We start from the raw sequence: 133,895 nt of genomic DNA on the forward strand, positions 1-133,895 counted from the left end.
CAGTTTCAACCCATGCTTATTCAGTCCCAGACCAGCTGGCCTTGGTGGGCTCACAATAAATCAGTTCCACTGTCACAGTGGGTGGGTGCATCCCTCGTGGTCCTGATTTCCTTGCTCATGTTATCCCTCCTTCTGCTCCTCATTTGGACCTCAAGAGCTCAGACCGTTGCTCCAAATTGAGACTCTGTCTCTACCTCGATCCATCGCCAAATGAAGGTTCTAAGGTGATATGCAAGATATTCATCAGTATAGGATAGGGTCATTTCAGGTTCCCTCTCCTTAGTTGCCCAAGGTACCAGCTGGGGACATCTCCCTGGACACCTGCTAACCCCTCTAGAGTCAAGTTTCTTGCCAACCCTAAGATGGCTCTCTTAGTTAGGATATATACTTCGCTGCTCCCGTATCCTCCCTTCCTATATCCCAACCATCCCAATCCCCCGAGCTCCTCCCATCCTCCCCTTCTCATGTTTCTCATCCCATTTCCCCTTTGCCCCATGCCACCTCACCCGCAAGTTCCCAGTTTTTACCCTGCAATCTTGTCTACTTCCCCTCTCCAGGCGGATGACTATATGATTTTCTTTGGGTTCACTTTCTTATTTAGCTTCTCTAGGATCACAAATTATATGCTCAATGTCCTTTATTTATAGCTAGAAACCGATTATGAGTGAGTACATCCCATGTTCCTCTTTTTGGGTCTGGGATACCTCACTCAGGATAGTGTTTTCTATTTCCATCCATTTGCACGCAAAATTCGAGAAGTCATTGTTTTTTACCGCTGAGTAGTACTCTAATATGTATATATTCCACACTTTCTTCATCCATTCCTCCATTGAAGGGCATCTAGGTTGTTTCCAGGTTTTGGCTATTACAAACAATGCTGCTATGAACATAGTTGAACAGATACTTTTGTCATTTGATGGGGCATCTCTTGGGTATATTCCCAATAGTGGTATTACTGGATCTTGGGGTAGGTTGATCCCAAATTTCCTGAGAAATCGCCACACTGATTTCCAAAGTGGTTGCACAAGTTTGCATTCCCACCAGCAATGAATGAGTGTGCCCCTTTCTCCACAACCTCTCCAGCAAAGGCTATTATTGCTGTTTTTGATTTTAGCCATTCTGACAGGTGTAAGATGGTATCTCAAAGTTGTTTTAATTTGCATTTCCCTTATCACTAAGGAGGTTGAGCATGACCTTAAGTGTCTTTTGGCCATTTGAATTTCTTCTGTTGAGAATTCTCTGTTCAGATCAGTGCCCCATTTTTTTTATTGGGTTCATTAGCATTTTAAAGTCTAGTTTCTTGAGTTCTTTATATATTTTGGAGATCAGACCTTTGTCTGTTGCAGGGTTGGTGAAGATCTTCTCCCAGTCAGTGGGTTGCCTTTTTGTCTTAGTGACAGTGTCCTTTGCTTTACAGAAGCTACTCAGTTTCAGGAGGTCCCATTTATTCAATGTTGTCCTTAATGTCTGTGCTGCTGGGGATAAACGTAGGAAGTGATCTCCTGTACCCATATGTTGTAGAGTACTTCCCACTTTTTCTTCTATCAGGTTCAGTGTGTTCAGACTAATATTGAGGTCTTTAATCCATTTGGACTTGAGTTTTGTGCATGGTGATAGATATGGATCTATTTTCATTCTTCTACACGTTGACAACCAGTTCTGCCAGCACCATTTGTTGAAGATGCTCTCTTTTTTCCATTGAATACTTTTAGCTCCTTTATCAAAAATTAGGTGTTCATATGTTTGTGGGTTAAAATCAGGGTTTTCTACTCGGTTCCATTGATCGACTTCTCTGTTTTTATGCCAATACCAAGCTGTTTTCAATACTGAGGCTCTGTAATCGAGTTTGAGGTCAGGGATGGTAATGCCTCCAGACGATCCTTTATTATGTAAGATTGTTTTGGCTATCCTGGGTTTTTTGTTTCTCCATATAAAGTTGATTATTGTCCTCTCAAGATCTGTGAAGAATTTTGATGGGATTTTTTTTTTTTTGAGACAGGGTTTCTCTGTGGTTTTGGAGTCTGTCCTAGAACTAGCTCTTGTAGACCAGGCTGGTCTCGAACTCACAGAGATCCGCCTGTCTCTGCCTCCCGAGTGCTGGGATTAAAGGCGAGCGCCACCACCGCCTGGCTTTGATGGGATTTTAATGGGGTTTGCATTGAATCTATAAATCGCCCTTGGTAGAATTGCCATTTTTACTATGTTGATCCTCCCAATCCAAGAGCAAGGGAGATCCTTCCATTTTCTGGTATCTTCCTCAATTTCTTTCTTCATAGACTTAAAGTTCTTGTCAAATAGATCCTTTACTTCCTTGGTTAGAGTTACCCCAAGATATTTTATGCTATTTGTGGCTATCGTGAACGGTGATGCTTCTCTGATTTCCATCTCTGCTTCCTTATCCTTTGTGTATAGGAGGGCGACTGATTTTTTGGAATTGATCTTGTATCCTGCAACGCTACTAAAGGTGTTTATCAGCTGAAGGAGTTCTTTGCTGGAGTTTTTGGGGTCGCTTATGTACACTATCATATCGTCTGCAAATAATGAAAGTTTAACTTCTTCCTTTCCAATTTGAATCCCTTTGATCCCCTTATGTTGTCTTATTGCTATTGCTAGAATTTCAAGCACTATATTAAAGAGGTATGGAGAGAGTGGACAACCTTGTCGTGTTCCTGATTTTAGTGGAATAGCTTTGAGTTTCTCTCCATTTAATTTGATGTTAGCTGACGGCTTGCTATAAATAGCTTTTATTATACTTAGGTACGACCCTTGTATTCCTAATCTCTCTAAGACCTTTATCATAAAGGGATGTTGAATTTTGTCAAATGCTTTTTCAGCATCTAATGAAATGATCATATGGTTTTTTCTTTCAGTTTATTTATATGATGGATTACATTGATAGATTTTCGTATGTTGAACCAGCCCTGCATCTCTGGGATGAAGCCTACTTGATCATAATGGATAATTTTTCTAATGTGTTCTTGGATTCGGTTTGCCAGTATTTTATTGAGTATTTTTGCGTCGATGTTCATGAGTGAGATTGACCTGTAGTTCTCTTTCTTGGTTGTGTCTTTGTGTGGTTTTGGTATCAGAGTAACTTCAGCTTCATAAAAGGAATTTGGCAATGACTCTTCTGTTTCTATATTGTGAAATACATTAAGGAGTATAGGTATTAGGTCTTCTTGGAAGTTCTGGTAGAATTCTGCATTGAAGCCGTCTAGACCTGGGCTTTTTTTGGTGGGGAGGTTTTTTATAACAACTTCTAATTCTTCGCGACTAACAGGTCTATTTAGATTGTTCACCTGGTCCTGGTTTAACTTTGGTATATGGTACTTATCTAAAAAAGTGTCCATTTCTTTTACATTTTCCAATTTTGTGGCATACAGGTTTTTGTAGTAAGATCTAATGATTCTCTGAATTTCCTCTGTGTCTGTGGTTATGTCTCCCTTTTCGTTTCTGATTTTGTTAATTTGCGTATTCTCTCTCCGCTGTTTGATTAGTTTGGATAGGGGTTTATCAATCTTATTGATTTTCTCCAAGAACCAGCTTTTTGTTTCATTGATTCTTTGGATTGTTTTCTGTGTTTCTATTTTGTTGATTTCAGCCCTCAATTTGATTATTTCCAGTCTTCTACTTCTCCTAGGTGAGTCTGCTTCTTTTTTTTCTAAAGCTTTCAGGTGGGCTATTAAGTCTCCAATGTGTGCTTTCTCCGTTTTCTTTAAGTGGGCACTTAATGCTATGAACTTTCCTCTTAGCACTGCTTTCATAGTGTCCCATAGGTTTGAGTATGTTGAGTCTTCGTTTTCATTGAATTCAAGAAAGACTTTAATTTCTTTCTTTATTTCTTCCTTGATCCAGGTGTGTTTCAGTAGTTGACTGTCCAGTTTCCATGAGTTCATAGGCTTTCTGGGGATAGCATTGTTGTTGAATTCTAACTTTAATCCATGGTGATCTGATAAGACACAGGTGGTTACCGATATTTTTTTGTAACTGTGTAAGTTTGCTTTGTTACCGAGTATGTGGTCTATTTTCGAGAAGGTTCCATGAGCTGCAGAGAAGAAGGTATATTCTTTCTTATTTGAGTGGAATGTTCTATAGATGTCTGTTAAGTCCATTTGATTCATTACCTCCCTTAATCCTCTTATTTCTCTGTTAGGTTTCTGTCTGATTGACCTGTCCATTGGTGAGAGAGGAGTGTTGAAATCTCCTACTATTAGTGTGTGTGGTTTGATGACTGCCTTGAGTTTTAGTAACGTTTCTTTTACATAAGTGGGTGCTTTTATATTAGGGGCATATATATTCAGGATTGAGACTTCATCCTGGTGAATTGTTCCTGTTATGAGTAAAAAATGTCCCTCTCCATCTCTTTTGATTGATTTTAGTTTGAAGTCAACTTTCTCAGAAATTAGTGTGGCCACACCTGCTTGTTTCTTAGGTCCGTTTGCTTGATAAACCTTTTCCCAGCCCTTTACTCTGAGTAGATGCCTGTCTTTGTGGTTGAGGTGTGTTTCTTGTAAGCAGCAGAATGTTGGATCCTGTTTTCGTATCCAATCTCTTAGCCTGTGCCTCTTTATAGGTGAGTTGAGTCCATTGATATTAAGTGATATTAATGACCAGTGGTTGTTAACTCCGGTCATTTTTCCTTTCTTTCTTTCTTTCTTTCTTTCTTTCTTTCTTTCTTTCTTTCTTTCTTTCGGTAGTAGAGTTTGTGTGTTTCCCTTCTTCAAGTTGTGCTGGTGAAGGGTCATTAGATGTCTGAGTTATTGTGGGCATTGTTGGACTCCTTGGTTTGTGATTTTCCTTCTATTACTTTCTGTAGGGCTGGATTTGTGGCTACATATTGTTTAAATTTGTTTTTATCCTGGAAAATTTTGTTTTCTCCATTTATAGTGAACGAAAGCTTGGCTGGGTATAGTAGTCTGGGCTTGCATCCATGGTCTCTTAGTTTCTGCAGTACATCTATCCAGGACCTTCTGGCTTTCATGGTTTCCATAGAGAAATCAGGTGTAAGTCTGATAGGTTTACCTTTATAGGTAACTTGACCTTTTTCCTTTGCAGCTCTTAATATTCTTTCTTTATTCTGTATGTTTTGTGTTTTGATTATTATATGACGAGGAGATTTTTTTTTTTTTTGATCCAGTCGATTAGGTGTTCTGTATGCTTCTTGGACCTTCAAAGGAATATCTTTCTTAAGGCTGGGAAAGTTTTCTTCTATAATTTTATTAAATATATTTTCTGGACCATTGAGCTGTACTTCTTCTCCTTCTATCCCTATTATTCTTAGGTTTGGTCTTTTTATTGTGTCCCAGATTTCTTGAATGTTTTGTGATGAGAATTTGTTGGTTATGCTGTTTTCTTTGATCAGAGTGTTTATTTTCTCTATGGTATCTTCAGTGTCTGAGATTCTTTCTTCTATCTCTTGTAATCTGTTGGTGGTACTTGTCTCTGTAGTTCCTGTTCGTTTATCCAAATTTTCCATCTCCATCCTTCCCTCGGTTTGTGTTTTCTTTATTACTTCCACTTCATTCTTCAAGTCTTGAACCGTTTCCCTTACCTGTTTGATTACTTTTTCTTGTTTCTCTTGGTTTTCTTGGGTATCTTTGAGATATTTATTCATTTCCTCTACCTTTTTGTTTGTAATCTCTAATTGATTATGGCAGTTTTTCACCTCCTGTTTAAGGTCCTCTATTATTTTCATATAATTCACTTTTGAGTCGAATTCTTCTAATTCTTCTGGATTAGCGTGTACACTTCTCATTTCAGGATTCCTGGATTCTGGTGATGTCACGTTGCCTTTCAAGTTGTTGGGGGAATTCTTGCATTGGCGCCTGCCCATCTTTTCCTTCAAATGGAGCCAGGAGAGGCCTGGTGTCTTGGACCAGTCTTTGCTGTGACTAACTCTCTGGGTGTATCTCCTCAGTGTAGGGGCAGGAACCGTTCCCTTGCAGATGAACCCCTCAACACCAAAACAGGGATGCCTGGTATTCCAATGACCCGCGGAAAGAAGGGCAAATGCAGTGGGTAGGGCAGGGTTGAGTAGAACACAGGCGACACTGCAGTACAAGCTGGAGGTGCCTGCGCTCCCTTTCGGGGGTTGCTGAGGCCTGCCTGCTAGGCAGGCACTCACTGCTCTGGTTGGGTAGCCTTAGTGTAGGGGGGTTTGTGCTCTCTACCGGGGACAGTCCACCCCAGGATAGCACACACTCACCTGTCCAGATGGGACTTCTCAGCACCTACACAGGGACTCCTGGTAGCCCCAATGAGCCAGGGGCCAAGGGAAATAGGGGGCAGGCAGAGCAGGTCCAGGAGAGCACAGCAGACACTGTAGCCCCAGCAGCAGGAGCCCGCGTTCCCTGGCGGGGACCTTGAGGCCTGCCCTCTAGTCAGGCTCTCACTGCTCTGGGTTGGTAGCCTTAGTGAAAAAAAGAGGAATCCAATTTTTAAGACAGGTATGATACCATTATGGCATTGTTCAAGAAAACAAGAGATTCAGCAATATGTCTGCTTACTACTATAGCCAAAGTGCAGCTATTCCCGTTATAACAAGGCAAGGTGTGCTGGCTGTTTACTGTTGGAGAATATTATTTTAAGAACCATGTGGGTTCTTTTTTCTGCTACTGCTGAATCAGGAAGACCTCTAGACCTCTCTCTCTCTCTCTCTCTCTCTCTCTCTCTCTCTCTCTCTCTTTTTTTTTTTTTCGAGACAGGGTTTCTCTGTGGTTTTGGAGCCTGTCCTGGAACTAGCTCTTGTAGACCAGGCTGGTCTTGAACTCACAGAGATCCGCCTGCCTCTGCCTCCCAAGTGCTGGGATTAAAGGCATGTGCCACCACCGCCCGGCAGGAAGACCTCTCTTAAAGGAGCTGCAGCATGCTGCCAGCAAGTAGAACCCATGCAAAAAATAAATAAATAAATCATGGCTAAACTTTGTTTTTTAGTGTCTAGAATTCTTTTCCAAGCTCTCTCAGGTGTTTTATAGATTTAGCTAGCACATGTTGGAACACAAATCTGTTGTAAGAGGCTGCTTGACTGTTTCCTGGCTGCCCAGACACCTGAAATAACCACATAAAAACCATATTAATTAAATCACTGCTTGGCCAATCTCTATAACATGTTCCTAGACAGTTCTTACATATTAAATTACCCCATTTCTATTACTTTATATTTACCACAAGGTTCATGGCCTACCGGCAAAGTTCCAGTGTGTCTGTCTCTGGCAGTGGCTACATGTTATCTTTTGACTCTGCCTTCTTTCTCCCAGCATTCAGATTAGTTTTCCCTGCCTACCTCTGTTCTGCTCTGCTATAGGCTCAAACCAGCTTTACTTATTCATTAATGGTAATCACAGCATACAGAGGGGACTCCCATATCATAAGATGATCCTACTTTCCTGAGGAATAGTCCCTTGCCTGGAAATTGATCTGCTCAATTCAGGGTGTTAGGCCTCTACCCTGGCCAGAGATTGCATTTTTCTTGACTAGAAGGAAAGAGTGTGCCCTTAATGGGCCTTCACTATAACACAGCAATGAGCATATAGCTAGCCCTATAGTTCTCCAGTAGGAGAAGGCTCTTAGAGGTGCTACTGCTTGACTCAACCATGGCACCATTTCCCAAGTAGACAAGGCACTATGTCTATTCATGCACTGGGAAGGACAGATAGCTGTTTTGATTTGTCAAGATTCCATACACCAAAGTGGAGAACAATGTAACTAACTCCTAAGAGGCAAGGCTTTGTATATGCAATGAGGGATCCATTTCCTGTAAAGACAGGGCAACAAAGATCATGAAGGTCCTGGTTTCATTGACACCCCCTCCAAAACAAAATACAGTTGTTTGAGTGACTGTGCTCTTTATGACTTACAACAGCCTTGTTCTGTAGCTCCATGTTCTCTTTTAGTTGTTTCCATGAAAATATATTTGCTTATTCATTGTTTAGGTATTTTTTGTAAGAAGGGTGAGGTCTAAGAACTTCTTGTCAACCATCTTCCTGGAGTCAGTACTTTAGAAATGGCTTGGTAGTATACATGTCTGTAGTTGTGTGAGGTGTGTTTTCTGTATAGATTAATAGCTATCATCCTACTGTCATCTGATAAACCTCTGAAGGACAAATATATATCCTAGCTAGAATCTTGTCTTGTTATCATAGCAACAACAAATAGGTATCTAATCAAAGGAAGAAATGAGTTTATTTTAGGATTTGGAGAAGGGTGAAGTTTGGTAAATGTAGTAGTGTTCAACTGAATTACAGTAAAGCAGAACTCTAAAGGATTCAAAACAAGTCTGGCACAGAACAAATGCGTAATGTTCTACTTCATTATCTTTTCAGTTCTGCAAGGCTACCTTATTTATCTCTTCCTGTTTTAGCTAGAAATAAAACCTAAATTTCAGGGTTTTGTCCCTGGATAGGCATAATAGAAAGAATGATTAATGCTTTTAAAAAAAATCAGCATGTGTTACGTTTAGATCAGTGTGGTTTCTACATAATTAGTTTTCACAAGAATATGGAAAACCTTTCTGAGCAGTATTTTTTGTGTCAGTTTGAGTTCTTTCTTTAAACAAAATCAAAGCCCGAGATAGATTTTAGTGCTAATATTTCAGTTAGGTGAAAAACATAAAGCATAGACACTGTAAGTGTGTAACTCAATTAATTATCACAAAGTAAGCATGTCTACATGTCTACTTCCAAGATTGAAAAACAAATTAAAAGACACCTGATGTTCTGAAGACATGATTCCTTTTTGCTCTTTCCCGTGCTATCAAGGGTAGAGTCTCAGCTTCTAATACCTGTGATGTTTCACCTAGGTTTGATGTTTTAATAATGGAATCATTTTAGCATGTATTCTTTTTATATCTTCTCTCTATATTATTATATTACATTCCTGGACAACCTACAACTAAGAAAAATAAAACCTTAAGGATTGAGCTAGATCCCAGCCTCATCCGATGTAGATGGAGGAGGATTAGTAGTTCAAGGCCTGTATGGTCTGTATTGGGAGATCCTGTCTTAAAAATCCTCATGGATTATATTAAATATATATGATCCCTCTTCAGTCATGTGTGTAGGAATTCTAGTGATAGAAGAAAATTATGTCGAAAAGTTTAAACTTTGACAGCTATGTTTTGTTTTGTTGCACAAGAAAAAACAAGGAGATATTTACTCACGTACATAGGAGTGCCACAGGAGAAGTTGACTTCCTAATGACCTACTGTGATTAAGAAATCCACACACTCTCCTCAAGGGAGAGAGAACATGGAGGGTGGAAGTCAGATAGACATCTTGACTTTCAGGGGAGATAGATGGGTCAAAGAAAAGACAAGTTCTGCTTGTCTCCAGATGTGACTTTTGATTTTCACTTCATGTTTGCTGGCTAACAAGATTTCACAAGAACTGTTTTCCTTCTGGAAAGAGGAAATCCATGGTCAGCTAAGCCTTTCCTGTGTTTCTAAGGAAGACTAAACAACTCAGACATGATTCAGATAAAGGGAAACAGATGGAACAAAGAGACCCAAATTCTAAAACAGTTTGTCTACTTCAGAATGCCCACGGCACCAGATTTCAGAGTATCATTTTCTGGACCTTAGCAATAATGCATCCTGCTTGGTAATGTCTAGTTTCAAATTTTCTGTGGTTTGAGAATTTCTTAATATGCATGCATTTTTACTAAATTCACTGCCCTTTGCCACACTCCTCCAATTCTTCCATAATTCTCCTATCACTTTTCCCTCCAAACTTCTTACACTTTTCTCTTTTGAAACCCACTGAGTCCACTCGGTACTGTCTATATGTACAGTAGATTGTTCTGGAGGGTGGAGAGATAGCCTCTCAGAGTACTCAGACCTGAAGAAAAGTGACTCTTGTTCCCTAGAAACCATCAACTGCCAATAGCTCCTCAGGTGTAGTGATATTTCATTTGTATTTTAATAAATAAAGCTCCCAGAAGATCAGAAGGGCCAAGCTAAGCCACTAGATGTCAGGCAGTGGTGGCACACACCTTCAATCCTAGGATTTGGGAGACAGAGGCAGATGGATCTCTGTGAGTTCAAGGCCACTCTGGGCTACATAAGATCAATGCAGAAACAAATCCAGGTGGTGGTGGCTCACACTTTTAATCCCAGTGCTAGGGAGTCACACACATTTAATCCCAACACTAGAGGGAATATAAAGTGGGAGGAGATAGAGGATCTGCTGCTTAGTCAGCAGTGGTCCAGCCTTGGTAGAGGTAAGACTTCTCTAGTGGTTTGACTGCTTTGCTTTTCAGAGTTTTAGGCTGAACCCCAATATCTGTCTCTGAGTTTTTATTATTTGTGCTACAGGTGAGACTTCATAAGCCCCTCCCACTTCCATGCTGAAATTTTTCTTGATTTGATCTTGTATGAGTCTTGTACATGCAGCCACAACTACCTGAGTTTATATGTTCAACAGCCTGAACACATCAGGAAAATATTTTGTGTTTTCAGGAAGCAGTGTGATCTGTATTGCCCCAGGAACCATGAAATCAGGAAGGAAGTTTACAACTATTTCATCAGCCTCCTCCAAGGAACAGGTTAGCAGGGGGATGGGATATGGCACTGCCTGAGTGTCCCAAAGAAGCAAAGAGGCACAAATTGATGTAAGTTAGTGCAATGGTCTCATCACACCATTATCATTTTATTATTGGCTCTGAGTCTATCTACCCCTGGTTTTGTGGGAAACAAGACTAGAGACCAACTCTCTGATTTTTCTAGTCACTTCTTCATCCTGGACCTGCAGTGCTGGAACACCTGACATATTTTGCTATGACCTACTTTTTGGTCTCTTTCCATTTCCACTTCTCTAACTCTGTGTGTAATGTTATTTATTTCTGGCAGCCATGAGAAGCTGCTGGCTGTCTTGGGGACAGATGAGTGTGCATTAACTGATAAAGGAGTTTGACCACTAACATTTCTTAAGTTGTCAGGAACAAAGGAAACAGAAACAAAGTCCAGCACTTTGTGTAGACTTCTAGGATGTGAACCCTTCCCTGATCTGTACTTAAGGGGGGGGGGATGTCCTTTGTTCTTTATCCATTATGATATGAATAAAGAGTGGGTAGGGCCTCTGAATAGGGTGTATACCACCTCTATGAGTGAGCCACTTCTCAGTGAGTTTGTATCAAAAGCACAAATCATGGAGATTTTTGGAAAGTATTGAAAAAAAATTGATACTTTTGTTCCATAATGTCAACGGAAAGAATTTAATATGTTTGTTCCCTGATGTCAAAGTAAAATCTTAGTTTCTACATAAGAGAGCAAAAGAATGGCAGATGGATCTCTGTGAGTTCAAGGTTACACTGGGTTACATAGGACTGAATCTGTCTAAAAGAGAAACAAAGCTCACATAAAGGTGATCCCACCTTTAATCCCAGCACTAGGGAGGTGGAGACAGGAGTAATATGGCTGGGCAGAAAGAAGAATATAAGATGGGAGGAGACAGGAACTCAGTGCAGTCTGAGGCAGCAGTTTGGAGCAGTCAGTCTGAGGATGCAGTCTGAGGATGCAGTCTGAGGTTTCCTAAAGACATGATCACCCCTTTGGTATGAGCATTGGTAGAGGTAAGAATTCTCTAGTGGCTAGCTGTACTGTTTCTCTGATCTCTCTGTTTTCACCCTCTGATATCTCACTCTGGGCTTTTATTAGACCAATTAGAATTTGTGCCACATGGACAAAACTCAAGTCCAAATGGATCAAAGACTTTAACATAAATCCAGCCACAATGAACCTCATAGAAGAGAGAGTGGGAAAGTAGTCTTCAACACACTGGTACAGGAGACCACTTCCTAAATATAACTCCAGTACCACAGACCCTGAGAAAAACAATTAATAAATGGGACCTCCAGAAACTGAGAAGCTTCTGAAAGGCAAAAGATACAATAAATAAGACAAAGCAGCAGCCTACAGAATGGGAAAAAAATCTTCACCAACCCCACATCAGACAGAAGACCAATCTCCAAAATATATGAAGAACTCAAGAAAATAGACATCAAAATACTAAATAATACAACCAAAATATGGATCTAAACAGAATTCTCAACAGATGAATTACAAATGGCTGAAAGACACTTAAGGAATTGCTCAACATCCTTAGTCACAGGGGAAATGCAAATCAAAACGAGTCTGAGATACCGTCTTATACAAGTCAGAATGGCTAAGACATAAAACCTCAACAATAGCTTATGTTGGGCCGGGCAGTGGTGGCGCACGCCTTTAATCCCAGCACTCGGGAGGCAGAGGCAGGCGGATCTCTGTGAGTTCGAGACCAGGCTGGTCTACAAGAGCTGGTTCCAGGACAGGCTCCAAAACCCCAGAGAAACCCTGTCTCGAAAAACCAAAAAAAAAAAAAAAAAGCTTATGTTGGAGAGGATGCAGAGTAAGGGGAACACTCCTCCATTGCTGCTGGGAATGCAAACTTATAAAGTCACTTTGGAAATCAGTATAGCAGTTTCTCAGAAAATTGGAAATCAACCTACCACAAGACCCAGCAAAATCACTCTTAGGCATATAGCCAAAGAATGCATACTCATACCACAAGAACATTTGCTCAACTGTGTTCATAGCCCCATCATTTGCAATAGCCAGAACCTAGAAACTCCTCAACTGAAGAATGGGGAAAAAATGTGGTACATTTACACAATGGAGTACTACTTGCCAGTAAAAAATAACGACATCTTAAAATTTGCATGCAAATGGATGGAACTAGAAAAAACCATCCTGAGTGAGGTAACTCAGACCCAGAAAGACAAACATGGTATATATATAAGTGGATATTAGATGTAAAGCAAAGGGTAACCAGCCCATAGTCCTTGACCCCCGAGAAGCTAGGTAACAAGAACACTAACAGAGACATACATGGATCCCCCTAGGAGGGGGAACTAGACAAGATCTCTTGAGAAAATTGCAAGTATAGAGGGGAGAAGGAAGAGCAGAAGGAGGGGAAAAGGAGAGGGAGGAGGAGAACATGGGGGAACAGAATGGTTGAGATGGGGAAAGGACAGAGAGGGAGAGCAAGGAAAGAGATGTCTTGATTAAGGGAGTTGTTATGGGACTAGCGAGAAACCTGGCACTAGGGAAATTCTTAGGAATCTAAGACCCTAAATAATAGTGGAGAGAGTGCAGAGAACTGGCCTTGCCCTGTAATCAGACTGATGACTAGCTTAACTGTCATTATAGAGCCTTCATCCAGCAACTGATGGGATCAGATGCAGAGATCCACAGCTAAGCACTGGGCCAAGCTTCCAGAGACCAGTCCAAGAGAGGGAGGAGCAATAATATGAGCTTGTTTTAGAACCCATTCTTTTTGGAGGGATACCTTGCTCAGCCTGGATATAGGGGGGAAGGTCTCAGTTCTGCCTCAAAGTGATGTGTCAGACTTTGTAGACTCCCAATTGGGAAACTTATCCTCTCTGAGGAGTTGATGGGGGCTGGGGTGGGAGGAAGGTGGGATAAGAGGGGGGAGGGAGTGGGAACTGGAATAGATATGTAAATGAGAAAAGAGTGTTTAAAAAACAAATTTAAGCTGGGCGGTGGTGGTGCACGCCTTTAATCCCAGCACTCAGGAGTCAGAGGCAGGCGGATCTCTGTGAGTTCGAGGCCAGCCTGGTCTACAAGAACTAGTTCCAGGACAGGAACCAAAAAAGCTATGGAGAAACCCTGTCTCGAAAAATCCAAAATAAATAAATAAATTTAATAAAAAAAAAAAGAATTTGTGCTACAATGGCTTTAGTGAGATGTCTGAGACCACAGACTAGCATCTTTCCTCCTCTCTGACCTCCCAACCACAGAGTCAACAGTTTGCTTCACATGACTGTGTGCCAGGAAGTGTGGTCAGAGATAGACTATCCCCATCATAATGGACTGAGGACTGGAGTTTAGGGGGGAAAAACCCTTTCTTTATTCTTCATTTTGTTGGTTCTTTCAGAATTTCATACAATGTATTCACCTCCTCTCCCCACTTCCCCCAGATCCACTCCCTCCCTCTACCTACCCAGCTTTGTGTTCTTTGTTCTTCTAACTGTAGTTCTATCACAAAGAGAAAAGGGTTCATGTCTCGGTCCGTATCAGAGAAGCATCCTTTTTCATTAGACAGTGATTGACAAAGACCCACAACTTTTCAGCGTGCAAAGAAAACGGAACTGAAGACTGTCAAACTAAATGGGCTGTCTGTGTCACATGCCCTGCTCCCAAGATTCAGAGAACACTGTGAAAGAGGAAGCAAAAAATAAATAAATGAGTTAGGGGAGGTGGATAACTACAAAGCTTCTCTCTTCACAAGTTAGCATGGTCTTTTGCCATACTGATGATACAAATATTTATTATGTGGAAATCCTATTGAAATTTATAAAACTCAGGGTGGGATTTGAGAGGTTTACCCAACAGTTAAGAGGGTTTGCTACTCTTGCAGAGGACCAGAATTCAGTTCCCAATAGCCAGGTCAGTAGACCCACATCTGCCCTTTTCTGGCTTCTACAGACGTGCACATATGTATACATAGATACACATCAACACACAAATTAAAAATAATAAGACAAATCTTTTAAAAAGAAATTAAGGAAAAAGTTATAGGCCACTTGATACAGCTACTTACTATGCTAATTAAACCCTAATTATTATTCAAAATTGTTATTCACTTAAACATAGATGAATAACATTAATCATGCTGTGTGGGCATATTGTCTTGATCTGAAGCCCTTTATCATAATTAAATAATTAAAGGGAAATAGTCAATGTGTTGTATTAGAATTAAAATCAGTATTAAAATGGAGAGATCCCATGTTCTACAAACATTAAAGAAAAGGTTTTAACTAAATGTTTGAAGTTGCTACTATTTAAATATGAGTGAAACTTATATGACAAACATCAAAAATGAACTAACTAAAAACTAATTAAAGCTGTTAGAAACTAAGCAAGATAACTAGTAAAAACCATTTTATAAAGAAATTTTGCAAATATTTAAATTGCTAATGTGTGCTTGACTTTTTAAGAATAGAGACTCTTGATTGAGTTAGCAAAATGGGTTCATCCTTATATATAAAACACCTCAGAGGACCATCATTAAGAAAGAATGTGAAAGATGCATAACAAAAATATCTGAAGTACCTATAGGAAAAACAGGAAACCATTTGTGAAGACATTTTTACAGGTTTCCTATAATGTGGAAAGTACGTAAGGCAAAGCTAATAGAAACAAGCAACTGGTGCAGCCGTACAACATCAAAGAGAAAAAGGTGACATTTCACAGATGACAAAGTAGGAAGGTGATTAAAGGAAATGCCATCCTAGATCTCAGAATTGACCAGAAGCTCCTTTGGATGGTACCCACCTGCCAGAGCCTGAGGGACACTGCAATTGCCCCTCTAAATCCATTAGAAAGAATTCAACATGGGCGACTGTAGTGGACTGTGTAGACACCCTACTCTGTGGTCACAAAAGGGAAAGAAAAATGAGGTCAGAATAACAAAGTGGTCAGGCTTGTGAGTGTCCTGTTCTGAAGACAGATTGGTTCCTGGCTCCTGTGTTTTATACTTTGAAGCCCCAGATTCTTCGCTGACACAGTGGTGGCAGCTTATAGTGATTATGGACATGGAATTGCACAGTGACATGCTCAGAAGAGTGTCCAGAGCACAGCGCACACTCCATAAAAGGCTATTTAGAATTTTAGCATTAGTGTTGGTAGATGCGTTGTTGTATGTCACTTTTCAAAGTGGTTTCCCATCTGTATTCTTTATGCTAAGTTCTTTCTGCAAATGTGAGGTAAATCAAACTAAAACTCTAAACATTCTCCTACTCTGTCTACATAAATAGAACCTGCCACCCTCGAGAGACTTCTCTGATTCTAACCTACACATTCTACCCATTTCCCACTTGTCAGTGAAGTCTGATATTTTAAACTCATTACATTCTGAAGTTATGGGAACACCCATATATTATTCACTTATTAGTGCTAGAATTTTATCCATTTAAATAAACCAGCTCATAATGTTTAATTCACTCCTAGAGTTATTTTTATTAAACTTATAGAAAGAATTTAACAATTTAACTCCTAGCAGTTCCTTTTTCTTTTTATTTGTGTATGTGATGTACATGTGTGTTTGTGTGTGTAAATTAGCACATGTACACACCACAGCATGTATGAAGGACAACCTCGGGTATGGGTCCTCATTTTCCACCTTTCTTGACATAGGCTCTTCTGTTTCCTGTTGCATATGTCGGGCCAGCCGACCATGAGTCTTCAGGCCTTCTGCCTCCACTTCTGCTCTTGTGGCATGAGCACTGAGATTACAGGAGGGCCATGTCCATTTTTACCTAGGTTCTGGGGATCCAAATTCAGGCCCTCAAACTTTCCCAGCATGTGATTTGCCCACAGATTTGATAACCTAAATGAAATATCCTAAATATCAGAATGAAAAATAGTCTTGAGTGTTATGAAATGCTGTGCTCTGGACACATTAAATCACAGAAGCTGTAGCTACCTGCATGGGATTGCACAAGATCAATCGAGCTAAAATTTTTAGCATATGGTAGACTAGGGGGGTTCCTGAGGCCCCATCCCTAGCTGAGGAGCTATTGGCAATTCATGGCTTCTGGGGGAAGGGCAGTAATTTTTCTTTGGTGGGTGTCCACTGGTAGTTTTTCATGCCTCAGTAGATGACTCTATACCCTTATGCATATAAGCAGGCTATTGTTATATTTCTTAAGTACACTTCAGATTTAACAGTAAGACCCTATTGCTGCAGACAACACTCTTGAATTAAAAGCATGGCCAAGCTGAGCTGTTAATAAACTGGAAGCTTCATCCCTGCTGGTTAGCTTTCATAGTTCTGGAAGGTATTATTACCTAATTGGAAATAATAGATTTTTTAAAAATGATATAAAGTTGAGAGGGAGATGTATTGAGGAGAGCCTGGGGATGAGTTGAGACCAAGTGAGGGATGGATATAATCAAATACACTTAGGATTAGAGATATGGTTCAGTGGTGAAGGGCACTTGATACTCTTTTTTTAAAATATTTTTATTGAACTCTACATTTTTCTCTGTTCCCCTCCCTGCCTGTCCCCTTCCCTTCAACCCTCTCCTAAGGTCCCCATGCTCCCAATTTACTCAGGAGATTTTGTCTTTTTCTACTTCCCATGTAGATTAGATCTATGTACATCTCTCTTAGGATCCTCATTGTTATCTAGGTTCTCTGGGATTATGGTTTGTGGGTTGGTTTTCTTTGCTTTATGTTCCTCCTCTAGGAAGCCCTGGCTAATACAGTGCAAAACAGTGTAAACCATAAATGTTCTGCCATACAACTGACTTAGCAATAATTATTCTGTGAAACAATAAGAATTAGTGAATAACACAAAGAAGTATTTGGTTAATGGCAATAAAGATGATTATCACTTTTTAAGCTTATAGAAAATCAACTTTAAAAGTTTTGAAACAGCGTCATTTCTGACTGCATTCTAAATGCATATTCTTATTCTTCTAGGCAGGTGAAGCTCTCATCCCTCAACAGCTGCCTGCTGCAGTGCATGGAGACTGTTACAGAAAACTACAACTGGTCAAACTGCAGAGCACAACTGGATGTAAAGTACAAAGCACAAGCTGATATATCTATAACCCAGTCCCTATACTGAAGGCTTAGGAACATTGTGGAAGAAGGAACAGAAAATTAAAAGAGTCAGAGGATCAAGACACTTTCTGCTAGATAGTTCTAGACATGACAGGAAAGCTGTACCCATGAAATTTCTACATTATGAGTACCTGAACAAGGTTAACAAGACATTACCAGATGACATACCAAAGAGGATAGGGGAAATTTTACAAGACCCCACCCATGGATAAAGGCTACAGGCTATCAATGGCTGCTGAGAGAGGTTCAGTCTTCTCCAAGAACAAGCTCCCTGATAGGTTATCCAGTTGTAACTGATCACCCCTAAATACATACACATATAAGCACACTCAAAAGACATACCCACCCCCACATCCAATGGATCACACAGATCTCCTCCTCCAAACCATCACCACCACTGCCCACTCATTGCTTTATCCCAGTCTCCAACTCCAACAGATATTCCCTGGAAAACCAAAAGCCACTCTGGTCAGGAAAACAGGTAGGTTAACTGCAGATCTTCACCTCTCCCTTCAGTCCTTCAAATCTGACCCCCTAATCTCATTCCCCGCTCTCTAGCAGACCACCTCATACTGCCTCCTCTGCTCCCCTTCCCCAGCTCTGGGGGATCATACAGATCTTTCCCCAACCTTTATTTCCCCCAAGGCATCTCTTTTTCCCCCCGGCCCCAATTCCAGGAAGCAGCCAATGAGAACCTATCAACTAAACCTGCTAGGGAAGCAAGCAGGTCAACAAAAGCATGTAGGCAAACTTCAGACCTTCACTCTCCATCCTTTCCTCCAAATCTAATCCCCAGTCTCCTCACAAACTCTTCACCAATCTACCTGCTGTAGCCTCTTCTCATTCTCTGCCCCCATTCCCAGGGGACTTAAGCAGACCAGACAGAATACCCTGCTTTCTTCCATTCAGTAGATTCCCAGAGACATCCCTTCTAGCCCATCCCCATTCTGAAATGTCAGCTCCCAATACATAACTCACTGTACCCAGAACCCCAGTGGCCATATTGATCAGGATTCCAGAAGAATTCCCCACCAGGAAACACGTAGCCACCACTCCCTCCTAAGAATAAGAGAGGGCATTAGAAAGTAAGAAACAAAACATCCACCCAATAAAGACAAGACCAGATATCAGCACCTTGAATTACAATCTTTTCAAACCTAATACCGGTATAAACAGATGCCATTATAAAAACACAATAACTGCCAGGACAATATGTCTTCAGTAGTCCAAGCAGCCCTACCATAGTGGGTCTGAGAATTACAACATAGCTGAAGCACAAGACAAAGACCTTAAAATAACCTTTATGAGCTAGGCAGTGGTGGTACACACCTTTATCCCAAGCAGAGGCAGGTGTATCTTGGTGAGTTCGAGGTCAACCTAGGCTACAGATCGAGCTCCAGGACAGACTCCAAAGCTACACAGAGAAATTCTGTCTCTAAAAACAAAAACAAACAAACAAAAAGCCTTTATAAATATGATAGGGGTCTTTAAAGAGAAAATAAATCCCTTAAAGACATCTATGAAAACACAAACAAACAGTGGAAGGAAATGAACAAAACAGCTCAAGGCCTAAAATAAGGAAATCCAAATTGTGGGAAACCTGGAAATGAAAAATTTAGGAACTCAAATAGGAACCACAGAGGCAAACCTTACCAACAGAATACAGGAGATGGAAGAGTGAATCTGAGACATTGAAGACACAAGAAATGGGAGACCTCAAAGAAAACATACACACACACACACACACACACACACACACACACACACACACACACCATCCTGAAAATTTGGGATACGATAAAAAGACTAAAAGACCAAATCTAAGAATAATAGTAATAGAAGAAGGAGAAGAAATTCAGGCCAAAAGCCCAGAAAATATTTTCAACAAAATCATAGAAAATTTTCCCTAACCTAAAGAAGGACATACCTATAAAGACACAAGAAGCTTACATAACAACAAAAAGATGTGACCAGACACGGGAACTTTCATCTGGCGATGGATCGAGAGAGAGACAGAGACCCAATTTGGAGCAACGGTCTGAGCTCTTAAGGTCCAAATGAGGAACAGAAGGAGGGAGAACATGAGCAAGGAAATCAGGACCACGAGGCGTGCACCCACCCACTGTGACAGTGGAACTGATCTATTGGGAGCTCTCCAAGGCCAGCTGGACTGGGACTGAATAAGCATGGGTTGAAACTGGACTCTCTGAACATGGCGGACAATGAAGGCTGATGAGAAGCCAAGGACAATGGCACTAGGTTTCGATCCTAATACATGAACTGGCTTTGTGGGAGCTTAGCCTGTTTGGATACTCATCTTCCTGGACCTAGATAGAAGTGGGAGGACCTTGGTCTTCCTGTAGGGCAGGGAATTTGGACTGCTCTTCAGTATCGAGAGGGAGGGGGAATGGACTGGGGGGAGGAGAAGAGGAGTGGGGATAGGGGGAGGGAAGCGGGGGGAGGGGGCAATATGTGGGAGGAGGGGGAGGGAAATGGGAAACGGGGAGCAGTTGGAAATTTTAATTAAAAAAGAATAAAAAAAATGAGAAAAAAAGAATAAAAATAAAAAGAAAAAAAGAAAAAAAAAGAAAAGGGGCATGCTATAAAAAAAAAATAAAATAAAATCCATTTAAAACCTGAAAAAAAAAAAAGATGTGACCAGAAAAGAAAGTCACATAGACACATAATATTCAAAACACTAAACATACAGAACAAAGAAAAATTATTTAGAACTGTAAGGGAAAAAGACCAAATAATATATAAAGGCAAACCGATTAGTTCTCAATGGAGACTCTAAAAGCCAGAAGGGCCTGGAAAGATGTTCTGCAGAATCTAGGAGACCACAATTGCCAGCTTAGTCTAATATACCCAAGGAAAACCTTTAATCACAATAGATGGAGAAAATAAGACATTCTATGATAAAAACCAAATTTAAGCAATATCTATGTATAAATTTACTCAATGAAAGATGCTAGAAAGGAAACTCCAACCTAAAGAGGTTAACCATACCCAAGGAAACACAGGGATAAATAATCACTGACCAGCAAATCAAAAGAAGGGAAGCATAAACATACAACAACAAAATGACAGGAATCAACTACCATCGGTCCTTGATATCTCTCAACATTAAGTGTCTTAATTCCCCCAATAAAAAAGCACAGCCTAACAGAATGGATATGAAAACAGGATCCATCCTTCTCACACATCTAAGAAACACACGTTAACATCAAGAATAGACATCACCTCTGGGTAAACAGTTGGAAATATATTCCAAGAAAAATGGACATAAGAAATAAGCTGAAGTAGCTATTTTAATACCTGACAAAATAGACTTCAAATCCAAACTAATCAGAAAAGATTAAAAAAAGAACATTAAATACTCATCAAAGGAAAAAATCCACCAACAGGGCATTGCAATTCTTAACATCTGTTCCCCATATACAAGAGCACCCAACACTTCTACAGCTTAAATCACATATTGACCCTTACACACTGATAGTGGAAGACTTCAATACCCAAATCATACCAATAGACAGGTCATCCAGGAAAAAACTAAACAGAGAAATGCTGGATCTAACTGGAGTTATAAAGCAAATGTACCTAGCAGATATTTACGGAACATTTCACCCAAATACAAAAGAATATACCTTCTTCTCAGCACACATAGAATTTTCTACAAAATTGACCACATATTTGGAAACAAAGCGAGTCTCAACGGATGCGAGACAATTGAAATAACACTCTGCATTCTATTTGACCACAAAGATTGAAATGCCAGAACTAACTGATATACAAATCAAATAGATGTAAAAGATATTTATAGATGCTCAGTTGCAAATTAAAGCAGGTCATCTACAACAACAAGCTTTAAACTCATGGAAACCGAACTACTCAGTGTAGTAAGAAAAATAGATCAACACATAAATTAAAGACTTTCTAGAACTCAATGAAAATTAAAACACAACATACCCAAACTTATAGGATACAATGAAGACTATTGGAAGAAGTAAGTTCATAACACTAAGTGACTACTTAAAAAATTGAAGAGATCTCATACTAGAAACTTAAAAGCACACTTGAAAGCTCTAGAACAAAAAAAAAAAGAACTTGCACTCAAAAAGAAGTAGATAACAGTAAATACTCAAACTCAGGCTGTAATCAACAAAATAGAAAAACCAAAATAAACAAACAAACAAACACACTCAGGCAGTGGTGGCCCATGCCTTTAATCCCAGCACTCAGGAAGGAGGGGTAGGTTTTTCTCTGTGAGTATAAGGCCAGCCTGGTCTACAGAGTGAGTTCCAATTCAGGCTCAAAGCTACAGAGAAACCCTGTCTTGAAAAGAAAAGAAAAAAGAATTAATGAAACAAAGTCTTGGTTCTTTGAGAAAATCATTAAATTGACAAAATCTTGGCCAATGTAAGTTAAAGGCAGAGAAAAAATATCCACATTAACAAAATTAGAGATGAAAGGGTAACACACACACTGAGGAAATCCAGAGTCATTAGGACATGCTTTAAAACCCTGTACTCCACCAAATGGGAAAATCTAAAAGAAAGAATAATTTGGGGCTGGAGAGATGGCTCAGAGGTTAAGAGCATTGCCTGCTCTTCCAAAGGTCCTGAGTTCAATTCCCAGCAACCACATGGTGGCTCACAACCATCTGTAATGGGGTCTGATGCCCTCTTCTGGCCTGCGGGCATACACACAGACAGAATATTGTATACATAATAAATAAATAAATTTAAAAAAAAGAAAGAAAGAATAATTTTCCTGATATATACCAATTACCAAATTTAAATCAGTATCAGATAAGCAGTTTAAGCAAACCTATAACCCCTAGTGAAACAGTAGTAATTAAAATTCTACTAAATAAAAAAGAAGCCCAAGGCTAGATGGTGTTAGTGCAGAATTCTACCAGAATAAAGAGTTCATTCCAAATTATTCCACAAAATAAAACAGAAGGAATATTCCCCGCTTATGAGGGCACAGGACCCAAGCCATATAAACTAAACCACATAAAGACCCAACAAAGAAAAAGAATTATAGATCATATTTCTTCATGCACATAGATCCAAAAATTCTCAATAACATACTTGCAAACTGAATCCAAAAACATATCAAAATTACCAAGCAAACTTCATCCCAGGGAGGCAAGAATTGCTTAACATACATAAATTGATAAACATAATCCACCATATAAACAAACTCAAAGATAAAACTAAATGACTATTTCATTAGATGCAGGAGAGGCCTCGACAAAATCTAATACCACTTCATTATAAAAGTCCTGGGGAGATTAGATATACAAGAGATATGCTTTTACATAATTAAGACTGTTGTAGGTTGTTTTCTTATTTTTTTTTTTCTTGTTTGTTTTCATTTTTGTTTTACTCTTTTGACTCTTTGCTCTTTTGGGGACCTACCACCTAGCTCCCAAATAAATCACACATAAAATCTTGTTCTTTTTTTATCTGGCCTTGTCTTCACTTGTTTCTAGCCAACTTTTCTTAAATTATCCCATCTATCACTTGTCTCTGGGCTTTATATCTTTCTCTATTTCTTTATACCTTTTTTTAAAATTTCTTTCTTTGTGATTGACTGTGTGGCTGTGTGTCTGGCCCCTAGTATCCTCCTCTCCTCCTTTTCTTGCTCCTTGATCTCTTTCTCCCCAGATTTCTTCTCCTATTTATTGTCTCTGCCTGCTGGCCTCACCTATCCTTTCTCCTTCCCTGCTACAGCTGGGCCGGTCAGCTCTTTATTAGACCAATCGGGTGTTTTAGGCAGGCACAGTAACACAGCTTTGCAGAATTAAACAAATACAACATAAAAGAATGCAACACATCTTTGCATCATTTAATAAATGTTCCTCAGTATAAACAAATGTAATACATTTTAAAATAATATTCTATAGCAAACGGCAGTTACAGTAAACTCATAGATAACATCATCTTAGACAGAAACTCAAAGCAACCCCACTAAAATCAGTAACAAGACAAGATTATCTACTCTCTTCATAGCTGTTCAATATAGTACTTGAAGTATTAGCTAGACCCATACAACAACTGAATGAGATCAAGGGAATACTACAAATTGGAAAAGAAGTCAAAGTATCTTTATTTGCATATGATATGATAGTATAATAAGTGACCCTAAAAATTTCCTAAAGCTGATAGGCACTATCAGCAAAGTAGGTGAACACAAAATTAACCCCCCCCCCAAAAAAAATCAGTAGTCTTCCTATATACAAATGGACTGAGAAGAAAATCAGGGAAGCAATACCTTCCACCAAGGTATTTCAACTGTCTTGGGGCTAACTCTAAACAAGCAAGTAAAGGACTTGTATGATAAAAATTTTAGAACATTGAAGAAAGAAATTGAAGGAGATGTCAGATGACAGAAAGATCTCCCATGCTCATGGATTGTAAAAATAGCCATCCTACAAAAACAATCTACATATTCAATGCAACCTCCATCAAAATTCTAACTCAAATCATAGATCCAAAAGGACAATTTTCAGCTTTATACAGAAAAACACAAAAAAAACCCAAAAATAGCTAAAACAATAATAAATAATAAAATATCTGTTGGATGTATCACCATTCCTTATCTCGGAGAAAGACAAAATGATGGTAATAAAAAAGCTATAGCAATAAAGCTATAGTGATAAAAATAGCTACAAAGCTATAGTAATAAAAATAGCATAGCATTGGCACAAAAACAGAAATGCGGATTAATGAAATCCATTGGAGACTCAGACACAAATCCACACACCTGATTTTTGATAAAGAAGCTGGAAATACACACTGCAAAAAGAAAGCATCTTCAAAAAATGGTGCTGGTTAAACTGGATGTCCACATGTAGAAGAATGAAAGGCAACCAACTACGCAACACATTGAACATAGACAAGTTGAGCTGGTGCCGACATCGAACCTTCAACCCTACACTTTAATGTCTTTGGTACAGAAAAGTACTCTGCAGGCTGACAAAGGAGAAAAGTAAATACCACGCCAGCCACAAACCTTCTGATTGACAATGGTCCCTCTGTATGCAAGGTGTTCTTGGGCAATGGTGGCGCAAAGCTCGCGAGAGCTTCCATTGTTGATTAATCAATATTTGATTTGTCTTAAGGCCCACTTCACAAGATGAACCCCATACCCAACATTACTTGAGTAATCAAGAACCAGAACCTATGTAGCCCAGAGAACTAGAATAAAACATAATACCATATTTCTAATATATATATATATATATATATATATATATATATATATATATATGATTCCTAATGACATCCTGCTATATTCAGGGCCTTGCTTGGCCATCATCAGAGAAGCTTCTTCCTGCAGCAGATGGGAACAAATACAGAGACCCATAGCCAGACGTTATGCAGAGAGTGAGATATCTTGGAACAGTCGGTCATAAAAGGGATGTCTCCATCAAATCCCTCCCCTTGGGGGTCATGGAGCCCTGTGGAAGAGAAGACAGAAAAAAACTAATGAACAGACTCCACCCATTCCTCACCCAGTCCTGATGTATATTGTCCTTGGACCTCAGATAAAACTAAACAGTCTCTTGCCCGTGTAATATCTTATCCGGATGGACGCTCAGGCCTCTAGTTTCTCTATTTCCTTGTATGAATAAATGACTGTTCGGTACCAAGGTGCTTTGCTACCATCTGCTGGGTAATTGCTGTAAAGACAACAACAATTCATGAAGGGTGAAGAAAAGCATATAGTCTCTGAACTTTGGGGTGTTGCCCTGAACACTTATATGTGGTAGCACTCCAATTGTGTGTGTACATGAGTACACATGGGCACACAAAACAGAAAGATGAAATTACCATATTACCAAAGTTATAAAGGATTAGGGCACATGATTTGTACCATGTATTACTCTCCTTGTTTGACCCAACAAGAATGCATGAGAAAGTTGTGTGCATGATCTTGAAGATGCTTATTGTACCTATGTATGGTGATGGGAGAGAGAGGGAATATATAAGAGTTTTCCTGTGCTGTACAGAGCTTCGTGTATGCTTTCCTCATTCTATTCCTTGGAGAACTGCCTTCAAGTTGGCTGAATTCTGCAGACATAGAGGAAGACACTGAGCAGTTAAGCGAGTTACCTAGGATGAAACCTCATACATGTGGGTGATAGAACTGAGTGACTTCTGGGAGGGAAGGTGTGCATGCACTTGGTCTATAGGGTTAGATATCATGCTTATCTTCTTGATGTGGATACAATAAACATCACTGTTGACATAAACTTTAATCACATGCTTGGGCAGGGGGCATCAGGTGTCTGCAGTCTAAGTGTATTGATTTGAAAGAAAATGGTAGTAAATATAAGGTAAACGAATGGTGGTATATCTTAAAATGCCAGAAAAGAAGATCCACAGAGAAAGGCTCTAAGTGGGCCCTGAGGGTAACAGTCAAGATGTGGAAGTTATTAGAGCTGAGGAAGCTGGGGCAAGGCATGCAACGCTGCGCCCTTTGCAAGATCAGCAGAAAGAGGTTGGAGTGCAAGTTCCAAAAGGAGAAGATGTGATGCTGTCTGTCACATGTGTGGTTAGTCTGGGGCCAGTGGTGAAACCTAGGCCCAGCTGGGTGCTGTTTGTGCCCATTCAGTCACGGCAATTACCGATGTGCTGCAGGGTCCCTTCAGGTATCTTGCCGTCAGGGCTGGAGCATGCCTAGGACAACTGAGGAAGGCTGAATGATGAGATGGGACATCACAGTTATATATCTAGAGATTCTCTGTCAAAAGTATGGCCTGAAGACCCAGACCCAGAAAGCACCAATACTAGGGTTATTTTCTTCCTGGAATAGTAGAAAATAATAAAAATTAATTTATTTTTAATTTATGTGTAAATGTGTGCATGCCACGTGAGTGTAGATGCCCAGAAGCAGAAGAGAAGGTTACATCCTTCTGATCTAGATTTAAAGGCAGTTGTGAGCCACTTGATGCTGTACTGGGAATGAACTCTGGCCCTCTGTGAAAACAAGTGTCTTTAACTACTTAGCCACCCTCCCAACTCCTATTTTCTCCTATTTTAATAGTTGCATTCTTTTTTTTTTTTTTTTTTTTTTTTGGTTTTTTTCGAGACAGGGTTTCTCTGCAGCTTTGGAGCCAATAGTTGCATTCTTAATCTTTGTATGTCAGTTGCATATCTGGTATGGAGGACTATGGTCTATTATTTATATAGTCAATAAATGTTCAGTACCATCAGTGACTCTGAAAATTCTTGATGAATCTTTGATGAACCAGTAATCCATGTCCTTAATGGGATGTATATCTAGGAATGAGAGAAAAGGGAATGAATAAGATTGACGTTCTACGAAGCCAAAGAAGAATCTCCTTATTTATGTTAAGTCCTCTTATCCCAAGGTGGGCTGCCACTCTATTCTATCACCCAGCAAGGAACTGGGTAAATATTCACAGCCATCTTCAGCCTGAATGTTCCATACTCACCCTGGACTGGCACAGAATCAGGCGGCCCAGTCTGAAAGTGTTGACATTGTTTCTGGCCATTTAGCTCCATCAACCACAAAGGGTTGGGAAATGAGATTAGCAGGGTGTCAGACAGGAAATGGGAACAGTCTATGAGTACCAAAAGTCATAGTTGGAGACTGAGGAAATGGCTTAACAGAAAAAAATAGCTTGCCTTGAAAGCATGTCTCATTCTAGGAGCCCATGTTAAAAAACAGATAAAAAACATGGCAGATGTGGTGGCACATGCCTTCTTTAATACTGGCACTCTGGAGACACAAACAGGCAGATCTCTGAGTCTGGACCAGCCTGGGTTCAGCATAATAAGTTATAGGCCAGCCAAGGGCTATAAAAAAATGTAAAAAGACCAGGAATGATGGCACATGCTTGTAATCTCAGTGCTGGGGAGGCAGAGAGGGCCAGACCCCTGGGCTCAGTGGTCAGCCAGCCTAACATACTCGAGAAACTCCAGGCCATTAAGAGACTCAGTCTTAGGCTTTTACGGTCTAGTTTCTTGAGTTCTTTATATATTTTGGAAATCAGACCTTTGTCAGTTGCGGGGTTGGTGAAGATCTTCTCCCAGTCAGTGGGTTGCCTTTCTGTCTTAGTGACAGTGTCCTTTGTTTTACAGAAGCTTCTCAGTCTCAGGAGGTCCCATTTATTCAATGAGGCCCTTAATGTCTGTGCTGCTGGGGTTATACGTAGGAAGTGTTCTCCTGTGCCCATGTGTTGTAGAGTACTTCCCACTTTCTCTTCTATCAGGTTCAGTGTATTCGGACTGATATTGGGTCTTTAATCCATTTGGACTTAAGTTTTGTGCATGGTGATAGACATGGATCTATTTTCATTCTTCTACAGATTGACATCCAGTTTTGCCAGCACAATTTGTTGAAGATGCTCTCTTTTTTCCATTGTATACTTTTAGCTCCTTTATCAAAAATCAGGTGTTCATAGGTTTGTGTGTGCACCCACATACTGAGACAATGGGGATGTCCTTTCAGGAACTCACCAAGGCCAGCTGGACTGGGTCTGAAAAAGCATGGGATAACACCGGACTCACTGAACATAGCGGACAATGAGGACTGCTGAGAAGTCAAGAACAATTGGCACTGGGTTTTGATCCTACTGCACATACTGGCTTTGTGGGAGCCTAGGCTGCTTGGATGTTCACCTTAATAGACCTGGAAGGAGGTGGGAGGTCCTTGGACTCCCCACAGGGCAGGGAACCCTGACTGCTCTTAGGGCTGATGAGAGAGGTGGAGTTGATTGGGGGAGGGATATGGGAGGCGGTGGCGGGGAAGAGACAGAAGTCTTTAATAAATTAATTAATTAATTAAAAAAAAGAGACTCAGTCTTAAACAAAATGTATGTGAAAAGATTTTGAACCCCAATAAACCTCTCTGCCAATGCAATAATCCAAAATCAGACCAAATCAAAGCAATTTAGGAAAAGCCCAGGTTTATTGGATAACAATGCTCCCAGATGGCTTTCCAGCCCCCTAGAGAGGAGCCAGGAAAGGAAGACTGGAAAACCACGAGTTTGTTCTCTGGGTTGCTGTTTAAATTCCCTGTGGGAGTGGTCTTGAGCATCTCTGGGGAGGGGGTCATCACTTGGTGAGCTTTCTCAGGGTGGAGTCCAAACTGAGACAACTCCCAGAGGAGAGATTTGGGGATGGAACTTCCACCCAAACATTCCAAACTCTTTGGGTACAGGAGTGCTGGCTCAAGTCTGACTACTTTCTGCAGGCATGGGGCGATGTGAGGAAGGGCAGAGTTGGGAGTTGGTGGGCTCATGCTCAGTGGAAGGTATGGTAGGAGAAGCATCCAGTTAGCCATCATCCTGGAGACCTCAGGCGTCTGTTCTCTGAGGGAGATGAGAAGACAGGTTGTTAGGAGAAAAAATAGATTGTTAGTATCAGCCCTAGTAACACCAGGGCTACACACACACACACACACACACACACACACGCACACACACACACAGAGCAGTTTTTTGGGTTTTTTTTTTTTTTTTTTTTGAAATTCAGGATTTTATTAGCTATCCTGGGTTGTCTCGTATTTCTATATGAAGAATTGTGCTGGAATTTTGATGGGGATTGCACTGAATCAGTAAACTGCCTTTAGTAGGGTGACCATTTTCACAATATTAATCCTATTCATCTGCAAGCATGGGAGATCTTTCCATCTTCTGGATCTTCTTCAATTTCTTTCTTCAATGTCTGGAAAGATTGCACAAAGAAAAAATTAAAATTATCTCAAGTCCTTATGTACCGTTGTCATTAGAAATAATTCTCTTTTATAAACTTTTTACTTCCTTTCTTATTAATTCTGCAACAGTCAGACAAATTATTAACATCCATGCCTCATTCAGCAGATAAGACAGATTTAATGCAACCAATGTGCTTGCTTCACCCCACATAGAAATGCAGGGAATTGGTTGCAATAGGACCACAGTTCTTTGTTTCTTGAGAGACTTTTATTTTGTGTTTCTTTTTTCCCAAACCTCAAAATTCAGAAAGGGGAAGCAGAACAGTTTTTCATTTGCCAACTGCTTGTAATTACCACAAATTCACATCTTGAGTAATCATGAATACCTTCCGGGGAAATCACAGACTGCCTGAGTGTTGAAAGCAGACAGTGAAACTTCTGGGGGAAACAGCTGGTGGGAGGTTGAGCCAAGGAGCTCCCTGGACCTGAGTGAGCAGGCACAGGAACACAGACAGGGCTGTGAGGACAGGTAAGTGCTTTCAGTTGGGTTAGAACTCCTGGGGGAGATTGTGCTCGGGAGAGACAGGGAACTAGATTCGCATCCTGTCCTTTCTGTTCATCACCTGCATGAACTGGTGAGTCCGATGCCCTTTTATTATTATTATTATTTATTTTTATTCTTTTTTCATTAAAATTTCCACCTGCTCCCCATTTCCCATTTCCCTCCCCCTCCTCCCACATATTGCCCCCTCCCCCCACTCCCCTCCCCTATCCCCACTCCTCTTTTCCTCCCCCCACTCCATTCCCCCTCCCTCTCCATACTGAAGAGCAGTCCAAATTCCCTGCCCTTTTGGGGCCTCTTTTTCCTTACTTGCCAAAAAGCAAACCACCCTTAGATTTCACTTGAGATGTGAAGGGATGTCCTTCCACAGTTCCCGTATTTCCCCACTGTTATCACCCATTCTTACAAAACTTGTTCTCAGTGAAGACTGGGATTAAGCAAATGTTGAATTTGGAAACTATAATTATAACCTAATATTGTAACACAGAAAAGTATTGCGCAGAGCTGCTTGCCTGAATAGTAGGAATTTCTTGAACCTTTTTCAAAAGCTCTGGTCTACTTCTACTTCACCTTGTTATAATGAAGGACAAAGCATCCTCTCCATTGCTGGATTGGAAGAAATGGTGTCAGTCAGGAGACACAAAAAACTCAAAAAAAAAAAAAGAAAGAAAAAGAAAAGAAACCTTGCATTATGTAGAGTTGTTCCTAAAATAACTTTACATATCCAAATTTAAATGCAATAGCTTAAGTTCTGTAAAAACAAAACAAAAAAAAAACAACAAAAAAAACTCTACATGCTATCATAAGGATATAATTTAGTAGATAAAATAAGCATAAATTGTACAATATTTCAAAGTACACAGATGTTTCTTTCAGCATTGATCATGGCAGTAAAAAAAGAAACAACCAAAATGTTCAAGAACATGTGTCAGGTTTAATGAATCTAGAAATATGCATTCATTTGGGATTTTCAGAGTTAAACTCTGCTTACATAATCGTAGCATTCTTACCACAGAAGTGTGCAGTTCAGGGGCATCAAGGCCATCCGTGTTTTGACACCCTCACCACCATCCAACTCCAGAACTTGGTTATCTTTACAAAGTGGAACCATAACCACTAAACAGCTGCACCTCGGTCCTTCCCGAGCCCTTGGCAGCTGCCATTCCACTCTCCACTAAGCTGAGTAGTCAGGGAACCTTGTAAGTTGAACCACACAGCATCTGAAATTCTCTACCTGACCAACTTCATTGATTTTGTTTTTGAGGTTCATCTATGTCATATGTCAGAATATGGCATATGTCAGAATCTAGCATTTGGCTTTTATACTTAAGTCTCTTATACTAATTTGTCAAAGATGTCTACTGACGAACCAGTAAAAAGAAGTTCTGAATGCATGGAATGACCGTTTGTACAGTGTTATGATTTGGGTAAAATCACACATAAAGAGGAGGAATATTTTCTTTTTATTTACTTCTTTCCTTCCTTATTTGTTTGCTTATTTATTTGGTTTTTTGAGACAGGGTTTCTCTGTAGGCTTGGAGTCTCTCCTGGAACTAGTTCTTATAGACCAGGCTGACCTCTAACTTAGAGAGATCTGCCTGCTTTTGCCTCCCAAGTTCTGGGATTGAAGGAGTGTGCAAACTTTATTTTTATGTTCTTAAGAAAAATAAATCAATTTTAAAATAACAGAAAATAAAGGGACAGAACATTGACAGGCTAGAGAGAATCAACCAGGCTTCCAGTTCCTAACATAGCTCTTAGAATAATGGATAAGATAGAGTTCTTGGATATGAAACCTGGAAAACCCAGGAAAGAAATCAGAACCAGGGAGATTGGTTATTAAGCTTGACTGGAAGGGATTATTTGATGTTTTCAACAACAAAAGTCAAGTCAAAATCCAGGTTTCCCAATATGGGAGCAGTTCTGGAAAGAAACTTTTAACACACTTCCCCAGGATCACAGCCATTCCTAGGAGCAGACTGTGAACTCGTGAGTGACAGCCAGTGCTCCAGGTACAAACAGCATTTGACATCCATTGCAGTGCTGTCCCTATCTCCCCCAGTAGAAACAAGATTCTGGGGTTCATTTTGGTACTGTTGATCTGGTAGAGCACTGTTTTCTTCTGGAGTGGAACTGTTAATATTGGGAATGAAGATGCTAGGTGAAAATATCACATAGAGGAGATTATTGTCACACAGAGGAAAATATTGCAAGCTCCTGAGCCCAGTAGACGCAGCCCAGGTACACGCAAGTTAGGCAAACAACAAACTAACGATAATTATATTTGCTATTTGCTACAGTGTATTGTTAAACACATGCGATGCAGCAGGTAAGTGCTTTTGGTAACTTTCAACTTATTAGTTCTGAGTTACTAATATATGAAATGTACTTAACATCTAGAATGTGAGATCCTTAGAAGGATTAAGACCTTTGGTGCTCAGGTGCCTGGAATTCAACATGAGTTTTTTAAAAAGTGATGCAATTCTGGATTAGGCTTGTTCTTTTTGTAGACAGAAAAGTACTCACCCAGTAATTTAATGGAGAGAGAATGAATAGTGGGGGATTAGACAGCATAAACAGCTTCAGAGAGGGGGGTACTATAGCGGAAGCAGGGGCACATGAGGTAGAGAAAGGGAGCTGAAAGCAAAGGCTTGTGGGACGGGCGTGAGGCGAGTCCACTCAGGACTGCAGATTAAATTATGCTTGGATTACTAAGCTCCAAATTGTGGGGTGCCTTGAAATGTTTGCGATTTTCCCCACTAGCGTGTTTCTTTTTCATCATGGATGAAATGCAGCAAGGAAGCTAACTCTCCTATGTTCCCCCTGAAACTCGGTTCCAGTTCTGTTTGTAGAAAGCAAGCCAGGCTCTGGTCATCATACCCTGAATGTACCTACTTCTCATAGGAAGAAAAACCACCCTTCTTCGCTCCCTACAGTCTCTGGTGCCTGTGAGTGTCTGTCAGTCCAGCCCTAGGAACTGATGAGTTTAGTGCCTCTTCTAGCATCGACAGCATCACGCTCCTGCAGCTTGGCATCAAGAGCGTTTGGGGACCTGCCTTCCAATGGACATCGTTATTCACAAAAGAAAGGAAGCTGGACGCACGGACCAGAAAGATGATGACGTGCTGGTTGCTGTGCCTAAGGAAGCCACAGTTCTTGGGGTAAGTCCATCTTGTTAGGAGGAGAACACAAAGAGATAATAAGATTGTGTCCAGACGACAGAGCTATAGTGGGTTGGGGAGAATCCTTGACTTGTTCCCGGTTGACTCCACAAGCTAACCACACTGTGAAATGTAACTGTTTCAGAAACTGTACTCTCTTAGGGTTTCCATTTAATTAAATAATTAAAAATTAAAACTACTTGTGCCTTTTTCACCAGAACACTGCATAATTAAGAACTTAGTTTCTTCTCGTTTGCCTTTAGTGTAGGTAAGTTCTGCCCTGCTATAGGTCCAAAGCAGTTTCTTTATTCATTAACGGTAATCACAGCACACAGAGGGAAATCCCACATCAAGAGAGCATGGCATTTGTCTTTTCCCTCTCATTGTTTTATCTTCCATCTCTTTGATCACTTCCCCTCCCCAGTAGTGCCTCTTCTATTCCCATGTTTACGTATATATGTATATATTTAAATGTATATTTTTCATAGTAGAGAAAACACAGAAATTGTCTTCCTGAGCTTGTCTTATTTTATTTAGTATGACAATCCTTCATTCCTCCCATTTCACAATAAAGGACATTATTTTACTCTCCTTCATGGTTGAATAAAACTACATTGTGTATAAAGAACATGTTGTGTTTTTCTGCTGATGGACGTCTAACTGGTCCCATGCCTTGGCTATTGTGTAACACTGAGCTTGGATGTGCAGGCCTCTCTGTGGTGTGCTGACTTTGACTCCCTTGGGGATATACCCAGGAGGCAGTGTCTGGATCATATGCTGCCTCTAATTTAGTTTCAGCTGTTTGAGGAAGCATCACGTTGATTTCCTCGGGGGACACATTGGTTTATATTCCCAGCAGCGTTTAGCTGTTCCTCTTTCCTCGCATCTTCATCAGATGTTAGATCGTTTGCTTTCCTGATGATGGCGGGTCTGACTGGATTGAGAAGGCATCTGAAAGCAGCTTTTATTTCCATCCCTCTAATTAGTCATTAGGATGCTGCGTCTCCTCTAAATATTTGTAGTCTATCTTTATTCCTTCTTTTGAGAATTATGTATTCAGTTCACAAGCCTATTAGTTGGTTGCCTTGGTTTTCTTAGTGGTTAACTTGGGGGCTTTCCACAGAATCTATAGTCATCAATGGCTTCCTTCCATTTTCAGACTCTCCCTTCACTCTCATGTTTGTTTCCACTGCTAGGCCGAAGTTTCATCATTCCGTGCAATCTTATCGGTTATTCCCATTGTTATCTGAATTACTGGGCTTCTTTTCATAAAATCCTTTCATCTTGAAGTGTGTTCCTGACGTTTGACTCTAGCAGCTGCTGGGCTTCAGATTTTACCCTGGCATATTTGCTCTATTCTGAATTATTTTTGTGCAAGTGAGAGATGGGGATCTAGCTTTATTCTCTGACATGTGGGTTTCCAGTTTCCCCAGTGCCATTTGGTGAAGACAACACCTTTGACAAATATTAGGTGGCTATAACCATGTGTGTTCTCTCTCCCGGATCCTGTTGTATTCCAATGTCTCCCATCTATTTAATCACAAATCTCCATCCCTGATGGGCCCCATCCTTGATAACACGCTCTTGTAATTCTCCACCCCGGTTGCCATGGAGCTTGTCTTCACATGGCACATGTAAGATGGAAGGGTCCACCAGAGTGGCTGTCATTTACTTCATGCCTGCCTCTTGGTCTATGGGTGTTCGATGATGAATTGTGGTAATAGATGACATCTCTTATTTTGGGGTTATGTTGTCTGTGTGTGAATCACAATATATATCCAGCCTTGAATAGAAGTACAGATTCTCATTCAAACTGGAAAGGCCAAACAAGGTTCCTGGTCTTTTGCCATTTGTGCAAGTTTGTACAACTTAACTCCCTCGTGTTCCTCGTCAGTAACACAGATGTCACGAATACTGCTGAGAATGCGGGCACCTTAAACATGTAAACTAGCCTGACATCTGGTGCTGTGACAATCACATGAGTTTTAAATTCAAATGACAGATAAAAAAGGATGAGTGACAGCACTAGACATATTACTCTCAGCGGCTCTCAGTTGAAGCTGAGGCCTACACTGACACTTCTCCGTATTCACCTGGTTAAACTCCAGTCCATACAACTTTTCCCAGTGACTTTACAAAACATGAAATGTTTTTTGAAGAAGATTTTGAAGTAATATGACTTTTGCAAATCATTTCCTGAGTTCAATAAGCCCTCCAAAAAAATAAAACAGGTAAATTTTGGATTTTTCTCTTAGAAAAGACTTATTTGTTCCTTGAGTATTCCCCCTTTTAATACAGAAAATCATAACATGTTATACACTCCTTATAAGTCAGTTTGTACTCAAATAATCCTTTGCATCTACTTAAAGCATGTTCTAGAACCCCCTGTCTTGTCTGCTGCAGACCATCCAGATACTGTGCGCCCTGACGATTGCAAGCTTTGGGGGCATTTTTGTGTCAGCTTCCTACTCTTCCTACATCAACCCAGCAGCCTTCACCACTTTGATGTTCGGGTACCCATTTTTTGGATCCCTGTGTGTAAGTAAAGTACGATCTCCAAAGGTGTTTATACTTCTTAAATATACACCAGGCACTCAGTGATAAAAATAGCTTCCTCTTCGAGAGGAAAGGATGCAGGAGGAGGCCATCTCAATGCTCCTGTCTCACGCCCTGTCTCTCCCATTCAAAAGTCAGTATCTTATGAGTGGTCTCATTAGAACAGGAGGCAGGGGGAGAAGACAACGCACTGGGTGTATCGGCACATTTCCTATCACACACCACATCCTCTTAGACAAAAGGAATATTATTGACATCCCTCTTTGAGGTTTTGAAGCGGCCATTGGTTTCTAGCCAATAGAAAAGTAATTCACTTCTCAGGTAGAGTGAGCAATACTGACCTGGAACCTCTATCAGACACCACAGTGCCTTGTCATTATCTCAGTAATGACAAGATCGTTCATGGGAAACGGGCATTCTTCTACTTGCAGTAACCCTGAACATCTACAGACTTCTTGGGCTTCTTGTCAGATAATGGCTCACGGGCAAGGATCTTATTTCAGGGTAGCTAAACCCAATGTATACCTCCTACCAATCATCATTTCTCTTCAATAGAGAATCTTGTAAAACTGAGGGAAAGGGGAACATTCTTGGAAGATGAATTATACAAAGGGATTTTAGTGACCATGGTCCCTGCATGGGTACAATTACACAGTGTGTGAGAATGCCTGTTTCTGTCCCCAAAGATCAATTTGTCATGGAGTTCATTGTATAACCGTGGTGGCAGCCCCCACATTTCATTAGCGAATCTACTACTAGTAGATTCATTTTTGACACTCATTTTCTGTGACTACACAATACTCACGCCACAAGCATAATCTGTGTTCCAGCCTCCCAGACCACCCACCTCTGCTTGCTGGGCTCCTAGTACCACTGTGATCAAGTACTGCCTTCTCAGTGGCCACAAGCAAGGCTTCATGTCATATCTTGTTTTCCTGATTTCTTAAACTCTGGGTGATACTCATCCCATCTACACCAACAGCTTCACCTCCATATTTATCTGTCCCTTGTTACATGAGAGGCTCATTCCTAGGTGCTTCTGCTGCCCTCCTAGTCTTCATATTGTCGTAACCTCCCCTTTCAATATTAGTGGTATCTGCCAGGCGTTGGTTGTATCTTGCCTGCAGCAACTGCTGCTTCCCAATAACATAAACCCAACTTTCCTGAGAAGATGAAGATATGAAGCTTCCCTGGTAATATGGACTCGTCATTTCTGCCGGGTTGTCCCCCTAGACGTTTCCCATTGCTTTTTGCGAGTGATCTGAAAGCAGCTTAGGCCAACTCTTTCTTTTCTCTCTCTTTCTGAACAGTTTGCCTTTGTTGGATCTCTCTCAATAATCTCCGGGAAAATCTCAATCAAACCCTTTGTAAGTATAAAGATCATCAATCTCTAGTTGGTTGTAATAGTTGAAACCACATAGTTAATTGTTCTTGTTCCAACCCTCCAACACACAGTTTGGGGAAACAAAGCTCAGAACAGGTTAGGGAGTATATATTCTTCAGCTGGCCCACTGACACACCTGGGACATCACTTCTGAGTGAACATGTTCATTTTCCACATATGACGGGAGGGAAACTGGAATCCAGAGTAGAAAGGGACTTGCCTGGTCACACATGCAGAGAGATGGGAGTCATTTCCTGATTCCAAGCTCAGAATTGTGACCCCACCCAGTGCTGGGAACTCTCCAACCACCCCACAACCCCTGGGCTTATACTGTGGCTTCAGCCACCAGGAGCAGGTGCCAGCACCTAAGCCACCTTTGTGTTCTCAGCCATAGCTGGCCGGACCCTTTGGCTTCTGGAGTCAGGGTGTACCTTTCCCACCTGGGTGGGCATGTGGCCAGAAGTAGGAAAGGCTGCTGCCGACAGGAGCAGCAGTGTTACTGCTTCCTCTTACTGTGTTTTCAAGGCTACTACCTGCTCCTTGTGTTGTTTGTGGGTGGGCATAGCTAGAATCACAGGGACTAAACTCATGCACCAATACTTCTTGCCCTTTCTTGGGCGGAAAAAGGAGGTGCACATTTGTTAGCTGTTTGTCAGATGAAAGTGTATTCTCTTCCCTTAGACCTGATCACCGTGTAGGGTCTGTATTAAAGGGTCTCAGGATTACAAAGGTGGAGAGCCACTGCTTTAGGGTATTCAAGCTCTTCAGTTTGCTTTCACTATTCTCTAAAGCTGCTTCAATATGTGAGGTAAAGGTATAGTCTGGGTTCTCCAGAGGATGCCAAAGGCCATAGTTTAGGAGGTCTTCAAAGGAAAGTTCTAAGAGCATTGGGGAAGTCAGTGGAGATCCTGGCAGCAGGCTGAGGAGTCTCAGCTTGGCATTCAGTGTCATAGAGAGTCAGGAAGCCAGACTGTGAGGAGCTGCTCACATTATCCCATTGAAGACACATTTTCTGACTGTCTCATGTGAAAAACTGCAGAGTGCTGAGCAATACAAGGACAAATTATCCATAGACTGTCTGATGAGAGGTCAGATTCTATTAGAAACAACTCTGGGAAGGGCCATTGCAGTATAATAGGCAGAGGGAACAGAGCCTCCTACACTAAGCTGGTGATGAAAATCCAACACAGAATCTCTCTTCCAGGCACTGAGCAGCCTGGCCTCCAATGCGGCAAGCTCTGTTGTTGCTGCCATTGGCCTCTTCCTCCTCACCCATAACCTCATAGCCCTGGGGACTGCCTCTCCACGTTGCAGTCCAGAAAAGAGATTTCTGGCCTTATTTCTTTATTCGGAATCCCACTATTGGATGAATGAAGACAAGAACTGTCTCCTCGCTTATGTCAGTGCCATGGTAAGCGATTCCAGACTAAATATCTTGGCATGGGAAACCCCAGTTTCTCCCCTTTCAGTAATTTCTGCTTTTTCAGCAATCTCTGGTTTTGTTGGTTTGACTGTTTGGGGCAGACAGGAAAAAAAATCGAGTGTGACAGAAAGTTAGCAGATTGTGTTGGGAGGATGCAGGAAGCATGGTGGAAAGAGGGGAAGAAGGTGAAGAATGAAGAAAATACAATGGAGAGCTTTAAATCACAATAGGCAATGCTAGTCTTTCTTATGCGTGTTGAACTTGAACTTGGGAAGCTGTTTATGGGTTGTTGTCTGGAGTTGGAAAGCTCCACCCTTTAGAGATGTGTGCCTTTGGTCACATGTATTCTGAGAGTTGGAGCACGTGCTTAATTTCCTCAAGTGCACATCTGCTCAGGACTGGCAAAGAAGGACGGGTAGAAGGCAGTTGACCAGTAGATGTGGCTCCTATGAAAAACACCAGTGTTCCTGGGCAGAATTTTCTTGTCACCTTTCATCCAAATTTGACCACCTATTGATAGTGACAAGCTTTACTGAGTCCATTTTCTAAATGTAGCGTAATAGTATCTAAACCATAATAAGGAGTCTTTTAAAGATGAAGATTGTTCCTTTATGACTTCTCCAAGCGGGAGCAATGAGTGACCAAGCCAACATCTTTCATTCCCTTGTGTCCATCTGACTTAGGAGTCTTGGAGAATGTCTTTGGACTCACGTGCCTCTGAGCCTGGCCATGTGAGTAGATCAAAAGTGTTGACCTGGGACCTTGAGGAAGTGAAAGAGCAGAGACTTATTTGGTTAGAAGTGAGCATGAGAAAGCCCAGGAGGTCACACTGCAAGACGAACAGGGTAAAGCAATGAGAGAAGTGTCCTCCCATTGTGATACTGGGCGGTTGTTTTAATTAAGATTAATGTCAGTACATCAGGTTGTTTCCTACTCTCATGTAAGGAGAGCCAAAAAGAACTTCCACAACATCAGAAAAGATGCAGCAAGGCAGAGTAAACCAACTTCAAAGGGATAGTAATATTTAATAAAAACAGCATTAACCTAAACAGAAGTAACAGAGTGTGTGTGTGTGTGTGTGTGTGTGCTTAAAACTGGAAGAAAATAAAAAGGAGCTTGAGGAAGAAAGAAATAAAGATGGCGTAGGTTGCAGAAGCTAATTAGGATTCTAAAGTCAAATCATCAAAGCAGAAAACTGGGGGAGTCTGCACAGAAACAGGAACTAGAGTCGAGGACTGTTAGTACCCAGGTAAGGGTTTGGGGTTGTCAATCTCATCGGCACACACCAAGAGCCCTACAAATGTATTAGAAATAGAGATTGAAAGTCATTTGACTTGTGACGTCGGACTAGGAAATGGTACTCAGTGCCCCCGGAAGTTTCACGCATCCCTGCCCTCAGCTCGCTCAACCCTGTGCAGATGGCAATCTAAACCCACAGTTCCACAGACACCAGGCGGGGAGGGATGGGGGTTTCTAATAAAGGGATTTTAAAACTGCTTCTGTATCCCTAGTATTCCTCAGGTCCTTACAAAATCAGACATAAAGTAGCTGTCTAGGGACATAGCAATAATCCCCACTTATAAGAATCTTACATATTGAAGACACACACTAGTTCCGTCACCATCACATATGCACTTAAACTGTGTAATGATAAACAAGAGAAACGTGCGGGAAACACTCAGTCCTGTTGAATGCTGTAAGAAAGCAGGCTGAGCAAGCCAATAAGCAATGTCCCTCCGTGGCCTCTGCTTCAGCTCCTGCCTCCAGGCTCCTTCCCTGAGTTCCTGCCTTGACTTCCCTCAATGACGCTACCTGGAAGGGTAAACTGAAATTAACCATTTTCTCTCTAAGGCACTTTTGGTCATGGTGTTTTATAACTGTAACAGAAACCCTGACTAGGACAAAACCAAAACATGAGCCAAGGACAGTATGATAAAAAGGACCGGGGGAGCTGATAAATAGAAACCATGACTAGAAATGTCAAAATCTTAGCAATTAAAAGCTGAGAGCAGTGAAAGCAGATTTGATGCACCTGAGGAAATATCTCATGAGTTCATATCAAATTTGAGAAATGGGAGTGACACAGACCCTGGAGTGACAGGAAACATGGAATAAGCTCTCATAGAAAAGTGTGGGGGAGAAAGACTATGAAGAAACAATTACCGGAGGAATTTTCAGAATCGGAGCCATGAAATTGCGCGCTGAAGGAACCCAGGGAAGACCCTACAGGGCAAGTAAATCTGAATCCACACCTGAAAATGGGCTGAGTGAAAAGTACCAAGGACAAACAAAATGGGGAAGACCAGCAGAGCTGATGGCCAGTCACTCTTCTTTCTCATCTCTTTCTGATCACTAAGAAATCTGAATGAAAAAGTAGAGAGGAGGATTGAGCCATGGTCTCTGCTCCTTCTTGTCTCCATTGCTGAGGGCTTCAATGACCCGCCCTGCCCCACCCCACCCCCTCTCAGTAGGGCCCGAAGGCTTTGTGTGGGGTCTCACCCAGGCCTGTGCTGCTTTTCAGAGTGGGCTGGCGTTGATGCTCATCTTCACTGTGATGGAGTTTTTGCTAGCCGCGTACAGTTCTGTCTTTTGGTGGAAGCAAGTCTATTCCAACAAGTCTGGGGTAAGTACCTTGATATCTCTGAGACACTTGCTGTGTTCCCACTCTAAGCTGCAATGATACAAGCTCAAAGGATCGGATAGAAAGTGACTTTAATAATGAAAATAAGTGTTCACTGAATGATCACCTGGTATCAGATGCAACACATTCCTGATTAATCTTATTAAATATAAACCCGGAATCAGATATTATGGTAAATGCTGAAAGATCAGAGAAGTAAAGGAGCCAGCCACTAGAGAGACTTTTTACCTCTACTGAATCCCAGACCAAAGAGGGCAAGATCCTGTCTCTAGTAATCCTCAAATTGAATGCCTTGAGCTCACGTCTCCTCCCGCCTTATATTCTTCTCTCTGCCCAGCCATATCCCTTTCTGTCTCCACCTCCCTAGTGTTGGGATTAAAGGCCTGTGGCTCTCAAGTACTGGGATTAAAGGTGTGTGCCACCACTGCCTGGCCTCTATGGCTAACTAGTGTGACTAGCTCCACACTCTGATCTTCAGGCAAATTTTATTTGTTAAATCACAAACAAAATATCAACACAATCAGATAGTGCCTACAGGATAGCAGCGCTGATAGAGAGTCCCACCCCATGAAACTAGCTGGTTCTAGAAGTTAGCTCACAAAATTTCATGAATGAACCAGAACTTATAAAAACTACATGGGGAAGTATGAAAGTTTATCCAGCCTTGTTCTTATTGTGGACACTGACCTTGTCTCCATGGCCAAGCCCTGATTAATGCAATTTTACCAAGACGTTACTATTTTGTTTGTTTTTCTCCTCTTTCCCTTGCTTCCTCTTAGCCTTTTATGTTATAATTTCAAACTGTTTTCATTTCTCCTAAATGCTACACGATAGAAAATGTTATAATTTGAAGGAATTATGATTCAACATCGAAGTTACTATAAAGCAACAAGATGAGAAAATGGAAAGTGAAATTTGCTTAATATTGTAGCAATTACATATTATGATAAAGTTGCAAAAGTACTGCTATAAAATATTACTATTATATGTACTATATTATTGTATTTGAGGGAAATAAATGAAAACATTTTAAACCCTGCTCTGAAAATCAAAATGTTACAATCCTTCCAGAGTACGTGTTTCATGCCTGAGTCACAAGATCAACTTGTCAAAAGCAGTTCGTTGAAGCCATGAGGAAGAAACACAGCAGAAGAAGGAAGAAAACCGGCACTCATGGCAGAGCACAGCTGGACGTTCCTGAAATCTCAGCCTTGGGAGATCCAAATAAACCTCGGAAGAAAAGCTTTCCTGTCGTGCTTTCATTATAAGCCACTTCATCTCCACTGGAAATCATTTCCTCAAAGTCCCATCAGCAAGATTCTAGGGCCCAATATTCCACAATGACCACAGACTTCATAACTTCTCCAAAGAGAGCGCAGGAGAAAGTGTGCAGTCCTGTAGTGATGGATGCTGGTGAGGTCTTGCAGCTGGACAGGCTCCTTCTCTGTGCTGCTTGCACATTCCTGTTGCTTAAATATTAGACATTATGCATTCTTAAATCATCTGACATCTTTTGGAAATGTCAGTCTGTGCAAGGACCTGGGTTTGATTCCCAGCAATGAAAAATAATAATAGATCATAGCCAGGCATGATGGTTCACACCTGTAACCCCAGGGTTTGAGAGGCTGAAGCAGAAGGATTGCCCTGAGTTCAAGGTCAGTTTGGGTACAGAGTGAGACTCTGTTGCAAGACAATGACTTATTTCTGTCTCACTTAATGACTTCACATATATTAGGAATGGGTATTGAATGTAGGACCTTGCACACACTAAGAAAGAACTCTACTACTGAGTTAGAGACCCAACATATTGGCTTTATTTTTTTATTTGAATCTGAAGACTATAATGAATCATGGTATACTCTCTCATCTAAATACTAGACTGAATAAGACATTGGATGTAGAAAAGCAATAGCAACTTCAATCCTGGATTGGAAAAAATCAACATTGCTCACCCAAGAAAGAGAACTTCCAATATTGCTCCCCAGAAACAAATGTGTAACTGAAATAAATATGTAAGGTTTCCAAATAAACTACGGAAATACGTAAGAGCGTAGATCATTCCCCTACATACCTGAGAGCAATAAAAAAGACAACTAAAATCTATAAAGAACTCAGAAAGCAGAGTGCAAAGAGAGCTGATCTCTTTTTCTTGGATTCATTTTTTAACAAGTGTGTGTGTGCACCCACACGTGTGTACATATGTGTATATGAATGCATGTGCCTCAGAGACCAGAAGTGTCAGATGCCCCTTAGGCAGTTATGAGTTACCAGATATCAGTGCTAGGAACTGAGCTCCAGCCCTCCGAAAGAGCAGTGCACCCTTTTATTGTCTGTCTTTCTCTCTGAAAGAGCAGTGCACCCCTTTATTGTCTTTCTTTCCCTCTGAAAGAGTGTGCCCCTTTATTGTCTTTCTTTCCCTCTGAAAGAGCAGTGCACCCCTTTATTGTCTTTCCCTCTGAAAGAGCAGTGCACTCCTTTACTGCCTTTTCCTCATCATTGCCATTACCACCATCATTTCATACATTCTAATTCAAATATAATGGCATGGGTGATGACAATGAGGGCAGGCTGGCGGGATGACCAGCTACCACCCAGGTGCAGAACCAGGCCTATGAGTTAGCCCACCCCAATATCCACCTCACCTATGGACTGCTGGAGCATGTGAAGGGGCCAGGCCTACAGATCCAAAACATCAGGATCTCTACCACACAGGACAACAAAAGGATTTCCAAGAGGAGTCCCAGTGAAGGTCCAGTGTCAATAGTGTAGCAGAAGCCAGAGGCTTTGAACCAGATCCTTGACTCATTGCAATGAGTCAAGTAATGACATATGGACTGAAGGGTACACTGTGACACACTACAGTGTCCACACTGAGAATTTGTTTGTTTTTGTTTTTTTCTTTTTACTTTAAAATTTGATTTTGTTTTGGGGGTGAGATTGCAAGGTCAGAGGATGGAATCAAGGGAAGGGGAGGATGAGTGGGATCAGTATACATGATATGAAATCCACAAAAAAAAAAAATAGAAATAAAAAGTTTTTTTTTAATATATGATGGCATCACTTCTTTCTTTTCTTTTCTCCCACCAGCCTCTCCCAAGTCCCCTCCCTTGAACTGCTTCCATGTCTCCTCCCCCTTATAATAATTATATAATATCATTATACCCATAATAAAAGTGGTTGTGTGTATAGCAGTCATTAGTTGCCAGTAGTCGTGTGTCCGGGGTAGAAGCCCATGAGATTTTTCCCCCTTCCATATCTATTATTATTAATATATATTATTATATGTTATTATTATTATTAACATATCTATTGATACTGCCATTCTTCAGATCTCGTTCATGCAGCCACTTCTATGAAAGACTGATTCAAACAGACATCCTGGTATTCTGGTTCTTAGGATCTTTCTACCCACTCTTCCGAGATGTTCCCTGAGCCGAGATGCAGGAGCTGTGATACAGATGTGCTCATTGGAGCTAGAATTCCCATGATCCACTGATCGTGTCCACCTATGGTTTTCTGTGACGGTCTCCACTTGCTGTAAAGAGAAGCTTCTTTGATGAGCGGTGATAGCTACTCATCTGTGGGTAAGATTCAGAATGTGTGGTTAGGAACTGAGCTGATTCAGCAGGGTGGAGGTAGTAGTTTTATTCTAAGGTTCTGACCTCACCACCCCTGCTGGGAGAGAACATAAATCATTAGTCTTTCTGAGTCAGAGTACCTTCATTCAATATAATCTTTTCTAGGTCCATCCAATTACCTCCAAGTTTCATGATTTCATTTTTAATTAACGCTAAATAGCATTCCATTTTGCATATGTGCCACATTTTCATTATCTACTTTTCTGTCGGAGGACATTGAGGATGTCTCCATTTCTTGGCTATTTTGAATTCGACAGCAAGGCAACTGCTGAGACGTATCTGGGGAGTAGGATGTCAACTCCCTTGAGCATATGTCACGGAGTGGTACAGCTGCGTCTTAAGGTAGATTTATTTTTAGTTTATTGCGGATTCTCTGTACTGACTTCCAGAATGGCTGCACCAATCTGCATTTCCAGCAGAGACTGAAGGTTCCCCTTCCCTGTGACCTCACCAGCATTTCTTATCAATTGTTTTCTTGATCTTCGCCATTCTGATTGGAATAAGATGAAGTCTCAAGGTTGCTTTAATTTTCATTTCCCTAATTGCTAAGAATGATGAACACTTTCTGAGTTATTTTTAGCCACTTTTACTTCTTCTATTGAGACCTCTCTGTTTAGACCCTTTGCCCATTTTTTAATTGGATCATTTGTTTCCATGACTACCTGTTTTTTGAAATCTTCATGTTCTGGATATTAATCCTCTGTCAGATGTGGAGGTGGCCAAGATTCCCTCCAACTCTGGATCCTTCACTCAACTGACTGTTTCCTTAACTTCTGCACAAACTCTTAACCACTGAGCCATCTCTTCAGCCCCAAGAGTGGATCTTAAAGTTTCTCACCACAAAAAGAAAAATGAAAAAGCAATAACAATTTAAGGCGATGGATACATTGATTGCCTTCATTATGGTAATACTTACACAGTGTATCTATGTATCAAAACATTGCCCTGAACACTGTAAGTATATGCAAGTTTTAATATACTTTAAAAATCTTGAAAACATACAGGCACAGACAGGCACTTGTTTTGTGTGTATACCATCTAGCTAATTTTGTGCTTACTATATGCTTTTTAAGCAAGCTTATAATAGAGCCAGTTTTTCAGGTTTCCTCTGTAAGAATCAAGAAGGCTGGTACACTCTAGAATTCTCAGATTCTATGACTCAATGACTGGGATTCTGGGGTTCTAGTACTATGTAATTGCTACGGGCTCATTGCGGAGGACTCCATGTGGCCCTAGGGAGGAAATACATCATGATTACGGCTGCAATGTCCTTTCACTCCTTCTCCTAACAGAGCTCTACTGCTAAATTATGGAGCCACCATCTGAGGAGAAAAGAAGGAGCCATGTCATCACTATAGACCCAAATGAAACTATCTTGACTGCCTTTCCTTACAGACCTCATAACTCCCTGCTCGATATCCTCAAGGGGGAGCCAAAAGTTTTGGGGGTGAGTTCTGCCTTTTCATGGATTGTCCCAGAAGGAAGGAAAGGGGCCGAATCTCCATTTTTGTCTACAGAGGTGGCTTTGTGCCATCATATTCAGGGAGGGAGTTGGTCTCCCTTCCTCCCTGCCATTTCATCTGCAAAGTATCCTTCTATAGTCAAGGAAGCTCACTAGTCTCCACCCTCCCCAGAGAGCTATTGACAGATAATGGTTGCTGGGGGGGGGGGCGCAGCAAGGGAATCAGTAATTTTCCCCAAAAGTGCAGCTACTGATAAGTTTTGCCCATGCTCCAATCATAACATAAGTTACTGCTTACATAGGTAACTCTAAATAAAGTCAGTGAGTTACCAAAAAGGACATAAAAATTAAGGATTAGTTGGGGAAAAGAAAGGTTCAGTATGGATGCGAGCAGGCTAAAAGAAGGTAATGGGTTAATGTGATACATACATTGTATTCATGTACGAACTATTCAAAAACTGAAAAGGCAGTACATCTAAGCCAATGGCTTGTGAAAAAATGGATCCTCAGAGAAGAATCATCATGTGCCATCTCCAAGGATTTTGACGAAAATAGAGAAACAAAAGATCTCTTTAGAAGGGCAATGCAGTTTGCCTTTGGATTGAATTATATGTTAACTCTCAATGGTCAATGCAGACATGTTTCTGAGGTTCTGGATTAAGGAGCTTTCAGGAGTAACTAGTCTAATAACTCACCTAACCCCAGGGAAGTTCTATGGTTCTTTCATGGGGAGCTAGTTCTGGTCTCTGGCTTCCAACTCATGGGAAGCAGAAAACTATGTAATTTTTCCAAAAATCTTCTTTGGAAGTGGCCCCAGGCTATGGCAGTGCCTCTCACAGAAACTAAGAAGTCAGGGAAGGTGAGGTCAAAGTTCATCAGTGGAGTGTAGGTCTAAGGATGCATAGGCTCAAATAACACAGAATGAAAATATTTTTAAAATTATGCCTATATTGAATATGTACAGCTAGTTTTCTTATACACATTCACAGACAGTGTAATAAGCAGCTACTTTATGCGTTTACATTCTAGTAAGTGTTGCTTAAAGGCTTCTGGTGCTTGTGTATATGGGCCATTGTATACTACCACCCTAGGAGACAATTTAAAGGATACAGGAGGAGACGGGTGTGGTGATGCAAACCTGTTCTCCCAGCATTGGGAGGTGGAGGCAGGAGAGCCAGGTGATTATAATCACCCTATGGTACCTAATGATTTGAGCACAATTTGGAATGCCGGAGATCTGGTCTGGGAAAACAATGTGCAAAGAAGAGGCTGTGTGTAGATTATCTATACATAACATTTTTAACGAAGCATCCTCAGATTTTGGTCCTGGAACCAAGCCTCCCACCCACTTTCCCATGCAAAGCAAGGATGGGCCGCACTGTCGACTGTAGAGGCTAAGTGTGAGGATAACCAGAAGATGCCAGGGTGGCAGAGGAGGAAGCGGGTAAGGGAGTAGTTTGGGGACCTGTCCTTAAGAAGTTTGCAATCTGGGTTTAGTCACACGTGAATTCAACTATATCTGCTACAAGATATACTGGGGATCTTGGGCAATAGTAAAGGACCAGAGTGAAGAATTAAATTTTGGAGGGACTCAGCATGATGGGGACATGGAAGATGTTTGTACTGGGGTAGTGTGCAGCCGGAGGCCTGGGCTCTTGTCACCTCGTGTTTATTTTCTCCTTCCAGGCCACCCAGATTCTCCTTTCTCTGGTCATTGTGGGCCTTGGGATTATATTAGCATTGAATTTCATCTTTTTCTCCAAAAAATTTCCTCTCGTGATCCTCACAGGATATCCTTTCTGGGGAGCAGTTATTGTAAGTACTACATGCTAAGAACATGTCAGAAATTGCTATAAAGACGGATGGGAATTGCATTCAGTTCTTTGACAATAAATTTCCTAAGTGTGTCCCTTCCTAGACACCAAACAGGCAAACCACTCTTCCGTGAATGAAATTATTCCGTATTATCCCATTGGTCATTGTCTGCCACCTCACAGTAACAGCTGCCCCTAGGTACACAGTGCTTGTCCAAAGCCTATGGGTAGAGTGCATCCCACAGTACCAACCTGGATGACGAAGCAGGCAGGCAGTCTATGTTACCACATGCAGACACGGTAGCCTGAGAACAGGAATTCATACAGTTATCACTCAAAGAACAGGACTCAAGGAGGAGGAAAACTTGAGGGTCATCATAGCTCAGTACCCTTCTTAGTCCCAGAGGGGTTTAGGTCTGTCACTGTCCAGGTGACCATGGAGCCAACAATTTTGTTCTTAGTACTATGCTATTTCCACCAAACCCTCCAGCTTGGTTCCTAATCCTTTGCTGCATATTTAAGAGTAAACTCACTAGAGTATCTCACAAAAAAAAAACATGCAAGAGGATGAGAATCGGGCCTGTTTACTTCCTTTGATTGTCTCAGAAATTAGGACCATGCTTGAGATATGAGATGCATGAATGAAGGCACGGATCATCCAATCAATAAGCAAATAACGGAAATAACTAATGGGACCACTGTCTCTATGAAAACCAGTCATGTGTTTTGAAAAGCATTCTGTGCCATTTCAATAATTTGTATTTCCAAAACAAATGATAACATTTCATTTTCCCAATGAAAGAATAAGAGGTTGATTTCTTTTTATTTCTTTGTTTTTGTTTGGCTTTTTTTGTTCTTTTTTTTTAGTATTCATTTTTTATTTATTTTAAAAAACCAAACTATCTTTTTTCATTATACATACCAATCCAAGTTTCCACTTCTTCCCCTCTTCCCACTCCTTCCACTTACCCCCCATCCCCATCCAATCCTCAGAAAGGGTAAGGCACATTGCCTTAAGGAAGGACCAAGGCCCTCCCTACTATATCTAGGCTGAGCAAGGTATCTATACAAAGAGAATAGGATCCCAAAAAGGCCAGTACATGCAGTAGGGATAAATCCTGGTGACACTGCCAGTGGCCCCTCACTTTGCCCCAGCCATGCAACAGTCAACCACATTCAGAGGGACTAACTCGGTCCTATGCTTGTTCCTTCCCAGTCTGATTGAAGTTGGTGAGCTCCCATTAGATTAGCTCAGGTAGACGGTTTCAGTGGGTGAACCCACCATGGTCTTGACCTCTTTGCTCATATTCTCACTCCTTCCGCTCTTCAACTGGACTTTGGGAGCTCGGTTCAGTGCTCCGATGTGGGTCTCTGCCTGTTTCCTAAACTGCACTCACTCTAACGTAAAGAACCAAAGGGACCCAGACTTCACCTCCCCATTCTCCAAGCAAATTCTCCCAATACAAGTTGTGAGAGTCACAGGTGTGAAGTTTAGTAAGACTTAATTTACCGCTTTTTAAAACATATCAATTCTTCTAGCCCATTCCCAACGGAGGAATACCTTGCTCAGCTTCAATACTAGGGAGAGGGGCTGGGTCCTGCCTCAACCTGGCAAGGCAGACTTTGTGGACTTCCCATGCGAGGCCTTACCCTTTCTGAGAAGTGGATGGGGAACTAAGTGGGAGGTGGGGGGGAACGGCAGGAGGGGTGGAGGGGGAACTGCGATCGGTATGTAAATTGAAAAAAGAATGACTTTTAAATTAAAACAAATCAGTCTTCATGGGAAAGACATTTACTGAACACACAACTACATCTTCTTGGTAACGTTCCAGATCTCTAAGTACTGTGGGGGAAAAGCCCTTCCTGAGAAATTGCCAGATGATCTTACACCTAGAGAAGTGCTCCAGAGAACTGTGTGAGGGTGGAGTGGAGGACCCACCCGGCCCCCGGGGCAGAGAAGCACTTCATACAGGGATTCTCACGAGCTGAGGCAAAAGGAATGGATGCTTCCCCTGGCTATGACCAAAGGCACTAGCTAAGGGTGTGTCATGGGAAAACAACTGAGAAAAGTGCATGGCCGTGGCATAACATGAAACCACCTAGGAACTGTCTGCTCGTTAGCTAATGGCATCTGAGCTGACTCCACCTCTAGCTATTGTGAAGAGGGCAGCGTTAAACATGGCTGTGTACATTTCAGCATTAGGGCAAATAGTGTCTACTGATGACTGTTTTTCTTCTTTTTGTTGAAAGGTGTGTTCTCATTAGAGTTCATTGTGGGTTTTTGAGGGGGAAATGAATTCAAGGATGACAGCCATACTGGGAACATCAACTAGAAAGACGTTGTGGTTGCCCAGAGAAGGAAGGTGATACTGTGAGGCCCCAAGAGAGAGAATATGAGGGGGTCTGGAGGTGGGGGGCCAGGTGGTGCAGAGGAAGATGCCAGCAGAAGCTTCCCAGTGTCTGTATTGCAACATACGGATTTTAGATGCTAAGACCCAGGTGCCGATACCAACTCCCTATAGATGGAATTAAAACAAGGATGTTCCTCCCTAACACTCAGGTTGGAAAGGCTAGATGCTGGGGAAGGGAAGTACCGCTGACAGTTTGAAAACCCAGAGGAGACTGTGTTGTAGACAGATTAGATGGACCACCTGTTAACCATTGCCTCTTGTCTTCCGAACAGTTTTTTCTGACAGGATTCATCACAGTGTTCAATGATAAATTAAGACGAAATCTGGTAAGTAGTTTTAATCACTTCTACCTGATTTAAAATCCATTTGCTTTGTAGCAGCTTTGGCCTTAAGCTTTAGTGTTTCTCAGGAAGATCTTTTATGCATCAAATTTGTGGTTCAAACCCAACCTGTGGATGATTTAGCCCCGTGTTCTTTCCCTTTCTCCCACTTCTCTTGTCAAGAGAACTGAAAGTTACCCATTGGGAACCATCCTATATTGCTGTAGTTAAATGATTTTTAATTGGGAGTAGATTTTTTGCTTCTTCTCTTTCCACGGGGAATAGTTCACAACATCCGAGATCTCTTTTGGTTGTCAAAACTAGGTGGGGTATACTATTGGCAGCTGGAGGGTAAGAGCCAGGATTGTCTCTAAGCATACTTTTTCTTTTTGAATTTATGTTTTTATTTTATGTGTAGGAGTGTTTTACCCAAAGAGGCCAGAAGAGGGTATCAGATCCCCTGAAACTGGAGCTACAGATATTTATCAGCCACTATAGAAAACTGAAACTCGATCCTCTAAAAAACCAGCCAGCTCTTAACCACTGAGTCTTCCCTTAACCCCCTCTAAGCAAGCTTTAAAACAACGGGAACATGGGAAGACTTCCTACAACAATAGAAAAATCATCTGAACAAAACATCTAGAGTCTCAAAGTTGAAAAACACTACCTGAACCAAACCCACCCCAGAACCCTGTCACCCTCACTTTCTATTCCCAGCCCTGCCTCCAATGCCAACAGGTGCTTTGCTCAGAGGCTGTAGTGCAATTTTTACTTGGTCTTAATAATAAAAACCCAGAATCGGATACTAGGGGGGTGAAAGCTGAAAGATCAGAGAGAAGCAGAGCAGTCAGTCACTAGTTCATACCTATATGAAATCCTCAGACCGAATGGGGTATCCTGTCGCTACAAGTCCTTAGACTGAATGCTCTTGGACTGAATGCCTTCTCTGTGAAACCTCAGACTGAATCCTGAGCTTCGTCTCCTGTCACTTTATATTCCTCTCCCTGCCTGTCCTGGTTGTAGGACTGAGTCAGAGCTGCTTGGTTCTCATTGCTCTGTCAACCTGAAGGGAGATTCCTAAGAGCTACTGTGAGGACTGAGATAATACTTACAAAAGGCTTGGTGCTGGGTAAATATTCTTATTCTCAGCTAATCATTGCAGGAAGCCCTAGAGCTGTGGGCTTCCTCTCTGAGTCACTAGATCCATTTTCATGGCACTCTGTCAATTTCCTCGGGGATAGTTACAAACCCTAGAATGGTCCTAGGGAGAGGGATGAATGCCTCCATCTGCTCCTCTGGAAACAGATGCTGACAGCATCTATATTGTCTTCTTGCAGAGCTGAGATATCCACAAAGGTTATCTATGCCTCGTGGAGAGCTTTACAGACGGAAGAAGGCATGGCATGACACATGGGGGTGGGACTGCATGGACGGGATGACCATAGTCACTTAGTTCCTAATCCCATGCGTCTCTACATCATGGACAGTAAGGGTCTACCTGACGTAACAATCCCATAAGAAGGATAAGATGGGACTAGGGCTGGGTGTGCTCTTTGTAAGACACAATCTGCATGAGGGATCATATATCCAGAGACCTGAGTCTGTTAATGTTCCCTGTGGAAGCCAAAAGGACTTAATATGGAGAGTGTATGACAGATTTGCATGCTCCTTGGTTTTGTGTCTTTTTGGGTTTTGAGGGTTTGTTTGTTTGTTTGTTTTGCCAAAACCAAATAAAGACCTTCTTCAATAAAGATCTTAGCTTAGGGTGAACAGCTGCACTTCCCAGTCTTGCCACAGTTCCAGGAATATAAATGCATAGCTTCATTTCCAACCTTAGCAGACAAGTTACAGCCCACAGAGGTACAGCAGATACACTCTGGAATGACACTTTCTTTCTAAAAATTAAGAATGACTATGAAGGAAATAATATGATGCCCACAACACAGCTTTCTTGTAAGAAACTCAGACATGCCCACCTCTCCCATCAAATGTACTGGGAACAAATAAAAGGAATTAAGCAGAGGGTGCCCAACACCAACTGATCTATCTACAGTACAACTGGAAGCTCTCAGGGGACAGCACACGGGGTATAAGAAAGACTGTAAGGGCCAGAGCATCTACTGTATAACTGCATCTTCCATTATGACAGGGAATCTGAACCTGTTATCTCAACACCATGATTGCCTAAATAAGACCTGAAAAATGACACCAATTGACATGCCAATATGAATGAGAAATATCATGAGGCTTCACCCCAGAACTACAATCTAGTAGTTGAAGAACTATAATCTATGACTGCTGAGATAGGGGCAATCAATTTGTTTCAGGGATAAGCCTCACAGATGATCTAATCCCAAGTGTTCAGTTCTAAAGAAACATACAAATGAACGACACTAAATTAACTCCGTAGGTTGTATTATAAATTTATATATACATATATGTAAAAAATAATCATTAATAATTAGAGGCCATGAATTTGAGGAGTGAGGGGACAGAACACAGGAGAAGCCGGAGTGGGGGGGTGATGTAAACACAATACTCACATACGAAATTCTCATAAAGTAAATAAAATAATTTTAAAAATTAAAAGGAACTAAGTGGAGCAATCAGCTTTTTATGCCTCCCATGTTGGAGCACGAAGACCAAAACAGGGCAATTTTAACCCCTCGTCCAGATTTTACCATCTTTAACCAGACAGTTGTGTTGGTCATTGTTTGAATCTTCCTGGGGAATGTAGTGAGCCGGAAGGTGAGCTGTCAGTTCCCACATGAATCTTTGTATGTCTGGGGCCTAATATGGTAATGATATATATTTAGTATATGCACTAAATCTTTAGAAAATAAATGATTACAGGTAAGTCATTCTCGTTTTCAAAGGTAGAAATTGAGACTCAGACAGATTAAATAGCTGGTACAAATTCTAATAAAAGCAGGACTCAAAATCAAGTCTGATTTCCAAGGTGAGATACTTCCCAAGGCACCATCTCCTTCCAGGTTGTGAAAGATGCTTTGTGTTGAGATGAGATGGACATTTCAGGATTGCTAACCACAGGGCATTGTTGGCCCAGTTTGCTTTGCCTTCTGACTTAGACCAGTCAGAACTAAACTTGTCAGACCTTCCAATCACATGGACTTGATGCAGTCTCTAGAACTAGAAAAGTTCCGAGAATTTCCTACAAGGTATCTTTATCTTTAGTTTTTATTTACTTTACCGTGTCTTAAATCTATTTTCCAGAGACCAGGAGTCACAACCATGAATATCCTCAGCTCGCTAGTTGCATTAGCTGGGATTGCCTTGATCCTCGTCAGCTTTACACAGCAGCACAAATTCTGCCAGGCGCCCTCCCTCGAAGGAACATGTGTAGTAGGCAGAACGCTTCTCCTTGTGAGTGACCTGATTCTGGATGAGGAGTCTGTGTAACCTTAGCCAGGCTATGTCCACGGCACAATGATAAGTTGCTTTTTACCCCTGACCTCAAGTATAGCTGCTTCTAGAACCACAGTCTCTTGATTTTTAATCCTAATTATAGCTCCGGGGAGCTTGTGAGCTTGGTGTAACATTGTACAGCCTCCGTATCTTGGCTTGTTTTCTCTTGTAAAAATGTAAGATATTAATATAAAAGCTGCCTCATTGACCTGTGGTAAGGATTACTTCAAATAATACTTGACAAAGTATAAATACTCAATAACTATATTATAACTATTATTACTTCAATTGTATTGGGGTTTACTTTTTGCTAATCAAAAAGTTACTCTATTGGCATAAAACAAAATATGGTGGGAGAAAGTGAGGAGTTGCAATCTTTTAAATACACAAGCCATTTTATATATTTGTAAATTTTTACTTGGTAGGGTATATGATATATTAATTTATGAGGAAATATAATTATACATGTGGTTTTTATTTTGTTAATTTATTTTTGTATGTGTGTGGGTGTTTTGCTTGAATGTGGAACTATGCACCATGTGCATGCCTAGTGTCTCTGAAGCCAAGAGATGGTACTAGATGCTCTGGGACTAGAATTACACATGTCTATTAGCTACAGTGTGGATTCTGGAAAGTGAGGCCAGGTCCTCCAGGAAAGAGCCAGTGCTCAAAATTTCTGACTATCTCCAGCTCCTAATTAAAATTAAGGTTTTAAGAGTCTATCATATAAGCAATACATGACATTAAATTATTTTAATGATTTTTTACATTTATTTACTTGAGGTATGTGTGGTCCATAATGCCACAGCTTGCATGTGAACATTCGAGAACAGCTTACAGGAGTTCTTTATCTCCTCTCAACATGAGGATCCTGAGGCTTAAACTAAGGCTGTTAGGCTTGATACCAAGTGCTGTGACCATGCCAACCCCAACATCATTTTCAATCATGTCAAAGATGTCAATGGGCCTTTTCCTCTGGTCCCAAAGAAAACTCTGGACTTTTAATCTGTTTCTGATAGCAGCATCTTGAAGACTTGGATCCTAGAATTTGAAAATTTAAACCAATAAGAACAAAAGTGAAGTAGAATCATGGGAAATTATCTCCTGTGATTTAATTCCTGTAATCATCTGTTGACGTAAACTAAAGGACCTCCTTGAGTGTGCTGAGATAAAGTCCCAAATTATACTTGGGTTCCTAAGGAGAGTCAGAAAACAATAATAGGGAATAAAATCCTGCCCTACTTGATCCAACTGCATATATGGAAGTTTTATAAGGACTGGGGCCAGTTCTCTCCTGCTGGAAGGCAGACAGCATGGGACTTAGCACAGCAGGGTGTGTACACACTCCAGGCCATTATCTAAGCTTCTGCAGGTGTTCAAAAGAAACTGGGAGACAGGGAGCTTTACTCATGCTCCCAGGGTAAGTGTGACCTTGTGCACAATTGTACCCAGCTTTTGCTGCCCTCAGTATTTAAGCTTTTAGAATACCACACTGCACCCTCCCACCTCTCAATAAAGACACTACCTTAAAGTAGCGCCTGCAAAATGTCAATCTGGGTACTCGATCCATCTTGTAGGTTTGTTTTAGTTGACACATAGGTGAATACATAACTGAAACTTTCACTTCCAAAACATGGGCATCCCCAGCTGCCTTGGGGCAGGAAAAAGCAGGCATTGGGGGTACTGTATTCTCACACAGGAAACAAAACTAGGTTTTGCAATTAAATGACAAATGATTATAGGAATGCTACTGAATTCTACTGTGCCCTTCCTTGTTTCATTCTAGAGACTATTTTAGCCCTACTGATATTGGAGTTTGTTACCCACTCCTCATCAGAAAGACATGAAAATGATGCAATGTTTAATAGCTACAGAACAGCATAGCATACGGAACAGAACTTGGTCATAGGGTCTAAAGTATTCTTGGCTTCTGTTTTTAAAGTGATGCTGCTTCTGTCCTAAATATGATTTCTTTCTCCTTCTTATTTTTAGGGAATTTTGTCCATTTTATTAATCATCACCATAGTGGAGCTCAGCATCTCTGTGACTATTGCATCCTTAAGAAGCAATTGCTGGACCAGTTCGAGAAAGGTGCACCCAAAATTATCATGAGAATTGAATATCTGTGTGTGCGCATGTACGTGTGTATACACGTGTGTTCCTGTGTGTATGTATACAGTGTGAGTGTGGAAATAGAAGGACAACCACAGATGTTGATCCTTACCTTTGTTTTGAGAAAAGGTCTCTCCAGCTGTTCACTACTGTATACTCCTGGCCAGCTTGCCTACAAGCTTCCAATGATCCTGATTTTCTTGTCCTCCCACTTCCTCCCTCTAAGGGTAAAAACAGAACAGAGGTTGGTACTACTGCATCCACACTGAGATCATCACCCCACATTGGCATCTATTTTCTGTGCAGAGGCAATATGCTCAAATGCCACACTGAAACACCTAAATTAGGAAGATCAGAGGGGTCCAAGCTTAAGAGTGATGCTCACTTTAAGATAACTTGCTTTCCATTCTTGTACTATCTACTGTCCTCAGTCATCTCTGTTCATATGGAATTCTTTATCATCCTGAAAATAATAACAAATATGGGACTTTGTGGAAAATCCATAGCACTGTGACATTGGGAGCATATACCCTTACTGATCGTTTATAATGTCAAACAATATTATACTCACTCAGTGTCAACATAATAACCATTTTAATATATACCAACACCCTTATTCTACATCAAAATGAATTAAGACTTAACACAGGTATTAACTAACATCTCTGGTATGACAGAACATAGGATTTGTTCTGACTAGTGTGGTGCTGCTCCTGGCCGTGTTTTCTGAGTTATGACAGCAGTCTGGACTGTGCTTGACAGTGTTTTGATGTGGGATTCCCCTCTGTATGCTGTGAATATGTTTTATTACCACTGGTTAATAAAGAAGCTTCTTCGGCCTATGGCAGGGCAGAATAAAGCCAGGTGGAAAATCCAAGCAGAGATATATAGAGAGAGTAGGCAAAATTAAGAAGACGCCATGTAATTGCCAAAGGAGACAGATGCCACTGGACCCTTACCAGTAGGCCATAGCCTTGTAGTGATACACTGACTAATAGAAATGGGTTAATTTAAGATGTAAGAGTTAATTAATAAGAAGCCTGAGCTAGGAGGCCAAACAGAGATGGAATTAATATAGTTTCTATGTGATTATTCAGATCTGGGTGGCCAGAAATGAATGAGACATCTCCAGTTACAGTATTTGCTTGCTTCCTTGCTTGCTTTTAACTTTAAACAATCAAGCACACTCATTCTAAGTATGCTGTATGACAAATTTTGACAAACTACACATATCTACTTAATGACCATCACAATCAAGATATAGTTCAACCCCACCATCCCAAAGGTTAATGTCGATTTTCCTGACACCATCCCAAAGGTTAATGTCAATTTTCATACACCTCTTAGCAAAGGTAGATCAAGAGGTTGAACAAGAGATTTTTAGAGACCCATGCCCATTTCTTAATTAGGTTGCTCATTTGTTGTTGTTGAACTGTAATGTTTTATATATACGGTTTGGTAATTTCTTATCAGACATATGGTCTATAAATATTTCATCCTACCCTGTCCCTTCAGATTGTTAATCTTTTTTACATTCTGGACAGTAGCTTCAATGCACAAAAGGCATATTTTTATCAAATCTGATTTTTGTATTCTTTTCATTCTCTTGTTATTACATGTTTGAGTATATTGGGATAGTATATTGTGTATGTGGTGTGTGCATATATATTCATGCACATCGTTTGTGCCAAAGGTCAGCACTGTGTATTTTTCTTCAATTGGACCAGTCTATGTTTGTTTGAGACTGAATCTCTCACTGAACCTGTTAGAGTAACAAGAACATGCTGGCATGCTTTACATGACTTCTAGCCGTCTTAATTCAGAATTGCCTTGTACAGCAGGCGCTTTATCAAATGAACCGTCTCCCCATTCCTCTCTTGTTGTCTTACCCATGAAACTGCCACCAAATCCAACTGTGACAACTAATCTCAGTTGCCATCTTGATTGGATTACAAAGAGCCTAGATGACTTTAGACCTCTGGGTTTGTCTGTGCGAATGTTTTCAGAAAGGAAAGGGTAGGTAAAATATATCCCGAATGTGGGTAGCACCATTCCAGCACTACTCTTTAAAAGAATTAAAGAGGATAGGGCCCACCAAAGTACACACTTTTTGGCTTTAATGTTTTATCCAATGTGAACTGATGTTTGTCTATGGTATTTGGTAAAGGTTCAATCCATTTTTTGCATGTGGCTAAACAGTTTTCCTTGCGCTGGTTGTTAAAAACGACTGTCCTTTCACAAAGAGTGATCCTGGCATCACTGTTGAAACTCAATGAACTAATTATATCATGCTTGTTTCTGGGTCCTCTATTTTATCTACCTGTCTATCTTACCATAACTTTATCGAAGTTTCAAAATAGGCAACTATTATATCACCAAATATTCTTCTGATTAAATAGTTTTGCTATTCTGACTTCCTTAAGAGTCCATATAAGTTTGAAATATGTTTTATGTATAACTGAGAATGAGGCTATTTGTATTTTGACATGGATAGCATTAAATCTGTATATTTTTGCATAGCATTGATTTTTTTAAACAAGTTTGTCTTGTTATAAATAAACATGGAGAAGATCTCCATTTGTCTAATTCTTCTTACAAATACATTCAGCAATATTTTGGAAGTTTCAACGTAGAAGTCTTTCATCTTCTTGAATAGACATTTTTCTTGAATGTATCATTCTTTTAAATGATACTGTAAATTAACTTCTTCCTCGGAACCTAGTACCTATTTCAATAGTAGGCATTGTACTGGGTGATTTTTATCATCATCTACTCATATGTTATTCTGGTTATAATTGTCAGCAGTTAAAGGGTGAGTTCTGATTGTCTTTAATCACTAACATTCAGTTCATCTAAATAATTAACAAATCAAATAGTAGACATTTGTGTATGAACATTAACTAGATATTTCAAATATATGAATATTTAGTATTATTCAATATGAAAAAAGGCAATTTTTATCAAATCTCTTTGTTCAGTATCTAGGCTATAAGAATAGTGACTCATCCAAATCAATGCTGATGAACAGACAGCAAAGGCTGGAGAGCTTCATCTCCCTTCTACTTACATGTGCACATGAGAGAGGAAAGATAGTATGAGAATACAGTAAGAAAATGACAAAAAGACAGCTGTGGCCTACTAACACTCTGTTTTCCCCTTGGTATTATAGGCTGTATTCTTCTTCCCTTCAGAAGTTCCTCAAAATACTGAACAGCCTGTGCCAGAAGAAAATAATCAATTACAATTTGAGTTTCAAGGAAAATCTCCCAGTGATAATACAACTTCAAACATAACAGCCATTTTCTTAGGGGGTTATGCTTTCTTCAAGTTAAGAGGCCTAAGAAATCCTTCAGCTCCCAAAAATATCTCACGGAAAAGTGATAAGGGTACATCTTCTATGCATGTTCCGGATGAACAGGAGACTATTCCTCCACCCTCCCTAGAGGAAGAAACTAAACTGGATGCTTTACTTCCCCCATTAACACCAAAATCTTCAGAAAATATTCCTTCCCAAAAAGAGTCTAGAAGCAATAACCTGAATGATGAGGGCCTAGAATCTATTACACGTCAAACCTCTGATCTGCAACCCAAATTGATTGACGACCAAAATATGTCACCCAAATTTCTAAAAACTCCATCTTCACATAATTTCTCCCCTTTGTTACCTGACAGTTTATCATCCCAAACAATGGCAGCTCTGTCAACACAAGTCTTACAATCTAAACCCCCATCATCCCGTATTTCACAGTCTTATGATCTGACATCCGAGGACTTGCCTTCTGAAGACATACCATCTCAAGAAACCCCATCCCAAGACATGCAATTCCAAGATACACTCACTCAAAGCATATCATCCCAAGAGACTCAATCACAAGATATTCCATACCAAGATATACTAACTCAAGACATACCTTCCCAAGAGACTCCATCCCTAGAGACTCCATCCCAAGAGCTGTCATTCCAAGATACACTAACTAAAGACACATCATCCCAAGATACTCCATCTCAAAATACTCTATTCCAAGAAACTCCATACCAATATACTCCATCCCAAAAGATTCCACACCATTATACTCCATCCCCAAAGACTCCATCCCCAAAGATTCCATCCCCAAAGATTCCATCCCAAGAAAGCCCATACCAAAATGTTCCATCCCCAAAGATTCCATCCCCAAAGACTCCATCCCAAGAAAGCCCATACCAAGATGTTCCATCCCCAAAGATTCCATCCCCAAAGACTCCATCCCAAGAAAGCCCATACCAAGATATTCCATCCCCAAAGATTCCATCCCCAAAGACTCCATCCCAAGAAAGCCCATACCAAGATATTCCATCCCCAAAGATTCCATCCCCAAAGACTCCATCCCAAGAAAGCCCATACCAAGATACTCCATCCCCAAAGATTCCATCCCCAAAGACTCCATCCCAAGAAAGCCCATACCAAGATACATTAACTCTAGACATACCATCCCAAAGGACTCAATCTGAAGAAACTCCATCACAAGAGATTCCCTCTCAAGAAACTCCATCGCATGATTTGAAATACCAAGATGTACTATCTCCAGAAAAAATATCGCAAAGCACACAAACCCAAGATACAGTGGCCCATGACATGTCATTCTCAGATCTTCAAGCACTAAACACTGAAGTTCAAATCCAGCAAGATCCAGAAATATTTTATAGAGACATTCGAACAGAAGTTATGGAGCTGACTCAAGAATGGAAGTCTAATATGAGCAAGAAAACCCCAAGAAGACTTTCCTTATCCTTGCCAGGCAAACATAAAATATTCCCTCCCAAGAGACATTCCCTGGACCTACAAATCAAAGGTGATGAAGCCCCAAGGAGACATTCTGTAGATGTACAAAGGAAAACTTCAAGACGGAAATCCATAGATCAGCAAATCAAAGCCTGGCTATCCACAAAGAAGCACACCACAGAGAAACAAGATGCATACACTCAAACCTCAGAGCTATTCCTCTACCAGCAAGCTGATCAGCAGCAGGTCAAAGAGGAGGAGGTCCCAGTACAACAACCCCAAGATGAGCAAAGCAAAGACCAAAAATCTGTAGAGGAACTATACCCAGGAGAGCAGCTTAACGGCAAGGAGGAAGAAGATCAGCAGTCTGATGAAAAGCCACATCCAGAAGAACAAGTTCAACCATCTGAAGACAAGCAGCCTCTAGAGCAGAAAGCCCTGAATAGCCAGGAAGAAAGACAGCAAGCGCTAGTAAGAAGAACCCCGATGCCGTCATGTCTGGACTGGGACTCCCAAAGCTTTCAATTCTCAGAAAGGTCATGTTCATATTGGTCAACTCCATCCTGGCAACCTGTTAGCCTGGGATCCCAGGACTGGAGAAGTCAAGGCTGGAGAAACAAAGATTGGAAAGCACAAGAATGGCAGTTTGAAATACAGCCTTCCCTGGACTGGGAATCCCAAGAGCTATTAGAAAGAGAATCCTTAAGGCAAAGGGCACTATATCAAGAAGTCCAACCCCGCAGCACCATAGTCCAACACACCCAAGATCGTCAATTGCGTAACTTTGTATTTCAGGTAGGTCTGTGTCAAGGTAACGACCAACAATCTGGTGTTTTAAGAGGAGATATGTATGCTGCAGATGATGTACAAACAAGAGACAGGGAACCCCAAGACACAGAAGACATAGAAAATACATGCTCAAAACCAAAAGACCAGCAGTCAGAAGACACAAGGCCAGATAATTACCCTGTTTCTTGTCAGAGCTTGGTTCCATACACATATATAACTTGTTTATCCAATATAGCTTCAGAGCAAGAGGTGCAGAACAATATGCCCTGTTCAGATTCATCCAAAGATCTGAATGTCACTTCTTCCTCATGCTATCAAAAAGATCAACAGCAATCTGAGGACTCAGACTGACATACATACACATCTAACCAAAAACCACAGACCCCAGCTAATGGAGCCAGATGAGGATGAAGCAGCTGATTCTCTAACCTGTGCTTGCTGTCTAATTCACTCACCAGAGACAAAGGGCATGCAGGACCCTCAAAGAACTCATTCCTTCTTAAAACAAAATGAAAACAAGCCAGATGTCAAGACTATATCAAAACCTTCTGGGAGTGAAGAAATAAATCTCATCTAAACTATAAAATTTTGTCATCAATTATAGTATTCCAATGTATGATTGTCAATTCATCCCACAGCTTACTACTTACTGGATCTATTTTCTCATAGTGCTAATATTTTTTCCCCGCACATTTGTGTTGAAGATACGTGTACTATGTTTGCCCAATACTTGCTGAATTAGGAAGCAAAGCTAGAGAGAGAAGAGTAGAAGTCAGGGAAGGGTAGTCACGTGCATATTCTAATAGAAAATATGGCAAACTAGACTGCTTTGAAAGAAGCTGCAGAGCTCGCTCTCTCTCACATGCCTTCACTCACAGCTTTGTCAGTACTGGGAGTCAGTTTCACCCTCTATGGCCAAGTGAATTGTGTTTAAAAAAAAAACTGTCAGTTCCCCTCTCTGTCTTCCAAGCCAATCACAGTTTTCTAATCCTCTTCCTCTTTGATGCCTTTGATAAAATCTTGCTTTTCTGTCAACTCTGAAGCTCTGCATTTTGCTCAGCTGCATGGTGTTTTCTTTGTATGTGTGTGCACCTGAACTTTCTAATCTGTAACTAAAAAAACCTCGAGAACATGCATGGAAATGGATATTGAGGGTAAGGGCTAATTTTGGAAGCATATAATGTTGGATCTCACATACTCTTTATGTATTCTAACAAACTTCCTGAGCAACCTTTTTTACCACAAAGTTGGGGCCTGTGGTCAGTAAAGTCCAGTTATAGTACAAAAACAATGAGGGTGAGTAGAAGCATGTCCTGATAAGAAGCAGGAGTGTCTGACACAGTGGCTCTTTCAGGAAAGGCCATCAGAGTCTTTTAAAGCAAGGGATTGTTCACACAGATAGACGGGCCCCACTGGGGACAGAGAGACCTCCTCCCCTGAAAATAGTAGACCCATTAGAATTCAGGCTCATTGTTTTCAGATTTTCAAAGTCTTAGCCATTCCAACTTTAGAATCTCATTTGTTCTTCCAGTGTCCTTACTTTAATGGTGGTGTCCCTGAACAACAGAGAATTCACCTGGTATTGTAGCCCAGCCAGTTGCTAAATGAGATTCTGCATTTAGTTTTCAGAAATGTTGTCATCTACAGATGAGCAGGGGATCCTTCAGACCACACAACAGTGGGTCCTGTCTATTGTGTTTGATCTGGGAACTCAAACCCCCAAGCTCCTCCCTCTCTTTCCCTACTTGGTGGCAATGAACTTCATTCTAATTCTGCACTCTGAGAAATGTTTTCAAGTGTCCTGAGTAGTGTCACCCAGGTTCTCATATATAAATGCTCAATTAGGAGCAGTAGGTGGGGACATTTTATAAGATTCTGAAGCCAGGTCATGCCATGACTAACAGTGCTCTATGACTGAAAAGAGCCTCATTAGCATCTTTATATATGATGAAACTGGAGAGTTTATTTAGAAACTCCAGAAAAAATTCTGTAAGAGTTATTCTTTTTTAAATAATGGCCATCAGGAAAGGGAGGTAATTCTGTTCTGCAGAAGCTTTTCTTGAACCAAAAATTGTAGTAGTCATAGATGTCTGCGTGAACAAATCATTATTAGATAGATGGATGGATAGATGACAGACAAGTGGGTGATAGATGCTGCTTTATAGTATTAATCAAATTAACTCTTTGCTTTGGATTGAAATATCCTACCTCTACATTCTAATACAGAAGTCCTAACTCCTAAGATGATAACATTGGAAATAGAGCTTTTGAAGATACTAGGTTCAGATGAAAATAGAAGAGTCTGACCCTCATGGTAGGAGACTCTACTATAGGCACATGACAATAACTCTAGCACTCAAGAATACAAAGAAAAAATGTGAGTTCAAAGCCAGCCTGGGCTAGTGAGTTTGAAGCCAACTTAGGCTACACTGTGAAACAATTTTACACACATGCATAGAGGGGGGGCAGGGGTGGAGACAGAAAAAGAGACAGAGAGACAATGTGAAAAGGCAAGGAAAGCCGGGCGGCTGGTGGCACACGACTTTAATCCCAGCACTCGGAAGGCAGAGACAGGTGGATCTCTGTGAGTTCGAGGCCAGCCAGGTCTACAGAGCTATTTCCAGGACAGGCACCAAAAGCTACAGAGAAACCCTGTCTTGAAAATCCCAAAAAAAAAGAAAGAGAAAGAAAGAAAAAGAAAGAAAGAAAGAAAGAGGGAGGGAGGGAGGGAGGGAGGGAGGGAGAGAGAGAGAGAGAGAGAGAGAGAGAGAGAGAGAGAGAGAGAAAAGGCAAGACAGAGAGGGCGGGAGAAAAAGGGTGGGAGGGTGGAAGGAGGGGAGAGAAACTTACATAGACACCAGAGATCTGAGGAAATGTCATATAAAGGCATAAGAAGAAATCAGCCACCTAAAAGTCAAGAGAGCTATCACAAAAACCTAAATTTGCTGCTATAAGAACGGCTGTGTATAGCTGTTGTTTGGGATTATGCTGGGTTAATAAATTAGGGGTTGCAGATTCTCCTCCAGTAGCCATGATCTCACCAACACTGAAAACTAGGTTTCTAGTACCAGGTATGGTTTCCCTCCTATCAAATGGGTCTTAAGTATAATTAAAAAGCTTTTGTTTTCCACCAAGATTTATGTGCCACTCTTACACCCTTAAGGTTATGGTGCCATGCTGGTTGTTGTGGTTCATTGGCATCATAGCTGAGTAGGACTATTGGTTTCCTTCCTCTTTTGGAAGCTTGTATGGTACCTTCTGGCACTGCAAAAATTAGTCCTCAGGGAGGGGACATTAATGTCATTTCCAGATTACAGACAAGTGTAATCTTTACCCCACAACAAGGAAACTTCTCTTTGCAACAGACAGAGACCACTACAGAAAACCACAATGACTCAAAGTGTGGATTTGTGGAGCACAGTATTAGTGGAAGCATACAAACCAAAACCACACCTAAGGGCAGAGAAATTGTAAGAACCACATAATCAGGGAGTTTGCTGTGAGATTCTGTCATGTAGTAACATCAAAGACTAAATCCATAAATTCTTATTAACATGATTGCCCAGACAGGAGCTGAATGAGGATGACACCAATTGACATACCAGACTGGATGAGAAAAAGCCCACCATCTCTACACTCTACACAAGGAACTATAGTACAGACAACCGAGGAAAGCTGGGAGTGGGAGATTTTTTCCAGAGAAGGGCACACCAAACGGTTGTTCAGTGACAAATAGTTAGTCATGAAAACATACACATGAAGATTTAACAGGTTATATTTAGAAATATATAAGTATATAGTCCCAATTAGTGAAAAAAGAGGCCATGAATTTGAAGGAGAACAAGGAAGGGTATATGAGAGAGATTGGAAGAAAGGAACAAAGGGAAAGGAGACATGTTGTAATTATATTAATCTCAAAAGATTTGAAATCTAATTTTCCTGGTACCCAGATTTCATATTTTCAATTTTCTAGAATCAATAAAATTGTGCTGTTGAAATCCTTCGATCTCAGGTGCTTAGTTATGGCAGCCCAAACAATACTAACACAAACCTTTCGTATTTTTTTCTTAGATGGTAGAAAGAGCAAGGGCATTAAAAATCATCTGACCTCATGAATCAAATACCATTTTGTCTTTGACAGAAAAATCCCTGGTAGTCAAAAAGGGAACACTACATATAGAGAGGTTATATGGACATAGTGATGCATCAATGAACAGGAAATAGAAAGTATACGTCAGAAGATACATCCAGTAGGAGCTCCCTAGTGCCTGCCCTTGTGGGTTCTATAAAAAGTTTTCAATTTTACTTTAAAATAATCTATGCATCTTGACATGTTGCATTATTACTACTTGGAAGTAGTGAGGGTTCAGTGCAATGACAACACAGCGAGAAGAGTCGCCATCCATAGAAGTCAGACACCAGCCCAGGATAACTCGGCAAAACAGAAACCCCAGTCGCTTTCTTCCTCTATTGTTTCCTTGTGAGTCCCCCAAAATAGCTGAAAACATTGGGAGAAATAATGGATTTTCACAGTCCTTCATGAGGGTAAGGTCTAGAGTCAGTGTTTATAATTTAAAGAGCAAATGGCATCCAGAAGACTTGGAGGTCCCCAGGCAGAGGACACCTGCCACTGTCCTGCTCTCTACGGTTGGATAGGGGTCTTTGGCAGGAGAGCATTTTTCACTATAAAGACATTTCAAAACAAAGAAAAATAAGCTTCATCTACAGCACGATATCAATGAAAGGACACGGGAGCCTTTCTCGGGGGATCAGAGAAAACGCCTTGAACTTGGTCTGACTGCTAGCATTGTCATAACTTCCCAAGAACAGGTGTCAGGGTGATAAAGGTGCAGCAGTTTGAAACTAATTGTCCCCTATAAGCTCAGAGAAAATGGCATAGGAGGTATGGCCTTGTTGGAGGACGTGTGTCACTGTGGGGGCAGGTTTTGAGGTCTCTCTAGCTCAAGCTTCCCTCAATGTAACAGACAGACCATTTCCTGTTGCTTGCAAGATTAGGACCCTCAGCTACTTTTCCAGCACCGTGTCTGACTTCATGCTACCATGCTCTCTGCCATGATGATAACGGACTGAACCTGTGAAACCCCAATTAAATGTTTTCCTTTGCAAGAGTTCTTGTAGTCATGGTGTCTCTTCACAGCAACAAAAACACTAAGACAAACGGTTTGGAGAACATTAAGGCCTAAAAGATAGTATCCAGTAATTCATAAACCACTTTTATGAATTAGATTTAAGATTAGAGGGCCTTCGAGCTAAGACTCCTGACAGCAGTGGACGTATAGCCTGAAGTGGCCATCCCTATGATCGGATTGGTGACTACCCAGGTTGTCATCAGAGAGCCTTTATCCAGTGACTGACAGGGGCAGGTTCAGAGACCCATCGCCAAACATTGGGCCCAGCTCAGGGAGTCCTGCTGAGGAGAGGAAGGAGGGATTGTAGGAGCCCGGGTGTCAGGAACATCACAGAAGAACACAGAGAAACAGCTAGCCTGACTCATGGGAACTCAAGAGTCCGAACCAACAACCAGGGAGCCCTCCTGGGACTGATGTAGGCTCTCTGCATACATGTGACAGTTGTGTAGCTTGGTCTATTTGTGGGACTCCTGGCAATAGGAGCAGGGCTGTCCCTGGTGCTTTGGCTGACTCTTGGGAACCTCTTCCTCGTGCTGGATTGCCTTGCCCAGCCTGAATACAGGGGGAGGTGCTCGGTCTTCAGCAGCTTGGTGTGTAATGCTTTGCTGATGCCGGTGGGAAGCATGCCCCTTTCTAAGCAAAAATACAGAGGAGGGATGGATTGAAGGAGGTAGGAGGGGAAGAGAAGACAGAGGGGAGGCTGATGTTGGGATGCAAAATAAATAAATAAAATTTGAAAAGATTAGAGGGCCTTTCCTGAAAAGATGAGGTTTTATAATGTCAGAAAATAAGATATGTGAGGATACGTAAAGCTTTTCAAGGCTGAGCTCACACACCATCCATGTGTGAACAAACCTGAAATGTCTAATAGCAAACAACTGGCTGCAAAGTAGAAACACGGGACAGTACCATCCTCAGCAGCTCATTGTGATACTGTCAAGGTTCTTAAAGTTAAGATCATAGATACATATTCAGCTGGTAAAGAAACAGCCAAAATGAACTACCAAAATAAAGTGAGACAAAATATTTGACCATCATGGTTAGAACAGAAATGATAAAAGAAGTAATGTTGACTGATAGTACTTTTATTTATTATTACTAAAATTCACTTACATATCAGAATATAATTCACACAAAATAGCTGTATTATATCATCATCACTCTAAATAAGACATGTTTCAATAAATAAACTAATATGAATGTAGAAGCTAATGGATAACTTTATCTTGATCCTAGAACTAGTAAATAAACTTATTTGAGCATGAGACACAGAAAAGGTCATTGGAAACATGGAAACATATAAAATTCTTAAAAATTAAATATTTAATTTAACTCTTTAAAAAGGGTTTAGGGTTAATTCTGAATTTTCATGCTCCAAGGATGAATCTTGTGGTGCATCATGAGAAAGGATGTGGATAAATTAAAACATAATGAACAATTAATTATTTACCCACTTATCAGGCAATTATGAGAATGTTACCATGCATGGGAGGAAAATAGCCCACAGCAAAGCTAAAACATAGGCAATGAAGTGCATACAGCCCATTTCAATGGGGCATTACGTTGACCCAAAGATTCCTGAACTCAAAGGAAATGAATCAAGACCTGATGGTTTTCATAAAGGCCGACCATCAGCAGGAATCTATGTCCATTTAAGGTGAATGAGAGGAAGGTTGTGACGACGTAAATGAATGCAGACAGATTATAAAAATATATACAGCTTTAATAGGGAAATAGACTTACAGGACCACAGGTTCCCGCGGAGAACAGGAAAAGCAGAGAAAAGCGGCTGCTGGGATCACGCCTGGCAGATTTATCAGTAAACATTAGCCCGAGGCGAACACGCCCCCAATGGGTGGGGCTATATCCCTACAGAAGGTACACTCAAAACAAACTGTGCCCTATGAACGTAACCTTCACCTATCAAGATGCTGGTCTTGACAGAAAACTCAGTGAAGGAAGGTTTGAAATCAACAGAAAGAGTGCACAGCAGTGCTGCACAGCGAGCTGGGGTTAGTGGTTAATAGTTAATAGCACTCTGAGAGTGCACAGCAGTGCTGCACAGCTAGCTGGGGTTAGTAGTTAACAGTTAATAGCACTCTTACAGGGACCCACACTGGGCTGCTCCAAACCACCTTGAGTTCCAGTTCTAGGAACTGTGCCAACCCCTTCTGACCACCACAGGTGCCTGCACGCATTACACATCACATAAACACACACACATGCACACACACACACACACACACATGCACACGCGTACCTTAAAAAGTTAAACAAATTCTTTCTTTTGTTCATTTATGTCCTTGCAGTTTGACAGACCAGACCCAGTAATGAAGTAGTCTGTTCCTTTATCATTTGAATCTAAACTGCCTACAGAATTTGCCAAGGCCAATAGGACACTAGTAAATGACTCAGCAGATGTCTGAGGAGCATTGTTGTCCTGGAAACAAAACAAAAGCCTACAACTATGAGACGTGTGACTAAAGCTATCCCCACTCCTCTAACTACACAATCTATTAGCGGGCCACAGATGTGTGACAAAACTTGGCAGGGCTTTATAGAACAGTATCAGCTGGGGAAACCAGCAATGTACATGGCAGAGTGCCCAAAAATATAAAACTGCAGTTCTTTGAAGTCACAATGCTTTGGGGTAATTTATAACATAAAGCTACAAAAATGAGGTGGCAAAAATATCTTTTAAGTGAGAAGCAACATGAATAAGGTGTGTGTTTTTTAAAAAATGGATAAATAGTTCTAAGGCCTGAGAGATTTTGTCCTCTCTGCGTCAAAATGGAAACACTGGAAACTTGGGATCTAGAAGATCCCGTATGAGGAAGTTGTAAGAACAGAGGACTATGTGACTTGCCCGAGGACACAGTGTCTACTGATAAACCAAGACCACTAGTCAGCTTCTTCAGTGCAATACACAGACGTGGGCACTTTAATTCATAGCTCTGGGCTCTTGGCCATTCCTGAGATTCTATGACTCTGTGACTTTATGGTTCTATGGTTCTAAGCCAGAGGACAATAATGCCAGTGCTCTAGACAGCCTCAGTACAGGAAACAAACATAGTCTAAATGGGATGACCAGCTACATCCTTCCCTTCCACTTAAAAAGACCAGCTACAACATCATGGATTCAAGCAATAAGAATAGTCCCATGTTCCTGGTATTTCCTCCAGAGGTCACCAGTCCAGAACAACAAACAACTCTTACAGCCTCAGCCTATAATGCCCAAAACCGAGTGCAGAAAGTCCTTATTAGAAAACTGAAGGTCTTAGGGGTAAGTAAAATGTGTCCCTATGTATATTCTACACAGGGCGGGGTGGGTAAGAACTATCTGAGCACACATTCTTCAATAAGGATGATGAACTCCAACTTTCATTTCCACTCCAATTATTAAGTAAGCACTGTGCTTCTGTATAAATTGTGCACAAGATTCTGTGAACAGGAAAACACAAGACGAATAAATTCAATGTTCCTGGACTCTTAAAAACCATAACCGCCAAACTAACCAGCTTTGAGATTTTTCTAGTCAATTTCAGAAAGAAAAACAAAGTTTCAATCAAGTAAAAGCTAGGCCAGATTCCCTATGAGGCATACTGCAACACATGCTTTTATACCTTCCCACGCAAGCCCAGAAATGGGATGCTCAGGAAGGGAGAAGGTCAGAGAGGGGGAGAAAGGAAAGAGATACCTTGATTGAGGTAGTCATTAAGGGACTAGCAAGAAACATGGCACTAAAGAAATTTCCAGGATCCACAAGGATGACCCAGCTATGTCTTTAAGCATTAGTGGAGAGGATGCCTAAACTGGCCTTCCCCTGTAATCAAATTGATGAATACCTTAATTGTCATCATAGAACCTTCAACCAGAAACTGATAGAAGCAGATACAGAGATCTAAGCGAAGCACTGAGCTCTGGAGATCAGTCCAAGAGAAGAAAGAGCAATAATATGAGCAAAGGAGTCAAAACCATGATGGTGATACCCACAAAAACAGCTGACCTGAGCTAGCGAGAGCTCACTGACTCTGGATTGATAGTGGGAGAACCTGCATAGGACCAAACTAGGCCCACTGGATGTGGGGAACAGTTGTGAGGCTTTGGCACTCTGTGGGGTCACTGGCAGTGGGACCAGGATTTATTCCTAGTATTTTAACTGGCATTTTGGAGTCCATTCTTTTTGGGAGGGATACCTCGCTCAGCCTAAATATAGGGAGGAGGGCCTTGGTCCTGCCTGGAAGTAATATGTCAGACTTTGTTGACTTCCCATGGGAAGCCTTACCCTTTCTTAAGAATAGATGGGGAGGTGGGGGGAAGGAAGGGTGGGAGGAAGGAGAGAGTGGAATAGGGATAGCTATGTTAAATGAGAAGATTGTATTTGAAAAAGAAAATAAATAAAAACAATCTTCTGATTCTGACAGTGTTGCTGACCACTTGCCCTTGGATAATCAATTCACAGGGTGGGGCTGGAGCATAGGAAAGACGAATTCTCCCTTTCTCAGAAGTCTTTAGTTGCCTGTAGTTCTCTGTCTACAGGTGGAGTCCTGGCAAACATTAATTTCTCCATCAATCATCTCCTTCATTCTACAAATACTAATTTTATTTACCAAACTTTTCTAAGATAATGGAAAAGTGAGAGGTAGACAGGTATGCTTGAGGCTACAATGTCACCCATGTCTTTGAGAATATTTTGTCCTTTGAACTCCAGTCTCCCATAATGAAAAATAGAAAGTGGACTTTTTCAGGGAAAAGGAAAAAAGGAAATAAGAAAGACCATCCTATAGCAAGTGGAAGGCCACTAGTGCAATCTGCTTCAGTCTTTCTTCAAATACAGTGAAATCCAATCTTGAATGAAATCACTTATATTACTTTAACAAAAATGGAATCAGGTGCAAGCACCTATGTTAGGTGCTGTATTCACAGAAATAAATACAAGCTAGTTTCTCATCACTGAGGAAAATGAGGTGTCATTCAAACATAAAAATAGCATGAATATACTGAGAAAATACTGTATTTCAATGGAGTATCTAATAAGAGTAAAAACAGTGACAGTGGCAATGGGAGCCCAGAGCTGGGACGATTAAAAGGGGATGGATACAATTCACAATGAACTGGACATTTAATGCAGATTCTGAAGAAATGATGGAATTTCAACAAATAGAAATGAAAGAAGAAAAGAGAAGCATACTAGATGCAGAAAGCACTGGAAAGTGATGTCCAGGAAGCACAGGGAGGGGGTGGTGGAGGAGAGCTGGGAAGGGTCAAGCTGGGCTTAAAAGATTTAAGAAAACTAAGAATAAAAAGACTCGACCTGCCTGATAAATTAGTCATGTTTTAGCCACGCAGTATAATAGAGGTCTGTGATACAAGAAGAGGGTAACAAGCCAAGAGGAAGCATAAAGAATCTCATTTTCATATTAAGTGAAAGAACTCAATGAGTGCCCTGGGTGAGGAACGGACAATGGGAGAATATCTCTGTATATCCACCAACACGTGGAAAAACAAAGTTATGAAATAAGCACCCCGATTTTGCCTACAGCAGGATGATGGGATACAAATCAAATATGTATGATTTTGTAATTCCTTTGTCAGTTGCTATTTATATTTTACCTGTATCCATTCATTTGTGTGCAGAGATGGTCATATGCATGCCACAGCACATGTGTGGAGTCAGAGTGCACTCTCTCCTTCCACCATCTGGGTTCCAGGGATCAAGCTCTGCTTGTCAGGCTTGGTGTCAGGTATCTTTACCTGCTGAGCCATCCTTTTGGCTGAAGTATGCATGATTTCACAACTAAGATAATAGGAAAGTTAGCTACTTTGGGATTGTGGCACTCAAGGAAGTTGAAAAGAATAGGTGAACTGATGACCCCAAGCCTAAAAGGATGACAGCATCAACAACAAAGAAGTCAGAAAACCAGGCTTAAAGCAGGAAAAGTGAGCCCATCTGAGGACATATGGATTGAGTTGGTATTGGGACATTTAAGAGGGACAGACATCCAGATATGACAAATATGCCTACCATACCTCTTAGGACTCGGCCACTAAAAGTTGGTACTGCAACAAAAGACCTCACCCAGATTGAGGCATAGAGTGAAAAGCTCACAAATGACAAAACTCCCTGGGTCATACACCTTCTGTCCTTTCTGTCATTCTCACCAGGCTTCTCTAGCACCCACAGACCCCCTGCTTAGCATTAACAAACAGTAGGTTGAGAATATGCCTTACGAGCATAGGCCTGGGGATGCAACCCTGTTTCAAAAGGCTCAGAGGATCACTCACCTCCAAAAGGATTTTCTTTGGTCCCTTGGTTGGCCAAGCTGGTTCCATAATTTAAATTCAAATCAGATGGAGGGATTAACAAAACATCAAGGAATATTATAAAGGGACGTCCATTATCCTTCCCTAGATTATTAAGAGGGTGACAGCCAAATCCATAACTAAAGATTTAAGTAGAATGGACGCCACCACTGTGCCTCTTCTGAGCTCACTTTCCCCTCTTTTGCAGACAACCCAGATCCTGTGTGGAATCATGAACTTTTCATTTGGAGTTGTTTTCCTTTTCACCTTGGTAAACCCATATCCAAGGTTTCCTTTTATATTTATCTCAGGATATCCATTTTGGGGCTCTGCTTTGGTGAGTACAGTGCATTTAGTTCAATTTAAAGGTATATCAACCAGGCAACGTGAATTCTTAGTTATGAAGCATGACAGACTTGGGTATATAATTCTGTAGAAGATGTCACAAAGGCATTAATAACCCCATTGCAATTACTTCTATCCTCCTTTGAATCACCAGAATTGATGGTAGCCCATCTTTGGGTCTTGAAATTTTGAGAGAATATTCCTCTGGGTTTTATGGTTGTTTATTGGTCCATTAATTCATCCAAAATTTCTTGCAACACATGATAAACTGTTTTTACAGAGAAAGACAATAAGGATCCAAATTTTAGGACATTGATCACTTCCCTGGGGTTTCTGTGACCTTAGGAGAGAGGCATAGGGAAGAAGTGGACAGAGACATGACCTGAGAAACACTCCACATCAGCTTACCATGTCCATCATGGAGATACTTTTTATCTGTTCGTTTGTTCGTAGTTCATTAACTCTGGAGCATTTCTGATTGCACTGAAAAGAAAAACTATGGACTATATGGTGAGTTCTGTTTCTGTCTTATAAAAATTATAATTACTACGTACTTTGCCTGGCTCTGAAAGTCATCATAGAGTCAAAAGTCATTAGCTATCAGGAGACTTTTCCAGGTTATTATGTTTGAGTTTCATGTTCTACATAAGGACACTGAGGCACGGACCAGTCCAATTATTGTCTATGATCTTAGGTCATTAATGCAGATTGGGTCTCAGTTTTCTAGTCATTCATTCTCTTCCATAAGTAGTTTTGGAGTCTACTGCAGACCAGATGCTTTACCAGGCCATAGTCTGACTCACAGGAACAGCGTGATGTAGACAACCTAATTAAAACATAAACAGACTCCAGAGGTAAAGAATATGTTGCTGGTCTATGGAAATTTGTAGATATAGAGTATTCTATCTCACTCAAAGCAACAAAGACATTAGATAGTAATAAGTCAGTAAGTCATTTGAATCAAAGAACATCCTAACATTTTGTAATTTTAAAATATGTTTACATTTATTTATTAGGTATTGTATGGGGTGCTTGTTCATGCCACAGTGTACCCATGGCTATCATAGTGTACCTGGGGCAGCCACACAAATGTACCCTTGGTAGTCAGTCCTCACGAAAGTCACAGTGTATCAGTGGCAGTCATGGTGTACCTGTGGAAGTCACAATGTACCTGCGGAAGTCAGAAGACGGCTTGTAGGAGCTGGTTCTCTCCTTCTACCATGTGGGAACTCAGGTTGTCAGGTGGCAAGTTCATTTATCTGCTGATTCATCTCGCCAGCCCTAAAAGTTTGTAATATTAGGAAGATACCAGTGACAAAGTAATGAGTCCAGTGTTTGGATAAATACAGTCTTAAATGGACATTTAAACAGGCCACAGCTACCTCTATTTGAATGGAAGTTAACCCAGGTACAGAATTTGAGAGATGGAGAGGGGATCAAAGGTTAGCTGACTTCTCTCATCCACTGTGGAAGAATGCCCAAAGACTATTATGAGCTGCAAAGGTTTTAAATGATCACATGGTGGTTTCTTGGTGTTGGGACTAATCTAGCTCTCCAGTACTCACCCACCCCCACTGCTCTGTCTGTGGTACAAGGTAGGCCTGAGTCTTGTGTTCTGTTCTGATTCTATTGCAGATAAAAATGAGCCAGGTGATGAATTTACTTAGTGCCCTGGGAGCAACAGCTGGAATCATTCTCCTCATATTTGGTTTCCTTCTAGATGGAGAATTCATCTGTGGCTATTCTCCAGATGCTAGTCAGTGTGGTGCTATTACCACTCTGTTCATTGTAAGTCCCCTGCGCCATTTCTAGAATGAGAAGCAGATGGTTTAAACAAAAAGGCTAGCACCCAGCACCATCCAGATAGTATTGTGGACATGTGTGCAGTTCTTTTTACTCAAGACATTCAAGAGTCCACTGGACCAAACCAACATTTTAGCAGGCATTGTGGAGTAGAACAATAAACACTCAATAACCTATAAAAGGTATAAAACATGCATGCAATATAGAAAATGATACTAAAAGATAGAGGCTTAGTGGTATGCTTGTGGTTCAAAGTTTCCAATATACATTATAATTTTGTCTATGGTTTTTTTTGATTTTAATGTTTAGATTGTATTTCTGATAAAGTACGGTAAACTGAAAATAGATATCTCTACTCCACCCAAAATACAACAGTAATTGGTGTAAAATAATGTAAAAGGTATGAATGAATCTATATAGAAATAAACTGATTGTCAAGTAGGCACATTAAAGACTGCTAACATGAGTAACTTCATGGTGGAGTGCACGCTTAATTGAGATGAGGCAATAGCTTTAATCCAAATGCCATCAAACAACTGATGAAGAAATTCAAAACTACCTGAGAGAATGGGGTTCATGTAAAAAGAGAGCTGTTCTAAGATAGTGTTTGGTGTGATTGAGTATAATAGGACCCCCAAAATCAGATAAGGGGATCAGAGAAGAGGGAACTGGTTGGTCATTCTGAGCAGAACTTTCCAAATCAATCCTCTGAAAACAAAGTGCTACCTATAAAACAAATAAAACAAAACTCACTCAAAGACATTTTAAAGCCTTAAAGTTTTGCTATTTGCAAACTAGAAGTTTGTAGAAGAAAAGCTTAGGACTTAGAATTTCTAAACAGAACGTTAAAGAACACCGAGCTGCTTAAGTGAGCAGCTGTGGGTCAGTGCTGGCCTTCTGAAATCTAATTCTGAGAGCAAGGTGAAGGGCCAGTGTCCACTCAAGGTAGCTCTACAGTGTCCTGGGCCCTCAATAGGCTTCCTAATCTTCAAGTAAGGATAAATCAAAGGGCCCTGCCCAATGTGGTACAGAGGACTGATTGGACAGAGTAAATAGAGAAGAAAACAAACTCAAGAAACTGTATCCACAAACCAAACATCTCACTTCTTCCCACGCCTCAGCCCCATCCCCACCCCCTGAGAGTTTTAACTTTCAGTAGACACCAACTGGGTGATCCAAGAATGCTCACAACTTGAACTGGATCTTGCCAATGCTAAAGGATATATGGGGATAGATGAGCAATAGCTTCACGAAGTCCCTCAAACTTTTTCCAACCCAAACTGAAAACATGTATAAAAAGAAATGACTATGGATGGAAGCTAACAGGAACAAGATACACTGCACTCCTCTGCCAATAATACAGTCTAATCATCACTCTTTGTGATGATTTTCAACAAGAGAATACATACATACATACATACACACATATATATATATAATACTAGGTATGATGTATTTCTATCTATATAACATATAGATATGTCCAGAGGAGATGTATACTACAGCATTACTAAACCACCACCGGCACCGGCACACCTCACATAGTCTCAAACAACAGTCCTTAAGAAATCCCAAAGTAGATGTTCTACAAGATATGACACAGCCCATTGGCAGCTCCAACTCCTGGAGCTTAGCAACTGTGTGTTCTCCATTAAAGATTACTGGAGCAAAAGTGCCCTCCTTCAAAGTGCCAGTGGCCATTAATTGTGACTTTCTTATCTTTCTATTTTCCCCATGCTAGTTTAAGGTTTAAGATAACTAATAAAGCCGGGCGGTGGTGGCATATGCCATTAATCCAAGCATCTGGGAGGCAGAGGCAGACGGATCTCAGTGAGTTCAAGGCCAGCCTGGTCTACAAGAGCTAGTTCCAGTACAGGCTCCAAAAGCTACAGAGAAACCCTGTCTCAAAAAAAAAAAAAAAAAAAAAAGATAACTAATAGGCAACCTTACTAACATGACATCACTGTGACAGTGTCCGGATGGTATGTGTTCTGTAAGACTGAAATTAACCAGGCCCAAACACCAAAAACACATGGCGATAACTACAGACCTATATTTCTTATAAATATAGCTATAAAAGTCCCCAGTTAAATACAAGCATGTAAAATCTAGTGATGTATACACAGGATCACCAACTACAACCAGATTTCATGTGTCCCAAGAATGGAATGTATATTTAAAGAAATCTATATATTTATTGTACCATATCAGCAAAACACTAAATGAAATCCACATGGTATTTGAGTGGACATAGAAAATAAAACATTTGACTGAATTCCTCATCAAATGACAGAAACACTTAACAAGCCGTGACTAGAGGAAGAACTTCCTCAATTTGATTAAGTCATCTATAAAATTCCTCAACTTGCTTTCTCTCTATCAAAAACCTGGAAATTTATTAATTGATGCATTCAGCATCCAGCAGGATTCAATCAGAAGGTTCCAGGCTGCAGTCAAGGAGTAATGAGGAAGTAGGATGGCAAGAGAGATGTGATGTAAAGATGCATCATCATCTGAGATGGTAGAGTGGGAGACACTTATATAAATAGCACCCAGCTTCAGCCCAGTGTCGATCTCCACTGCAAACAAACCACCTATATATAAGCATGCGTTACAAGAACACTGCTGTGGTATTGTTCAAAGTAAAACAAACAAACAGTGAAAAGAAAAAAAAAAAAGAAGGAAATAAATCAGCTCCTGTCACAGAGGAGTAAAGTATTGAAATACTTTACACCATGACACATTGGATCGCTATTAAAACAAACCAGGGGATCTTAAATAGTTATTTAAGCTGTGATAAAAATACAATAGACAAATACAGCATAGAATAGACTACCAATAACGTGAACCTTTGCAATGGCAACAGAAGGATCCAGTCTTGGAAGAGGGCAGGCTTCAACCAGCTCTGTGCCAGGATCCAGCCTGTGAATTCTTGACCAAGTGTGTAGGACTATGTGTGCTCTTAGCTGGCATGGTACCATCTACTTTAAAAGTTTTCTGTAGCTGGGTGGTGGTGGCACACACCTTTAATCCCAGCACTTGGGAGGCAGAGGCAGGCGGATCTCCGTGAGTCTGAGGCCAGCCTGGTCTACAGAGCTAGTTCCAGGACAAGCGCCAAAGCTACAGAAAACCCTGTCTTGAAAAACAAAACCAAACAAAATTTTCTATAGCAATTAGAAAGGACTGAGTGGAGTTTCTAGTCTAGCTTTCTCTCCGTGTCTGCTTTTCTGTGTGCTGCTCTTTTTCTGGGGCAGTAGTTTTCCCTTTCCCCCTTTTTTTCCTTGCCTTTTCTATTTTTGTCTCTAACATTTCCTATATCTTGGATTTCTTCTGTCTTTGTCCTTCAAGAGACTACTTTTCTGATATGCACTCTTCTTTGGATGCTGCGTCTATGAAATGGAAAATTACCTGCGTATCATTTAGCAAACATCCTGTTTGATTTTTCTTAAAGAAAATAATGCTCTCCTATGCCATGCTAGTACAGCTTATATTCCCATTATCCTTCACTAAGTTGAGGGGGGGGGTTATTGTGTAGTTTCGACTACTTCATTGTGATCAGAAAAGCCATCTCTGTCCTAATGTCCTGACTCCATTGTTTGCTTCTGTTGCAGGGGATTTTGGCTATGCTGATGATCTTTAGCATTACTGAGCTGTTCATCTCCCTCTTTTCCTCAACTTTGTGGTACACCAGAGAATAACTTGGGGAATGCTGTTCTTGAGTAGCACTGTGCAAATAAAGATGCAAAGCAATAAATCTCAGAGGATAGTACTGCTCATGAGAAAGAGCCAAGACACATGCATACTTAAAACTCGCAGTTTTGAAGAAAAAGAGGTTGGGGGTGACTCAAGGGGGATCATTTTGGGTGATGAAATCCATCCTGTACCCTAGGAAGGCCACTTCCTCACCCAACAGAACACTCACTTTGGTGTGATCATCCTTCTTGCTCGTGGCATGGCCACTCTATAAGTAAAGATATGAACCGAAGTTCAAACTAGGGTGACCACATCATCTGATTTCTCTACTCATGACAGTTTCCTGATAAGTCCCCCAAGAGACACCACACAAGGGCTTCTGCTCCATGAAGCGGGAAGATGAATTGAAAGGAAGAATGAGTTGATGAGAAAATTTTACCTTGAAGCCACGAGGCTGTCAATTGTTATGAGTTCGGCACCTGCAAGAGTGACTGCAGCATGCTGTTTAGATTTTATTTTGAATTTGACACGGACTACAGTTACCTAGGAAGAGGAATGGTCGATTTGAGTAGTTGCCCAGATAAAATGACCTGTGGTCATGTTTGGGGCACTGTGATGTTTGATGTGGCAGGGACCACGGCACTGTAAGAGGTGATATCTCCCGCAGGTGGGGAGAGCTAGAGAGATGGGTCAGAGAGCAGAGCAAGCAACATTCCTTCATGATTTCTGCTTCCAATTCCTGCTTTGAGTCTCAAACCTGACGTATAAGCCAAACATAACCCCCTTTCTCCTCTAAATTTCTTTTGGTTATAGTATTTGCCATAGTAACAGAGAGAAACAAATGAATAAATAGTCAATAATCAATGATGACAAATACTGATGGAGCTACCATATCTCAGACTTTGTGTCAAATGGTATAGAGCTGCTCATCTGACCTCACAAAATACTGAGGCAAATTTTGTTTCATCCAAACAAGGAAGCTGAAGCACGAAATGGGTAAGATTTTCTCAAAGTCACAAAGGTTGCTGTGGTAGGTCACATCAACATGCAGTCTGGTTCCACAACCCGAGAGGTGTCATTCCTTACCTACGGGTATCCATCTCTCAAGCTCTTTTTGGGTCTCTGAACTCCTTTAAACCCTTCAAAGTTAAGAGCCATTACATGGTGACAGAAATAATGTTTTCCCAAAACAAACTATATTTTTCACAGTAATGTGAAGAATAGCACTGGTTTAATTCTCAAAACCCCTAAGGAAACAGTTCACAGACTTGGCTGCACACTCACATCGTCTGAGGAACTTCCAGAAAACCCAATGCACCATGGCCAAACACACATCACTTACATCAGCCTGTGGTAGGAGCCACTCAATCAGTTTTCAGAGATTTATTGGTGATTCCAATGCAGAAGGGGACTGCTTTAAGACATCATAGTGTGTGTGTGTGTGTGTGTGTGTGTGTGTGTGTGTGTTGGTGGAGCAACTAGATAATCATTATGACCCTTCCCTACAGTCCATCATGTCTCATGCTCTGTAACCTGTGGAATACACCAGAATGTTCTAGTAAAGAGCTAAAGAGAGAGCTGGAAAGACGGCTCAAACTTGATATTCCCAGTATCAAGCTGGGATGCTTGATTCCCAGCATCCACATTGGACAGACCCGAAAACTGAAGTTCTAGGGTCTCTTACACCCTCTTCAGGGTCCCATGACACATGCATGATTGTGGTACACATACACCCATGTAGGCACACACACATACACAAATAAAATATTAAACTATTTAATGTCCTCGTGTTGTTTTGAAAACGCTTTTGAACTCATGGATCCCGAAGAGGTCTTGAGGATGCCAGAAGATTTTCAGTCCTCACTCTGAGCACCACAGCACTGTACCTCACTGCCCTAAGCTAACTGATATCGCTAGCACTGAGACACTGCCCATGCCATTTCAACCATCATGGCTGCCCATTAAGGAAGGTGTGCCTTCGGCCATAGGCATGAAAATGAAACTCAAAGCAGCCCACTGTTCTGAGAGCACAAGGGCATCTCATTTAAAACCAGGATTTGAATTAAGATTCCTAACTGCAAACCTCATAGTTCATGCTGCCATGGGCACAGGAAGAACTCTATCCTGTTCAAATGAATAAACTTACAAGCTTCTTATATTTCAGCTCTAAGCTGGAAGGTGCATGTATGAGGGGGAGGGGCAAGAGACAACAGTTTTTATTTCCCATGGATTGAGGTACTGGTCAAAGAATATTTGGTAACCGCGTGAGTGATGCTCAAGCTCTAGAAATAGTTAAAGGAGAAACCTGACACGTAAAGGTAAGGCCTTAGTAGACTAATTATTAGATGTTATTTTTTCATGCACAAGTCATGTGACTTAAACAGGGGTTTTAAACACTATGGGCTTTAAATTCCAAGGCTATAACTCAGTATCGCCTCCCTAATGCCTTGCTGTGAACCATCAGCACGTGGAGCTTTTAAGTCTCTGAGTAAATGGTATAGGGGCTTATATTAGGATTTTCTTGCTTTTAAAACATTAGTTTTATCAATTTCTAGCAGTGTGTTTAGGGGCTAGTTTCTCCATTTCCTGAGCCTTGGTTTCTATAATCATAAAGCTATCATTTGTTACTATGTTGTCAGACTTTCTACACAGGCAGAGCTTGGTATATGAATGGACATCTGATGAATGTTACTTTCCTATTAAAACTGAGAAACATACAAAGAATACAAAGAACTATAAAAATGTTAAGTATCTGAACTTATAAGTACAACATTGGGATCTTCAGGCCTGTAGCCAGATTCGATCTCACTTCAATACTGAACCTCAGTTCTGAGGAACCTGCTTCTCCCTTACCAATGCTCTGAAACAAAATCCCTCTGAAGGCAGGTAACTGTGGGTGCCAGGGCTCTGCTGAGCAGTCAACAAACAGGCTGTCACCTTACTTACTAATTCTGATAAGCTTAGTGGTCCTCACCTTCATGGGAGAAAAAGCCCAACAGAGTCCTTAGGTCTTGTAACATTCCAGAAGCACAAGACTCAGAAAAGCGTAGCCCTGCTTTTAAAAAACATAGAGACCAACGGCTGAATAAGGAAATGACAAAATAATCATAGTGTAAAATGCAGTCTTCAGAAGAGGGAAGCACAGTACTGAGAGATGGGGACTTGAGACTATGTGGGTCTGCAAAGGCTAACCGGGTAAAAGTTGTTTGTTCTACTTTTATGTACACTGTCAGACAGCATCTTTTCAAAATCAGAAGCATGGGATAATGACAAGATGATATTTCAAAGGAAAGATTTGTTAAGGGTGTAATAGCATCAACAAAATGTCAAACATAAAGCAGGAGAAAATGGAGATTCCGATGCAGTGTGGTTCACAAGTCCTACTTGTGGTGGGCATTTGAGCACGCTCAGTCCAAATCAGCCGAGACAACTTGAGTTGAAGATGTAACCTGAATTCAAGTCAGTTTGGGAGGATTCACATGGAGACAAGATCATCCCACTGGCTAGAAAGACAAGAAGAACAAACATCCCAAGGCGAAGAAAATGGAACTTAGAAAAAGATACGAAGGTCGGGTTGTACATCCCTGCCTGGGACAGGGACTCTCAAAGGCCTCACCCTGTTCCCACACGCAATGCGCTGAAAGGCACACACCTCTAACCCACACACTGTGCCTGGACACAAGCTGCGGTCTCACAGTCATCTCCAGCCTGGAGAGCCTGGTTTGAGCATACTCTTAAAGACCTTAATTAGGAAAGTTAGCTCCCATTATGACCGTGGTGAGAACTTGGCCTTAAGTGGTGGGTGATTAGCCATAAGGGCTCTGCCCTTATAAACGCTAACACTGTCACTATGGAAAACAGTGAGTACCCATCCCCAATCCCTCCACGAGTGCGTGTTCTCTGGCCCTCACGCCTTTCTCACTGGGAGATCAGAGCACAAAAGCCCTGTCAGGCATGGAGCCTTGACCTTGAACCTTCCCAGACTAATAAATTGTAATAAGTTTTTGTTATTTATAAATTTGCAAAAGTTTTGGCTATTTTACTGGAGCAGCACAAACAGACTAAGGCATTACATCATCATATCTACTGACACACTACAACAGATACACGCCCAAGAATCTTTAATGGTCTGGGGACCTGCCATTTTCACGCCCCTCCTCACTATAGCATTTCTGACTGGTGACTGTCAGGCTGTCACCTGAGTTTTCTGAGTGGCAGTGTGTTCTCTACCCAAACAACAGCTTGCCCCACTAACAAACTACTTCAGTAATGGAGGGATGACCCTTGTATGTTCCACCAAAACCAGCCTCCCCAAAAACGCTTCTGCTCAGTGGTCCTGATTATACGTCTCCGAACCAGCTTAAACAGAGAGGGGGAAAGGAGAGGCCAGAGAGAGGTGAATAGCCTCAGATTAGTTAATATAGTTCCTGTGTATCAACCCTTCAGATTAAGTGGGCAAAGTTACCCCTCTACACCTCTCTATCTCCAATGAAATAAAGTAATTGACAATGAAATTAAAAATTATTAAGAAGCCTAACATATGAGCATAGAGGTTGTATATGGAAGAGAGGATAATAATATCCTTAAGAAAAATCTTTTATTCTCCTCCAGATATTTAGAGTTTCCCCATGCCACCAACTCGCTCCACTTACCTCCTTGACCTGGCACTAAACTTGGCCATACAGCTCCAGGCAAAACTACAGAGAGAGAGGGCAAGAGGAAGGTGGAGGAGAAGGGTGGGCTCTTATGTAAACGTGGCATTTCAGTTCACAGCACCCGAAATAGAGCTTGCTTGCCTCACGCTTTGGGTGCATGTGCTATGGAGAACAAATTGTATTTCAGGCCATTTCTGCTAAATTTGACACAAGATTTACATAGCCCACCAGAACAGTGTATGAGCAAATGAGAAATGTGATTGAAAGACGACAAGTACACTACTCCCAAGTGGACCTGCTCGGGGATTCTGAGTCTTTGCATGGGTGCCTCCCCACCTGCTCAACCCTAAAAGTGTAGCGGGAAGGTAAAGTCCGTCCTGAGCAGCCCATCTCTGGAGAGTTTCTAGCGCCCTCCTGGCCCCTAGGGACCCACCACCCACAGCTGCTTCCAGGGTGGTGGCTGTAGAACTTCTTCTAACTAAGGGAGCATAAAGCACAGCCGACAGGCCCCAGGGGTATTTTTCAAGAAGTGAAACCTCCCGGTAAGGCAAAAACTTTTTTGTATATCCTTTCTATCAAAGCAAAGTGATTGGATCAAGTCTCAAGGTAGCAGAAGTGGCTGATTTCCTGTCACCTGGTGTCAATCAGAGGCACCAGCCCCAGGCCTGGTCTATCTCACTCATCTTCAAGTACTTGAGATAGAAGAAGAGGACAGCTGACTCAGCCATTGTCTAAACCGGCCCTTGAGCCTTGAAGACTTGGAGACCCAGGTAAGGAATGAGCTTGCTCTGTTTAAATGACTGGAAAGGGAGGTGGATGAGGAGAGGCGTGGTTTGAGAGACTAGACTGGGGTGGTCCTGGTGAGACTTTCAAAGGGCAGCGTGATTTCAGCTGCGGTGATTTGAAGACTGGCTGTGCCACCTTCCTCCTAACTGCCGCCCTCTCAGAATAGCTGTAGGCAATGAGTGGTGAGCAGAGGCCAGCATGGAGATAAAGTGTATAGCGTTTTGGACTCAACCCAGGTTCTACTACATAGAAGTCGCACAACCTTGGTTGAGTTGCCAGACCTCTCCTTGCTTCAATTTCCTTGTCCATAAAAATGGGAGCAGGAGCAAGGCCCTCTGCATCATGAAGATCAAACTTAAAGAATCTTTTTAGGACTGCCTGAGACCAAATCAGGAAACAATCCTGGCCATAAGCAGAATCTAAGTCCATTCCGCTTGTTTTAGCTGATTTTTGTCACCAAGGATCAACTTCAATGTAAACATTCATAGAGTGTGTGTGTGTGTATGTGTGCAAGTGCGTGCGTGCGCACGCGCGCATGCACATGTAAGTCAGAGGATAACCGCAGGAGCCAGTTTTCGGAGGGAACCTGGACCATCAGCCTTGCCAATAAGCCAGATAGCTGGTTTGATTCACAAGACCGTTTTTTCTTGTGCTCTACCAGGAAAGGAAATCAGAATAAATCCGCAGGTGATAGGAGACATAGAGAAAAGGCCCATGTGTGAGCGGTACTGCAGTTGTGGAAATAGTGTGCTTTTGCTAGTGCCTGAATATGGGAGGGAGCTGAAGGAGCAAGAGTAAAATCTGCCTCCAAACCTGAGTGTATCTGTGCATATCCACGCACACATGTAGAAGATGGAGCTTCACGGTAGATGCCTTCTTCAGTCACAAGACAGGTCCCTAACTCAACCTGAAACTTATGAATTCGGCTGGACTGGCTGGCCAACAAGCTCCAGGGATTGAACTTTCTGCACTGAAGTTACAAGTGCATGCTACCACAGCTGGAGTTCATGCAGATGCTGAGGGGCATGCTACCACAGCTGGAGTTCATGCGGATGCTGAGGGCATGCTACCACAGCTGGAGTTCATGCGGATGCTGAGGGGCATGCTACCACAGCTGGAGTTCATGCAGATGCTGAGACCGGTACTTAGGTCCTCACGCTTGTGACGCATGACCTGAGCCATCTCAGAAGCCCCCTCGTTTAAACCTCTTAAGTCTGAGCAGTTGGCAAAAATAAAGTGACCCAGAGAAGGCCTTTTACAGAGAAGTTTTGGTTGAGCGGCAGAAACTGGTTGAAAAAATGTGAGCGAGGAGGAAGTTGGGGAAGTGGCAGATAGCAAAATCTGACAAACTGAAGTGAAGAAAGGGGAAACGGGGTAGTAATGGGGGACCTTGTGAGACTGTTAGATGGGAGGTTAGGGGCTAGGGAACAAGGTAGCACATTTTGTTTGGATAAGGGCCAGGAATAGTAATTATTCCCTGAGTATTTATTCCCTTATCAATCGCAGCACATCTTATATTATCCTAATTTTACAGAGGTCATAGATGTGCGTGATGCCACAAAAGAGCGAGAGTGGGTCCAGGGAAGAGGGATTTCTGGAAAGAGCAGCACCTGGTGGAGGGAGTGGGCTGACAGGGTTGAGAAGGGAAGGTGTAAGATTCGCCTGTAGCCATAGGTGCAGGAGGGAGGAAGAGTCAGTGAAAAGCTGTTCTGAATGGAAGGGGGAAGTTGAGGTTGGGGGCTTCAAGCATCTCAGTAGATGATGGAGTTATTGGACCTAAAACTTATTATTCAAACCAAAACCACTGAAGAAGCCGTGATATTTTCAGGGGAATGAGAAGGTGGTGCCTCTGGAAGTCAAAAGGGTTGTGGAAATTGCAGTGGGGGATAAAATGGGACGGTGTGTGAGCAAATCAAGTCGTGATTTCAGTGCCAGCATTTTTCACATTGATAAAGCCCCATATCGTCACATTTTGACCAATGTGGTCAGTGACCTCTGCTAATCTATCAGACAATCTTTTCTGTGAGCTGGAGTCCACTGAAGTCACTTTGTATAATTTATTTTAATGATGAGGCAAAGGCGGAGAAATCTCCATTTGTGAGAGCACATGGACCAGCTCTAATTTCACGTGTTCCCACTGAATGCCATTTTCTTGCACCATCTACAGCGCCCCCATGTGTATGAGAAGGGGGGAGGTGGGTAATTAGCATAAAATGGTATGTCAATCATATTTGTTTGTAAAATAGTATTTTGTAGTAATTATTCAACACTTTGGAGAAATATAGTTATTAGAAAGATACTATTCTAACAGAAAGACAAAATGTTCCTCTCTCCGTATTATTATTGCCAATAACTCATACTGACAGTCCCACTAGACTTTGCCCAAATAAAAGGTTTATATCAGCAACAACACAGAACCAAGACTTAAGGAGCCTCTGGTAACTACAGAGGAATTACAGTGCTAGTCCAGTCATTTTCATCACCCCGAATAATTAATGATCTTGTACTTCAAGTCACCATCACTAAAATTAGTCCCCTAGAATGGAGTTAAGTGAACTTGAGTTCATTTCGTAGTTGCCAAAAGATACTGGGAAAAATTACGGGAACCTCTATGCACCCACTAAAAGGAAATGCAATGCTTACTAAAAGAGAGAGGTATAAACAAGGCTGGGAAAAGCACAGCTAGTATCTGTGGGGACACAGTACATGCTCAATTAAACAGCTACAGTCATACAGTCTAGCCTGGGGTTCACAGAATGAGCATCTGTATCAGTGGCTCCCTAACTACGTATAAGGTCTTTGCAAAAGCATGCCCCACATCCAGGGACAGGATCCTTATTTGTGATGACAGCAAACTGGTTTCTGAAATTTTTCTAGTTCTACACCAGAACCTATTTGAAAATTCCTTGGTAGGTAAATAATTTTTATTTTGGTTGGCAGTCTCGTGAGATGGTTTGTGTCCCCTGGGGCCAAGTGACATCTGGTAATTTAGAACAGGAGGGAAATAAAGTGAGAAACTCTTCCCTAAAGCCCATGTTGCAGACAGCTCATGTTCTGTATCACTTTAGGTCATGTAGAGTGTGCATATTTTGAAGAGAAAGGAAGAGAAACCGAACTGTCCCCCACAGGAGTCAAAGTAGTGAGTCATGGACACTGCAGTTGACAAGTTGAAGGCTTTATTTCAGATCATTAGTAATCACACATAACTTGTCTGCCCTTGTCCTCTCCTCTGGAAAGCAGAGGCAATGATTCATCCCTTGTTGCCTCTACTGGGCTCAGAAGAGATGTTCCAGATGAGATTTCCTTGTAATTATAAAACTGGCAGAAGTTTAAGAGATTAACTCCCCAGCTCTCTAAGACGTTAGCAGCATCTCAGGAGCCCGGGTAGTCTTAATTCCCAAGTCCTGTTCCACAGCTTACAATCAATAAAGATGAGGCCAGAGGTGTGGTCCTAGAGAAGGATATCCAGGGCACAGGAAAATATCAAGGGAATTCATACATGTGGTTGACATCCAATAGTAACCAATAGATGAATGCTCCCAGCAAATGGCATGTGAAGAAGGCTGGATGGCCTTAGCCTGTCAGAGCTGGGGAGAATGTGGTTCATCACCTCATCGCCTCAGAAACAACTGTGAGCACTAACAGACGACACTCACTACCCTCTTCCCCTAGGCACATATATGCACTCATTCTTCAGAATTCTATGAGAAGGGTACTGTTCTCATTTTACAGATAGATAAAGTGGAAACTACAGCTCAGAAGTATATGAAAAGAATTACAACAAGGCAGCTGATATTTATTAAGATGTGCGTGCTTTGCATAAATCTATCATTCCTTCAATGCTTACTGAGAAGCTTTAACATGAACATTATTTCAGATGCTGGTCAAGAGGCAACAGCGTCATTTATTTCTGTAGAGAGAAGACTACAATAAACAAGTAATTTGCCATAGTAATACTTGGAATGCGGTGAACAGAACAAGATGTATTGAGGCAGAGAGAATATGTAAGAGCATGCGTGATAGACTGAGGGTTCAGACAAGGCCTCTGGGGATAGCCAATGTTTAAGCCTGGGTGAAAAATCTCACATGAACATAAACCGTCACCATCTATCTCATACAAGCTGTGAGACAAGAATCATTACCACTTCCAGTCTAGAGCTGAAGAACCTGAGACCCAGAGAACTTGTCCAGTACCTCAGAGTAATTAGAATTAATGTTTCAGAGCAGACAGTCTGACTCAGGGGCTGTGATCTCACATGTGACGACAGAGCATTCTTGATGTGACCTGCTCAAAGTCAGAGCTGGAGGGAGAGAGAGGCCTAGAACCATCCCTTCCTGACTGTAACGACAGTCCTTACCATAATCAGACATGACACCTGTGGACCACTATGCTGTTCAGAGACAAATAGATAAACAAGTCAATAAAAAATATGTTTTGCAGAAATCATAAGAAGAACACCAAAGGAGGGACCAGCTGGACAAATGCACAGATCAGGGATGAAGTTCAGTGATATTTTCCTAACGCTCACAAGGCCTTGCCCCAAGCACCAGCACAGACAAAAATCCATATGAACATAAATTCATAGTTGTTATGGGAGTATAGCTCATTGGTAGAGTAACTGACTGCATAGTGGTTTTGGGACATTAATATGTGTCCAGACATGATTAACAGGCATGCTAGCTAAGACTCCTGGGCCCATATGGCCTTACCTGAGATAGACCCTCCAGATCCTTTCCTAGAGCATAGGGCTAGACCTTGCCTCACACCTGAAGCCACTAGGAAGATGGCATGCCTCAGTGGCACCATCACGAGAACACTAAGAGAAGTCTTAGGTGGTGACAGAAGATAAGATTACCCAAGACTCTGACATTGATCTCACTTGACTGTTTTATTTTCAGAAGTTTGAGAAGAGAATGACAACACCCAGAAACTCAGTGAGTGGAACCTTCCCAATGCAGTCTACCAAAGGCCCCCTTCCCATGCAGCCTTCTCAAACGGCGAACCTCAGGAGGCCCTCTTCACTGGTGGGCCCAACACAAAGGTTCTTCATGAGAGAATCCAAGGCTTTGGGGGTAAGGCTTTTCTCTTCCATTCCACGCCCTGGAGATTGCTCTGACCTACAGATGCTAATGCTTCCGGCTATATATGGAATTCAGCCTTCCTTGCACAGGCAGATCTAAGTGTGTGTGTTCTTTACATCTCACACCGTGGGCTGAGCCAGAGGGTACAAGGGAGTTACCACCTGGATCACTGCAGGATGATCTTACAGCATCTCTTGGCTTGGAGGTTAAGGGTCTTCCATTCTGGTTCATTGTTCAAATTCCAGACACATCTGTTCCTTGGAAAAGCCCTGTGTGGTGGGAGAGAATGAGGAGGCAAAATTCTTGGCAGTGTTACTGCTCCACTTGGTACCTTTGCACGGTCTCTAACCCGGTCTCAGGCTTCCCACCTTGCCTTTGACCTCCACCAGTGATGGGCTCAGTTCACCACCAGTGCCTTTCTTCTCTCCCCAGGCTGTCCAGATCATGAATGGCCTCTTCCACATTTCCTTGGGGGGACTGCTGATGATCCCCACGGGGGTCTTTGCACCCATCTGTCTGAGTGTATGGTACCCTCTCTGGGGAGGCATTATGGTAAGTTAGGATAAACAGCAATCCTTTGTAAGATGTTAAAGGGCGGGGGGGAAGTCCAAGAAGATCTAGGTTGTTTCTGTGTTAATGAAGATGGGCAGAAAGAAGGCACTGGGCTGACATAGCTAAGTGAGAAGAAGACAGACTACAACACGTGCTCGTGTGGTTGAACATGGCCACGCTTCGTGTGCATTCACAGAATGGAGCTCTGCTGGTTGTTCCCAGGGAAGGAAGACTGCACAGATCAGGGTCTCTCCACAGCTAACTCCAGTAGGGTGGGAGACACCAGATATTTGTGTTTGGGAAGGAAGGGAGATATGGGAACATCCTAAGCGCCTGCATCTCACTACAACTTGTTAGTTACTATGGAACCTGATGAAATTATTCCCATCCCAAATCACCCCTCTGTATGTCTAAATACAGCAACATTCTTCTGGGCTACTTAATATACATGTTCCCCAAACTTATAATTTTGTGTGTGTCGTGAGGCTAGGTCGTGTTTATTTTGCCAGGACACTTTTCATGACTGTGTCCCTCTAAGGGTGAGTCCAGAATTGAAGCTTTCAGAATGGAGGTAGATTGGTTGTAAGACTTTTCTGCACTTGAACCTTAGGAAAGGAAGTTGAGAAATAATCACTATTACTTCCTATAGCGGCCAATGTTTTGGTGAAATGTATATATTCAAGATAAGTATGGCCTTATGCACTACATTAAAGCTGTTAAATAACTATGACCCCAAAAGAACATTTTCACTTATTACAACTAGAGAGATGGGCTGGAGAGATGGCTCAGTGGTTAAGAATACTGACTGCTTTTCCAGAGGACCTGGGTTCAATTCACAGTACCCACACACATAAAATAAATAATAATTTACTTTTTATTTTAAGGAGGAGAATAAGTGTTTTAATTCACACTGACATTCTCTCCTACCTATGTCTCCCAGACACCAGTCCTAATTGTGTTTTAAAACTAGTGACTAAGTCAAATTGCAGCCTGTGTAGATATGGAATAAATCATGTTACTGAGGGTGATTTCTTATGTTTCTATTTGATTATATGGGCCCAAAGGGTCCTCACTGACACAGAAGTTTGAATTCTGTCTCTCTTATTGTCTTCCTAACAGTCCCCTGAGGTTGAATAGCACAGAGTGGGTATGTGAGCCTGAATAACAAAGAAAAACAGCTACCTAGAAATAACTTAATGGGATAAAATTTGATGCATAGTTAATGAATGATACTGAAAATATAGATGGTTCCTTCCCAATAAATCATCAGTGGAAAACAGTGACCTTTTTCCTCCCTCCCCCTCCCCACCCACCACCCCTTTTCCTCCCTCCCTCCCCACCCGCCACTTTCTTTGCAGTATATTATTTCGGGATCACTCCTGGCAGCAGCAGCAGAGCAAACCTCCAGGAAGAGCTTGGCAAGTAATCGTGTAGCTTTCCCCCACACCAGACACAATGGCTACTTTCTCAACTGAAAACAATTCCTGGGGACCCTTGAAGAGCTTAGCGATCATAGATTCTCTAGGAGCAAAGGATCCTATCTCATTCTAGTTATGATGCAACTTTCTTCATAAAAACTACAACTGGCATCTGCCTTAAGTCTATCCATAGCAAGAGAATCCAAGGCAGAGCTCAGAAGACAGCACTTACAGTCTTTCCATGCTAGGTCCCCTGTAGAGATGATAGACCTGACATATTCTGAAAGAAAGTCATTTCTCCCCCACACTATTTAGGAAAATGTTCTGATCCATATGCTTGAGTCAGGTTCTAGCTAAGTCAGGACCCTGAGTAAGTGAATACAGGGGTACCCCTGACTTTTCACCCCATGAATGGAGGGACTAGTCCTGACATAGGGGATCAAGATAACAATGAAGTGGGGTGTTGTGTGTGACAGAATGGTGGCATCTGTAATGACTTTTCACCCCATGAATGGAGGGACTAGTCCTGACATGGGAGATCAAGATAACGATGAATGGGGTGTTGTGTATGACAGTATGGTGGGATCTGTAAGGCCTGCAGCGTGTTCTCATCCTTAAGGATTCGTTTATAGCATCTTAAAAACAAGTAACATTCAGAATTCCTAAATCTGGATGGGGGACCAGATCGCACTACCAAATTTGCCTCCAGAAAACCCTCTAACAATACCTTCTTCACTTGCTAACCTAAGTCACTGTGAGCTGGTAAGGATCTCAGAGCTTTGGGATGGCTCTTCTCTATACCCGGTCTGAAAAATTCAATTTAGGGGAAGAGATAAAGTGTTTACAAATATCAAATACAACCAAAACTACCAAATTGCCATTAATAGGTCATGTAGCTAGGAATGAAATATGTGTTTCCTGAAACAGCCATCAAAAATACCATACCATCGTGGTACTTGGCATGGGATATGTCAAGCTTTGATCACCCATGCAGGTCAGAGCAGTCACAACCATGTCTTCTGGCCTGCGTATCAAGAGACATCTGCCCTGATGGTATTGGGGGGAGACAGCTGACTGGGGGTGACATGGTCAGTAGGGAGTGGAAGCATTATTATGGCTGATGCATTTTTTTACTGGATGGTACAAACCTAGAAGGTTCTATCTATATCTACATCAACCATCTTTAGTAATGATATAAAATTCTTCTTATCCCTCTGCCCACTACCTCATTATGCAAAGTAATAATAATCTGGAAGCTCATTAAGTCTTACTGCACATCTGGGGAGACGGGGACAATGAAAGAGGTTCAGGGATACAACATGTGGGTGAGGGACCGCTGGAATTACGGATTCAAAATTGGGTGGATGGTGATTGAATAAGGCGAGAAGACTGGAAAAGGAGGGAGAAGGAGGCTAAAAGATGTGTGCTTCACCGTGACAGAGAGGCTAAGAGATGTGTGCTTCACCGTGACAGAGAGGCTAAGAGATGTGTGCTTCACCGTGACAGAGAGGCTAAGAGATGTGTGCATCACCGTGACAGAGAGGCTAAGAGATGTGTGCATCACCGTGACAGAGAGGCTAAAAGCCATAGGGAGAACAGCACCAGAATTCAGGTGTGGCACGTTTGTGAGTCAGGCCGATGGCAGCTGGAACCCCACACTCAGCTCTAGATTTTCTGAACAGAAATGAAATTGAATTAACAAACCTGCCTCTGTTCCAGGTCAAAGCAAAAGTGATAATGAACTCTCTGAGCCTCTTTGCTGCCACTTCTGGGATAATTCTTTCAATCATGGACATACTGAACATTACAGTTTCTCATTTTTTAAAAATGGAGCGCCTGAATCTTAGCAAAGCTCCCAACCTGTACGTTGATATCTACAACTGTGAGCCGGCTAACTCCTCGGACAAGCACTCCCCGTCTACGCGGTACTGCTACAGCATGCAGTCTGTGTTCCTGGTAAGCACGGAAGCGGGCTCCTCAGGAAAAGAACTGTGCTATGTTTTATTATGAACATCAACTCTGGGTCCAGGTAGTCTGTGTCTGCTATTTTTTTCTGAATGTGGCTTTGGGCAAAAACCCTCCTCATAAACTGCTTCCGTTTCTCCAGCTGGAAATCATGGAGAGTAAGAGTGATACTGTATATCTCCTTGGATTGATTTGAGAAACTAACTAGTTAGCATGAGCAAGGCACCTGGAATCATGGTACAGAAGATGCTAACTGTGACTTTATTATTTCTTCTGAGAAATGGGATTGCTGTGTAGCCCTGGTTGGTCTGCTGCTGACTATTTAGCCCAGACTAGCTTCAAATTCGCAACAATGCTACCTATTCCTGAATGCTGGGATTACTGGCATGTGTCACCACACTTTATGTGTTCATCATTCATCATTGTTAATATCATTGGTGACATTAATATTATTATTAATAAAAATATGGAAGAAATGCAGAGTTTAAAGGGGAAAGGCAATGCATTTCCCAAGTGTTGTAGAGTTTCCTTGGTGTGATATCACATCCTCTAAAGCTGATTCAATTTCCAGGATCTCATTTAATCCAGGCTGGCCTTCACATTACTGTGTAGTTAAGAATGACCTTGAACTTCTGATCTCCTTGCCTCCACCTCCCCCTGTGCTGGGATGACAGGCACCTGCCACCATACCTAGTTTACACAGTGGGACTAGAACTCAGGACCTCAAGTATGCTGGGCGAGTACCCTACACATGAGCTACCATACCTGACCAAGGTGACAGAATTTAACGTGGGACTCTTTCTTACAAAGAATTGATTCTTCAGTTCCCTAAGCCCACCTTACTTTCTTGCTGGGTTTAACACGAGGGCTGTAAAAAACGCTGCCTTAGGTAGCAGACATTCCCCCCAGCGGTTCAGCTTACTCGCCTGAAGAACTGAGCTGAATTGGCGCTCACCAAGTTCCCGGTGTCAGGCGTCACTGAGCACCAAGCATGCCATCTGCCGTCATCTCATCTTTGCCTCTGTTCTGTTGGTTTCCAGGGCATTTTGTCAGTGATGCTGATCTTTGCCTTCTTCCAGAAACTTGTGACAGCTGGCGTCGTGGAAAATGATTGGAAAAGAGTGTGCTCCAGATCCAAACCTGTAAGTTGAAGTTACCTGTCCACATCTTTCTAGGAAATTAGTATCCACATAGAACTGTTTACATAGAATAATCTGACAAAAATTTGAAACTAGGAACTTCATTGGAATAAAATGGTTTTACTCTGTTTTTGGACAACAGAAACCACCAGTAGTGGCAGCAGATGTTTTGAAGGGTAAGTGAGGCTATGGTCAAGCAGCTCCTGCAGCTCCTCACACCTGCACAGTGGCCTGCTACCAGCTTTCCTTGTCCTTGACTTCAGACTCCCACTCCTGCCCTGTCCTCAGAGAGCATTTATTTGGGGCTTACAGTTCCTGAAGATTAGCTAGAGCCCATGATCATCATGGGGAGGAGCATGGCAGCCAGCAGACAGGCTTGGCTCTGGAGCAGTAGCTGAGAGCTCACATCTGATCCACAAGCATGAGGCAGAGAGAGCTAACTAGAATGGCTCCGACTTTTGAAACCTCAAAGCCCAACCCCAGTGACACATCTCCTCCCACAGGCCATATTTCCTAATCATTCCCACAGTTCTACCAATCACAGAATAAGTATTCAAAATTTTGAGCCTACGGGGGGGGGGAGGCATTCTTACGCACACCTTGATTACATGCCCCTCCCAACTTAATCTGTAACGTGGGATGGTTGAAGGCTGGAGGCCGATAAAGTTGCTGTTGCTTGGATTTTACAGTGCTCCCCTCTCCCCCCACCCTCTTCACCTCATTTCACTTCCAAAGCAATGTATTTTAAAGAGTCTCCAAAGCTGGGAAATATGAATGTTCCAATAGCAATCCTCTTATAAACTTCCTCAAAACTATAGACTGTAAGATTTAGCTTATAGTTTCAAACCCACCACTGATTCCTTCATTACACAGATGGAGAGACAGCAGACTGAGACTAACTTTCCATCATTACGATCACTAATGGCAAATCAGTTCTGGAATACAACTCCTCTATTTTGGTGTTATTTTTCCATGCGGTATGATTATTCTAGGAAAAATGGCAAATGCCTGAAGTCCTTAACAATTAACTCAGACTCAATTTGATGAGAATTTGCATGTCCAAGTAACCAATCCTGGAATCTGTTGGAGGGAGCAGGGCCCCTTGTTTGTCCTGGCCGCCCAGCTAGCTTATAACTGAAATAACCACACAGAAACTGTATTAATTTAAACACTGCCTGGCCCATTAGTTCTAACTTCTTATTGGCTAACTCTTACATCTTGATTTAGCCCATTTCTATTAATCTATGTATCGGCACATGGCAATGGCTTTCCAGAGATTCTAACCAGTGTCCATCTCCAACAGAGAATACATGACTTCTCTCTGACTCTGTTTTCTTCCTCCCAGCATTCAGTTCTGTTTTCTCCACCTACCTAAGTTCTGCCCTATCAGGCCCAAAGCAGTTTTATTCATTAACCAATGAAAGCAGCACACGAACAGAAGAACCTCCTATACCAGGCATCTATAGTATATGGCTAATTAAATGAAGAACATGAGAATAAGTTGGCATTTGAATATATGTAGAGTGTTAGGAGGCATGTCAAGGGTAAATGTCAAGAGGCATTTGTTTGTGTTCTAGAATGTGGTTCTGCTAGCAGCTGGCCAAAAAAAAGAACAGACGATTAAAATGAAAGAAGAAATCATTGAGCTAAGCGGAGTATCTCCCCAACTAAAGAATGAAGAAGAAATTGAAATCATCCCAGTGCAAGAAGAAGAAGAAGAGGAAACAGAAGTGAACTTTCCAGAACCTCCCCAGGAACAGGAATCCTTGCCAGTGGAAAATGAGATCTCTCCTTAAACGCTTTTCCTCTATAAGCATCATCATTTAGAGAGCTTCCAAGACACATAGTTACCCCATCCTGCAGTCTTCCACGTCTACTCTCCATGTTTCTACAGCTTATCTTTGCATAGAGAAGCCACATCTAGCTCTCCTTCCCGTTTGGAGAATGTAGCAATTGTAGCAGACTGCGTTATCCCTTGCTTGGGAGTCTTACGAGGGCAGAAATGCTGCAGGACTCCTCATCCACCTTTCTCTGGGATGGGCATTTTCGTAGTGGTAGTGCTTTTTCTCCATTTTTCCATCAACAGCTGCAGCTGAGGGAAAGGACACACAACTGTCCCATCCACCTCTGAACTCTCCTACTCTACCTACATTTTTGGTGGAGTCCTTTCTGCATTGCTGTCTTAGGGAAAATAGAAGCGATGATGGAAGGGAATGAGGCACAATTTTTTTAGGGGAAAGGTCACTGTGGCATGTTTCTCAAGCTTCTGGATCCCATTTGGAAAGCTGCGAAAGGCAGTAACTAACCCTGTCTCTGTACAAACAGCAGACCTTACACATAAGCAAGTCTCTGTGTCTTAACTTTGTCCAACTCCTGTTTCTGGGCTTCTGATCACCTTGTTTACCTCCTTGAACCCTTTAGCCAAGAGGAGAAAGGATGGTGTGACATAACCCAAACCTCACACCATAGACAACAGCTGTGCTTACAGTTCAGAGGATAAAACAGTTTACAGAACACTCTCATGTGATCTCTCACGACCATGAGAGAATCCCTAGCACTATTTTACAATTAAACTGAAAATAGGGAGCAAGCCAATGTATCCTGACCCATCACATCTAATAGTTGTGGGGACGTCACTCAGACCAGCTCTTCAAACCCTGATGATGTTTGAAATGACCAAAGTATTTATACTCAATGTCTGCACGGCTATGAGCCATGTGTTGAGTCATAGAAGAGTCAGAACTGGATTTGACACCAAGAGAGTATAAACACCTAGATACTTACAGTATCAGAAAACCGGTCAAGACATTAACGTGCAATCAGCTGGCAAGTTATAAGACATAGATACTAAGCACTATAAATGATCTCAGAAAGGTCAAGCTTAGAAAAAAAAAAAACGTAGTTAAGAAGCCAACTCTCAGGACACCCTACTTTTCCACACCCCCCTCTGTTCAGGTGCAGGGAGGCTAACACCTGACCTAGAAACACTGTCAGCCTAAGAAGATCTTGCTATACCCTATTAGTCAGATGTCACAATCAGTTTAATTCGAGGCATGAAGGGTATATGGACAACTTAAGTTACACTCCTCAGAATATTCCCATTTTATGAGCAGTTACTGGTGGGAGGTACTTCCTGTGGTTACAAAGAAAATGGAAGTTGAATATTTCCCCTTGTGAAGCCTTCCAAACAAGCTCTAGATGAATAAAACTGTGTGTTCACGGCTGCAATGGCTGAGTCCACTCTGTGTATTTCCTTATTCGTGTTATCAGATTCTGCAACCTCAGTTCTTATTTATGTAAACCAATCTGTGTTAGAATAGAGACACACGAGGCATACTGAGCTATTCCTACAAACCTCACGCAGGCTCCCAAGGAAATTATTCATCCAGTAGATCATTACTAATTACTGCTCCCTCTTGCAAGCCACAGCATGATTCTCCACATGGAAGGTGCCCCTGCCTAAATTAAATAATACAGCAGTGGCTGGAGTAAGGGGTTGGAGGGAGAGGTGAGGAACAGCTGAAAACCTCTCAAAGAAGTATTCAGTTTCTAAGTTTCCCCTCTCTGACACTCATCATTTCCTTAAGGACTTTATCCATTGTTAGGTTTTCAAATAATCCATTTTTACCAAATTCTCATTTCTCTTTATGGGATAATTTTAATGTCTATTTAAGAAGAATGAAAATTGTTGCTGACCTCCCCTCAAGAATCTTCTGTCAATGTAGCATCCGATAACATCCCCCAATGGCAGAACTGTTCATCAAAGCAACAGATATTTCTCTAGCTTTAAGTTAGATTTTCCTCTCAATTTTTATTTTTGTAAAAACAATTTTGTAGCCATCAAGAACAAAATCTTTTAAAAAAAAAAGTCAGTTGCCTGATCTACCATGGCAGATACCCATGGTAGGCCTGCCTGTATCTGAAATGATGGGGGAGGAGCAGATGGGGCGGGGTAAGGAAGGGGAGGGGGAGCACAGTGGGACTTTGATTGGCATGTAAAAGAAATAAACAAAAGAAGCCAGTTATACCCACTGACTAGATACCCATCAGTGGAGAGGTTGCTTGGCTCCATTGTTTAGGGACCAACAATTAGGCAGACAAGTATCAAGGAAGGAGGCATGAGGTGGCACAAAGCTGCTTGCCTTGGGGCAGCTGGGGAGCAGAAAGACAGCTGAAAAGGCTTGAGTCCATGCTCTTCAAGGGCATGCCAAGCTTAAGCAGCGGATGTTTAGAGGGGACTTAAGAGCCAAACCATAATGTGATAAGGCATAGCTGTTAAGAAAGGTATAATTAAAAATAAGACAAAGACCTTAACTTCAAAAATGTTAGTGCTTGATTGAAGACAATAAAATGTATACAAAGATAATGAGTTGGACTCCAGGAAAACACAGTGGAAAAGGAATAATCATTTCAACAAATGATCATTGGGACGCATGATAGCTACACACAAAATAATATAAATAGATAAACTGAAAGTTTACCTCATACAGTATGAAAATACTAACTCAAAATGGATCAGAACCATAACTATAAGAGCAGCATTAAAAAAATACCTAGAAGAAAAATACAGATTTAAGGTTTGTGACCTTGATAGACAGTAGTTTCTTAAATATAATACCAAAGTAACAAGCATCCAGCAAAAAAGCCATCATAAATTTTAAATGTTGTGATTTTTAAATACTGTCATTTGACTTACGTGTGCTCATGTGAGCCTTTGTGAGTTTATCTGTAGCACACATGTCACGTGTGTGCTGGAGTCCGCAGAGGCCAGAAGGAAGGCTGTCAGGTCACCTGGCACGAGAGACAAGTGGCTTGTGAGCCGCCACGTGGTGCTGGGAACCAAACCCAGGCCCTCTGCAAGAACAGTTAAACACTACTAACAGTTGAACCACCTCTCCAGGGCCTAGAAATTTTATGACTTGAAGGACACAATTTTCAAAAGTGTAAATACAACCCACATAAGGGGGAAACACAAATCCTGAATCTGATAAAGGTGATGTCTCTAGAAGTCACAGAGGAAGCTTAAGTTAAATAATACATGGGCAAATGGCCTAATTTTATTTAAACTTAACAAACAATTTGAGCACAAATTTCTCCAAACAAATTATAGAAATAGCCAACAAGCAAATATATTGTCCATTATGCACTATGAAAATGTGACTGAAAACCTCAGTGACAGGCACCGCTTTGCATCATGAGGTCGGCTACCAACAGCAGGAAAGCAGCAAGCGCCGGTGAGGAGCAGGAGGGATCAAAATGCTCATAAAATATTGATCAAAACACAGGCTGATGTGATGAATCCCTTCGGAAAATTATTTTCCAATTACCAAAAATGCTAAATGCAAGGTTTCCATAGGCCCCAGAAGTTTGCTACTGGGCAGACAGATGCCCAATGACAACAGAAATGTGAACACACACCTGAGCGTAATTATCCACAGAAAAAATAACTGAAAATTGGAAACAGCTCAAATATCTATCAACTAATGAAGGAGCCGGAAAAATGATGGCCCACCCATGTGAAAATTTACTCATAGGTTAAAAGGCTGAACTCTTCAGAAACTTAAATACAACATGCTGAAGAGCAAGACCGCCAGTAAAATGTTGTTTGATTCAACTTATATGACATGTTCAGAACGATTTCCTGAGACTGGAGGTGGAGTGGCTACTAATTGATCTTTGCTCAATCCTGTGAATTTGATAAAAAAATAATAATAACTTAAAAGAGTGGATTGCATGGTATTTAAAAGTGTTTTTAAAAGCTATCATGATATAAGAGGCAGCCAGGAATAACTAACTGACATTATAAGCCCCATTGCTCAGCATCCAATAACTGCTCAATGATACAGCATAAGAGAAACTCAGTGAAGGTGAACTACGAGAAAAAAAAAACACTTCATGAAACAGGAAGTATCTGAACTACATCTTAGCAAATAGGTGAGAATATATGCAGAGAAAAAGAAGAAAGACGATCCCTAAAAGGAAGACGAAAGTACGTGAATTAGTCACCTAAACTTGATGGACTGAAAATGCGGGGACAGACGAAAGTCCCCAGAGGACAGTGGCTCTCCATTAGGAACGCTTGCATTGCCTGTCAGAGAAGAGGCAACTTACAAAGATGAGACTGAGGACATATAAGAAAGTATAGGCGAGGACTTACAGTCCTATTTTGGAAGTGTCTCAGTTACTCTTCTGTTGCTATTATAAATCCTTCATGACCAAAGCAACCTATAAAAAGAAGAGTTTTCTTGGGCTTATGACTCCAGAGAGTTTCTGAAGGTGGACTGAAGGCGTAGCCTCAGGCAGCTGAAATGGCAGCGGAGAGTTCCCATCTCATCCACAAGCCGGAGGCACAGAGCACACCAAAATGGCTTGGGTCTTTTGCCACTTCGAAGGCTGCCCCCAGTGATGCACCTCCTCCAACAAGACCAGGCCTCCTAATAATTCCCCAATAGTACCACTAACTGGGGAACAAGTAGTCAAACCTATGAGCCTACAGTAGCCATTTTATTCAAGCCAAGAGAAGCAGAACACTGCCGTGGAGACACTCTCAAGAATGAGAGCTGAGCAAGGGCCACTGGGTCCAGGGTTGGGGAAGCGTGTGCAGGAAAGCATTAATAAGAAAAGACAGAGTCCAGTACACTGGAAAGTAAACAAGCTACGAAGAATTCACACTGAGAGTTGACTCTGCTTTTGAAATGTCTTTACTATAAAGGAGAGAGATGGGCAGGGGTTTGAATAAGACTCAGGGCATGAATTGGGTGGCACAGACCTTTAATCCCAACCCTCAGGAGGCAGAGGCAGGCAGATTTCTGTGAGTTCAAGACCATCCTGGTCTACACAGCAAGTTCCAGAACAAGTTCCAAAGCTACACAGAGAAACCTGTCTCTAAAAAACAAACCAACAACCAAAGAAGCTGGGAAAGAAACTGTCAGACTAGGTACAAGGCCATGTTTCTTAGCAAAATGAACGAAATGTATTTGCCTGCTATCATCACTGTCATTCTAAGGACAGAGACTAACCGTACCAGCACAGATAGAGTCTGTCTCCAGTAGGTACCCAGAATTCTGATGTGTTAGTCTGCATCCCATCAACGGCTGTAGAGCAGAGCATGCAATGCATACCCGGCACTACATACTGCTCGTGTCACTTCCGGTTATCACTGATGTCCTAACACACTTCCAGGTGTCATTTCCAGTTAACTGAAGTCCTAATGCTGTGTTGACGGTAGTGTGTGGTAGGGCACCATGCTCCAGATTCTCAGCTTTGGCAGGATAACCACTACGGCCAACACAGTCAAAATAAATGTGCAGGTTGCAGCCTCGAGGACAAGGACTCCCAGGCTCAGCTGAGACGTGGATGACTCTAAAATGTCCCAAAGCTCTTGTCGTGTAACAGCTCAGATATTAGTCGTCATCAGCTCTCGCAGTAAGGGGCCGCCCACCCCTTGTGACCCACAGCTCTGCTTTCATCTTTGTAGGAAATGAAACTTGTTAAAAAATGGCTTTTGCATATTACAGGAAACAGCCGTGATGAGTCTTAGCATATGACAGGAAAAATGTGTGCTGCAATATGTTAGAAAACATTATTAAAATGACTTAAGTCAGATGACACAATTTTTTTCTTTTAAATAAACTTGATATAGGTGCTTGTCAACAATAGTAAAGTAAAGCTCATCCTCGGGTATTTTTATAGATCTTTTTACCCACATAGAACTGCAAAAGAGTCATTTGAACATCTTTTTCCTAGATGCACTGTATTGAATTAATTCTTTACTTTTTCCTCACATTGTACCATGTTTGAAATTTTACAGTATCATAGGTGAATAGCGGAGTTTTTCTTTCTTTGGGATAAGCAAAATGATGAAATGTCTTACCAAGCCTGACATGACAGATTCAATGAAGTATTTAGTTACGTGACTAACTCTTAAGAAAAGTGCTGGAAGAGATATTTAAATATTAATGATGAGCCAGGTGATGGTGGTACATGCCTTTAATACCGGGGAAGCAGAGGCAGGGGGATCTCTGTGAGTTCGAGGCCAGCCTGGACTACAGAGTGAGTTCCAAGACAGCCAGATATACATAGAGAAACCCTGTCTTGAAAAAATAATAATAATGATCATGATCATGGTAATAATAATAACAACAACATAGAGCCAGAGATTCACTTTGATGAAAGTCCCTAAGAGGTGACTTGGTTTGACTCTAAGTTTCCCACACTTACTTCAGTAACATTTCATTCTAAAATAGTCTGCCATCCAACACACAAACTAGAGTTTTCTGGAAAGAGGAACATCAATACAAAAATGCCTTGGTCAGATTTCCTGTAGGCAAATATGTACAACATTTTCTTGATTAATGTAGGAAGGGCCTAGAATGAGACTCCAGACTGAGCGTGCCTGAGAACAAGCCAGTAAGCACCACTCTGCCATGGCCTCCGCTTCAGTTTCTATCTCCAATTTCCTGTCTGGAGTTCCTGCCGTGACCCCTTGACAATGAATAGAACCTGTGAGATGAAATAAACCCTTCCCTGCCCAGGGTTCTTTGGGGCATGGTGTTTATCACAGCGATAGAAAACTAACTAGGACATTTCACTAAGTTCTTTGCTCTGCTTATTTTGATGTTTTAAGATAGACTATACCTACCAAAAGAAACACTTGTTAACAATGCAAAAGCTAAGATACTGTAAAATCAGACAAGGACCAAGAGCAAGAAAAGATGGCCTTCGAGATATGCCAGGCTCTCCATACCTTCCTCACCTCTTCTCCAGTGAGCAATGCGTGGTAGGGGGAGTGAAAACTGCCTTTGATGATGCAGGTCAGGGATGCCCAGTGTTCAGTCCCTCACTTCTACTCTCTGACAGAAAGACAGGATGGGGCTCCACTCCTTCCCTCCAATCTCAAAGGAGAATATGGAAAAGACCACCAAACAGGACTCTCATTCTCTTAAATAAGTGGAGCTCAGAACTGGAGAAGAATCAACAGGTGTGGTGGTTTGAATAAGAATGACCCCCAAAGGCTTATATATTTAAATACTTGGTCCACAGCTGGTAAAACTATTCAGAAAAGATTAGGAGGTGCAGCCTTGTTGGAGGAGGTGTGCCACTGGGAGCAGGCTTTGAGGTTTCAAAGACCCACACCATTCCCAGTCAGGTCTCTGCCTCATGGATGCGTCTCAAGATGGGAGCTCTCAGCTGCTGCTCCATCGCCATTCCTGCCTGCCTGCCTGCCGGTCAGCCTGCCTGCTGCCGTACTTGCTACCACATGGCCATGAACTCACCCTCTGAAGCCGGAAGCTCCAATAAACTGTCTCTTCTGTAAGTTGCTTTGGTCATGGTGTCTTATCATAGCAACAGAAAAGTAACTAAGACAGTGAAAGAGTACAAAGCAGACACTCAAGGCCAAGACTGTGTGAAACAAGAGAAATTCTGCTTTTAAACCAAGGATTGTTCCTGCACTGCAGCAACACCACAGGCCCTGCACCTCACAGCAAGGCCTGTCCCCATGCAGGTTCCAGGTAATGGCTACCTATGGACCCGATATGCTTCTCTAATGGGGAAGCTAGATTTCAAAACTGTGCATTGCCCTGGTGTCCTAGTCATTGTTCTACTGCTGTGAAGAGACACTGGGATCAAAGCAACTCTTTTTGGTTTTTTTATCTTGTTCCCCCCTCCAGAACTCTTGTTATACTCCTGTCATGGGACACCCGCCCCCCATGAGACCACAGAGCCGAATTCTGATGAAAATACACAAGGGTCTTTGTTTGACAAGCTTGTACCTGAACTTCAGCTCTCCAACACACAGACACAGCAGAACAGCAGAGGGAGGAAGTGTGGTTCCGAACACAGGGAAGGCCCAAGTGCTGGGATTAAAGGTGTGTTCCACCACCCGGCTGACAAGGCGATTTTTAAAATCAATGGTCAGGCTAGTTGGCGCGAAACCACAGATTGCTAGCAGGATATCTGCAGAAATATCTGAACCTCGTTAAGTTTCATTGCCCTGTCTTCTAATTGGCTGCATCTACGGTATTTGCTCAAATTTCACTGTCACAGCACATTTTGTAGCTATTTTTTCTGGAAATAGGTTCAACTCCCCGTCATCAGATGTCTCAAGATGGTGTCTGCTCTCAAAATGGTGTCTGTGAGGCTACTTAGGCCCTCATACTCTTACAAAGGAAGACGTTTCACTAGGGGCAGGTTTACAGTTTCAGAGGATTAGTCCACCATGGAAGGAAGCATGGCTGCATGCAGTACACTGGAGAGGATGCTGAGAGCTACATCCTGATCGACAGGCTAGGAGTCAGGGGCTGGACTGTCAGAGGCTTTTGAAACCTCAAAGCCTGCCGCCAGTGACACACTTTCTCCAACAAGGCCACACCTCCTAATCCTTCCAAGCAGCGCCATTCCCTGGTGACTAGGCATTCAAATACAGGAGCCTAAGGGAGCCATTCTTACTCAAAACATCGTACTTGGGTCAGCCTACATCATCAGGAGGAAAGCTTCATGAGAACAAAACCGTTCATTCCTAACCTCAGCCTCCTGAGCACCTGCTCAGTCAATAATCTTTAAATAACTACATCAGATTCTGTTCTTCAAGAACCCCGGGGAAATCACCTCATTACAATTTCAGATTCAAACACAAAGATGTTCGCAAACTTCCTCACAAAGGAGAAGCGTGTGTGTGAACAGATGTGTTAATGAGCTGGACTTAATCACACCACAAGGAAAGCATATATAAAAACACTATATTGTACACTATGAGCATATGTCATTTTTCAGTTACCAATTATAATAATCAATAATTTAATTCAGAGATCAATGCTAAGTACATTGAGTTTTCATTCTCTTGGGTCAAATGTTTTGAGAGGAACAGGTATTTCGCAGCATATTCCTGGGATTCTCTTTTCTGATTCCTCATAAAGCCCTGTGACCTAAAGCAAACAGGGAGCCCCATTGGTGCACCTCAGAGCAGGTTGTTCTCCTAATCTCTCCAGTCCAGTTCTGTAACTCCTCCTCTAGGACCCCCACTGCCTTTGCTCCCCACATCGATTTCAACTCCAGATTTGAAGGTTCTTTTCCTGTCTCTAAGACAATAATGGGACATCTTAGCAACTGCTCTAGGCAGCAAGCATTACTGAGCAGATAACGTGCTCACCCCATTTCACCCTTGCAACCACCCTTTGATGGAGATACTGATGTTTCTCTATGGCCTGGAGGCTAGCCAGTCTGCCCTGGGTTACATGAAAGCAGAGGAGAAAGAGAAATCAGAAACAAAATGTCTTCATTAGGTTCCATAATGTTCTTCATTCTCATGGGCGCTTTCTTCTTCTCTTTCTTTCTCTTTGTAATCCTCCCATGTAAGAACTGACGTACTAAGTCTTTCGTTGTTTTTGCTTTTATTTTGTGGAAATAAATTTAGATTCATATATTGCAGTCTTAAAATAATACAAGAAGCTCCTGGACACCCTTCTGCTTCCCTCGGGTTCAGGAATGCAGCATCCAGAAGAGACAAGTTAGGGATCAGCCTAGCGTCCATCAGCAGAAAAATGAGTGAGATAAACCAGATTCAGAAAGATAAATATTGTATTCTTATCATTTGTAAACCCTGAATTTTATGTAGATACACAAAATCATACAGAGTCAGTCAGACAGACAGACAGATTAGCAGGAAGTGGTAGAGGGGAGAGGAGTCAGGGAGGGAGGGGGTTGAACATGGTCTAAGTAAGTGATCTGTTTAAAAGAAATTATCTTTCTGAAACCTGGTGCTATGTGCAATGGTCATGCAGAAGTAAATGAACAGAGTGTATTTCTCTTTGTCATTTTAGCAGCTCTGTTGAATAGGTGTGGAATTCGCCTTGATGGCACTCACAGACTTTTACTCTCCTAGGCTTCATCTGTCAGAATTATCTAGTGATTCTGAAGATGTAGGATGCTTTGGGATCTCATTTTGTATCTATTGAGTCTGAAGATGTGCATGAAAACTGGTGTTAGAATATCTGCCACTGAAGTATTTGAATGCACAGAGTGCTAATGTTAATTCCTTTCTGACTAGCTACCATTTCAACCAGGAATAGAGATGGTTAAATGGCCTTCTGCTCATAAAAAAAAAATTCTTCAGAGGCAATTGGTACTGATCAATATCAGACTCCTTGTACTTAAAATATAAATGTCAGACTTTTTTGAAACTCAACCATATGACAAGTGAAATAAAGGGTTTTACTATGATAGAAACATTTCCCACCCTACCATGAACACACACGTACAGCAGCACCTACAGCTGTGCCCTTCCATGCCAGAGCTGCTGCTCACCAGGGAACTGTGAGGATTCTGAGATGAGATCCTAAGTCTGAAGATGGAGGTACTCTGCACAGTCAACCCTTTCAGATAAACAAGTGTGGGGGGGACCTAAAGAAATCAGCCTAGAAGATTGGCAGGCATGTCCTCCCATGTTCAGTCACAAAGGTCTAGACTATGACCACCACGGAGCTGGGCCTCAGCAAACATTTGGTGAGTGTGCAAATGTGCTCTGCTCTTTAATACCGTTCCAGTGTGAGACACACAACCAATCAACTCTTTACTAGTGGGATTCAAACTCTTCAGTAGGCACATACTTTAAGGCCAAAATACTTGTACCAAATACACACTATACTATTGCAATGTCAGAGAGGAGACATTTTCCTGCCTCTCCAGGGTTCCATGGAACAGACCTTGGTGGCTAGCTTTAGGGATGTAATCTAGTGGTTTAACAAGGGAGAGAAAAGGGGGAAAAGCCAAAACTCAACAGCACCATGTTTGCCATGTTCAAGCCTTTTTTTGCCATGCTCAAGCCTTTTTTTGCCATGCTCAAACCTGTTTGCCCATGCTCAGGCCTGTGTTTGCCATGCTCAGCCTGTGTGTTGCCATTGTTGAAGTCTGTGTTTTCCATGCTCAGCCTGTGTGTTGCCAATGTTGAAGTCTGTGTTTGCCCATACTCAAGCCTGTGTTTGCCCATGCTCAAGCCTATGTTGGCCGTAGCCAAGCCTGTGTCGGCCATGCTTAGGACTGCTAGAGCCCTTCAGCTAGGTCACAGTATCTGCAAAGTAACTGGACCAGGAAAGAGCAAGAACACCTTATAAAGAAAGAGTTTGCCTAGAGGTGAGTCTGTGAGGCCAGCAGAGTGGGGCATAGGGGACTTAAAGAACATCACTCATTGTCCACTCCACTTCCTCACTACCCAGATGATATGAATCAAGCTGATCACATGGGGACCTTTTCGGGTCTCTCTCAGGACTCAGCAACTGAAAATTAATGGTTAGAATGCCTCCAAAATTACAGCACACCAAAATTGAGAATGACAAGGGCTGGTGATGATAAGGTGTTTATAAAACACTGAGTTTAACAGGTGGATTACACAAAATCTATGCACTTTATAATTTGGTGAGTTTTACAAAATCATGTACATATGTATGTAAAGTGAATCCTGTTGATCCTGGGAATTATCCTCAGTAACAGTGTCTAGGTGTCCAGACACCTAGAAAGTGTGGGAGCTTTCACTCATCCTCCTCCTTCTGTTCTTTATTGTCTGTATGATTTAAAGGGCAATAGAATGTGATCTGGCATTGTATTAGTGAGGGTCATAAAGCAAAGGGACTGGAGAAAGGAACGAGAATACGGCATCAGAACATGCTTCCCTATCAAGAAGATTGTTTCAGTGCAGAATTCTGCCAGAATTTCAAAGAAGAGCTAATACCAATTCTCTTCATGTTGTTCTACACAATAGAAACATAAGGCATATTGCCAAATTCTTTTTATGGGGTACAGTTACCCTGATAACCAAACTACATAAAGATGCAACAAAGAAAGATAATTAAGGACCAAGTCCCCTCATGAACATTGATGCAAAGATATCCAATAAAGTACTGACAAACTGAATCCAAAAATTCAAAAAATCAAATCATTCATGGTGGATGAATCAAAAAAAAAAAAACCATCCACCATGATCAAGAAGACTTCATCTTAGAGATACAGGGATGGCTCAACATAAAAAAATCTATCAATGTAATTCATCATATAAATAAACTGAAAGAAAAAAAAGCATATGATCATCTCATTAGATGCTGAAAAAGCATTCGACAAAATCCAATACCCCTTCATGATAAAGGTCTTGAAGAGATCAGGGATACAAGGAACATACCTAAACATAATAAAAAAAATATACAGCAAGCCGGCAGCCAAGGTTAAATGGAACTAAACTCAAAGCAATTCCACTAAAATCAGGAATAAGACAAGGCTGTCCACTCTCTATATCTATTTCATATAGTACTCAAAGTTCTAGCTAGAGCAATAGGAAAACAAAAGGGTATCATGGGGATACAAATTGGAAAGAAAGAAGTCAAACTTTCACTATTTGAAGATGATATGATAGTATATATAAGTGACAATTCTACAAGGGAACTCTTACAGCTGATAAACACCTGCAGTGATCTGACTGGATACAAGATTAATTTAAAAAAAAAAAAGTCCTCCTATGTACAATTGACAAGCAGGCTAAGAAAGAAGTCATGGAAACAACACCCTTTACAATAGACACAAATAATAAAAACTACCTTGGAGTAACTCTAACCAAACAAGTGAAAGACTTATATGAAAAGAACTTTAAGTCTTTGAAGAAAGAAATTGAAGAAGTGTAACATGAGGGCCTGCTTATTGGGGTTTATGTCCTGCCCAGTTCCCACAGCCAGTAAGCCCCCAAAGAAAATCACACAGAGATCTCCATAAGATTATAAACTGATTGGCCCATTAGCTCAGGCTTCTTATTAGCTCTTGTAGCTTATATTAACCCATTATTCTTATCTATGTTAGCCACATGACTCAGTACCTTTTTCAGCAGAGCAGGTCACATCCTGCTTCTTCAGTGATCTGGGCAGGGCTCTGGAAAGAATGGGCTTCCTCCTTCTTAGAATTCTCCTGTTCTCATCGCCCCACCTCTACTTCCTGTCTGGTTGACAGGCCTATACTTCCTGCCTGGCCAATCAGCGTTTATTTTAAACGTGATTGACAGAATACAGACAATTCTCCCGCACCACTTCTCCCTCTTTTTTTTAAAACAAAGGAAAATATCCATAGTCCATTTAGTAAGGAGGAACGGGCTGCGTTCAGTCCCAGATTGGCTTACACCTGGGTCGGCGGGCTGCTTGTCATCCCAGCCACCCAGCTAGCTTAACCCCAAAATAACCACAAAGAAATTACATTAATTACTGCCTCACAAGCTCTAGCCTCTTATTGGCTAACTCTCACATCTTGATTCAACCCATTTCTAATAATCTCTATGTCACCACGAGGTCGTGGCTTACCAGGAAAGATTCAACTTGTCTGACTTTGCAGCTTCATGGAGGTCGGCTCTCTCTCTGCTGCCTTCTTCCTCCCAGAAATCTGTTCTGTCCTCCCCACCCATCTGAGCTCCTCCCTATCAACTAGGCCAAGGCAGTTTCTTTAATAACCAATGAAAGCAACACAAATACAGAAGGGCCTCCTATATCAAAGAAGATATTAGAAAATGGAAAATTTCCCATACTCATAGAGTGAGAGGATTAATATAATAAAAATGGCACTCTTACCAAAAGCAATCTACAGATTCAATACAATACTGACCAAAATTCCAACACAATTCTTCACAGACTTCAAAAGAACAATACTTAACTTTATATGGAAAAACAAACAAACAAACAAAAAACTGGATAGCTAAAACAATCCTATACAATAAAGGAACTTCTGGAGGTATCACCATCCTTGACTTCAAGCTCTATTATAGAGCTATAGTAATAAAAACACCATGGTACCAGAAAAAAAAAAAAACAGCTAGACAGGTGGATCAATGGATGAAATTGAAGACCTTGACATAAATCCACACACTTATGAACATTGTATTTTTGACAAAAAAAAGTCAAAAATATAGATGGAAAAGAGAAAGCATCTTCAACAAATGGTGCTGGCATAACTGGATGTCAGTATGTAGAAGAATGAAAATAGATCCATATCTATGGCCCTGCACTAAACTCAAGTTCAAGTGGATCAAAGACCTCAACATAAATCCAACCACACTGAACTTGACAGATGAGAAAGTGGGAAGTAGCCTAGAACATAGTAGCACAGGAGACAAGTTCCTAAATGTAGCCCCAGTAGCACAGAAACTGAAATCAACAATTAATAAACAGAAACTTCTGAAACTTAAAGCCTCTGTAAGGCAAAAGACACTGTCAACAAGACAAAATGGAAGCCTACAGAATGGGAAAAGATCTTCACCAAGTCCACATCTGACAGAGTGATGTTCTCCATAATACATAAAGAACTCAAAAAAATAGACATCAAAATACCAAATGATCCAGTTTAAAAATGGGGTACAGATCTAGGCAGAGAATTCTCAACAGAAGAATCTCAATTGTCCCAGAACATTTAAAGAATTGTTCAACATCCTTAGTCATCAGGGAAATGCAAATCAAAATATCTCTGGGATATCATCTTATACCTGTCAGAATGGCTAAGACAAAAAACACTAAAGACAACTTATGCCAGAAAGGATGTAGAATGCCTCAACTCCTGGTGTGAGTGCAAACTTGTACAGCCACTTTGGAAATCTAAAAGGTGGTTTCTCAGAAAATTATCAACCAATCAACTTCAAGACCTACCACTCTTGGGCATATAAACAAAGAATGTTAAAACGACAAGGACACTTGCTCAACTATGTTCATAGCAGCTTTATTTATAATATCCAGAACCTGAAAACAACCTAGATGCCCATCAACTAAAGAATAAATAAAGAAAATGTTGTACATTTGCACAATGGAGTATTACTCAGCTGTAAAAAAAACAATAACATGAAATTTGCAATCAAATAGATGGAACTAGAAAAAAATCATCCTGAGTGAGATAACTTAGACCCAAAAAGGTAAACATGATATGTACTCACTCATAAGTAAATATTAGCTGTAAAGTAAAGGATAACCAGGTTACAATCCACAGCCCGGGAGAAGTTAGGTAACAGGGAAGGCCCAAAGAGGACCATAAGGCTCTCCCTGGGAAGGGGAAAGAGAAGAGATCTCCTAGATAAACTGGGGGTGGGGCGAGGGATGAGAACATGAGGGATCCGGTTGAGCAGGCTAGGACCTAGACTGGGGGGGAGAGTAATGAAATTTGAGATATCTTGATGAGGGAACATTTCGGGGGTTAGGGAGAAACCTGGTGTCAGAGAAACTCCCAGGAATCCACAAGGATGACCCCAATTAGGACTCCTAGCAATAGTGGAGAGGGTGCCTGAACTGCCTGTCTACTGCAATCAGATTGGTGACTACCCTAACTGTCATCAGAGAGCCTTCATTCGGAAATGATGAAAGCAGATGCAGAGATCGACAGCCAAGCCCTGGAAGCCCTAATGAAGAGGGGGTTACGAGATTGTACAAGCCAGGGAGGTCAAGGTCATGAGAGGGGAAGCCAGGGAGATAGAGCTGACTTGTGGGACCTCACAGACCCTGAACCAACAGCTGGGAGCCTGTATGGGACCAAACGAAGCAGTGTGTGTGTGTGTGTGTGTGTGTGTGTGTGTGTGTGTGACAGTTGTGTAGCTTGGTCTGTTTGTGGGGCTCCTAACAGTAGGATCAGGACCTGCCCCTGGCGCTTAAACTTGCTCATAGGAACCTATTCCCAAGCTGGGTTGCCTGGCCCAGCCTTGATGCAGTGGGAGGAGCTTGGTGTGTCATGCTTCCTTGACCCCCATGGGAGGTCTGCCCCTTTCTGGAGACAGAGGAGGAGTGGATAGGTGTGGGGAGGGAATGGAAGGAGAGGAGGGAGGGGAAACTGAGGTCAGGAGCAAAATTAATGAAAAAAATAATAAATTTAAAAATGTGCTATTTAAAACAAGACCCAGAGCACACTTCCCAGCATAAATGAGAGGAAAGTAAACAACACAGTCCCATAATTAGAGTGAAACCAGGCAATAAAAGGACTTTGGAATTATGTAGAAATGGGATAGGCTAGTTTGAAGCAAGGAAGTAAAGGTACTTATAAACTCCAGATAAATATCTGAGACCAGAACAGATCTTGGAGCTGAGAAAGAAAAGCCAGAGGTGCCGGGAAAGCTGCCTAAGTCCACTGAAACCACTCTGCCTCTCTTTCTCGGTGGGTATGAAATGGGGCTGGTCTGATTGGGTGGGTTCGCTGCAGCATTCTAGTCTCTGGGTTGGAGTCAAGTCTTGACTCTGTATTGAGGCAGCTGATAAATGAGAGAGAGAGAAACCCGGAGACGAAGACAATTACTACAAGGCAGGTTAGAGGCACTTCAAGTATATCTATATATGCATAACTATAAATCTCATGCTAAGGACAGTGGGTGCAGATGTATAAAATTCCAGGGACAGTAACCAACAAGTGGGAATCCTTGGAAATAACATGGTGACCATGGGACCACAAAGAACAACAGAGACACTGAAGCACTTGGATGAGACATTTAAGACGCTTCTTTCTGGAAAGTGAAGGTGGGGAGAGGGGTCCTTCACTGGGTCAGCATTTTACATTTGCTGAAAGATGATGCCTTTAGATGTATTGCTGCATGATCCTGTGAAAATATCTGTGTCACTCTGATGTTTCATTCTATGCTGTAATACATTGTAAATGATAGTATCAACTCCACTCTGTAGTACACTGAATGATAGTACCAATTTTACTCTGTAATTCATTGTAAATGATAGTATCAACTCTACTCTGTTCAAAGATAGAAAGGAGGAAAATAGAAATTACAATTGTGTTTTTCTCACCTTTATTTGAAATTAGCTTATTGGCTAGTTTTTCTCTTATTGTCGTGGTCCCTATGCTTTAGAGTCCATGAAAAATTTGGTGTTTTTATGTATTCATGTGCTTAAAAATTAGTTGTGGTAGTTCTCATTTTTTTTTAAAAAAAAAAAAAGACAACTGATTATAAATAGCTTATCAATTGCTAAGTGAAAAAAATGAACTAACTATTAAAAAATGACTCGTGACTGAACTTATTGGCTTTCCCTTATGTGCACCATCATTGTGACTGGATAATCAGTTAATTGTCATCCTGGCATCACTTGTACCTGTGCACATCATATGTATGCATTAAGTCATTTTGGTATTAACCAAAAGGTACGGACTGGGTCATTTCTTATCATTTTCTAAAACAATAGCCTGATGTGGCACAAATACATCCTAAGGCTTGCATGGGTTTTACAGAGTCAGATAAAAATATAGAGTCTGTATTATGTATGAAACTTCCATATGCAGAAACTAGGTAACAGATATAAAATCAGAAATCGATGGTAAATAAACATCTTGAAAATTGCCTAACAAATTTAAAAGATATATTTAAAAATATATGCAAAAATATGCAGTGATCTGCAACAAAGACAATAATGTTCTCTGTGTGTCTATCTGTCTCTATCTCCATCCCTATAGCTCTTTCTCCCTCACCTTCTCTCATAGGGCAATCATTTCAATGGATTCAGTTTTTAAGCCCAGGAAAATTTTTGTCCTGACTTACTACTGTACCCCATCTCCTGTCTCCTCCCTCTTTGCACTGATCTCTTGAAGTCCAACCCTTTTTGCCAAATGGGCTTACATTCTCTACTTAAAATAAGACTTTGGGTTCTAATTCCACAATAGTCGCTGCGGTTCTTCAAGCTCTTGCTCTATGCTGGCAAGTCTTCAAAGGGCTTTATGAAAACAGCCATCATTCAAACTTTGTACCAACTATTTAAATGGCAACATCTGCTGTTTTACAGCTTAGATGCAGGAGCTAACAGGGATTTAATTGAGAAAGATGCTCAAGGTACCACAGTTAGTGAAGTATCAGGTTGGAGACTAAAAAGGTTTGGAATAATATTTAGTCTCAGAAACTCGGTCTGTCAAATGCATGATTCCTGTTTCAATAGTTATTTGCATGTCATGAGGAATCACTCCTCACAGCCCTAGAAGGAAGGTATTCTTTTATTGTTTTTAGCACCGTATTGCAGAGAAATAACAGAAAAGAAAGTTCGACAAAACTTTAGCTGGTGTCAGAGCCAGAATTCTAACCCCAAATTGATGCTTATAACTAAACACAGTACACACCTACTGCAGTATGCAATGAATTTTATCCTAAAGAGTTCATTTGAAGCCTGAGGGGAGGCTTCACTAGCTTACTGCTAATCTGTTACAGCAACAGATAGAAAACAATATTGATGTCAATAATGCAACTCGATGGCAAGGAAGGTGGTCTAAGATTAAAATTATTTGTTAGGGAAAGTCACTAGCTCACATATGGCCATTGATGTTAGTCTCCCTAATGTTATTTTATTTAGATAAAGTGTTCTTGAGGGTTCTTATTCATTCAGCATCTCAGGCCCAATGTGCTGTTGGAATTCTTTTTCCTTTCTCAGGTTTTTGATAGGATTGAAGACTAGATAGTGTAGTTACTTTTGTCTCATGACTTAGCCAAGCCATTTCTAATATAAGTCTTAGAATGCTTAGGATAGAATTACTATTGAAATATTTAGCATGTGTTTCTTGATTGATATTGTTTATGCTGGTTGGAATTCTAATTTTTATACTTGGTATTTGTTCTTATTGTATATAGTTTTGTATTGGGTTTGGAACTCTCTTATTTAGACAAAAGGGGGAGGTGCTGTGAGAACTCCTTCAGCCAATGGCCTTTGGGAAGCTGGCCCACTTTGGAGGTGGTCTCGGGTACTATATCAGCAGATGTAGGGGTGTGCACAAGCCCCTTGGCTGCTGGATTCAGTTCCAAGACTGCTGATCACTCCTTTTTCTGTGAGTTTACCCCTAAATAAATAAACCTTTATTATACCCCATTCTGGGCTAGTGTGAAACTATTTTAAATTTCAATACCAGTGTGGCCAAGGAAACTTGGATGGAAGTAAATCTCCATGATTAAATGTGGACAAAAGTCACTAGCAATCCTTAAAGAAAGAAGAAAACTGCACACAAAAAAAATTGTGTTCAGTATCCTTAGATTCATTTTTGAGATCTTCTCTGCAAGCCATCTTCTTGTATTCACAGATGTCAAAGATCCCTGGAGGAGGAATGTCTTCACCCTTTGTCGAAGTGTAAATTATATAACAAACCTACTGGTGTATCAAACCACTGGCATTTTAATAGGGGCACCTGTTCAGACCATGTGTTCTGAGTTCTGACACTTCAGTCCCCCTTGCCTTCTGATGCCCTTCAAAAGCAATGAACTCAGAAAAACACACATGCATGCGCACATGTACATGAACACACTGCAAAACTCAATATGAAGAACTGAAAACGAAATATGTTCCCATCATCCATTCCTCCTTTACTTCTTTTGAGCCCCAGGATGTATGGGACTCCAAGGTCAAATGAGAATCATATTTTTATTGTTTGTCACTAGCCAGTATCTACTCACTTGCTCTCTCCCATTTGCATAGAAAACTGACACTTGACAAGGTGTCCTTTCATTTCTTATCTTGGTAAATGTGTTACTTGTTTTATGTTTTCTGCTGCTTAGGACATGATGACGACTTCCCAGACAACTACCTACCCTGGCATGCATGTCACCGTTCCCAATCCTTACCCACCAACAAGTTCCATGGCTCTTCATCCTCAACCACCTCTGGGTTTTCTAAACATAGGAAACCAAGTACAGACTGGGCAACTTTCTTACATTACATCTCCGGGAATCCTCACTACCCATCAGCTCGGGCTGGAAAATGTGCCAACGGGGCATCCAGCTCCAGGAACAACAACAACCAACCCCAAATTTAAAGACGCAGCAATAGCTCTTGGGGTAAGTGTATTTGCCACTAGAGTTTTAATGTTTCATTTGCAAGGTTTTTGTGCATCTGTCAGTTACAATAGCATATTGTCAAATGAGCAAAAATATTGGAAGATTGTTCTGCTAACTGTGTCTCTCCCTGAAAGAAAAGCTCAATCTGTGTATGAGTTACTCTGGGTTAATTTATTTTAGATTCAGTCGTGAGTCTAACAATTGACAGGAGACTTTTCCTAGCAGGAAGATCCTGTCATGGTGATGAGACAGGAGCCCAACTACTTCTCGCTTGATCTCACTGCTGTGAGAGTCTTTTTAGACAACGTCAGCTCTGTCGCTGGATTGGTTACACATGTATATTCCTATAAAGATGATTTGACTTTAAAGAGATCATTGAAAACTGTCTGAAAGGGAACAGAGCTACCAGCAAACAGTCTGGAGAAAGCAGAATGTGAAAAACCCTTGGAAATTTACGTCTTTGTTCCTTTACTTAATGAAAGTTGATTTGAACTGGACACCCACAATCTTGTTTCTATCAGCATTGGAAAGCAAGCCTGACTTGCAGTGAAGACTCCACACTCTTACCCAGAAGTCACCACCATTTGTTAGCTTTCCCCATACCTCTTCACACACTCCCACCAATGTGTTATTGGTACAGCCCCAAAATCTTGGCTACGGGAGTCAGTAGGCAACAGGTGCCCACTATGTACTTGAATTCCTCTAGCCATCTTACCAGCTAGTGCTTTTCGGCAATTTAGTTGAGTCACAGTATTTCAGGCAAGTAAAAATAAACAGTACTCCACCCTCCAGTCCAGCAGCTGTTCTACACTGGGAAGATGGCTCCTTGGATCTTGCCCTGCCAAGTGGAGTGCACTCCCTGCAAACACATAGCTCACAAAGCCAATTCACACAGTTGCTGAAAATATCTAGAAGTACAAAGCAGGAACAGCCTCTACCTTCAGGGGACCTATGGCCAAGCTGAGGAAGTCAGGCTGCACACATAATAAGGATGCAATCTAGAGAGTGTGGGAGAAGGTGAAAAAATACTATATAGATATTGACTGAGGCAAACCAGACTAAGAAAGACAAAAATCTTGTGTTGTCTCTTACACACACATCCTGTCTTTTACTGTTAGGGGCAAGGGGTGGCAGTGTGTGTGAGGAAGTAGAAAGGAGGTCACAAGAAGAGAAAAGAGGTGCTGAGGAAAGGGGATGGGCAATAAGACACATGTATATGAAAACAGAAGGGAGGCTTGTGGGAGCTGAAGGGTATGCAGAGGGTGCAAAGAAACAGATGAGAGTAGAGGAGAAAGAAGACATCAATAATTACAGTAACTTCATTTGAAAATGTCATAACGAATCCTAGTACTTTATATGCTAACAAAAATTAAGTAAGTAACATATAGAGTGTAAGAGGGAGGAGAAGAAGCAGGCAGTGAATGGGTAGAAACTTGAAGTTGATCAAGATGGGCACTCCAAAGGCATGAAGTTCAGAGTGAGCCACACAGATATCAGGACAAGAATAAATGACCAGTGTAAAGGCTTTAGAAGAAGATCGCGTGTGGTGTATTTGATGAACAGGAGGAGGCCAATAAAATAGAGCAGACTGCACAAAGGAAGGAACAGCTGGAAGGAGGCCAAAGGGGAGGTGGGGGCAAACCTGGTGGTACATCTGGAGCAGACAGATGACTTTTACTATGTGGAACAAAGATCCATTTGAAGCATTCCTCCTGGCAGAAAAAAACATATGCAATCAAAATATATTTAAAGAAAAGGCAAAGTTCTGCTAAAAATAAAATAAACACAGTTAGCAGAAGCTGGGTCCTCTCCACAAAGACTGTGAAGCTACACCCCAAGTTACCACAATACTTTGGGGACCACAGATGGTGGGGTTAGAATATTTGGTCCCTTCTTCTCAAAAACCTCTGTGATGGTTAGCTTTAACTGTCAACTTGGCACAGCCTAGAATCACCTGAGAATAGAGACTCGATGAAGGATTTTTTGCATTGTGTTCCCCAGTGGGTGTGTCTTTGAGGCTTTGTCTTAATTAAGTTCATTGATATGGGAGAACCAAGCCCACCATGGGTGACACCATTCCCCAGGCAGGGATTCCTGGGCAATATATATAAGAGTGGAGAAACCAGTCTGAGCATGAACAAATAAGCAGGTATGCATACATTTCTATCTCATGTGATATGATTGGCTCTTTGAAGTATCTGTCTTGACTTCTCTACAGTGACAGACTATAACCTGGGATTGTGAGCTGAAATTAAACCAAATCTAAATTACTTTTTGCCTATGATATTTTATCACAGCAACACAGGAAACTGGGAATGAAATCAACTGGGACAATCACCAAAAACACAGAACAAGTTGAATGTTTAAGTGGTTGGGGCTGTAGGTAATTTTAATCAATGAAGTGTAGAGCCAGGGTTATATGGGCAGAAAGAGGAGCCAATAGGGATGAAACTGCCCTTCATCACGATGACAGCAAGGACGGGAAGTCTGTACCCAGACTGTGCTCCTAGAGAACGACTTGCGGAAACAAATCTGAAGTCAGATGCAGGAGTTTCCAGTCTGAGACATAGCATTGGCTAAAACGGGTTACCAGTTCTCAGAAGCTGTGTCTAAAGGATGATGGACATATGTGGATGTGCAAGAAGAATTGTTCAGAGGGAAGGTTCATGGCTTTCACAAGTCTTAGTGCATTTCAACAATGTATTATTATTTTAGCATATTTATGAAATTGTTGTTTTCTTTTAATTCAATTTAATTTTATCCATTACTATTCATTGAGAAAATAGATGCAGAAATTTCTGTGGCCCTAGTCTTCCTGGATAGATGAGATCAAGCATAAACTTCAAAAGAAATGGACTGTGGATATGTCACTGAGCTTTGGACCAATACAGCAGCTCTTGCTGCTCAGAAAACTATGTTTACTCTACAGAAAAAAAAGAATGATAAGAAAGTAAAAGGTTTATCCCTTATCATTGGTGAAATCCTTCTCACCTGGTATGAGAAAAGTTGCATATCAGCACTTTAAAAACAAACAGTACAAGGACTAGAACGATGATGCTGGGGTTAAGATCACTGGCTGCTCTTGCAGAGGACCTCAGTTCCATACCTAGCACCCTTTGGTGGCTCCCACTCATCAGGCATCCTGGAGCACCACCAGGCATACAGATGATGCACAGACATGCATACAAGAAAAACATCCAGACATAGAAAATAAGATAATAACTTTTAAAATTAAAAATATGAAAAATATAAAAGCAAATTATGCCACATGTTTTATATCTTAAAGTAAGAGGAATTTACAAAGAAAAGATTCATTTGACTAGCATAATAACCACGACAACCCAGAATGGGTGGAACCAAGCTAAGCCTGAAAGGACAGATTCCAAATGTGTTTTGGAGTCAGTCCACTGCCATGCATTCTGGGCATCTGCCCCTTCATAACTGTGTGCCCTTGGGCACTTGATTTCTTATGGCTTTGCATCTCCACCTAGTTATTGGTAGAGTGACAGGCAAGATGTTTAGAGCATTGTCAGGTGTATGATTGATACTCTAGGAGTGATTTCATCTCTGTTGACTCCTTTTCTTGTGACTAGCACTACCTGGACAGGAAATTGTGCTACTTCTGCAAGACAGTCACTGTCATCCCAATCACAGCATTCTTTACAAACCAATAAACTCACAGAGGACACTAGGAGATGGTTAAGGACTCACATTTTCTAAAGACTTCTCTGGAGATCATCCGGAAATCAAACAAAGTGCTTCTTAAAAATGTTGTGTGTGTGTGTGTGTGTGTGTGTGTGTGTGTGTGTGTGTGTGCAAGCACATATATGGAGGTCAGAGGGCAATTTGCAAGACTCAGTTCTGATGTGGGATTCCCCTCTGTATGCTATGAATATGTTTCATTACCATTAGTTAATGAATAAAGCTGCTTTGGCCTATAGCAGGGCAGAATATAGCCAGGCTGGAAGGGATATATAAAGAGAGTAGGCAGAGTCAGGGAGACGCCATGTAGCTGTGGAAGGAGAAAGACACCAGACCTTACTGGTAGGCCACAGCTTCGTGGTGATATATAGATGAATGGAAATGGGTTAATCAAGATGTAAAAGTTAGCTAATAAGAAGCCTGATCTAATAGGCCATGCAGTGTTGCAACTAATACAGTTTCTGTGTGATTATTTGGGTCTGGGAACGGAGAAATGAACAAGCAGTCTCAGTTTACAAAATGGCATGCCAACATGAAGCAACTATATCCACATAAAACCTGAGAGCGCTTGGGTTGACACAAAAGAACAGAGTTAGCCGGGCAGTGGTGGTGCACGCCTTTAATCCCAGCACTTGGGAGGCAGAGGCAGGCAGATCTCTGTGAGTTCAAGTCCAGCCTGGTCTAGAAGAGCTAGTTCAGGATAGGCTCCAGCCACAGAGAAACCCTTTCTCAAAAAACCAAAAAAAAAAAAAAAAAAAAAAAAAAAAAAAAAAAGAAAGAAAAAAGAAAAAAAAAGAAAAAGAAAAAAAGGAACAGAGTTAAGCATGGCTTCTTGGTAACAGCATTTTCCTGGGTGACTTCTGTTTGCTAGAAGGAAACAGAGGCACAGTTCCTTTAAAGAGAAGGCTTTCTGACTCAGCGGTGGCAGCAAAAACTGCAGCTTCTTTAATAAGGCTTCCTGGTTTGTGCTAGTTGCATGGACAGCTATGGCTCTTTCAGGAGGTTCTAAACTGAAATGGGGTTTGTGAGCAGCGTGCTAGTTGCTAATGGCGACACAGAACAGCTACATCCCTGGAGCTGGGGAAGAGAGTATACCTCCACCATGTTGGATGGGGAGGAGCAAAAAGACAAGGCCACAGAGTTGATCCTAGCCATGGTCACTTAGTGTTAAAAAAAAAAAGGGCACTCCTGGTCAGAAATTGATTAAAGATACACAATAAAGACAGATTCAGACATAAAAAAACCTCTAAATGAGACACGCTGTATTTTTAAAATGTATGAATGCTTGGGAGAGAGAGGGAAAAGAGTATACACAGTTATAGAAAGAAAGAGTTTTAAACCAAAAAAAAAGAAAGAAAGAAAAAGAAAAAAAAAGAACAGAGTTAAGCATGGCTTCTTGGTAACAGCATTTTCCTGGGTGGCCTCTGTTTGCTAGAAGGAAACAGAGGCACAGTTCCTTTAAAGAGAAGGCTTTCTGACTCAGCGGTAATATAAAAGAGTACAGACAGTCATAGATTAAAAGAGTAAAGAAAAATAAGCCATGTAAAGGTAGAATATACACAGAGAGTCTGGATTAGGCGTACTACTGTGTTTTCTTTTAATTTTTTGACTGCAGAGAGATATTTGATTCTGGGGGCTGCTAAGTTAAACAAACATAAAGGTATCCTGACTTCAAAATTTGGGTTTAAGAATATGTTGCTTTAGAAAAGAGGTTCTGATTTCGTTTCCACAGAAGATGAGAACCTGTGGATTTCTTCCAGGCTAATGTGATTTTATGAAACAAAATCCCCCCAAAAGGTCTCCATGAACCCTAAAATTACTTTGCCCAACAAATAGCAGAAAGTAGTTTGGAAAAAACTACATCCAAATTCCCAAAATGATTGTTTATAAATGTTTATTTTATTTAAAGGAGGTTAATTATAAGTGATTAATGGTCACAGTCAATTTCTAAAAGAAAAAAATAAGGGGCATATGATGTACAGAGATGGATACATTGGTATGGACTTTGGTCTACTGATACAAATTTAAGGTCAATTTGTTTCACTGTGCATATATATTTCTGCTCTTGTTTAAAGTATTGTGTTTGTGCAGTTCATTTAAAAATATAATGCATAATTTAAAATACAGATTAATAGTCATTTAGAATAGTCAAACTTGTAGTTATGTTAGTTAGGTTTTCTAGATATATAGAGATCTAGTTCACTTAGATATTCTTCAAACCTTTCAAAGACTTACAGAATATGGCATTTAAAATGTTTTAAGAACTTAGACTTTTCTCAACAGTGAGACATGTCTACTTCTGGCAGTACCAATTACTTCAGAGAGGTTGGTGGGTACTGAAGAAACTCGTTGTGGAATTTGCCTTCAATGGGACAAGGTTAGCCATTTGAGCATGAAACTGTTCTTACCTGGACTGGTTAATGGTATGCTGTATAAACTGGACATGCAGGACCCACAGAAAAGTGACTGCTAAAGTTTCCAAAAGATGTGATGATCCTTCCTGCTTCATAGACAAAACTGCCAGACATTCTGCAGGACACAGAAGGAAGCAACTGATAAACTTTTCCATCATTCCCTGCTTCATGGAAAGTCTGCTGGATACTATGGGCCTATAGGCTGAAGATGGATGCCCCAATGGTACAGAAGAACTCTGGGTGACTGTCCAGGCAGCGAGATGTTTCTGTCAGTTCTAGAGTTTTGGAAGTTGCTTACTATGCATTTCCTGTTAACTTAGGTAATATTATATCATTCCTGGAGTTTTTGATGGAGTTGAAGATTAGATATTTATAGTTTTCCTCAGTTATGACAAAGATAAGTTAGTTATTAAACTTTAGACTAACAAAGATAAAATAGATGATAGAATATTTTCTTTAATTTTGCTAGGTACAAATAGACTAAATATTGTAACTGTAATCTTGCTTGATGCCTGTTTTGTTATATGTAATTTTACTATAGTAAAGTTAAAACCTTCCTTTATTTAGACAGAAAAGGAGAGATGATGTGAGATTCCCCTCTATAGACTATGAATATGTTTCATTACCATTGGTTAATGAAGCTGTGTTGACCTATGGCAGGGCAGAATATAGCCATGCTGGAAGGGATATAGAGAGAGAGTAGGTGGAGTCAGGAAGACACCAAATAACTGCTGAAGGAGAAAGATGCCAGACCCTACTGGTAGGCCACAACCTCATGATCATACATAGACTAATAGAAATGGGTTAATCTAAGATATAAAAATTAGTTAATAAGACGCCAAGCAGTGTTGTAATTAATATAGTTTCTGTGTGATTATTCGAGTCTGGGCAGCTGGGAAATGAATCTGCAGTCTCTGTTTACACAGTTCTTCCCACCACGGGGTCTAGGTATCACACTCTGGTCATCTGACTAGACAACAAATTCCTGACCCACTGAGCCATCTCACTGGCCCCTCAAACAGGGTTTATTTCTTTAATTAGTTAGTTAACTAGTCAATTTCCAGACCAATTGCAGTTTCCCCTCCCTCTCTGCCTCCCAGTCCCTCTCTTCAATCTCTACTCCATCCAACTCTCCCCCTTTCTCTCCTTTCTCTTCAGAAAAGGGCAGGTCTCCCAAGTATATTAGCCAGCCATGGGATATCAAATCACAATAAGACTAGGCACTTCCTCTCCTACTACAGCAACCAAGTAGGAGGAAAGGGTTTCAAAAGCACATAACAGAGGCATAGACAGCCCTTATTCTCACTTTTAAAGAGTCCCACAAGAAGACCAAGCTAAACAACTGTAACATATGTACAGAGGGCCCAAATCAGTCCCCTAAAAACTCTCTTGCTGCCAGTTCAGTCTCTGTGAGGCCCTACAAGCCCAGGTTAGTTGATTCTGTGGTTTTCTTGTCCTTGGCCCCTCTGGCTCTCATAATACTTCCTCCCCTTCCATGTGATTCCCTGAGGTTTGCTGAATGTTTGAATGTGAGATTCTGTACCTGTTTCCATCTGTTGCTGGGTGAAGCTTCTCTGATGACAACAGGATCTATGAGTATAGCAGAATATCATTAGAAATCATTTCATTGACTATTTTTTTTTTGCCAGTCATGTTTGGTTCTATTCTGGTCTCTGGGCTGTCCAGCCCCTGGGTCCTGACCCTCTAGGCAGTGTCAGGGTGGGTTCCCTCCCATGATGTGAGTCTCAAGCTAGATCAGTCATTAGTTAGCCATTTCCATAATTTCTATATCACCTTTACCCCAGCATGTCTTGTAGGCGGCACAGATTGTAAGCCAAAGATTACGTGGGTTAGTTGGGGTCCCAATCCTTCCACTGGAAGTCTTGCCTGGTTACAGGATATGGCCATTCAGAATCCTTATCCCCCATTGATAAGAGTCTTAGTTAGGATCACCCTCATAGATTTCTGGGGGTTTCCACTGTGCTAGGTTTCTAGTTAATCCTAGAGATTCCCCTGGTTCCAGTTGTCTTTACCAGTACTCTCTTCCTCCAGTCTCTCCCCTCCTGATACCTCCTGTTCCCATGCCCACCCCTCCCCATCCAGACACACACTATTCCCCATTAATCTGTGATGTTTATTCTATTCCCCTTCACAGTGAGATGCACATGTCCTCTCTTGAGCCCTCCTTATTACTTAGCTTTTTGGGTCTATGGATTGTAGCATGGTTATTCTTTACAGTTAATATTCACCAATGAGTGATGACATACCATATTTGTCTTTCTGGGTCTGGGTTACCCCATCCAGGATGATCTTTTCTACTTCTATCCATTTGCCAGCAAATTTCAGGATGTCATCATTTTCACAGCTGAATGATACTTCACTGTGTAAGTCTACCACAGTTTCTTTATCTGCTCTTTGGTTGATGGACATCTAGGTTGTTTCCAGTTTCTGACTATTACAAATAAAGCTGCAATAACCATAGTTGAGTGGGTGCCCTCATGGTATGGTAGAACGTCATTTGAGTATATGCCCAGGAGCATTATAGCTGGGTCCTGAAGCAGGTCAATTCTCAGTTTTCTGAGAAAATTTGATTTCCAAAGCATCTGTTCAGAAGCAACAGAAGAATCTTCTTCTTACTCCACATCCTCACCAGCATGAGCTGTCACTTGTGTTTTTGATCTTATTCATTCTGATAAGTGTAAGATGGAATCTCAGAGTCGTTTTGATGTGCATTTCCCTGACAGCTAAGGATGCCAAACAAGGGTTTGACTTAAGGCCCTTCCTCCCCCGTTGTTTCAGTATACATCAAATCATTCACTGTTTGGGTAAGTTCTCAGAGATTCTGGCAAGATAGACAGTAAATAAACAGGAGTTTCATGGACTAGAAATAAAGAAATCATTTTAAAATACCTCTTTGTTTTCCTTTTCAGGCAGTCCATATCATAACTGGATTGATGCACATTGGCTTTGGAATTGTTCTTGGGTTGCTGAGCACCAATTACCATATGTCTTGGGCATTTTGCTCTTTTGCTTTTATTGGTGGATATCCATTCTGGGGTGGACTCTCTGTGAGTAGACTGTTGGACATCTCTTCACTTACAGTCTGTTCACAGCTCAATTCTTGACAGATGATGTGTCTGAGGGCTAGAAAACTTTGAGAAATACCAGCTCTGCTTGAGCAGGAGAAAGGGGGCCTGTCATTCCCCACTAGAGACTGACAACTTAAACTCACTGTAAATACAAGCGCAGATCAAGAACCAATATGCTGGATGGAGAGTTGTGAGAGGGAGTGATCGGAAATATGGCAAAACTAGGCCATTGACAAGATGAGGTTGAGGACAAGATGAGGCTGGGCAGGAGGCACAATCATCCATGCAAACTCAGAGCCATCTGTAACAGTTCTTTACATGTAAGAAAACAGGGAGGGGAATCAGAGATGTATCCCCAAAGTGAATCTTAAAATAACTGAGTGGTGTATGAGGGAAACCAAACATAGGCAGCTAGAGCAGCCTCCTGTCTAAGGAGACAGTCCCAGGCACAGCAGAGAACCTACCGGTCACAAATCTGTCTTTTTCTACAGTTCATTGCTTCTGGCTCACTCTCCTTATCGGCATTCAAGAAACCCTCCCCCTCTCTGGTAAGTTAGAAAACAGTCTACCTTTAAATCCTTTTAAAGACTGGTTTGATTTACCGCCAAGGACAACTTGAGAGGGTAGATTCAAAGAGTGGGGATGAAAGCTTGTTCTCAAAATATCTGCCAGCTGCCGGGTAATGCCTGTGCTGGCGCGGGGGAGGGGTACACTCAGTTTGCCACCCAGAAAGGCTCTGGAAAGCACAAGAGTGGGCACTGATATACGTAAGTGTTGTTTAAACTTTAGCCCGATGGCTCCTTCGTTCTGTTGGGTCACACGACATTCAGGTAAAACCAAGGAAGAAACTAGAAACTAAAACCCACCGACATGCCCCTTCAATAACAAAGTCCCGGTGTTCATGGTCACTTCTCAGCTCTGTCTTGTTATTTTACTTTTGACTGGTGTGTAACTCCTATTCTTACTCAGATTGTCTCTGTTGTCAGTTCTTTAACCTGTCATTGAAAACATCTGGTTCAAAGGATAACAGCGCACAGAAATGTCCACAGAGATGGGGGTTCAGTTCTCTCAAGCCATAGCATGCCCCTTGTTGCGATTTCATGGCTTAATGGCAAACCAGGAAAGAGACATTTTTCCCCTAAACCTAGAGCAGAAGTGGTTTCAAGATTATATGAAGCTATGTGCAAGAACAAAGATAAGGGAGATGGGAAGATGGAATCATGTTGTCTGTGCACTCCGGATAAAATAGCGGATCAAGCTAGAGGTAGAATCAGCCTAGCTCTGATTAGTCATATCTACTGAAATGACTAATCAAAATTAATGACAAAAACAAAACAGAGCATCCTTCTCTGTATAGGTCCCTGCCCCTCAGAGGTTGTGTAGAAAGAGAGTCTGTCTTTGGGGACGGTGCAATTAGATAGGCATGTCTAAAGCTAATACTGGGACTATCTCCTGTGTGAGAGCAGTAAGAGTTAAAGTGATATCATTTTAAATATAGAACAAAGTACCTACCAGAGAATAATGCCCATTAAAAGTTTGCTCTTGTGACTAGAGAAACGGCTCAGAAGTTAAGGTCACTGACTTGACCACTCCTCTAGAAGGCCTGTGTTTTATTCCCAGCAGTCACCCAGTGACTCATAATCTCTGTAACTCCAGTTCCAGGGGATTCGATGGTCTCTCCTGGCTTCCTTGGGCATTGCATACTGATGGTAGATATACATGCAGGCAAACACCTACAAATTTAAAATAAATAAATAAATAAATCTCGAAAAATAAAAATCTTGTTTGTCCTTTTATTGTTTTTTACAAAGTAGAGTTGTTTTTTATTTTTACTGAGACAGGGTTTCTCTCTATAATAACCCTCACTGTCCTGGAACTCACTATGTAGACCAGGCTGGCCTCGAACTCAGAGAGAGTCACCTATCTCTGCCTCCCAGGTGCTGAGAGTAAAGGTGTGCACCATAACACCTAGCTGCTTTTTAATTTTTACTTTCATTTTTTTCATACAATATATCTAAGTAAATTCTTTTCCCCCAAAATCCTCCCAGATCTTCCCAACTTTCCTACTCATTCAACTTCATGTTCTTTCTCTTTCATAAAAAAAAAAGAAAGGAAAAAATGAAGGAAGGGAGGATGGAAAGGAAGGAGAGAGGGAAGGAAGGAGGGAGGGAGGAAGGAAGGAAGGAAAGAAAGAAGGTAGGTAGGTATCAGGAACAAAATAACAAAATCTTCCCCCTAGATCCCTGACTCTGAGAGGAAGGTTTTGATGAAGACATCTCATGTAGACTTGAGCGTTCCAAAGTCTCTCTCTCACTCTCTGTCCAGTTGTGGATGTCACAAATGTTGTTTCATGCTAGGGACACACTCAGTGGTAGAGCACTTGCTCAGGGTGCACAAGACCTTGAGTTCATCCTTTAGCACAATGAAAACTAAAATAAGATGTCAAGGATTAAGAACCATCAATTCAGCTAAACTCCCACTCCTTTTAAAGTCGCCTGTCTTCTATATGGTTTTCTGTTCTTACTGCCTCCAACAGTTGAAAAGCACCCTGGCAACGAACATTATTAGTGTTATCTTTGCCTCTGTTGGCGTGATTCTGTTTGTGTGGGATCTGAACATCAACGGCTACTATTATCAGAACTACTGGATGGTGGTGAGTATCCTGTCATGGACCACAATGACTGCTCTCTCCTCAATGCCAGAGTATATCTACCGTCTCCTATTTATTATACAGCAGCTATATTGAGAAAATTCTCTGTATTTCTAACCCTACTCCTAGGAATGTGATCGCTAAGATACAAGGTGAGAAAATTACATTTGCAGATAGATGATGTCAGAAAGACCAACCCCGTGGCCATCACAGGAGCGCTGGGTAGAGCGTAGCAAAATACATGCAGAATTCCTTTTCCAGCACTTTATAATTCTGCATAGATAAGGTATCAAAGTGTGAAGTGGCTTTTGTAGGATGGAAACAGAGGAAGATGTCTGCTCATGTGCAATCAACTCCCTTTGGATATTTCCTTATTGTCATCAAATGCTTATTTCAGAGAATTACAAATTAATTTTGATATTTCTTTAAAACACCAGAAGACTTTTCCTCTCAGCAAGTAAACTGTTTAGGAATATTAGAAAATAAGTATGTGGGGTTTTTTTTTTCTTTGTAATGGTTTCCTTGCTGTTATGGAAAACATCACAGAGTTGAACATGAGGGAGATAGCACTTTTGAAGAGTCAGGAGATTTCTGAAGTCTGTATGAGACCCTCCCGTTCCATCTAACATCCTATGCTTTTCTTATTTCAGCTTTCTGGGACAGGAATTGTAGGCGTGCTGGCAATATTTTCCATGTTGGAGGTCAGCATAGCATGTGTCATGGTCTACTTTGCCTACCAAACCCTACTCCATGGCAAAAGGGTAAGTTGAGTCTCTTCTTTGTAAAAAATAACCCAAATCCCTGCTGCAGAAATGACTGTGGGCTGCCTACAGAGTTCTCTGCTCTCCACTGCTGAGACAGAGGCAAACGAAGGGACTGTGCTCATAATGCTGCTTATTTTTCCTTATCCATTCTAGTCTGCCCTGGCTGTTCCAACTGTGCATGTGGCCAACCCCTTGACGCAACAGCCTTTCCCAGATCCTGCAATATACGAGAGAGTACCAGCTTATGCTCCTCAACCATATCAGGCATAAAGAATCACTGGGACAATTTCATATAGTAAACTTTCTCTGAAAAAATGATTCTTATGAAGTTATGAAATTGGTTTTTGCTTCCCACAGTCCCTGCAAATCTATTTAGTGCCTGTATTTGGAATTTGTTCCTAAGCTAACAGTCACTGGGTCTTCAATCTGTGCCTCTTTCTGCTTAACATTACTGTGCCTGTTAAGGGGGGAAGACAAGAGAGCTGAAAACCAACTCTGCAATGCTCTCAGCATTCGAAACCTTCTGTTCATGTTACCTTTTCCACAATAAAAGGTCCTGGAGAACATAAGCCTCTTTCGGTATCTTTCTGACCAACACTAGCAAGGCTGACATTTCGAGGATGGGTTTACATAGTGTCCAATCACTGGAGTTCCTTAGTCATCTTCCCAAGTTCTGTTCAGAAACCACAGGCCCAGTGGCACTTGTTGGGGGCTGCTGTATTTTACACATCCATATTGTCACCAACAGCTGACAGGTATTTACATTTTTATTATTTTTTTTATTTTATAAATTACCATACAATTGCTTCTTAGCCTTTTGGCTAAGATTAAGTATAAATTACCATACAAATGAAAATTTGGGGGTATTTTTAATACATCTTTAACTAAAATATAATTACATCACTTTTCCTTTCCCTTTCCTCCCTACAGCCCCTTCCAAGTCCCCTCCCTCTAACTTTTCCCATGTCCCCATACTCTCAAATTGATAACCTTATTTTCTTATTGCTGTTACATATATTATATACACATGTGTACACACATATGTATGCACAAATACATAAATATAACCTGATTAGTCTGTTTGGGTTGTTTGTGTGTATATGGTTTCAGGGCTGACCACTTTGTATGGATAACCAATTAGGGGGTTCGTCTCTGAGTAGTCACTAGTTCCCTGTAATTCTGTGTCTAGGAGTAGAACCCCACGAGATCTCCCCCCTTCTACATTAGCATGTCAGTTGATGCTGCTGCTGTTCCAGCCCTGTTTACACAGCCATACCACCAGAAAATGCTGCACAAGCTGCTAAGGGAAGGAATATATGTATATGGTGTGACATGCACGTGAAGCCGTGTAAAAATGCCACCAATCGCTACACAACTTCCAGTCCCACTGGTTGCAGTGTAAGAACCAATCACAAGCTTTCTGTCTGTGAGAGGATCACTGAAGTCCTCCCATCATGCCTAAGGAAAACAGTGGCAAGGAGTGCAGGGAGACTGGGTTACCCAGAGGGTGCTCTGGCTTTTCGTGAGTGGTGTCTTCTTCATAACTGAAGCCAGAGAAGCAGGGGTCATAGCTTCAGTGCAGGGCTCCTGGCAGGTGGAGTAGTGTGTCTTCAAGCTGTCTTTAGAACATTCAAGAGTAGTAGGAGTCCCGAACACACAGGCCACCAGAAAAGGGGCTGTTTGATCGATAGCTCTCAGCCAGAGGCAGCTGAACACAAGGGAAGGGTCTGACAAAGGACAAACATTCTGTCAGTTAAAGAGTCCAATGAGCTGGAACCCAGTGACCTAACTCACTTAAAGGAAAACTGTGGGTTGGTGGCTGTTTACAAGAAGGGCCTGTCTAGACATATAGAATAACTAGAAAAGCAGCACTTCCTTCAAAGAACAAAACTTTCAGCAAGGTTGTGGGACAATGGTCTGTACCCTGTCAATTGTATTTTAATAAAACACGGATTGGCAAGTAGCCAGGCAGGAAGTATAGGTGGTGTGACCAGGCAGGAAGTAGAGGAGGGGTGATGAGAACAAGAGAATTCTGGGAAGAGGAAAGAATCAGTCTGCAGTTGTCATCCAGACACAGAGGAAGCAAGATGTGACCGCCTCGCCGAAAAAGGTACCAAGCCACGTGGCTAACACAGACAAGAATTATGGGCTAATATAAGATATAACAGTTAATTAGATGCCTGAGCTACTAGGCCAGCCAGTTTATGATTAATGTAGATCTCTGTGTGTTTATTTGGGACTAATCGGCTGTGGGGCCTGGTGGGACAGAAACCCCATTATCAAACACGTAATATATTTTATATTTCACTTTTCTTTAATAGTGGTAACCATAATAATAGCAAGTATTTATTTAGCTCTCTGTATGCACTGGTCACATTCTGAACAGGTATCTTATGCCAGTGTGCTTGGTACAGTGACCCAGCAGGGTGGGTTCTTTGATTAACAAGGCTTTTAGATTAGAGAACTCTGGCAGGAAGGTTTGTGACCTTGTGGAGGCCCAAAAAGGCCTATTTCCACATTGGTCAAAGGTCAGAGTTGGGACTGGTTTCTAGTTCTGCAAGGTTATTGACAGACAAAGGTCCCACCTAGTTGTAAATCAGAGAGTTCTGCTAGCTCAAAGCTGTTGTCAACCGGTGTGGCTAATTGCCTTGTGCTCCTCGAATAAGGAAGTAGGTTTTTTTTTCCTACCTAAACAAAAGTCTAAGGATCCAACTAAATTCCAGTTCCCTTTATGAAAATAACTTGAGATTCCACCCAGGGAATGGTTTGCCTACAAGTATTTTGATCTAGGGCATGAGCATGACTTGGTGACTTGTTTTGTTCTAGTAACAGAATGTTGAACTGTGAATGTAGCCGGTGACTTTCAATTGGTCTGTTCATTTCCTTGTAGCATGTTAACGCAGTCTTTTGTTTTATTCCTATCTTTTGGGATCAGGAGTATATTAAGCAGTTGGAAATTAAATGCAGGTGAATTTCCAGTATTCATTGGAGTTCCCTCCCAATAGTATATGTTTCTCCATTTTATTATTTTCATTCGCATCTTCATATTCTTTACTATATTTCAAATAACCATGCCCTTACCCTGACAACAGGTGTTTTTGTCAAGGTTGGTCCCTGACTGTTTTGGTAAACAAAAGTTGAGAAGCAAATGAGATAATGTCAGATGGAAATAGTTTGAATATAAATGAGGCTTATCTGTACTGGAAGTTTTAAAATGTAAAGCATCAGATAGACTAGATTATATTGGCATAAACCTAGACATATGAGGATGAATAGATAGATGGGGCAGAGAAATAGAAGTCATGGAAGAAGCAGATGAGAAATTTTACATCTGGGAAGTTACATGCATTATTTCAAGGGAAGAGTTACTTACTACCCAGGTAGGATTTGAACCCAAGCAGTCTGGCACCCACATACACCCATTTCTCCTAACTTTTACTTTTCCTTATTTGGAAAGAATCAAAGATTTCTAGCTAGAAAACAAGTAAGTGGGAAAACCTTGTTTCCCCACAGCAGATTTGTAATAAAGTTGGAAGATCTAGCCCACCCTCCTTCAGGGTGTTTATGTCAGATAATATAATGTCACTGCTTCCAACACTTGCTTTCTGAAAGCTACCATGTCCTGTAAATCTCTCCTAAGAGTCTCCAGCCTAACTACCTTAAACAGCATTCTCAATCTGGAAGTTGAATGACCTTTTCACAGAGATCACTTAAAACCATCAGAAAACATAGATATCTACATTATGATTTGTAACAGTAGCAAAATTACAGTTATAAAGTATCAGTGAAAATTGTATAGCTGGGGTCTGTACTAAAGGACTGCAACATTAGGACTGTTGAGAACCACTACCTCAGAACGACAAATGGCCTCTCAATTCTTAACTTACCTACTTCTCTTTGTACTGAAACATCAAAAGACGCTAAAAAAGTTGGGTCTCAAACACCTAAGAATTGCAGCTGCTATTTTTCAGAATATGATAAACAAGGCAACCTAGTCTACCAATTAAACAAAGGTAGAGGCTTAAACTTCCTATACAGCCATGGATTTGTCTGGATAGGAGTCACAGTCACCCATTCACCACTGAGTATTTATTGAGCTCCTACTCTAGAGGGCAGTACTTCTTGTGCTGGAGAAAAATAGACAAGGTTTGCCGTCTTTAGAAGCTTATACCACATAAGTGTTAGGCTGCCACTGGAAAGTAAAGTCAGGCAAAGGGTAAACATATATAATTAAAAAATAAACAATAAAATTTATATTTTATGTAATATATTACCACACCAAACAAATACTACATAAACATATTAAACAATAAAATCAGGTGAAACATTTAAATGTGCCTAAGCTTTCTAAACTTGTGCCTGTGAGTTGATACCCAAGAAGGTGACTGAAACAGAAACATGTCCCAACACAGAGGTTACATAATTGCTCCTAATTTCTTCCTGTCATACTTTAAGAAAGCATTCATTTATATTGTACTACTGCTTTCTGACCAAATACCACTATATGAAATTTACATATAGGTATGTGTTAAATATACTACAAATATATGAAAATGCACATTGGTGTGTGTTAAACATACTATAAGCATATATGGAAATGCACATAGGCACCTATGTAGGCATACAGTAATTTGAGTTTTCCTGCAGTTTCTCTATCACTTATATACTGTTCTGTAATGAAATGCTAACTACTGATTTACAAATTACTTTTCTCCTCCTCCTTGGCATCTACACTGTGAGGGGAATATGCTGAGTCCTACACGTTGCTTATTTTATTTCAGCAGTGTAGCATTCCTGTGATGAATACATCACA

At 41.3% G+C, this 133,895-nt stretch overlaps 5 protein-coding genes across 6 annotated transcripts; all 5 read left to right on the forward strand.

The window, feature by feature from the left end:
• Positions 1–29,726: 29,726 nt before the first annotated feature.
• On the forward strand, positions 29,727–42,274 carry Ms4a7 (membrane spanning 4-domains A7). 2 transcript variants are annotated; one of them, XM_057779375.1, is made up of 7 exons: positions 29,727–29,956; positions 32,886–33,044; positions 35,448–35,582; positions 36,911–36,967; positions 38,189–38,395; positions 40,929–41,030; positions 42,120–42,274. In XM_057779375.1, exons 2-7 carry the CDS (start codon positions 32,946–32,948, stop codon positions 42,180–42,182), a joined length of 663 nt encoding a protein of 220 aa, XP_057635358.1. In that variant the 5' UTR covers positions 29,727–29,956; positions 32,886–32,945; the 3' UTR covers positions 42,183–42,274. The 2 variants fall into 2 exon arrangements, with proteins under 2 accessions (XP_057635358.1, XP_057635357.1); XM_057779374.1 differs by having other exon boundaries at positions 29,727–29,850.
• Positions 42,275–45,995: 3,721 nt separating this feature from the next.
• Positions 45,996–62,130, forward strand: Ms4a14 (membrane spanning 4-domains A14). The gene is made up of 6 exons (XM_057778683.1): positions 45,996–46,133; positions 47,835–47,963; positions 50,646–50,699; positions 53,928–54,077; positions 56,112–56,210; positions 59,401–62,130. Exons 1-6 carry the CDS (start codon positions 45,996–45,998, stop codon positions 62,128–62,130), a joined length of 3,300 nt encoding a protein of 1,099 aa, XP_057634666.1.
• Positions 62,131–70,062: 7,932 nt separating this feature from the next.
• Ms4a5 (membrane spanning 4-domains A5) lies at positions 70,063–79,078 on the forward strand. Its single transcript, XM_057778684.1, has 5 exons — positions 70,063–70,212; positions 73,441–73,569; positions 74,031–74,087; positions 75,213–75,365; positions 78,992–79,078. Exons 1-5 carry the CDS (start codon positions 70,063–70,065, stop codon positions 79,076–79,078), a joined length of 576 nt encoding a protein of 191 aa, XP_057634667.1.
• A 5,323-nt stretch (positions 79,079–84,401) lies between these two features.
• Positions 84,402–97,860, forward strand: Ms4a1 (membrane spanning 4-domains A1). Its single transcript, XM_057779080.1, has 7 exons — positions 84,402–84,498; positions 89,414–89,587; positions 90,029–90,148; positions 91,507–91,566; positions 93,286–93,522; positions 94,572–94,673; positions 96,248–97,860. Exons 2-7 carry the CDS (start codon positions 89,429–89,431, stop codon positions 96,464–96,466), a joined length of 897 nt encoding a protein of 298 aa, XP_057635063.1. The 5' UTR covers positions 84,402–84,498; positions 89,414–89,428; the 3' UTR covers positions 96,467–97,860.
• An 18,330-nt stretch (positions 97,861–116,190) lies between these two features.
• On the forward strand, positions 116,191–129,352 carry LOC130879847 (membrane-spanning 4-domains subfamily A member 12-like). Its single transcript, XM_057778685.1, has 6 exons — positions 116,191–116,463; positions 125,510–125,647; positions 126,160–126,216; positions 128,205–128,321; positions 128,969–129,079; positions 129,236–129,352. The coding sequence occupies exons 1-6, from the start codon at positions 116,191–116,193 to the stop codon at positions 129,350–129,352; spliced, it is 813 nt and encodes a 270-aa protein (XP_057634668.1).
• Positions 129,353–133,895: the final 4,543 nt, after the last annotated feature.

The sequence above is a fragment of the Chionomys nivalis genome, chromosome 8, assembly GCF_950005125.1.
Source record: "Chionomys nivalis chromosome 8, mChiNiv1.1, whole genome shotgun sequence".
Taxonomy (NCBI): domain Eukaryota; kingdom Metazoa; phylum Chordata; class Mammalia; order Rodentia; family Cricetidae; genus Chionomys; species Chionomys nivalis.

What these genes read in the sequence shown, in the direction of transcription:
- Ms4a7 (XM_057779375.1), top strand. Translation starts at nt 32,946, where the DNA reads ATGGACATCGTTATTCACAAAAGAAAGGAAGCTGGACGCACGGACCAG. An exon ending in CATTTTTTGGATCCCTGTGT is followed by an intron (nt 35,583 to 36,910) that starts GTAAGTAAAGTA and finishes CTTTCTGAACAG; the next exon opens with TTTGCCTTTGTTGGATCTCT. An exon ending in TCTATTCCAACAAGTCTGGG is followed by an intron (nt 41,031 to 42,119) that starts GTAAGTACCTTG and finishes CAATCCTTCCAG; the next exon opens with AGTACGTGTTTCATGCCTGA.
- Ms4a14 (XM_057778683.1), top strand. Translation starts at nt 45,996, where the DNA reads ATGGAGCCACCATCTGAGGAGAAAAGAAGGAGCCATGTCATCACTATA. An exon ending in ATAAATTAAGACGAAATCTG is followed by an intron (nt 50,700 to 53,927) that starts GTAAGTAGTTTT and finishes TCTATTTTCCAG; the next exon opens with AGACCAGGAGTCACAACCAT. An exon ending in TAGGCAGAACGCTTCTCCTT is followed by an intron (nt 54,078 to 56,111) that starts GTGAGTGACCTG and finishes TCTTATTTTTAG; the next exon opens with GGAATTTTGTCCATTTTATT.
- Ms4a5 (XM_057778684.1), top strand. Translation starts at nt 70,063, where the DNA reads ATGGATTCAAGCAATAAGAATAGTCCCATGTTCCTGGTATTTCCTCCA. An exon ending in GAAAAACTATGGACTATATG is followed by an intron (nt 74,088 to 75,212) that starts GTGAGTTCTGTT and finishes ATTCTATTGCAG; the next exon opens with ATAAAAATGAGCCAGGTGAT. An exon ending in CTATTACCACTCTGTTCATT is followed by an intron (nt 75,366 to 78,991) that starts GTAAGTCCCCTG and finishes CTTCTGTTGCAG; the next exon opens with GGGATTTTGGCTATGCTGAT.
- Ms4a1 (XM_057779080.1), top strand. Translation starts at nt 89,429, where the DNA reads ATGACAACACCCAGAAACTCAGTGAGTGGAACCTTCCCAATGCAGTCT. An exon ending in GAGAATCCAAGGCTTTGGGG is followed by an intron (nt 89,588 to 90,028) that starts GTAAGGCTTTTC and finishes TTCTCTCCCCAG; the next exon opens with GCTGTCCAGATCATGAATGG. An exon ending in GCATGCAGTCTGTGTTCCTG is followed by an intron (nt 93,523 to 94,571) that starts GTAAGCACGGAA and finishes GTTGGTTTCCAG; the next exon opens with GGCATTTTGTCAGTGATGCT.
- LOC130879847 (XM_057778685.1), top strand. Translation starts at nt 116,191, where the DNA reads ATGACGACTTCCCAGACAACTACCTACCCTGGCATGCATGTCACCGTT. An exon ending in ACGCAGCAATAGCTCTTGGG is followed by an intron (nt 116,464 to 125,509) that starts GTAAGTGTATTT and finishes TTTCCTTTTCAG; the next exon opens with GCAGTCCATATCATAACTGG. An exon ending in AGAAACCCTCCCCCTCTCTG is followed by an intron (nt 126,217 to 128,204) that starts GTAAGTTAGAAA and finishes TGCCTCCAACAG; the next exon opens with TTGAAAAGCACCCTGGCAAC.